Source organism: Sus scrofa, chromosome 15 (genome assembly GCF_054392235.1).
Source record: "Sus scrofa isolate SSC_HxYL_T2T_F1_AM1 chromosome 15, Sscrofa_HxYL_maternal_Yorkshire_Landrace_v2.0, whole genome shotgun sequence".
NCBI classification, from domain to species: domain Eukaryota; kingdom Metazoa; phylum Chordata; class Mammalia; order Artiodactyla; family Suidae; genus Sus; species Sus scrofa.
The window spans coordinates 152,178,740-152,317,645 of NC_139397.1; the positions used below are offsets into that span (position 1 = coordinate 152,178,740).

The following is a 138,906-nucleotide window of genomic DNA, read 5'->3' on the forward strand; positions in this document are numbered from 1 at the left end:
TCCCCCAAATAAACCCAATCTGTTTTGCAGATCCGCAAATAATCTAAATCACCATAGGTTTGTCTCTAGGCGGTACAACGCTGCATACAGACTTGCTTCCCTCATCATTCTGTCTTAAAAAATACAATGAGCACAAAAACTAGTGCCTTTTTTACGTGCTCCTTCTCCATTGCTATAGGAATCCAGGGATCAAATGTGTACCCAACTCGATTCTCTTACCGTCGGTTTTGCAGTTAAAAGGCACGGTTTTAACGGGAGCCAAAAAACTGTTTGCTATCGTGTCATTTGAGAAAGGACTAAAACTTCAAACTTCCTGGTCACAAGGCCACTAAACGATACCCCAGAGCCTTGGGTGAGGAGAGCTGTGCACTTAGCGAGGTGAGGGCAGCGGCGGTGGGCAGGGGAGGTCGCTCGGGACTTGGAGGGCTGAGCTAAGGGTCAGGTTTTCTGGTCTGTGGAGGCTTGAGCGCCCTTGCCAGAGTTTCTGGGCCGTTACTACCCTGTGCTTTTTTGGAAAGGCCCAAAGAAAGACAGCTTGCCAACAAGGCTCCCCATGTCTGAGGTGACCCCATGTCCAAGCTGCCTCTTTCTTCAGAGGGGAAAAGTCTGGCACTGGTTGGCCATCCAGCTGGTCTTCGGGGCCATGGACCTGGAAGGCAGGCAGGCCCCTGCAGCAGCTTCTTGCCCTGTCACCCTCCACCTGGGGTGTGTCCCCAGGCTGTCATCTAAGCGTGGTTCTGCCAGCATGGCTGGGGGGGTGCTGGGGGTGGCCCAGCTGGTGCCCCCCCAAACGTGGATGTCCTGGGGCAGCGTCCAGCCCTGGGCCCCTGCGTGCTTTGACCCTCCCTGTCAGGGTCTGCGATCCTTCAGGAGGCTGAGGTGGGCTCCACATTCTCAGACTGGCCTGGACCTCAGGGTGCCCTCAGCCCGTGGACGAGCCAGGAATGAGCACTGCTGGCCGCGTGGGGGGATCGGGCTAAGCACGCTACCGACTTTTTCTTATTTCTTTTTCTTTTTCTTTCCTTTTTTTTTTGTCTTTTTAGGGCCACATCCACGGCTTATGGAGGTTCGCAGGCTAGGGGGCAAATCGGAGCTGTAGCCTCTGGCCTACACCACAGCCACAGCAACACAGGATCCGAGCTGCGTCTGCGATCTACACCACAGCTCATGGCAACGCTGGATCCTTAACCCACGGAGTGAGGCCAGGGATCGAACCCGCAACCTCATCGTTCCTAGTAGGATTCGTTTCCACTGTGCCACGACAGGAACTCCATACGTTCTCTTATTTTATCCACAAAAGCCCATGGGGCGTGTGTCCAGACCCCCTTTGCAAAAGTCGCCCTAGATGTGGGGACGCACGAAGGCTGCGTCTTAGGTCCTCCAGGACAGACAGCCTGGTCTGCAGAATGATCCCGCAGCCGGGCTCTCAGCCCCGCCCCTGCGGAGCCTGGGAACCGGGCCACTGGAGTCCAAACTCCGATGTCCCTGTCATCTCCAGAGCACTGTCCCCACCGCAAATCTGCACCGGTGCTGAGGCTGGCCAGGTGCTCGTGCACCCTCCTCAGCCCCTTAAATTCATAGAGGCTCACGGTGCCCACAGGGCTGGGGTGGGGTCTGGCTGGAGGGATCCCCACCCACCACTGGCCCATGTGGCCATGCCGCCCGCAGGGCCTCTTCTGGACGGCAGGGCTCTGCGTCCTGCCTGAGCCTCTCCCTCTAAGCTTTCCCTCCAGTAACGCGGCCTTACCGCTTAGGGTGTTACCTGCCATACTGGTTCTGGCTCCTGCTTGTCCTTGGTGCCGAGCGTGGAAAAAACGCCACTTGTGCCCAGACCAAACCTTTTTGGAAGCAACAAGGGGGTTTGACTAGTTCCCTCAGAGTGCACAGAGCCCCCTCTGGGGGTGGCAACAGGTCATCTGGCTGAGTCACCAAGGCAGGAGGCCAGACGACTTAGCTGTGACAGCAGCAGCCTTGGGGCACACGGTGGTCCCTTGGGGAAGGTGCCATGTGCCCATCCCCGACTCCTCCGCAGATCACAGCCTTCGAGGGGGGAGGAAGGGAAACTAGAAGACCCCACCCCATGGCCCTGCCGGAGCTTCTGGGGCCCACGCTGCAAAAAGACCCTGCGTTGGTGGGCATACAGGGCTGGGTTCCCTCTGGCACTGCTGCCACCAGCACCCTGGCCCTGGAAAGCCTGGAGGGTTTGTCTGCACGATGAGAATCAGCAGTGGTGCTGGGGGTGAGGCAGGAGGAACCGTGGCACCAAGTCAGTGGTCCAGGCAGCCCCACTTGTGTCTTGGAGCTGGTGCTCTAGGGAAGCGGGAGAACCTCCCCCCTGCCACCGCCCCCCTCCCCCAGGGAGCCCCTTGGGGCCTTGAGATGAACTAGGACACCCCACTGAGGCCATGGCATCCCTGAGGGAACTTTGTGGAACAGAGAGGAGCCCTGACCACACGCTGGGAGTCAGGAAATGCCAAGTGATTTAACCTGGTGGCGCCCCCAAGCCGCGTGTCCTTGGCTTTGCTCCTCCAGGCCGGAGGCACTGCCTGGGAGGGAACAGCCCCCAAGATCTCTGCCTGAGTAGGAAGGCGGAGCCAAGAGAGGGGACCTGCCCCTCCCAGGCCGGGTGGCCGATCCCTGTGGGGGTTGAGGGGGAGGCCGCCAGACCAAGAAGAATGACTCGGGGCGCAGCAGCAGGTGCAGGACCGCTGGAAGGACGTGGGTGGGGGCGGGGTGGAGGATGGCGAAGGAAGATTCATGTGAGCACTAGGAGGAGCAGCAAGTGCCAGGCTGGGGCCAAGGCGTCCCCAGGGCAGAGCCTGTCACCCTCACCTCCGTGCCCCCTACCCCCCTGCAAAGCTTCTTGCCCCTCTGATGGATTGGGCACTGAAGCTGGGGAGCTGGCATACCACCTGCGGACAATGCCGAAGGGTGTCAGCGGGGATGTCCTGGAGGGGATGCTTGTGGCCATAGGGTCCCCTCTGCCTGGCTAGTCCTGGTGCTGCCTCCCCACACCCTGTCTGCGTCCTTCGAACTGAAAGATGAAGAATGCGGCCCTGGTCCTCTGCTCCCTTGGGTGGGGAGGGGGATGGCAGCCTAATCATCGTGAACACTGGAAAGGGGAGGGATCCAAGGCCCTGGGGGCCCAGGGGGCGCCCCGCAAAGGTCACGCGTTGACAGCTGTGAGCAGGTTCTCCTGCGCCCCTGGGTGGAGCCGTGGGAGGCAGGAGCGGGAGAGAGCGGCTCAGCCACCCTCAGCCACCCATGCCCTTTGCCCTTGGGTGAGCAAAACTCTTAGGCTGGGTTCTCCCTCAGGGGTCCAGAGACGCCCCGGGCTGAGCACGTGAGCCTCCCGCTGCATCAGGAGGCAGAGGCCGTGGAAAGGCCTTACTCTGCGATTCCGTTCCTGTTCCTTTGCTCTCGCTGCCCCGGGATTGTGCCTCCGGATGAAGTGTTGGTTCTTTGCCTTTCTGCAGGCTCTGTTTTCTAGAGAACCTAAACTAACAGCCTGGAGAATGGAAATCGGTCCTGAGAGGAGACCCTCAGGCTTTCGTTCTGGAATTGAACTGCCCACCTGTCTCAGAGCCCCCCCACCCCAGGGGTGAGTGGGCTTGTAACAACCAATGTCCAGCCACCTCCTTGAGCCAAGAATGGTTTCTCTATTAATTTTTAATTTTTTGGCTGCAGCTGCGGCATGTGGAAATTCCCGGGCCAGGGATCAAACCTGTCCCGCAGTTGCGGCAGCACCAGATCCTAAACCCACTGCACCACTCAGGAACTTCTGGTTGTTATATTTTTTGAAAGGAAAAAGGAGAGGCAAAAGCCAAAGAAAGTGTTGCAGGAGTTCTCTGGCGGCGCAGGGGGTTAAGGATCCGGTGTTGACACCACAGAGGCTCGGGTTGCTTTGGTGCAGGTTCGGCCCCTGGCCAGGTAACTTCCACATGCCATGGGTATGGCCAAAAAACAAAAACCAAAGAGAGAGAGAGAATATGCTACAGAGATGGCAGAGGGTCCGCAGAGCCTGGGTTATTTACTACCTGGCCACTTACTGACCCCGGGTAATAATCTACCATGTGGTGGCAGGTACAATCGCTCAGGTTTCTGCCTGTGGTCCTTTTGGACGGGGGGCAGGTGGAGAGCCAGGCTCTGGGAGATGGAGCAGGTGTGATGCTTCATCGATGTGGACAAGGGTAATGACACTGATTACAGAGAAGGGTGACGCCTTAGGCTGGTGCTGGAGACCTTGGAAAAAGGACACGGGAGGCCTGGGGCGGGTCCCTGCCGGCCTGAGACACACTCTGTGAGCCTGAGGGCCTCTTTGCAGCCCAGCGGGTCACATCTCACAGCCCCTGGGTAGACCAGGGGAAATCAGGCCTAGATTCTGCTGATGAGGTTCCCAAGCTACAAAGGAGACCAAAGCCACAGGCTTGACAGGTCGGTAAGGTCAAGGTCAGGAGTCAGGTAGGGAATGATCCGGGGTCATGGATGGGGCACTGGGTAGAGGAACCCAGAGTTTCCAAGCCCCAGGTTCCCAGGAGCCTCCTGGCTGGCAGACGCAATCACCTCCTCCTCCCAGAGAACAGTCTGGATGCCTCACCTGGAGCAGGTGCTCTGCAGAATGATGCCTGTTTCTTCTCGGGACCGACGCTGGCGCGCGTCGTTGGTTCCAGGCCTACGCGGAGGATCGGGGATGAGCGCGGCTGCGGCGGGGCCCACAAGCCCTGTCAGGACCAGGCCCAGGCTCCGGGGCTCGCAGGCCTGGCTGACCTGTGCCTGCGGGACCTGCCGGGTCGTGTGTGGTGGGGGTCTTCAGAGTCTGTGGGGGGGCGGGGGGGCGGGCGGAGGCCTGCGAGGCTGGTCTGGCGACCAGAGGAGACCCCTGCGGCAAGAATACCATGAGCTGGTTCTGACCATTTCTCAGGATGACGCCCCTGTGGTCTGGTAAGAGTTTAACAACCAAACTTTTGGCAAACGAGTTTGTCATGGTGTAAGTATCCCCACCACAGCCAGTTTCAAGCTCCTACGTGACTCTCCTATGAAAGTGACAATGCTACCGAGGCCACATCTGGAAAGGCCTCCACCCCCCCCCCACCCCCGCTCCGCCGACCAGATGCAGCCCGTATGGCCAATGTACCCATTTTTTTAGAAAATAGGGTGACTTTGGAGTTCCCGTCGTGGCTCAGCAGTTAAGGAACCCCATTAGTGTCCATAAGGACCCAGATTTGATCCCTGGCCTCGCTCAGTGGGTTAAGGATCCAGCGTTGCCATGAGCTGTGGTGTAGGTCGCAGATGCAGCGCAGATCTGGCGTGGCTGTGGCTGTGGTGCAGGCCAGTGGCTGCAGCTTTGATTCGCCCCCTAGCCTCGGACCCTCCACATGCTGAAGGTGCAGCCTTAAAAAGCAAAAAGAAAGAAAGAAAGAGAGAGGGATGGAGGGAGGGAGGGAGGGAGGAAAGAAGGAAGGGAGAAAATAGGGTGCCTGTGCTCAGTGACGAGGAGGAAGAGGCTGCCAGGGCTCTTCTCCAGAGCTCTTTCTCTAGAAGGTTTAAAAAGAGGCCATTGCTGCCGAGTAGCCTCAGTAACGTGTTCATTGTACACACATTGCTTGGGGTTTTGAGGCCTCCGGCTTCTTGTGCCAGGAGGCTGCTGTCAGCCTGGCTTGGGTTCTTGAGACGTTGTTGGTGGCAGGGACAGGCCCGTCCTCAGTCAGGGCACCCCGCTCCCCGTGGCCACACCATCTATTGTCGGCATGAGGACACCGCTCAGGTGTCCAGCCCCTGGGTGGGGGCGCACGCGTTGGCGCCGTCAGGGTCCCAGTGAAAATAGGGTGCCTGTGCTCAGTGACGAGGAGGAAGAGGCTGCCAGGGCTCTTCTCCAGACACCCCTGTTTTGTCGCCAGGGAGTGACCCTTGCCCTCTGGGAGGTGTCCTCCTGCCCCTGCCTCTCCCATCTGAGCCCAGAGCCAGAGTCTGGGCTGACCTTGGCGTTCAAGCCCCAAATAGATTCCAGCCCTCAGGGTCCGAGGCCAGGAGGAGGTCCCTGAGAGGTCCCAGGGTCCCTAACAGCTTGTTCCTCCGTGGTAGGGGTAAGATTGGCCAGCAGGGGACGAGCTGTGCCCAAGCACCCTGGCCTTGGGCACAAACAGTGGCCTGGGAGGTTGAGCCTGGCAGTGTATTGAAAGAATAGGGACTCACCTTACAGCTGAGGCGCACAATTAACAGCCTGTGTTTCTACCGGAGTGTGTTTGTGTGAGTGTATCCTGGGAGAAAACCAGAAAGGCACAGCCGGACTTTTATACTGAGAGTTCCCAGTGTGGCTCACGGGGTTCGATCCCTGGCCTTGCTCAGTGGGTTAAGGATCTGGTGTTGCCGTGAGCTGTGGTGTAGGTCACAGATGTGGCTCGGATCTGGCGTTGTCATAGGCTGGCCGCTACACTTCTCATTCGACCTCAACCCAAGAACATCCATATGCTGCCGGTGCAGCCTTGAAAAGAAAAAGCAAAAACATAAACAAACTTTTACAGTAAGAAGGAGAGAAAAAAGCTTTTACATGGATTTCTCTCTGGGTTGTGGAATATGGGAGACATTCATTTTCTTCTTTCGATTTTTCAGGGTCCTTCATATATCCTATAAGTATTCACTACGTGATATATATATATAAATTATAAATTCTAGATAATCTACACTTATAATAATAATTTTATAATTATAAAAATATGCTTTGAGTGTTATAAACTACTAAATGTAAATAAAAATTCATTTTGAGTTTTTGTCACAAACGGATGTTGAATTTTATTGAATGCTTTTTCTTGCATGTACTGAGATGATTGCGTGGCTTTTGTCCTTTCTTTTGTTGATTAGAGGATCACTTTGATTGATTTGCACATGTTGAACTAAAAAATTAATTTTGAATAGCATCATTCTAAAATGGCTTTCTTGGAGTTCCCTCTGTGTCACAGGGGGTTAAGATTCCGACTGCAGTGGCTCAGGTCTCTGTGGAGGTATGGGTTCAATCCCTGGCTCAGCACAGTTAGTCAAAGGATCTGGCGTTGCCACAGCTGCAGCTCAAGTTCAGTCCCTGGTCTCGGAACTTCCATACGCCATGTGGGCATGTCCATTAAAAAAACAATAAGAAAATAAAGCACGATAGCTTTGCTTTGTAAGCCCAGCAGAGATGGAGAGTTGGGGCAAGAGCAGGATAAGACAAAGACACTGCATCTTCATATTGTGACGGTACTATTTTTATTTGACTCCTATTCATTTCCTAGTATTCATCTTCAATAATTACATAAAGATGCGTTTCATGCTATTTTGAACAACCACTTCTGGAGCTTTAGCAAGCTTAGATTTATTGTCCAAACCGTCGCAGAAATGACAAATGAAATAGGCAACCAATCAAAAGTCAGATGGGGAAACAGTAAACGATCCACAGAAAACATCTGACAGACAAATGACAGGGACAGCCATGGGGCAGCAAACCATGGCAGTGAGAGCAGGGGCAGCCACGGGGCAGCAAACCATGGCAGTGAGAGCAGGGGCAGCCACGGGGCAGCAAACCATGGCAGTGAGAGCAGGGGCAGCAAACCATGGCAGTGAGAGCAGGGGCAGCCACGGGGCAGCAAACCATGGCAGTGAGAGCAGGGGCAGCAAACCATGGCAGTGAGAGCAGGGGCAGCCACGGGGCAGCAAACCATGGCAGTGAGAGCAGGGGCAGCAAACCATGGCAGTGAGAGCAGGGGCAGCCACGGGGCAGCAAACCATGGCAGTGAGAGCAGGGGCAGCAAACCATGGCAGTGAGAGCAGGGGCAGCCACGGGGCAGCAAACCATGGCAGTGAGAGCCGTGGCTGCCAGTGGGATGGAACACACCAGACGCTGGGGGTTTAAGAGCCAGGCCAGGACACACCCGCTACAGAAGGCAAAAAAAAAAAAAAAAAAAAAAAAAAAGATGAGCGGTTACATTGATGAAACCAACAAAAGATGTGGTGATAATGTGCAAAGAAAGCAGAATTTGTGCTTTGGGGGCTGTGTATCTTTTTTTTTTTTTTTTTACGGCCGCACCTGCGGCATGTGGAGGTTCCCAGGCCGGGGGTCGAATCAGAGCTGCAGCCACTGGCCAACACCACAGCCACTGCCCAGCCAGATCCAAACCCCATCTGCGACCTACACCACAGCTCACGGCAACACTGGACCCTTAACCCACTGAGCCAGGCCAGGGATCGAACCTCGTGGATCCTAGTCAGATTCGTTTCCACTGCGCCAGGACAGGAAGTCCGGGGCGTGTACCTTACACGCACAACCATGTGAAACACATGCTGCAGGGAGAGCGTGGGGAGGGGGGTGCCGGGGACCTATTTCTGTCAGGTGGGTGCTGTGAAAAGCTTCCTCGCGTGTTCTCCAAGCTCTCTTTCGCTTGTACACACAGGGGCGATAATTCCTGGGCGATCTTTCTCACCTCCCTCCCTCTCACTATTTGGGTCCCCAAGGTTTCAGGCCACATCTGTGTAACTCCAGAGATGGGCCCTCCTCGAAGCCACCCTTTGCTGGTGAGCGCCCTGCGGGCTGGGGCGTGGAGCTTCTGTCACTGGGAATTGTCCCTCCCGGTCTTTGGAGGGTGCTGAGGTCAAGGCCGCGGGACACGTGAAAGAGCCGTGTCTGTCCCTGGTGGCTTTGGGCCTCCGGCTGCATGGCCCAGAGACACACGTGTGTGTGTGTGTGTGTGTGTGTGTGTGTGTGTGTGTGCGCGCGCACGCGCATGCGCCTGTCGTAAGGGACCAGTCTTTCACTGACACATCAAAAACTGACCCATTTTCAGCAACCACCTTTGTTCGCTTTGTCTAGAAGCCCCGAAAGGCCTCTCCAGTTGGGCCAGATTGTTTTTCAGAGAAATGATGGGGGCTTAGCGGGTGGGAAGGGAGCTCGGCTGCGGCTCTCCCCTGAAATCTCACCTCCTTTCTTTCTGGAAAATTTACAAGATTTTGTCTCGGTCATAATTTAAACCTGTTTTGAGACATAAAGTCAACAGGGGACAATGGAAATGCCCTGAAAGCCCAGCCCCCTGCTGGTAACTGGGACTCAAGGTGTGCGAAGGCCGGGTTCCTGGGGGTGGCGGTGCCATGCGGGCGCCAGGCTGCGCTCTCGCACACGGCCGGGTCCCACCTTTCAGAGAGGTTCAAGGAAGGCCGAGCTGAGTGCACGCGGCCTCTGCCAAGATCCTCCTGAGTCCCAGCAAGTGCAACGGGCTTTGACTGGTTGTAAAATGTCATTGCATTTCAATAAAACCACTTGCTGAGCTCCCGCTGTGGCTCAGTGGGTTAAAAGCCCAACATAGTCTCCGCGAGGATGCGAGTTCCACCCCTGCCTCGCTCAGTGGATTAAGGATCCAGCATGGCCACAAGCTGCAGCATAGGTCACAGATGCGGCTTGGATCTGGTGTTGCTGTGGCTGTGGTGTAGGCCGGCAGTTGCAGCTCCGATTTGATCCCTGGCCTGGGAACTTCCATATGCCACAGGTGCAGCTCCAAAAAAATAAAATAAAATAAGATAAAATAAAGATCATTACTTTAACTCAAAATATTGCGTGCTTCTGCCAGGGGTGGGCCTGGTCTCCCTTAGCGGCTGTTGCCTGACACGGCCCTGCTTTCTTCTAGATGCTGGCATTGTGCCCAGCGCCATCTGTCCTAACTTCATCGTAATTGCTGGACACATGCGAAATGTGTCTCTGGGGACTGAACCAAGTGTGTGGACAAGACTGACACCTAAGCTGTTAGCCAAAGAGTGCCCTGCCAAGGAAGCGCACCGTGCCTGGACCTCTGCCTCGGCTTTTGTTTGCCTTGCGATGAAGACATGTTATTTTCCTGTTTCTCTGACTTGTGCCATTTGTGTGTTGACACTGTTGGTTTGATTTGACAGCGAGTGCATCAGAGGGAAGACACCAAGTCTTGTTCAGAAGGTGGTAAACAGGCTTGTTTGGGGACCAGAGACCAACAGGAGGGACAAAGCAGGGAATCGGAGTGGGATTGGGGGAGGGGCCGGCGCAGGTCAGGGGTGCGGCCGTGTGGGAGGAGGCGGGGGAAGGTCAAAGGCACGTCTGGGGTCTGACCCTCAAAATGATCCCCAGGGGGTGGCCTGAGAAAGGGACTGGGTGGAGGGGCTAAGGGACCAGCTGAGAGGGCATGAAAGGTCTCTCAGGGGATGCGACCCTGGGCCTTCCTGCTTTTATCTTTTATCTCCTCCCCCCAAAGTATGTGGTGTGCACTGTGCACAATAGTGGCTTGGGTTTCATAATCCATGCAGCTGAACTTACAGCTTATTGAAAGGTGATTTTAAAAACACAATCCCAATTCCTAAAGTTTCCATTTGTCTCTGCTTGGGGAGGCCAGATGTTACCCTGGGACCCCAGCTTCTGGGGGTGACTTCTCTTTTGGCCTGCTGTCTCCGGGCACAAAGAAGCCAGAGTGACTGGGGACCGCCAGCATGCCGTGGGGTGGCACTGGTGCTGTGTGCGGTGGTGGAAGCGGTTTCCTTCCGGAGGAGAAGCGCACATTCTCCCAGTGAGGCCGGAAGTGAAGGAAGGACACTGCCTCTACGCCTTGGTCCCCAGACCCGTGCATTTTATCAGCTGGAGACAGTGCGTTTCTGCTTTTGGCCATACCTAAGGCATGCAGAAGTTCCCGGGCTAGGGATGGAACCTGCGCTGCAGCAGTAGCCAGAGCCACAGCCCTGACGATGCTGGATCCTTCAACCACTGAGCCAACAGGGAACTCCAAGACAGCAGGTTATGCTGCTCACTGCTTTAGGGTATATTCCGTGTCCTAAAGGATGCGGTCCTTACAGGGTATTTTCTCCCACCTGAGACCTCAGGTTGGCCTTGAAGAGGTCCGCTCCATCACTCCCCTGGACGGGCAGCTTCTGGGTGGAGTGGGAAACAGACTCCAAGACTCCCAGGCTGACGAGCCCCAGCTCACACCTCCTTTGCTGTCAGGTAGATCCTTTGGTCTGGAGCAATAGGGCGTGGGCTTCCAGATCTGACGTGGAACATTCTCGTAACCCTCAGAGAGGGAGCAGCAGGGCAGGAGAAGAAATCCACGCTTGGAAAAGGCGCCGATTCAGTCAGGAGGAAGCACGGCTCCCCTTTGGGCCAACTTTCCACCGAGGGCTGCGGGATTCCTCCAGGGAAGGTGCTAGAATGAGGCTAACTCTGCTTTCGGGTGCTGCTGGGTGGAACTTCAGCTGCTGCTGTAACCGGTCGGCCTTTTGGGGTAGGCATCATGCCTCTGGGCCCCGTGTGGTCCTGTGACCCGGCCACCACGGTGCTCACTGCACGGCCCACAGGAAAGGCGTGCTGATTCCAACCCACAGCCAAGCCTGCTGCCGTCTGCTGTCGCCTGCTGCCGCCAGCTGTCACCTGTTGTTGCCTGTTGTCGCCTGCTGTCGCTGTCCAGGGGTGTGAATACGCTCAGGTCACTTCTCTTTCTACACAAAATGCACAGCCCAGTGGGCTGCTCCAGGGTGGCGGGCAGAATGATGGCCCCCAAAGGTGTTCACGTCCTAATCCCCCAAACCTACGAAGATGTTAGGGTACGTGGGCCGGAGGGGCTTTGCGGATGTCATTACACACTGTGGTCTGGGCAGTGTTTCCAAGAACGGCGCGTGCTGCCTCCAGCATCTGAGGAAGCCACCAGGCCTGCAGGGCCTTCTTCGTGGAGGGGCGTGCAAAATGCAGGGTCTGTCTTTTCTTTGGAGGAGGTGAGTGTTGGGCTCCGAACCGCTGGACTCCTACACACGGACGCAGCGGGCCCCCGGCCCTTCGTAGGCTCTCTCCCGCCCTCTGCAGCACGTGTCTCACCAGAGCCCCTGGTGCATTGTCCTCTGGCTCATCCAGTTTAATTAGTATGAAATCCGCAAGGTGTTGGAGCAACAGGGAATCACGCAGAACGCCCAGGGAGTCCAGACTCTGTCAGGACAGAGAGACGAGGGTTAACACGACCCTGGGGCGAGATGGATGGCAATTCGTCCCCTTGTCTCCGCTACACGAATGTAAACTGCCGCTGGTCCTCCTTTTTCGTAAGGATGGAAAAGAATGTATTGGCTGTGGACCATGGACTTGAGAATGTGTTTCCTGCTCCAGCAAAGACACCACAGCTGGGGCTACTACCTGCTTGGGTTTTGCAGGATTCATCTGATTTCACAGGCATTAGACTCCTATGATTAATTAAATGGCTATATGATGGTGAAACGATCCATTTTAGGAATGGGGTATATCCCATTCTTTTTCATTCTTTACTTTTTCTTAAAATATAGTTTACAGTGTTGTGTTTGTTTCAGGTATACAGCCACGCGATTCAGCTCTCTCTCTGTATATATATATATATATATGTATACATTTAAAGATTCTTCTTCATTGTAGGTTATTATAAGGAGCTGAGTCTAGTTCCCCGTGCTATGCAGTAGGTCCTTGTTGGTTATATCTCTGTTATATATAAAATATATGCAGATATGCAGATAGTGCAGATCTGTCAATCCCAAACCCCTAATTTATCCTTCCCTCCCTTTCCCTTTTGGTAACCATAAGTTTGCTTTCTATAAGTCTATGTTTTGTAAATAAATGTCTTTGTATCCTTTTTTTCAGATTCCACATACAAGTGATATCATATGGCATTTGTCTTTGCCTGGCTTACATCACTTTGTGTGATAATCTCTAGGTCCATCTGCGTTGCTGCCAAAGGCATGAGTTCGTTCTTTTTTACGGCTGAGTAATATTCCACTGTGTATGTTCCCCATCTTCTCTACCTCATTCTTAAAACCACTGGCATTCTCAGCAGTGTACAGTGCTGTTTTCAGTTGACCATCTTGGCCAGGGTTGGGGCGGGGCAGCGTTGGGGGCTTCCCTACTCTATAGCTCTTATTCCACAGGCCCAGAACGTGCCCCACGCAGAGGTTATTCCACCTGCCACACATACCCAAGGGCTTGGGAAACAACCACCAGGTGGGTCCGTGGACTCAGTGCACCTAACAAAGTCTAAACAAACCTAGACCTAACCTAAACAAACCTTGGCCAGGACTCTATTCACCACCCAACCCTGAGCACCCTCACTCTAATAAGGGCCCTGATGGTACCTCAGGTCCCCAGGACCCTGTGCCCCGTGCTCCTGGAAGTGGTTGTGTATGTCCTCCCCCAGCGGAGGGTGACCTGGATGAGGGACCTTAGGTCCCTTTGGAGAAGGACTGGGAGGGATTATGGCCACACACAATGGCACTGATGTGGGGAATCTGGGCTTTCCTTCAGCCACTGGGGTCCGGGGTCAGAAAAGCTGGCAAGGGATGCTGGCCTTTTACCGGGACAGGTGCTCTCACCCTCCAGAACATCTGTGAGATCTTTGGTTGCACACACCTTGTTGGCGCAGCCCGTCCATCCGGCCTCGAGGACCCCGTGTTCTAGGGACCATGTTCACAGCTGTCCACACGTCAGGTCCTCCTGGCTAACACCCCGGCCTGGCCACGCGTCACGGTAAGTGTATCTACCTTGCTTCTGAGCAGGAAGCACCTCGACGTGGCCTCTGTTATCCTGAGACCCTGTCACCCTCGCTGTTACCAGGGAGCCCAGACTTACGGCAGCATCTCCTCCCACGAGCCCTGGCCGGCAGAGGACACAGATGTACTGCAGCTACTATATACACCATATGTACAGTACACGTATCCCATGTATACTATATCGTCCTATATCTGCCCCGCAGGCCTGCTTCCCTGAGCCCTTACTCTTCTCCCCGCATCTCCCGCGCAGGGATGCTGGTCTTCCCTCACCTCGTGAAGGCCACAGCTTTGTGCAGGCTTCCAGCTACCGACAGTGGACATTCCCAGGCCTGTCTTCCTGGGTCCTTGCCAGGGTCATGAAACCTGTGTTGCAAAAATCCTCCCAATTGACCAGCTCTTCCCCATTCAACTTTCTGTTCCAGCAGGACGGGAGGGACGCCCACACGCGGGCCTCAGGCTCTGCTGCGCCCTGCGGCTCCCGTGAGGTCTAGTTCCTTCCTTGCTCCCTTAGTGGCCCCGAAGGCCCAGCCAGGTTGTGTTGTGACCGGACCCTAGCGACTGGTCCAGGGGCAGGAGGGGGCTACTGGGGAGGAGCCTGAGAAAGATGTGTGTTGTCTTACCCCGCAGTGGCCTCCATCCTGTCTTCGAGAAAAGGGGGAGGGCTCGCCTTTTCCAGGGAGGAGTGGACTGCTTCTGCAAGCCCAGAAGACTCAGGGGACTCTGGGGATTCCAGATATTGGAGCACATCAATCTGGATGTCCTTTTGTCTATCTATTTATTTATTGTCTTTTTAGGGCCGCACGCTTGGCATGTGGAGGTTCCCTCCCGGGCTAGGGGTCGAATCGGAGCTGTAGCCGCCGGCCTACACCACAGCCACAGCAATGCAGGATCCGAGCCACGTCTGTGACCCACACCACAGCTCACGGCAACACCGGATCCTTAACCCACTGCGTGAGGCCAGATTGAAACTGCGTCCTCATGGATGCTAGTCGGATGCATTTCCGCTGCGCCACGATGGGAACGTCTAGATGTGCTTTTATGATCTTACAGTCCTGCTCAGCCGGGCGTCTGATCTGGGCACAGTAGCCTTCCTGGAGCTGAGAATTAAACCTTCTCTGGAGCCCCGCTGCCCTTAGAAATAACTTCAGGCCTGTCCTCAGCTCTTTCCCATCTTTGGCTGCAAGAGACAAGGGTTTGCTTATGATCTTCCAAGGAGGTCCTCTGACGTCCACCCTTGGCCTTTGTTGTGTTTATCTGCTGGCCTGGCCACCCCACAACCGCCCACTGATCCCAGTCCTTTCAAATGCTAGAGAGAGTGCCCCCTGCTGGACTCCCAGGCCTCCACAGCGCTGGGGGGATGCTCCCTTACCTCTGCAGGCTCTCTTCCCATCATGGGGGTTCAATGCACCTGGCTAGTGGGTGGTTCAACGTGGAAACCTCAGGTTAGGGGCTGCTTCCTCAGACCACTCCCAGGAGCAGCCCGAGTGGGTGGAGGTTCCTGGGAAGTGGGTTGGTATCAGTCCTCGGAGGCGGACTCTCCTGGGGAGGAGGGCTGAGGTAAGGCCCTTGATTTCCTCTCCCCGGAGAGGAAATGACCCCGGAGCCGGCAAGGACCAGTGCTGCTCGTGGAGCCGGCTTCAGGCCGAGAAGCATCTGGGTGGCCGCCTACAGGGTCCACTAGGGTGGCTTCAGCCAAGGCGCGTGGTGTGCCCTGAGGAGACAGGGGGACAGGCTCCTGCCTTCCTGGAGCCTGCGTTCTGGCGGGGAGGCGACCGCAAGTCCCTCTTCCCATTTCAGGGCAGCCCGAAGGAGGATGACAGCAGCCACGGGGCTGCCGAGGGACCGCGAGGGGCGGGACGGGGAGGAGGGGAGACCCCGGGGCTGCCGGGTGGTGGGCTGGCCCGGCGCGGGGGCCGGACTCAGGTCCTCAGACACCCCTCAAACCGAAGCTGTGCTCTCAGACGCCTCGGGCTGTGCGGCTCTAGCTGGCAGAGCGCCCGGAGGTGGAGCGGGCCCCTCGGGCAGAGCCGGGCCTTCTGGGGACTTGGCGCCGCCCCCCGCCCTCGCGCGGACACCTGCTCCGGAAAGATCCAAGTCCATGGGGGCGGGGCTTGTCCTGGCTTGCTCTCAGGCAAACAGTGACTGACCTTGGACACTGGTTAACCAGACTCCTCTGGAAAGCGCTTGCTGGGGCTCCAATGCCGATGATTTGAGAACCAGCCCCCCTTTCAAATAAGATGAGAGCCGTGGACCCCCAACTCCAGGAAAGTGCCCTTAGATAATTCTTCCGTATGTGTTGTCATGGATTTAAGGGCGCCCCATCAGACCCCCAGGTCCCAGGAGACCCTGGATTAGGGGAACCGGGTGCAGGCGGGCTCTGCCCTGATCCTTCCACCGGGAGCTTCTCCAAGGGCTTTTCATTAACCCATGCATGGCCACTAGATGGTCACTGGAAGAGGTGTGTGAGCTCATTCGGTTCAAACCCCTCGCTTCTGGGTGAAATGCATGAGGACTAAAAGGGCCAGAACTGACCACAGGCACACAGCTAGTTACAGGGAAAGGCTGCACTGGCCATCAGCTACCTTCGCCGCGAATTCGGGAAGTGCCTTGCGGGGCAGACCATCTTCAGTCCCCTAAAGGGTCCCGTTAGAGGCGGCGATGCAGGACTGGGGTATCAGTGGGCACTGGGACGTTTACCAACAAGGTAGCAACACAGCGGTTTTCCCTTCGTGGGAAAGTGACCCCTTTCAACTTTTGCTTTTCATTGAGAAGTTATTATTTATGGAGAGATAAATCTAAATCACAATGAGGTATAAAGAAGCAGAAGAAATGTCTCATCCCAACTCCGAGGTCATTTCTGAAACCTAGAAACTGCTGGACTCTCACACAAACACACACCCTGAACGTCGCTGAGGTCGCACTGAGTACATAGCACTATGCTTTGACTTTTTTTCATTCAAAATTGTGGTGAAGGAGTTCCCGTTGTGGCTCAGTGGTTTCAGAACCCGACTCGTATCCATGAGGATGCAGGTTTGATCCCCGGCCTCACTTAGTGGGGTAAGGATCCAGTATGGCTGCAGCTGCAGTGTAGGTCACAGCTGTGTCTCAAATCCCACGTTGCTGTGGCTGTGGTGTAGGCTGGCGACTGCAGCTCTGATTTGACCCCTAACCTGGGAATGTCCATGTGCTGCAGAAAAAAAAAAAAAGAAATAAAAAGGAAATTGTGGTAGAAGCAAATCATATTATTAAGAGCCCTTAGTCAAGAGCAGTTTTCATAAGATCACAGTCCCTTCAGCATCTGACAAATGGGCATTGGGAGTCGAACGTGTCTGACCAAACTGAAGGTATCGGGGATTCGGGAGGGAGCAAACCTACCGGTGCCCATAGAACTCGCTTTCTGGGGGTGATTGGGGTGGGAGAGGTGACAGAAAACAAAAAATGGGAATTCTAAAAATCGCTTCCAGAAAGAGTGATAAGTACTTCAAAGAAAATAAAGATTAACAGGCTGGAGGGCTCAGATGTGGTTTACTTTTCACATCTTTGAGGAAGTCCCACGTGAACTGAGATCCAAATAACAGCGAAGATGCAGCCGTATGAAGCGTGGGGGGACCAGGGCTACGCCTACTGAGCTGAAGGGAGCAGCACGTGCGAAGGTCCTGGGGCAGAGATGATCTCAGCATATTTAAGAGCAGAGCAGCGGCTTTGCCTTCTTCTCTAGGCTCCCCTGGAGTAGGGAGCACAGGGCCTTCTAGACAGGCCCTTCGGCTTTCACAGAACCACATCAGTCGCCTTAGATGGCAGAGTGGACAGCAAGGCGCTTCACTGATACTGGCCCCTCTGAGCCTGCTGGGGACCCAGGGCTGGGGAGGCCAGGGCTCTGGCCACTTCTCCTTCTGCTGGGGACAGCCTCCCACCCTTCCCTCTGGCTGACCTACATCCTGGGCTCTTCGCAGGTAGAGAGCTCAGGGTTGGCCCTCCGCAGCCTCCGTGGGCCTTTGTCTCCAGGAATGTCTGCCTCTCAGGCAGGGGCAGGAGGGCCTGGAAGACACCCTGCTTTGTGACATTCTTTCCCGGGGTGAGTCACGGCCACGGCCACGGTTGGGCATCGCAGTCATTCATTCAGAAACTGCTGATTTCAAAAACATCTCCTGCCAGGCTTTTATGTTGCTAACACTTTCTCTGCTGTGGTTTTCTCTAGTTATTTAATCAGCTATCTTTTTTTATGAATGACTTTTTTTAAATGTTCTCTGGCTTTTTCTCTAATCTTTTCATGACTCTGAGGCGCTCAGGGGAATTCAGGCTCCAGACTCCCCCACCCCCTGCAGCCAGCCCGCAGGACTGGAGGCTCCGGGCTGGCCTCCCACCCCTGCTCCTGAGGCCTGGGTTCCAGATCTCTTTCTTGGAGTCAGGGATCCTTGGCTGCGTCCACGGACTCTGCTTTCCTGGGGCCCTGAATGCCTGCCCACCTGCCTTCTGTGCTAGGGTGTGTGTGTGTGTGTGTGGACTGGCCTAGGGGCAGTTAAGGATGTGACCTGCACGGATTCACATCCACACGACAGCCACCTGCCCCCAGACAGGCCCTCAGCGGGGTGTGGTGACTCTGCCCCCTTCCTGGGTCTTCCCAGCCCTCAAACCCCTCTCGTGACCCTGCTGTCCCACGGAGAGCAGCACAGCTCATGCCCTCAGGCCTCCCCAGGGCCTCCCCAGCCTGAAACACTCTGCTCTGGAATCAGGCGTCCCCTCGTGCGGCACTGCGGGGTCCTGGGGGAAACCTCACGAGCCAAGGTCCCTGTGCAGTCAGCCTCCTGCCCCACCGCACACAGACAGCTGTCGTGGCTTCTCCGGGCCCCGAGGAGGATCCAGCCTGGTGTGAACTTTCTGGACAGGAGGCTGGGAGGGTCTGTTGAGAAGGCAGGATACCTGGGGTCAGAGGCCAGGGTCAGCGACCCCCGCCAAGCTCCCCTCTACCCCCACTCCGGGCAGCCCCGGCCAGCGTCCAAAGCTCAGAGGTGAAGGCTCCTGGCTGGAGCCTGTGGGCTCCCAGTGTGGCCGTGGGGAGCACGTGGGGGAAGAGGCGTGGGTGAGACACTGGCTCACAGACGCCACAGCACCCTCGGCACCCGATGCAGCCCCTGGGGGGCTCTCTCTGCCCCCACCCCCACCCCCGGTGCCAGGGGCGTCCCCTTCCCTCTCCCGCTAACGCCTAGGGGCAGGAAGCGGGGGCAGCCTGTCTAAGGGCCTAATCGCCTCAGAGCATTGGGCCCGCCTTCAGGCCCAGCCTTCAGAGTTCCTGTCATGGTGCAATGGGATCGCGGCCTTGCTGTGGCACTGGGACGCAGGTTCAATCCCCAGCCCAGCACAGTGGGTTAAGGATCCGGTGTTGCCACAACTGTGGCATAGGTTACAACTGGGGCTCTGATCTGATCCCTGGCCTGGGAATTCCATATGCCATGGGGCAGTCAAAAAAAGAAAAAAGAAAAAAGAAAGTACATACTCTTACTATGGCCCGCTATTTATTTATTTATTTATTTAGTCTTTTTAGGGCTGCACCTGCGGCATATGGAGGCTCCCAGGCTGGGGGTCCAATCGGAGCTGCAGCCGCTGGTCTACACCACAGCCACAGCCACATCAGATCCAACCAACGTCTGCGACCTACACCACAGCTCATGGCAACACTGGATCCTTAATCCACTGAGCGAGGCCAAGGATCGAACCTGCATCCTCACAGATTCTAGTCAAGTTCTTAAACCACTGAGCCACGATAGGAACTCCTTTTTTTCTTTTCTTTTTTTGTGTGTGTGCACCCCCCCTCCTTTTCAAGACTTTCAGGGCCTCAGGTGGGGTCAGGGGGTGGGTAGGGAAGGAAGAGCATGAATGTCACTCTCCACTGTGAGGTGCAGGTGGGTTTCAGGGAGGGTCAGGGGGCTCAGAAGTGATGAGGCCCCTGAGAAGCAACTTTATTCTTTTTTACGGGGTTTGACAAATTGCTTCAGAATGCATGTCCTTGGGAAGCAGGCCATGTGCGTGATAAAGATACGTGCGTGGACAGTCGGAGAGTAACAGGAAACCAGGAGCCCTGGAAGGAGCCTGGTTCATGGTGGCTACCACTGGCCTGGATGCCTCCAAGGGACCGAATGCCACAGGGGACAGTCCTGCCCAGGCCTCACGCTGTGGGTCTGGACTGCAGACCCCAGACTCTGCCAGATGCACAGCTGAAAGGGGATGGATGGGAAGACAGAAGCTCCCACGGCCAGCGTGGTTTCCAGAAAGTCAGGAAGGTTTGATAAGGCGTCAGAGGTCGGAAGTGCTCTGGCCAAGGGTTGGACGGGGAAGGTTGGACGTGGGGCCACCAGGAGAGCATCTCTCCGAGGGTGCGATTCTCGGGGGCTTTCCTCCCCATGGACGGAGGAATTGTGCCCCGGTGTGTCGTCAAATTCCTTCCCTCGTGGGTTCTCAACTCTCAGGCTTCTCCCAACCCCTCAGTAAAGTCTCTGACAGCCACCCACCTGCAGAGAGAGGTGTGGAAAGAAGTGAGGTCAACAGGGCTGGAAGGAGATGAACCCTGGCTGTTCACCTGGCCTCTGGCGACATAACCAGTGCTCACAGGGCCCCAGGTGCCATTGGCAGCAGAGAGAGTGAAGGAAGGTCCCAGGAGCAGAACTGCGTTGGATGCTGTGGAAGTTGCTTACTAGAAGGTACGTGGTCCTGCACGAATTCCCCAGCACCTAGAGAGGACTCGGCCCAGAGCAGTGAGTCCATAAACGCCCGAATGATACTTCATGGGCCATCCTCACCGAATGTCCAGTCAGTACATTAGAGGTGCTCCAGATTAATAATCACCAGAGAAATGCAAATTAAAACCATAGCAAGATACGATTATACTGACCAGCATGACTAGAACTAAAAAGACTGACATTGGCTGGAATAGGGAGCAGCCAGAAATCCCATATGTTGCTGGGAGGGATGAAAAATGGTGCCACCATTTGAAAACAGTATAGGGGTATGTTGTAAAGTTAACCATATTTTTGCCATATCATCCCGCAATCCTATTCCTAGGTATTTACATGAGAGAAATGGGAAACTTATGTTTATGTAAAGACTTGTATGTGAATGGTGTTAATAATGTTATATAATAATAATAGTAATTAAAAAACCCCGATGGGGAGTTCCCTGGTGGCCTAGTGGTTAGGATTTGGTGCTCTCGCTGCTTCGGCCCAGGTGCAATCCCTGGTCTGGGAACAGAGATCCCACCTCAAGCCACTTGATGTTGCAGCCAAAAAACAAACAAATAAAACCTAAAAGCAACTCAAATGTCCAGCCATTGGTGAACAGATAAGGTGTACTACTGAATACTACTCTGCTGCGAAAGGGAATGACAGATGAATGAATCTTAGAACATTGTAAGAGAAGTTCCCCTGTGGCACAGCAGGTGAAGCATCCAGTGTTGTCACTGCAGCAACTTGGGTTGGGACTTTCAGGGGCCATGGATGTCGCCCAAAAAATCGAAAAACCAACAAAAAAATGTTGTAAGAGAAAGAGTTAACACAAAAGACTGATTCATTGTATCTGAAACTCTAGAAGAGGTATGGTTATAATGACAGAAACCAGATCAGTGGTTCCCTGCGGCTGGGGTGGAGAAGGAGAAAATGTTTTAGGATGCAGGAACTGTTCTATATCTGACTGTAGGGATGGCAGCATAATTGCACATAATTCTCAAAAATGTGTCAGGCTGTACCTTTAAAATGGGTGAATTTTATTGACTGTCAATAATAATCAAGTAGAGGAGTTCCCATCGTGGCGCAGTGGTTAACGAATCAGACTAGGAACCATGAGGTTGCCGGTTCGATCCCTGGCCTTGCTCAGTGGGTTAAGGATCTGGCGTTGCCGTGGGCTGTGGAATAGGTCACAGATGTGGCTCAGATCCCGAGTGGCTGTGGCTGTGGTGTGGGCTGGCAGCTATAGCTCCGGTTAGACCCCTAGCCTGGGAATCTCCATATGCCACAGGAGTGGCCCTAGAAATGGCAAAAAGACCAAAACAAACAAACAAACAAACAAACAAAAAAACCCAAAAAAATCACGTAGACATTTTAAGTAAAAAAAAAAAAAAAAAAAAAAAACCCTCCACATCCAGACAGATCACGCACGAAGAGCACATAAAAAATGAAGAACACTGAAAATGGTAAAAATGAATGTAAATAAGTTATAAAGATAGGAGTTCTCGTCCTGGTGCAGCAGAAACAAATCTGACTAGGAACCATGAGGTTGCGGGTTCCATCCCTGGCCTTGCTGGGTTAAAGATGCCGCGTTGCGGTGAGCTGTGGCTTGGCTTGGATCTGGCGTGGCTGTGGCCGGCAGCTGCAGCTCTGCTTAGACCCCCAGCCTGGGAACCTCCATATGCCGCGGGTGCGGCCCTAAAAAAAAAAAAAGACAGGAAAAAAAAAAAGTTATAAAGGTATCCATCAGAAGAACTAAAACCAGACCACGATGCTTTCTAGAAGCTAGAAATTGCTGGGAGACTCTGCAGTAAGCCTGTGCCCAACAGATGGATGACAGGTGAGACAGAACCACAGACACCTGGTAGAACCACAGGGCGCGGCTTCGTCCTGCTTACAAAGCCCTAGAGCATCTCTTGGTCCTCCCCTCCCTGGGAATTTTAGGGAGGCTGGCACATATCCCCGTGTAGAGGAACAGAAACAGAGTCTCTGAGAAAAGGAGTTGCTCGCCCAAGAAGCCATATTAAGTAACACACAGGGTAGGGTATTTCCTTTCCCTGTCTTTTGGGAAAACTCGTTCCAGTCCCCCTGAAATCTGCGGAACAGTCGGCACGAATCTCGGAAGCCGTGTTGCTGCTACCCGGTGCTCAGGCGGGTTCCTCTAACGCGGAGCCAGCATCTTCGCCTCGAGGCTGCCGAGGGCAGCGGGCTTGGGCGCTGGGGGTCCGCGGGGAGGCCGAGGCGGCCCCGCCCCAGACGCCGCTCGCTGCGCGCGCAGCCGGGCAGGGGGCGGGCGCCGCGGCGCGTCCGTTGCTAAGGCCGCGCCGCCCTAGCGACCGAGGGCCGCGGCTCCGCGCACGCGCCTTGGCGGACTCCGGTGCACTGTGGGATGGAAACCCTGGCGGCGCGTCGCGGCCGGAGCGGGCGGCGGCGGCGGGGCCGGCGGCGGCCGGGGAGCGGGGCTTAGACTCGGCGGCCGGCGGGGCGCGGACGGCGCCGCCATGAACGCGGCGGTGGTGAAGCGGACGCAGGAGGCTCTGGGGAAGGTGATTCGAAGGCCGCCGCTGACGGAGAAGCTGCTGAACAAGCCCCCGTTCCGCTACCTGCACGACATCATCACAGAGGTGGGCGCCGGGCCCGGCCGGGGGCGGGGGCGGGGTCGCGGCCGGGCGCGGAGTGGGCCGGGGTGTGGGCCAGTGTCGGGGTGCGCGGTCCGGGGGCGGGCTGAGCCGCGGGCTGGGCGTGACGGCCCACGCGGGGGTCGGGGTGCGGGCCGGGGGCCGGGATGCGGGTCGGGGGTCAGTGGCGGGGTGGGAGTGGGGTCGGGATCAGGGCTGGCCCCGGGGTCGGACCTCGCGTCGCTGAGCGCGGCCCCTGCCGGATAACCCCGGCCTTGGCGGACGGAGGACTCCTGGGCCCGATGCCGCGGTGCCTCTGCTCTCACCCTTGCGTTTCCTTCCTCACCATGCCCAAGAGCCGCCTCGTCTAAGAAGGCTCCAGGCCCCTTAGGGAATATTCTCATTTCTTTCCATCCTACCCAGTACATCTTAGAACTCATCTTCCACTCAGCCTGGCAGAGCTGTTTCTGCCATTCCGTCCCCCCACCCACCGTGTCTAGCAGGTGGAGGGTGCACAAAAACCCCGGGAGAATGGGATTATCCTTTTTTATAAACCTCCTCCTCCCCCAGTTTCCTTCCACCTGCTCTGCACAGTGGTCACCACAGATTGGATGCTTAATTAATACCTGTGGGTGAATTATTGAAGGTGGTTGTAGGGGACCTGAAAAGAAAAAGCTGAAAGAGCAGGTGAGTGTATGTTGATCAGTGGTAGAGCCTGTGTCCAGGGGCCGTTGTCTAGCTTTCCCCCACTGGATGGTGAAGTCCTGAGTGTGGGAGATAGTGACTGGTTTGTTGGCATATCCTGGGCATGGTACCCAGAAGGTTCACAACAAACATTGTTGAGTGGAGTCTGTCAAGGCTCCTGTAACCCCGGGGTGGCAGCACCCATTCTCAGGGTACACCTGAGAGCGGTGTTGACCTGGGGAACTTGGATGTGGTTTTTGGGCATTAGGAATCAGGTTGACCTTGCAGGTGTCGGGGTTCGGTGGGGTGCGGGCAGTGGGGGCTATTGCTCTCCCCCCCATGTTAGTCCTTAAACTTCACTCCTCACTCTTTCCAAGAGGTTGGACGTCTTGCTTGTCCACAAAATTTGCTTTACTCATTTTTGCGATCTTAGCTTCTATTGTCTGCCTCTCTGCGTGAAAAACCCTAACCGTACTCCTGACTCTCGAATCCCACCCACATTCCAGGGACGTCTCGACTGGCCTCCCCCTCCTCTTAAGCTAGGGCAGCACTCACACCTGCCCTGGACCGTGTCGGGGGAGGGGGTGGCTGCGTGGAGAGCCTGGTGGGAGCCAGGCCTTGAGCTGTGTCACCTCTGCCCTGTGGAGGAGGCAGGTGGGTCCTCTTCCCCAGGAGGATCAAGTCACTTAGCCCCGGGGGGTGAGTGGACGACTCTGGCCTGACACTGTCGTTTTCTGTGTTAGTCCTGTCTCCTCACTGAAACAGAGGTCCCGGAAGAAGGCTGGGGGCATGCCTCGTCCTCTGGGTCTGGGTGTGGCCCTGGCTCGTGGTGGCTGCTGTCCCCACCTCCTGGAAGGCCAGGTGGGACTTGACTTGGTTGGCCAGGTAGCCAGGCTATGAGGCAGGCATCCCACCTTCCCAATCAGGATCCACTGGTCTGCTTTTCTGCCACAGGTTTTTTCTAATCCAGGGTCACAATGAATTTCTCTACCTGTGTAGAGATGAGTGTGTTGATGTCACCTACTTGACCAAAATGTCAGGACAGGAGTTCCCGTCGTGGCGCAGTGGTTAACGAATCCGACTAGGAACCATGAGGTTGAGGGTTCGGTCCCTGCCCTTGCTCAGTGGGTTAAGGATCTGGCGTTGCCATGAGCTGTGGTGTAGGTTGCAGACAAGGCTCGGATCCCGCGTTGCTGTGGCTCTGGTGTAGGCCGGAGGCTACAGCTCCGATTTGACCCTTAGCCTGGGAACCTCCATATGCTGCGGGAGCGGCCCTAGAAATGGCAAAAAGACAAAAAAAAAAAAAAAAAAAAAAAAAAGATGTCAGGACAATTGACACATTGGAGAGCACTTGCAGACAGTATGTGAAGCTCGTCTTAATGGGAATTCTCTGCTGCCCCTGAGTATTGTATTCCAATGGCCATGTTAGTATTTTAGTTACTGCTAAACTAACCCTGCCTCTTATACATTGAAGCCTTGATCCTGTGAAATTAAGGTCTCTTTGTTGCTTAAATTATTGCTCACAAGTTTAACTGTCAACACACTGGAAAAACTTCAAAGGAAGCAAAATCAAAAAGTTCCGGGAATACTAAATGCAAGATGCTCTTAATATTCCACCTGTCTTCTTAGGAAAAATAATGGCACAGCTCTTACAGCCCTTGAGTAGTTTGCTGAGGACTGAAAGAGCTTAATTAGTAGCTAGTTGTAGTTTGGTCTCAGAGAAGGAGCCCGATGTTAGTGTAGGACTGTCTTTGACAATTTTTTTAAACACTTCTTATGGTAAAATTGCTTTTTATATCTGACCCAGGACTCACATGTACAGGCGTAGTCATCCTTGCCCGATGCTTTCTTTTCTGTTTGTTAACTTTTCTCGTATTGCTGCTCATTACATTGACCTTGTAGTGACCTGCCGCATTCTGGAAACCTCTGGTCTGAGAGAGCCCAGGGCCCTGCCTGGGTCTGGGGGTGGGAGGAGCCGAGAACATCGCCCCCCGAAAAGCTGGACTCAGGGGTCCCTGGGAGGTCCAGGTTGACTGAGGAGAGGAGGGGTTGCAGGAGAACAAAAGCGATGCGGCACAGAGCACCCCCGTCCCTGGAAGGGAGTGACGGTGATGAGGAGAAACCCCCCCCTGGGAGTTCTTCTTTCCAAACTTCATCCTCCTTCCTGTCCTGAGGGACCCTCATAAGAGGCTGTTCCTGCTGTGGGACCTCTCAGGGCTGCCTGGTGGTCCTTAGGCTAAGGCCGTGCTCCTGAATGGCTTTGCAGGCCAGCCCCTGCCGACTCCCTGGCCTCAGGCTCCTCCTGTCCGCACAGTTCTGGTCCTTTGAGCAGGACCCTCTTGGCCCTGGACCTTGTGGGCCTGTTTCTTTTGTCTGGCACGTGCTTCCTTGTACCTCTCCCCCGGTTCCCTGTAAGCTTCTGGGCTCAGTTTCGATGTGAGTGGCTGGGAAAGTGTGTCCTGACACCACGGGGCCCTCCTGCTCGTGGATCGGGGGTGAGCCTGTGCTCCCTGGGGGTCCCTAGCCAGGCTGAGCTCTGGGAGGACCGGGTGGGCTTCTGCCTGCGGTGTGGCCTCGCCGTGGCAGACACGCAGGTGTCTGTCGAGGAAGTGTGTCAACAACCTCCTGCGCGTGGATGGGTTCTGGCAGCCCTTTGCTCAGGGCAGTGGGGGAGGCTGATGGTTGGGCTGTCCCGCGGGTGCTGACCAAGGCCTCACCTTCTCTCTGAAGGTGATTCGGATGACCGGTTTCATGAAGGGCCTCTACACGGATGCGGAGATGAAGTCCGACAACGTTAAGGTAGGTCCGAGGGGCTCTCCTGGCCCCGCCTGCGTGAACGCGGCTCTTGTGAGCCGGGCGCTGCGCCAGCTCTCGCTTCCGTGCTGACCTGTGGCTGGACCGCCAGGCTGGTCCCTCCCGGGGTCGCCCTTGCTCTTCCTCGTTTCGTGGTCTCCCTGGCAGCGAATTTTATCCTCGAGAGATGGCATTAGTCTTCTAAAGGTTCATGCCAGCCCATCAACCCAAACGCAGAGCTTTCTTGGACTTCGGTTCCTGGTTGTTGTTGTTGTAGAGAGTCAGTATCTCTAAACTGGACGTACATCTGAAAATCGCTTTTTATCTAAACCGGAACCGTGTCTGTTGAATGTACTGAAGGTAGCGTACCCTCCTCTTCAGGTGTTGTAATATTTGCCTTTTATATGGAAATCTTGCAGGATAAAGATGCAAAAATTAGCTTCCTCCAGAAGGCCATAGACGTGGTGGTGCTGGTCTCCGGAGAGCCGCTGTCGGCGAAACCGGCCCGGATCGTGGCCGGGCACGAGCCTGAGAAAACCAACGAGCTTCTCCAGAGACTCGGAAAGTGCTGTCTCAGCAAGGTGCCCCCTGCCCGCCCCCTCGGAGTGGGAACCCACCGGCGGGAGGAGGGCAGACCCCAGACGGGAGGGCAGACCGCACGGTGGGAGGTGTTCCGGGGGAGGAGCTCCAGGCCGGCTCGGAACCTGACCCTGCCCGGAGTCACAGAAGTAGTTTAAAACCGCAGGGTGTTCCTGTGAGCTCTGTGGCCGGGAGTGTAAGGCAGGGACTTGGGCGCTTTGGGCGGGGCACACGTGGCTGGAGGCCCTGGGTGCCTCCTCCTTTGGGGCCTCCTTTCAGGGCAGGTGACTGTTTCCAGCCAGGACCCGGGTGGCCGAGGAGCTGCTTTTCTTTGCCTTGGGGCCTTGTGGAAGGTCCCTGTTCCCTGCCTCCTCTGGGGTCTGCCTCCCTCGGCCCCGCCCTCTCCTCCAGGGCGTTTGCAGAGCTGTGCCGCCTCTCTAGAACCTCTCTCACTTGTGCAGGGGCTGGATTGGTTACTCCTGAGATTTTCTCCATGGGCTAGAGTCTTGGCTTCTCTGGCCTCATGGTACCCCAGCACCCCTGGAGCAGGTCATCCCCAAGGCCTGCCTTCTTTGGGGGAGCTGAGGAGCCCCCGGGGAGCGGCCATGGCCCTTTCTCGCGGAGCTGATGGGCTGCAGGGGGGGCTGACCTTCGATGTCCCCAGGGTGGGGAAGGCGGCTCTCGGCTCACACAGCAGCGTGGGAGTGGGAGGGGGCTCAGGCTGGGTCCCAGGCCTGGGGACGCAGAAGCTGATTTTGCCCATTTGCTGGCCCCATCCTGGCCCCCATCCCAGGCCCTGTGCGTTGCCCGTCTCTGAAAGCACACCTGACTGGTGCTCCTCCCGCGTCCCCGCCCAGCTCCGTGGCCCCAGCTCCGTGGCCCAGCTCACGGAGCCCTTGAGACCTGCTGCTGCTTCCTCCCCGGTCCTTTGCTGTCACCCCTGTCCCGCCCAGCCGCGCTCCCACCACGCTGCTGAGCTCTCGGCTGGCGCTGCTGCAGCGGGCAGTGGGCAGCCGCGCGGGATTGGCCTGTCCACCCTCCCCCAGGCTGACTTGGCATCCTTGTCACAGTGCACTAACTTTTGACGGCTGTATTGGGCCCCTTGCCCATATGCCGTGTGTCCCCTGCCTGTGGTCGAGTCGCTCACGTGTGCGTGTGGAACCCGTGAGTGTGTGGGCGACGGGGTTCCCGGCCGCACAGGGTCAGGGACCAGGTGGCGGTCGAGCGTGGTTGTGCCCTGGCTGGGGCTCGGGTTAGAGGGCTCCGTAGGGGCCTTTCAGGGCCGGGCCTCTGTGACCCGAGCCAGGGGGAAGGCGCTGCTGGGCCGCGTGGACCGGCGTCCGTGCCCTTGAGCAGCACGTGTCCGCTCTTGGCCGCTCGGGTGGAACGGAGCCGGCCTCGCGGAGCGCGGTGGCCTCTGCGGTGAGCGGGCAGAGCGCCCGAGGGCACGGCTGGGGCCGAGGCAGCACGTTGTCGGCAGAACCTCTCCTTTTAACGTCCGTCCCTGGCGGGCTGCTCTGCACGTCGACATTGGGGTGTGTTCCGCTCACGGATGTCGTTGTCACCTTGCGTCTTGTTCCTCCCGCGGGGTAAGCTCTCCAGTGAGGACGCCGTGAAGAGAGTGTTGGCCGGAGAGAAGGGGGACGTGAAAGGAAGGCCCTCGCTGGCGGCGAACCCTCGAGGAACGGATCATAAGAGCATGAGGGACGGAGAGTCCGGGGTCCCCAGAGGTAAAGAGGTGAGTGCAGGTGGTACGTCTGGACCTGAGCCCGTGGGGCCTTTTGTGGTCCAGGTAAATACAGCAGCGGCAGCGCTACTTGGCCTTTCTTTTCAGGAGAGGAGAAGAAACTCGGAAGTCACCGCGGGAAGTACAAGCCGAGAGAGGAACCAGAAAGAAGAGCTGAGAGAAGAGAGCCCGCCGCGGGACAAGGAGCGGGACAAGGAGAAGGCCAAGGAGCGGGAGCGGGACAGACGTAAAGAGCCCGCGAGAGACACGGCCGGCGGAGGGGAGCGCGAGCGGGCCAAGAATAGGCCCAGGCCCGGCCGGGACCGGGACGCGGAGCGGGAGCGGGAGCGGAAGGTCGAGGCGGGCAAGGAGAAGGAGCGGGGGAAAGGCCGCGAGCGGGAGCGGCGGAGGGCGAGAGACGGGGAGCACGCCCGGGACCCCGACAGGGAGAAGAGCCGCGAGCACGACAGGCCGGAGAAGGTAGGTCCTGCGTGGGAGCCGCCGCCCTTCGCCCCTTTGTGTTGTCCTCCCAAGGGGCCTTGGTCCTCATGTGTGACTAGGGAAGTGGCTTTCTCTGTCCCCGATTCAAAACCGTGACCAGCTTGGACCCCTGGCAGAAACCTGCAGAGATGCCAGTGTTTGCCAGGCATTGGCAGAGTCCCTGCTTTTCCTGTCTGTGCTGGCGTGTGTGTTTGGGATGTTTTTCTGGCGACCGGGGTGCAGCCTTGGTGGTGAGCGGTGTTTCCCAGCGGCCTCGGGGCACGCGGGCCCCAGGGCCGCGGGCGCAGCTGCATTTACGAAGGATTAGAACTGCTTTCCAGGCTTCCGAAGCCTGAGCACAGATGTGCAGTGAGACCTCGGGTTGCCGAGTTCTTGTTTAATTAAATTTTCAGGTAAATTTAGGATTTTTCCAGGAACTTCTTTAGGTTTCAGAGTGTTTTCTAGACGTGCAGGCTACTTAGGCCTCACTGCCCGAGGGTGAAGTCTCTATCGGGGCTGGCCCTGCAGACACCTGTTCTCCTGGGCCCGTCGGACAGGGCAGAGGGTTGGGAAGGTTGTGGAGATCTGGTCTCCAGCTGCTAGAACCGAGGGAGCTGAGGTCCGCAGAAGTTCACGGTCTGTCCGAGCCGGGCTGCGAAGGGCCAGGCCTGAGCCTTTCTCCTTCCTGTCGAGACAGCCACCTGGTTTTGTGGCCTCGTGTCCCCTGGGACGGACCCCAGGCCAGGCCTGGAAACCAGTCTTTTGGGTGGTCTTGTGAGTAATTGTGGGTGTTCTGCCCTGAACCCTGGGTCCCCAGCGCCATCCCGGGGGTACTGCCACTCACAGTGCTGAACGTGCCTCAGAAACCTGGGTTCCCAGGGAGCTTTAGACAGAACCGAGACATTCCCCGTCTTTTGCCTCTTTCCAGAGCTCTGAGAAAGGTCTTCGCCACCGACCTGGCTTTTCCACGGCTCTCGCGTATCCTCCTTGCTCAGGTGCGCGAGGCAGCCCAGCCTGTGTACTTCTCAGCCGTCCGGGCCTCGGGCCCAGCGGCCCAGCCGATGTTCGCTGAGGTTGCTGGTGGCGTGACTGGTCTTTTAAAAGAGACCCTTCCAGAGGGTATTTTTAGGGGTGGGTGAACGGAACGTATTGCAGCTGTGAGTGGGCGATGGTTTTATTTAAAAGCTGGTCCTGTGGCCCAGGGCGGATTCGTGTACACCGGTCGTGGGGATTTTACTGGACCAGCCCTTCTGTGTCCATCTGGGGCTCCTTCGTGGGCCGGGGGTCTGGGAGGCAGGCTGCTCTCTCCCCTGGGAGCCGTGCCTCCCCCCTGCCCCCATGTAGCTGAGCCCTGGGGTTCCTGTGCAGGCAGCTCTAGCCCGGGCCCCGCTGGGCCATCTGTACCCTCCAGTCGGATTCCTTGATGTAGGGAGGTGATGGCGAGACATTCTCAGTCTGTGAAGCTGCAGGTGTGAAGGTGCTCGGAAGTGACAGGTGTGTCCTGAGTGGCGGGGAAGACGAGTCTGGGGTCACAGTGGCCGTGCGTGGGTGTGGCCCGCCCTCCTCCCCAGTCTGCGGGGAGCTGAGCGCCGCGGGGTCAGGTGATTACCGCGGGCGCAGACTGCTGGCTTCATAATGACGTTGTGAGGACATTTAGTCGTTGAAATAGTGAACAAGCATCCTCTGCTTTCCGGTCGTCAGGGGGACAGCCTCCGTGATTGTGTCTCTTCTGCTCCTCGTGTCCAGACGGGTCTTTCTGAGAGTTGATTTCAGCGGGAGACTTTGTTTTGTTTTGTTTTGTATTTTCTAGGGCTGCTCCCGCGGCACATGGAGGTTCCCCGGCCAGGGGTCGAATTGGAGCCGCAGCCTCCAGCCTACGCCAGAGCCACACAACGCGGGATCTGAGCCCCATCCGTGACTTACAGCACAGCCCATGGCAATGCCAGATCCCCAACCCACCGAGCGAGGCCAGGGATCGAACCCGCAACCTCGTGGTTCCTAGTCAGATCCGCTAACCACTGGGCCATGATGGGAACTCTGAGATTTTTTTTTTAAGGTGTCGATTTATCAGTTGTCAGTTTTCACGTCATTTGTTTTGAGAGTGTTTTCTTGGTGGGGCGTCTGGAGCCTCTGCTGAGCAAGAGCCCCTGGGAGGTAGGGGTGGCCCCTCGGGCGGCAGGAGCAGGGGCGCCTTTCCTGGGGGTCGGAGCTTCCCTTCACTGCTTCCCTCGCCTCCGGAGTCTCTCTTTCCCAGGAGTTTGGCCGTAGGGACCCCTGCGCCCGGAGGCCCTTGGCCTCGGCCAGCCCTCCGGGATCCAGGCTGCGCAGCAGCCACCGGGGCCCCGGCTGGCGTGTGCCGCCGCCCCTGCGGGGAGGGCCGGCTTGCTGTGGGTCGGCGTTGGGGAAAACGTCCTGCTGTGTTTTTAGATGTTACAGATTTGAATTATTCTCGAGTTTGGAGAACATTCTTTTTTCTTTTCATAGTCCTCAAGCACAGGAGAGGCGTCTAAAAAGTTGTCAGATGGATCTTTTAAAGACTCCAAAGCCGAAACAGAGGTAAACTTTTAAAAATAACATTCAGAGACGTAAAGCCACAGCGGTGTTGAACTATGACTGCTGTGCCTTGGTCCCCGCCTGGTCCGCGGGGCACGGCGAGGCCCCCACAGCAGGTCCACCTTTACGTTGTGGTAAAACCAACGATGAAGGCCGGCGGCCCGTGAAATGGATGGGAGTGTGTCTCCTCCGGTTTCCTCGATGGACTCCGGGTCTCCTTCCGCCTTTGGCAAGGATGACGCGGTGTCCGGTGGGACAGGGTGGCCATTTGGGCGAGGGCGGAGGGGGCACCTGGATGGGGCGGGAGAGGATTATGTCATCAGGCGGGGGGCGCGGGGGAGGGAGGGCCCCGGAGGCCCCGCTGTGTGTTTCCCGTTACGGGGGAGCAGCCCGGGCCCCGGCGGCCTGGGGGCTCAGACTCACCCGGGCTGCTTCCAGGTCGCATTTCAGAGCAGAGCGTGTCCAGGCGGCCGTAGGGGAGAGGGTCGGGCGTGGAGTGGAGGCTGGGGGCCCGTTAGGAGGCCGCGTGGCCGGTGGAGAGACACGGAGAGACGTGTCGGGCCCGGGAAGCAGCGGTGGGAGGGCTGCTGACTCATGCCCTGGGCAAACACATGGTGCCCGTTTTTACTCTCAGGGTCTTAGGCGCGTTGAGGTAGTTGCACCTGGTGACAGCAGTTGGGTGTCCACAAACACCTCTGATGAGACGGTGGTTCTCAAGGTACAGTCCGTGGGTGGCTGACCTTCGGGCTGTACAAAAGAGTGGATTCTGCGTCTGGAGTGGCGGCGGTTGCAGCCCCGGGTCCGGTCTCGAGTGCTGGTGGCTCCGAGCTGGAGTCAGTCCCTCTCTGAAGCGCGTGCTCGTGGTTGAGCAGAGCTCGACGAGCGCGGCTGCTCCCCGTGCTGCTGGGTGGCGCCTCAGCTGATGGCCTCTCCTTCTCTTTTCTTTAAGACTGAGACTTCCGCGCGAGCGTCTGGCTCAGTGACAGCAAAGACGTCGAAACGGCGATCCAGAAATTCGGTGGAAGGTACTGCACAGTGTATCAGAAACGGAGCTGGAACGGTAGATGCTTGATTCTTTGCCTGAATCACAGTGTCTCGTAGGAAAAAGTATCCGCGGCTGGAAAGCCCATCTGCCCCTGGGAGGGAGGAACACAGACCATGTGAGAATGTGAAGGGGAAGATGCGGGGCTCTGACACGCGCACACACATGTACACGCACACGCATGCACACACACATGTGTGAGATCCCCTGACACCTGGGGCAGAGCAGCACCTCTTTGCTGGAGGTCTGCGTTATGATCTAAAAGCGGTGATGGAATTTTAATTTTCCAGAAATATTCATCAATTATCCGTTTTTCCTTGGCTTTCTCTCTCTCTTCTCTTTTTTTTTGTCCTTTAGAGCCCCGTCTGTGGCGTATGGAGGTTCCCAGGCTAGGGGTCCAAACAGAGCTGCAGCTGCTGGCCTCCACCACAGCTGCAGCAAGGCGGGATCCGAGCCGTATCTTCCACCTATACCACAGCTCAGGGCAACGCCGGATCCCTGACCCACTGAGCGAGGCCAGGGATGGAACCTGCATCCTCATGAATGTGAGTCGGGTTCGTTTCCGCTGAGCCACGACGGGAGCTCCCCGACTCTTTCTCTTGAGTGGGTAGGTCAACTCGGTCCTGACGCAGGGTGGACAGCAGGAGCGTCCTGCCCTGAGACAGGGACGGCCTCGCACTTAAACCGAGTGGAGCTCATCAGGGACGGTACGAAAAGTGGAAGCTGCAGCCGAAGCCCGCGGACCTGGCCTGGTTTGTCCAGGGACAGTGCCCGCTTCTGACAGACCCGTGTGCGGGCGGGAGGGCCGGTCTGCAGGGAAGTACTGCCGGAGGCCAGCTGTGGGTTTTAGTGGCAACTCGAAGTTGCTTTGAGCAGCAGTGTTTCTGAGAAACCACCCTTTTCCTAAATGGGAAACGTTAGAGACGCGAGGCAGGCATGCAGCAGTGGGAATTTTTCATTTTAAAATTAAACTTAGATGGTAAGTTCCATTCTTTGACATGGACAGACGCCTTAAAGGACATTTTTTGTGCCAGAAACTTTCTCTCTCTTTGGGGGATCTCCGTGGGATGGGTCTCCAGGGTGTGATTCCTGGCACAGAAGGCCTGGCCATCGTAGGGTCGTAGCTGCGGGGGTCGGAGCTGAGCCCCCCGCCCCGCCCTCTGCAGGGATGGAGCATGCTCTTAATTTGCACGGGCGTCCTGTGCGCTAAAGATGTTTGCCGGTTTTTAAATAAGCCCTTTTCAGTTTTTTCTTCGCATTACGCTTGGGTCTGACCTGTCTAGGTGTTTACTTTGTGGGCACTGGAAGCCGCCAGCCTTTTTCTGTAGTTGGTTTCGGAGAGGTGAGAGGTGGAGGTTTGTGTTTCATTTTCTGTTTGTCGCGTCGTTGTGGTTATCGCCTGTTCTAACTCCCGGGGAAATGGGGCTCTGAATGTATTTATTTTTTATAATCCACCGGGCGCTCCAGGGTCACTCACTAACTCGCCCTGCCTTTCCCTCTGCGACCCCTCCCCATGCCTCTTGCAGTCCGAGTCTGGTGTCTCCGTTTTTCTTCTTACTCCGTTGTTTCTTTTTTCACGACTAGTTCGTCTTTTGAAAACAGTTTTAAGCCGTCGCATGTGCTCGTTCTTGCAGGTGCATTTTACCGTCGCTTTACGCGTCGGAGCCCCAGCTCTCAGACCGCCCGGGCCTCTCAGGATGTCACTGCCCTTGATTAAACTTAGGGTTTCGTTATTCGGGAGGAGGGGGCGCCTCTGCTGTAGGTTAGGGCTCCCCCCTCTCGTGAGAAGACGTGTGCGCCAGCGCTTTTGTGTCTGTCAGTCTGGATTGGTCCATTGCTTGGCTTTTAGGTTTTTTTTGGAAATGGTATCATTCTTTGCCTCACTAATTTTTAGTCATTCTTGTTGCAGTTTAGACACTTTCCTGATTTTCGTAGCTGTATCCATGAGGATGCAGGTTCGATCCCTGGCCTTACTCAGTGGGTTAAGGATCCGGCATTGCCCCATGAACTGGGGTATCTTAAATCTAGCCACAGACGTGGCTTGGACCTGGTGTTGCTATGGTGTAGGCCAGCAGCTATAGCTCCGATTGGACGCCTAGCCTGGGAACCTCCATATGCCACAGGTGCAGCCCTAAAAAGACAAAAAAAAGAATCTTAAAACCATTCTAGAACCCCATAGGATCCAAAAACCATTCTGCACAAGCACATGATAATTTTGCTTATTCTCAACTAGTGTGTTGTAGCAGAACGAATCACTTTGAGCTAGTGCATTTGAATTTCATTTGTTGGGTGCTGTGCAGTGTTGCACATTGCGTTTACCGTGCATTTTCATTGTGCAATTTCACGTCAGGAAGAAGGGACTCTAGAACCAGTGGCAATAGTCTCCTCACCGAGAAAGAACGTAACTCTTGCTACAGCAAAGCTAAGAAGGAACATACGGTGAAACAGCTTGGTAAGCCGGCGCCCCGGTGGAGCCCGTGAGTGCGTGTTTGAGCGTTGAAACCCGCAGCTGCCGGGCCCTTTGCCTCTATTTGGTCACAGAGCAGGTGGAGCTCGGGGGTGGTGCAGCAGCGATGTGGTCCTGCTGAACGTGGGGCCTGGCCCGGGGTGGAGCAGGGCAGAAGGGCAGGTGGGCCCCATGGCAGAGCTGCCGGCGCCCCTGCCCCCAGCCACGCACAGACTGCCTTTCTGTCCGTCTGTCACTAGCCGAGCCGTCCATTTGAGCCTTCTTGTATTTTTTCTGCCGATTGGGTGCCGTCCCTGCCTTCCCGGAGAGCGTGGTCCAGAGGCAGCAGCAGATGATGAGAAGCACGCAGGGCGGACACGCTCACGATCCCGGCCATGAGTCCCTTGAAGGAAAACGAGGGCACGCGGCGTGGAGGCGGCGGTGGCAGGGGCCCCTCGGGGGGCTGTCTGGACAGAGCGCTGACCAGGGTCAAGGAGCACGTGACCGGCAGGTGTCCAGGGATAGCCAGAGGCCCTGAGCTGGGGACAGGCTTGCCTTTTGAGGGGCAGGCAGCCTGGTTTGTCTGGGGCAGAGAGGGGGAAAGAGATGGGAGCAGGCAGGCTGGGGCCGGGCCGTGTCCGCCAGGTGTTTACGGTGACTGAGCGCAAGTCTCCGGAGGAGGTCCAGCGGGACAGGGACAGGCTCTGACTCAGGGCTTGACATGAGTTAAACGTGCAGCGGGGCTGGGCCGGAGGCCACAGGGCAGTCAGGTGGCTGCTGAGATAGGTGGGTGAGTGGCTGTGGCCGCCGGGACCCGAGTGTCACAGGCGGGGAGTCTGGGGTGGGCCGTTACGGAAGGGAGGACGCGGATGGCACCTGCTGGAGACGAGTAGAAGGAAGGCTGGATCTGGGGGGGCCGGCACCCCCCACCGTGGTGCTGATGGCCGTGGAGAAGGATCTGGGGGGGACTGGCTAGTGGGCCGGGGGGGCAGTGCCTCACGTTCCAGATGCCTGTGAAACAGGTGGAGGTGTTGGGGCGGCGGGCGGATGTGTGGGCCTGGACCTTCCTGCAGTAATTAAGCTGGGGGAGCGTGGAGCCAGGGATTCAGGGTCGGAGAAGCGGGGCGGTTGTGGCAGAGGGGAGAGAGGCCGGCAAGTTGGAGGGGTTTGGAGAGCCGGCGGGCGTCCTGCAAGCCCAGGGAAGGACCTTCCGAAAGAGGGAGCTTCCGAGGGGCCCCCGGAGGCTGGGAGCCGGCCGTTGAGTGGACGGGGCGGTTAGTTGGTAACCTTGGCATAATTCCCAACCAGGTCAACCAAACGCAAAAACGTGTGCAATGTTCTAACCTGTCGTTAACTATTTTACATCAGGAAGAGAGGAGGGTCATGTTTCAGCTAAAAGTTTAAGCCCCGTAGCGTCTGGATTAATTAATGAACCAGAGCAGGAAACTACAACTTCAGAAATAGGCAAGAAAAATGCATTCGTTAGTTAAAATTCCTCCCCACTTTGGTATGAAGTATGCATGTCTCAGTGTGGTTGCCGTTATTTTCTATTATCACGACCACTTAACGTTCACCAGAGGCTTTTGTTCCCTGAAAAAAATGCACAGAAGAGCGGAACCGACCTGATAGTCTGCCCTGATGTGCGAGGTTTTACGGTGAGGAAGGTGGACGCCGCTGGAATGAACCTCACCTTGCCTTTGTGTGGCTCGTGTTGCTGCTTCCACGGCGGGAGGCTCGCGCGGTCTCTGCTGGGAGTTTGTGAAGAAGTGGATGGTCAGAGTGCCTTTGAGTTCTCTAGCCCCTCTGCTGGGTTCTCTTCAGAAAACAAAGAACCAAAGTGCCTGCCCCTGGCCCCTGGGGAAGGTGTTCCCCAGGCACACCCTTTTACTCGCGAGGCCTGCCGCGTGCCGAGCCCCGGGCTCGCCCCGCTGATGCGGTCAGATGTGCGGATCTGGAATTTCAGTGGCACAGTCCGGGTGATAGCTGCATGTAGTCTTCTGTGATGCTTGAACTCTTCAGAAACGTTGCAATTCTTGAGTAGCGTTAAGGGTGAAAAAGAGTGTAAAGCTTAACTGTGTATGGAACTGTAAAGATTTTTCTAGGCTGAACTTGCCTCAGACTTACCTTTTTTTTTTTTAAGGCCATGCCCACGGCACATGGAAGTTCCCGGGCCTAGGATTGAACCCCAGCCACAGCAGTGACAATGCTGGATATCTGGGTTTTAGAAATCCTGTAGCTGGACGGAGTTCCCGTCGTGGCGCAGTGGTTAACGAATCCGACTAGGAAACATGAGGTTGCGGGTTCGATCCCTGCCCTCACTCAGTGGGTTAAGGATCCGGCGCTGCCATGAGCTGTGGTGTAGGTTGCAGACGTGGCTCGGCTCCTGCGTTGCTGTGGCTGTGGTGCAGGCCGGTGGCTACAGCTCTGATTCGACCCCTAGCCTGGGAACCTCCATGTGCCGTTGGAGCGGCCCAAGAAAGGGCAAAAAGACAAAAATAAAAAATAAAAATTCTGTAGCTAGAATAACACGAAACCCGTCTTTCTTGGGTGTTTCCCTCGTGAGGCTTTGCTGAGAGCAGGCGTGTTTGGTAGTGCCTTCTCCTCCAGCCCTGGTCCAGCAGCGGTCATCTGCCGTTGCTCTGTTCCCAGGAGGTCGCTGGCCTGCGTGGGGTTTAGCGAGGGCTTCGGCCGAGTGCGAAGGCTGAACACAGGGTTACGAGGCTGGAGCAGGCTGACGACTTACGGGTGAACGTCTTTTCTCAGGGGCCACGCGTGTTGCAGTGCAGCCACATCTGACGTCGTGTATTTCGTTTCCGTGGGGGCTCCGCCGAGCCGCAGGCCGGGTCCTGTAGGAGGGAGGGCGCCATCCGAGTTCCGCAGGGGAGGGAGCGGGCGGCGCAGCTTGGGCGAGGGCATCCCGTGCGGGGAGGCCTGTGTCCCAGAGCCACACCTGCTTGCCTGCGGCCGGAGCGAGCCACCCGGGTGTCCTCGGAGCCGTGTCTCGTCTTTGGCCCGTGGGCGTGAGAACGGGCGCCTTGAGGGTTGAGGAGAAGGTGTTCCTGGAATGACCGGCCCGTCCCGGCGCCGCCTCAGCTCCCATCCCCCTACCGTGTGTGCAGAGCCCCGGTCAGGGTCAGTCAGCGCGTCGTGGGTTCGAAACCAGTTGAGGTCGTTCTTTAGACACACGTGAGCATTTTGTAGGTCTTTAGAGATCTTGTTTTTTTTTTTGGTCTTTTTGCCATTTCTTGGGCCACTCCTGCAACATATGGAGGTTCCCAGGCTCGGGGTCGAATCGGATCTGTAGCCGCTGGTCTACGCCAGAGCCACAGCAACGTGGGATCTGAGCGGCGTCTGCAACCTACACCACAGCTCATGGCAACGCTGGATCGTTAACCCACTGAGCAAGGGCAGGGACCGAACCCGCAACCTCATGGTTCCTAGTCTGATTCGTTAACCACTGCGCCATGACGGGAATTCCGGTCTTTAGAGAGCTTAATCTGCAAGCATGAAAATTAAAAGCTCAGTGTTTTATTATAATAAACACAAAACTCTGCACCGGGCAGTTAGTTCTCAGTCGAGTGCGTTGCAGAGATGACAAGGAAGCCTGGTGCCACCTGGTGGCTGCCAGCAGGTCCTGGGCGCTCTCAGCCCCTGGGTGGTGCTGTGACGCCTCCCCCTTCTTCCCTGAGTCCTGTCACAGCACACTCGCAGTCACGCAGCCCCAGATGTCCTGTGCTGGCGGTCATTGCACATAGAGTGAAACGGGTCAGCCACTGGTAGGATTCCTTCACTTCTCTGGTTGATGACAGTTTCTGGATCCCGTGGCCCTGGGTCTGGCTGATGGCCTTTCGCTCTGGCTCGTGCTTCAAACCGAAGCCGAGCCCCGTCATATAGCTGCTCGTGGCCTGCGTCCTCAGGGAGGGCTCGCAGGATTCCTGGGCCCCGTGGCTCTCGTTTGCCTTTTCAGGTGGATGAAAGAATTCAGCAAGAGCTCACCCTTTGCTGTTTCCACACGCGCCCTCTCGCCCTCCGCATCTCTCACGCAGGCTCACTGATGTCTCGTCCCCCCGCCCACGGCTCTGCAGTCCGAGGTTTCCTGGCACGTTACACCAGCGTGGGTTCCTTCAATTCATCTTGTTTTATTGTTCAGGCTTTTTCACTATGAAAAGGAGAGAAAAGCAGAAAGCCGGGCGTGAACCACACCCATGTACCTCAAACTTAGATTCAGCCCTACTCCCGAGCGGGCTTCTTTGCTCCACCCTTCGTGATGTATCTTTATGAACTGTTTCAAAGTATTTAAAAAACTCTTAGAGTTCCCATTGTGGATGAGCAGGTTAAGAGTCCAGCTAGCGCCCATGAGGATGTGGGTTCAATCCCTGGCCTCGCTCCGTGGGTTAGGGATCTCGTATTGCTGCAAGATGCAGTGAGGGTCACAGATGCGGCTTGGATCCTGCGTTGCTGTGGCTGTGGCGCAGGCCGGCAGCTGCAGCTCTGATTTGACCCCTAGCCTGGAGAAACTTCCTTATGCCACAGGTTCGGCCCTAAAAAGAAAACAAAAATAAAGCCAAAAAAACCCAACCACCTTAACACTCTACCTCTAAATTCCATCTAAATTCTTCAGCATGAAGCTCATAAAACCAAAAAAGACATGTTCCTGCACGACCACAAAATCAGAGTTTCACCGAAGAGATTTCTCGTTGCCAGAGGGCATCTAAGACCCAGGCTGTGTTCTGGTTGTCTCAGCAGTTTTATTTGCTTAAACACCAGGTCCTGTTAGGGTGAGCACCCTGCACGCTTTTCTTGTTCTTTTTGTCTCTTGTGTCTTTGAATCCGGAGCGGCTCCTCCCTGCCTTCTGCTCCAGAACGGTACTTTCTGCAGGCTCGCCTGTCTCCACAGTGTCTCTCCTCCCCAGCTGTCCGATTGCTTCCTTGGGGTGTCGTTTTACTTATGTAGCACCCCCCCGCCCCGCCCCCGCCGTATTCTTGATCAGCTTTGAGGTGAAGACGTCGCTTCGCCCTCGCCCCTGCCCATGTGACGCTGGGCCCTTTATCTCGTGTCCTTAGGATGCACTTAAAGCCTCTGCATCTGACCATGTGATGCCGAGACTGATCCCTGGGGCCCCTCATTTCAAACCCTGGTTGTGTGCGTTTCCACCAAGATGTGGTCAGCGACCCTGTGCCACTCAGCTCTGCAGAGAGCCAGGCAGAATGGCAGGCCGCCTGTGCCATGCTGGGGGCCATGGGGCTGGCCGGCAAGTTTTGAGAGAGGCGCTGGTGTGGACACTGGGCTCTGCCCACTGCCCCTGCTTTTTCCGTGTGGCCGCACTCGGGCCACAGCCCACTCAGGGCACGACGCTCGGTGACACGAGAGCCTCCAGGTCTGACACCAAGGCCACGTTCTTACCTACGAGGTTCCGTGATTGCCAGTGATTCAGATAAGAGACTTGTGCTGACTTGGGGGCCAGTTCGCAGTGGTCTTTACTCCTTCTGGGCGTGTTGTCTTTTTGGAGCTGTTGTTTGTCAAGCTGGTTAAACTGCCTTCTGTGATTAAGAATGGGTTGTAGGGAGTTCCTGTTGAGGCGCAGTGGAAGTGAATCCGCCAGGAACCATGAGGATGCAGGTTGGATCCCTGCCCTTGCTCAGTGGGTTAAGCATCCGGCACTGCTGTGAGCTGTGGTGTAGGTCACAGACACGGCCCAGGTCCCGCGTTGCTGTGGCTGTGGTGGAGGCCCGTGGCCATAGCTCTGATTCGACCCCTAGCCTGGGAACCTCCACGTGCCGCGGGTGCAGCCCTAAAAAGACAAAAGACAAAGAAAGAAGAGTGGGTTGTAGTATTATTAGTGAATGTGTGGTCTGCTTTATATACTCTTTCTATCCGCGTGATCTTGGGGTTTAGCAGAAGCTTACTTGAGACTACAACTAGCAATGTTAAAACAACCGCCATAGGCCTCTCATAAAAGAAAGAACTTTGAGAAGATAAAATTGTGCAGGGCAGCCTTCTTCTTAAGCTACAGACGGAAATAATGCCTTTGTAATTTACTGACTATGCTGGTGAGTTTTGCACAGTATAGAAAATATTTGACACTTTCAAATAATATACAACACCTAAAAGTTATTGGGATGTTTTCTTTTAAAATTGATAATCTATAGCTGCCAAACTTACATTTAGATTTGCTTTATTTTATTTTGCTTTTTAGGGCCACACCCATGGCATATGGAGGTTCCCAGGCTAGGGGTCTAATCGGAGCTCTAGCCGCCGGCCTACACCACAGCCATAGCCACTCAGGATCCTGGCCGTGCCTGCGACCTACCACAGCTCCCAGCAACACCAACCAGATCCTTAACCCACTGAATGAGGCCAGGGATCGAACCCACAACCTCATGGCTCCTCGTCTGATTCGTTTCCCCTGCACCACGACGGGAACGCCAAGATTTGTTTGTTTCAGAACTGAACGGTGTTTCCTGTTGGTTTTTTGGCTGCGTTCTATGGGATATCATAAATAATTAATTCCTTGAAACAGACTATTTAAGTCAGCATTTTAATAGATCGAAAAAAATTTTTTTAGAAAATTATGTTGTCCATTTTATGTAGTTCCATTACAGAAAGTAAAGCAGTTCTTTGATCATTAATGGCAGTTTAATTCTAACACAAGCCATTTCTTTGAGTGCTTTTAAGAAATTATAAGATAGGGTTTCAGGAAAGGAAACTTTCTCCCAGTTTTATTTTTGTCTCCTGATGGAGATTTTAAGGGAGTTGGGGGATGGGGGGGGCTTTAGTGACAAGTCAGGTTTCTACCCTGGGTGCTGCCACGATTCAAAATCTGTTCTTCCAGCATCCACTCCTTTTGTTTTTAATAGAAAAATATTTTATTACTTAGGCATTTGATATATTCTGTTTTTATAAATATTTGCACGTCACTCAGTAATCAGGAGGCGGGTATTTGGGAGTTCTCCGCATGGCTGAGGCTGAGCACCAGGCTGGGCATCGTTTTCCTGTTCGTCCTGCTTTCCGGAAGTTGCAGCCTCTTTGCAGCTTATGACTCCCAGGCCTGGCCGATAGTCGTGCTGGGTGGTTCTGGACGTAGCGGGGTTCTGGCTGTGGGGCCACAGGCCTCCGCCTGGCCGGGCTGATGGGCTCGGGGTCTGTGCCCCGGCCATGCCTGGGAGGGACCCCCTGCCTTCTTTGCAGTGCCGCCCGGGGTCCTCGTTGGTACACTTGGGGCCGGGAGTGGAGCTCGGTGAGGTTAACGGAGCCCGCTGGCCAGCCTGCCGTGCCCCCTCTTGAGGCTCCATTTTAACTGTCTTACGTCAGGAACAGAAGAAGCCAAAACTAACTCAGCTCGTGTTTCAGATGCTGATTCAGCTGGTCTGTGGCGAGACAGCGCTGAGCCCGAGCCCGCAGTGAAGCAGAAAGGTAAGAAGGAGGCCCTTCCCGCCTGGGCAACACGCTGGCTCTGTGGGCGCCTCTCTTCCCAGAGGCCGCGGCCGCAGCCCCCCGGCCCTCCGACCCACACGGGGCCGCACCCTCGTTCTCGGCGCCGTCGGGACCGAAGGTGCCCTTCTACGTAGAGAGGGTGGAACGTTCTGGTCATCGCCTGATGGCAGCACACCTCCCGCGTCCCCACTGTTCCTTCTGAGACTCAGTGCAGAGCCAGGGGGCCCCTGCTGGGTCCCGGAGGCCGCGCTGGCAGCCCCAGGCCTCGTGTCCGGAGAGGCCGTTCGCGCAGCTCAGAGCACCGTCGGGACCCTGGCTTTTCCGTGACCTGTGTGCTTGGAGAGTCTGAAGTCGAACCTCAGGGAGAGTCTGCTTTCGGCATAGTTTTCCTCAGCGTTCAAAAAAGGAGTCCTGCTCAAATACTTGCTCAGCATTTGTTCTTTAAGGCCCTGGAGCTCCTACCAGGCTTTTTTTTAAAAAAGTTATTTAGAAACAGTTTTTACGTCTGTGAAGTTTTCATATTAAAGCGCAGTTGATTTGCAGTGCCGTGCCACTTCTACCAGGCTTTTTAAGGCCCAGCCGCACCCCAGCACCAGCATCCCAGCACCAGGCCTCGTGGTGCCGGGGCAGCACGGGGCAGGGCCAGGGGCGCCTGGTGGTGGTCGGCTTGTTCCAACCAAATATGTCTGTTGAAGGCGTACTGTGTGGTGGGCGCTGAGGCTCCGGGCAGGGAGGGTGTTTGTGGGCAGAGGCCAGGCTGGAGCAGGGCTGTGGGAGCCTGTGCCCTGGGGACCGGGGGAGCCTTGGGGGCGGTGGTGAGAGTTGGGGCCGGTGACCATGTTGGGGACAGTAGCAGCAGGAAGCTCATGACACTTGTAGGGCGAGTGGCTTAATTGCGGTCGGGTGAGTTCGTCTGGGAGGCTGGGCGGTGCTCCAGGGAGAGGAGGGCCTAGGCTGTGGTCCGGGAGCAGCAGCAGATTTCAGAAGCTCAGGGACAGCCGAGGCCGAGCTCAGAGGATGGCTTGTTGCCGTTTGCTGGTGGTGGGAGCTGGGCTGTGGGTGCCCTCGCCTGGGGTGGGGCGCGGTGGGGGGAGGCTGCCATGTCGGGGCCTCAGCCCTGGCTTTTGGGGATGCGGCTGAGCTGGTGGGGGTGCTGAGGGGGAGCCAGAGGGCCTGAGCATCCACACTGGGGGGCGCTGCGGGGTCGGGCCCCCTTGGCGCAGGATGGAGGCTGCTGTGCGCCTTCCCTCTGGACATCAGCTCGTAACTCAGCTGCCCCCGGCCACCCAGGAACCTTTCCGGGCTCCATGTGAACCTACAGTCTGTCCCCAGGGCTGAGGGCATGGGCTTTGCAGGAAGTCCGAGGCCCAAGTCGCACAGCGGCTGTCGCACAGGTCCCTTCCCGGCTCCTTTGCAAGCAGCCCATGGCCCGTCTTCCAGGCCTGTCCTCTGCGGTGTCCCTCTGTGGGCGGGGCCTCTGGGAGGCGCTGTGCTCCCGCAGGTGGGTCCTGTTGCCCTGAGCAGGGCTCCTCACCTCAAGAGCCCCTCTTTGGGGCAGTGCTTCTGTGGCTCTGACTGTGGTGTCCACAGGCCACAGAGAGCTCTCCAGGGCCTCCTGCCAACACACAGCTCCAGCCTCTGTGCCTGTGTGCTCCAAGGCCCATCCCTGGGGACCTGTGGGGTGTCCCTGCCTGCAGGTGGCCGTGGGGGATGGGCACCCCCGAGTGTCCTTGGCCTCACCTGCATCCGTGGCGGTTTGGCTCTCCTGCAAACTCATTCGTGCGCTTTGAGAGTGACACAGCGACAGTTCTGGTCCGCCCCACCCCGCAGCGCTTCCGCTCACTAACTGTGGGCGCAGGGGTCCTGTCTGTCCCCACCACGCAGCACTTGAAGGGCAAGGGCCCTGGTGAAGAGGCCAAGGCCCGCCCGCCCGCCTCAGGCTTGGGAGACGTTCTTGTTGTTGGAGCCCAGGGAGAAGCACCTGCTGCCGAGCAAGGAGGGCGGCTGCTGGGCTGGTCCCACCGAACGTGACCGCGGCCCAGGCCGGCCCCGCATGCCGGCCCCGTCCCGGCCTCCCCGTGGCTTCCAGGCTCTGCCACCTGCCCCCTCCTCTGTTGTGTTTCTCACCTCTGAGGTTCACCTTCTCCGCATCTCTGCTCTTCTCATGTAATAACACGTTGGAGTCATGGTTCTGTTTGGTCTTTGTCCTTCTCTCGTTGAAAGTAAAGCTGAGGCAGGAAACTGGCAAAGACAGTGAGGAAATGACCTTCCCTGATAGGCGTCCAGAGTGGTCCGTCCCCTGTTCTTCTCGGACCCCGTCGGGCTCGTTTAGTTCACGGAGGTTCTAACACAGAAGGTGCTTTTCTGATGTGCCTTTTTTTTTTTTTTTTTTTCCCAGGTGACTCCCCTAGCGATGCAGGTAAGGAATGGCCGGCCTTAGATAAATGTGTTTGATGTAAGCGGAATCCACGCGTGTAGCTTTCCAAGGTGCCCTCAGATGTGTGGTGCCTAAATTGTATTGGTGAAAGTAACATAGGGAAACATAACTATACCAGTTTAAGATTTAATTTTCTTATTTTATGTTTTGAAAGAATGCATTTCAAGATTTTTTCCAGGGTTTTCCAATAATCAGATTCTGTTTTATTTTCACTACTTTCTAAGGTAAAAGCCCTTTTACTTTAAACAGTAGAGTGAGTGTAATAGTTTGGGCTTATTGTTTACTGATTAAATTTTTTATCAAAATGAAGGCAACTTTATTCAGATTATAAAAATAGTATGGTACATGGAGTTCTTACTGTGGTGCAGCGGGATCAGCAGCATCTTAGGAGCGCTGGGACCCAGGCTTGATCCCCGGCCCGGCTCCCTGGGCTAAGGAATGTCGCTGCAGCTGCAGCTTCAGTCGCAGCGGGGGCTCAGATCTGATCCCTGGCCCGGGAACCCCGCATGCTGTGGGGGGCCAACAATAAAATAAAATAAAATAGAAATGGCACAGAGCCAAAGTAAAAAACTTTAGGACGGCCGTAAAATGTGAAGAAGAGAACGGAAAGCGCTGGGACTCCCGCCACGCGTCGCTTGAACGAAGGTCCTTCCAGAGCCCCGCCTGGGGTGTGTCCCTCTTGGACACGTTGCTCTGCCGACGGCGACGTTAAAGTGGTGACCTTGTTTCCCCCGAGGCTGCCATCCTCAGCTGTCCCGTGGCCTGTCACTCTTGAGAATGATGACAGGTGGGCGTCTGGACACATGGGTTTACACGCGCCCGTTTCTGTCCTCGGGCTGTGTTTGCTTTAAGGTAAATTGCCCACTTCCTCACCTGTCTTTTGGTTCTGTTTCCTGAGAAGTGGAACCAGTTTGTATCTCCGAGGTTTGAGCGGTCCCCTGTGCCCAGATCTCGCCTCAGGTTAGATGGCAAGTGTTTGTTTTATCTTCATCAGCATGATAGCTGGAAAGCCCATTTATGTGGGCAGTTGCCGGATTGCTGGCTTTTCCCACATTTACTGGCTCTTTGTGTCTTTGCTTGCACGTTGCCGGTTGCCTCGTCGTCCTTCAGAAGGAGAGGTCGGACCCTCTGGCCAGGACAAGTGCGAGGCGTTGGAGGACTCCCAGCCACCCAGCGAGCTCCCAGCCGCCGTCAGGTCTGTGTGCGCTGGTCCCACCCGGGCCGCTGCCCGCTTCCCTCTGCCCACCCGCAGCGCCTCCCGGGCTTGAGCCCAGGTGTGAGGAAATGCTTGGGCAGAGAAGGCCGAAGGTGTCCGTTTAACCGTAGCCAAGGCACGCGGACGGAGTTAGAGATTTAGGGGAATTCATAGTTTGGCTAAATCACATCATGGTCTGACTCCTGGTCGTTGTGTGATTCCTTTTTGTGCCTTAAAATTCATGAGCATAGGAGTTCCCGTCATGGCGCAGTGGTTAACGAATCCGACTAGGAACCATGAGGTTGTGGGTTCGGTCCCTGCCCTTGCTCAGTGGGTTAACAATCCGGCGCTGCCGTGAGCTGTGGTGTAGGTTGCAGACGCGGCTCGGATCCCGCGTTGCTGTGGCTCTGGTGTAGGCCAGTGGCTACAGCTCCGATTCGAGCCCTAGCCTGGGAACCTCCATATGCCGCGGGAGCGGCACAAAGAAATAGCAAAAAGGCAAAAAAAAAAAAAAAAAAAATTCATGAGCATATGAGACCACGAGATGGACGCCTTCAGGTCGGTCGTGTCGGTGGCCATGCTGCCGGGGCCCTGCCGACCGTGTCCTCACTGGCAGGTTGATGGTGGCCTGGGAATCGGTGTTCATGTCGCTTCCTCTGTCCCCTGCGAGGAGCGGCTGTTCACTCCTCCTCTGGTTTTCCGCTATTGGGTTTAGGAGGACACCCCGGCCTGGGAGCGCGAGGCCAGCGCCGCCCCGGGTGAGACGGCAGGAGAGCACCGAGGCGCTCCTGACGGACAGGTGAGCCCTGCCTTCCGCACCTACACCTGCACCTGCACCGAGGGGCGGGGCTTCCCGGCGGGTGGGGCGGGCACAGGGCGAGGGGGCGAGAGCAGCAGAGGGTGCTGGGGAGGCCTGGCACCGAGGGAAAGAGACGCCGGCTTAGGCCCTGCCTCAGCCCGCAGCAGCCACCTGCTTCAGGGGGACGTGAGGGAAGACACAGGTGACCGTTCCCGCGGTCGTGCCCTTGCGGTCACGGGACGGTGCATCTCTCTGATCTCTAGCTAGAGGGTTTTCTCAGCATCCAAATAATTAGGGGGAAACACAGGATCAAAAGATGAAAGGCTCAATCGCACAAAGATTAGAAAGAAACAGAAGGTGGTCGGAAAGTCATGAGCAGCGTAAAGACAAGCCACAGGCGGGCTTTATACATGTGACAGACCTACCGTGGGTACAGTGTGGTCTTTAAAGTACAAAAAAGCAGAACAAGAAATGGAAACGTGAAAGCCGGCCGTAGGTCGGGTGGGCTCCAGATAGAGAGCGGGCTTGGAGGCCGCGTGGACGTGCTTTTTGAGTTTTGCTGCAAAGGGAAGCAAAGGGATGGGGCAGGAGCGGGGGGCAGCATCAGGGGACATTAGAGTCTCTGTGTTTGAGAGGAGGCAGCCTGGGGGTGGGGCGATCCCCGGGAGGGGGGCACAGGAGATGCTGGGGCGGGGAGGGGACAGAGCCCGGGGGGGTGAGGGCGCCATGCGATCCTGGGAGTGACTTCTGTCTGGCTCTTTCCCCTGAGCCCCGAGCAGGAGGAGAGAGGAGGCGGTGGCAGGAGGCATCCTCCTGGAGGGTGGCAGTGGCCCGGCAGAGGCCCTCACCTCGGGGCCAGCCCCCTGCCTTGGCTCCTCCCCCTGGGGAGGCGGGGCCCCTCCACGTGGCCAGCCGTCAGCTCGCCCCGGGCCGGCCCGCGGTGCGGTGGTTCTGGGGGTGGTTCTGGGCGGAGCCCCTCTCCCGGGAGCGCCTGGGTTGCGGGGCCGAGCAAGCTGGGGAAAGCTCGCCTCTCCCTGGGTGTCGTGTTCTTCCACTCAGGACGGGGAGCGGGAAGGCCGTCGCACACGTGATTGTAGATTCGCAGAATTCTGACACCGAGGGCGACGACGAGTTTGTGGTGGAGGCAGCACCCCAGCTCCCGGAGACGGCCGAGCTCGAGCTGGTGAGTTAACCGGAGCGGCGCGGACACGCAGGCCTTCAGACGTAGGGCGACAGAAGGTTCCTCTTTTCAGCTGGGTCGCTACCCTCTCTAAGTTCGTCATTCCTCTGATGAGAGCCACGAAATCCTGATTCTGAGAATTCGACAAACCGGAATCTCCTTTTCTCCTTCCTTCCTTGTTCAGGTTCAAGCAGTGGAGATAGAAGGAGACGAGAAGCACGGTGAGTGGGGCGCGCCGGGCGTCCGCTTCGTGGGTCTTACAGGGATCTGGTGGGAGTTCCCGTCGTAGCTCAGTGGCTAACGAGCCCAACTTTCATCCACGAGGCCCTCGGCCTCGCTCAGTGGGTTGAGGATCCGGCGTTGCCCTGAGCTGTGGTGTAGGTCGCAGACGCGGCTCAGGTCCCGCGTGGCTGTGGCCGTGGTGCAGGCCGGCAGGTACAGCTCTGATTGGCCCCCTCGCCTGGGATCCTCCGTATGCCGTGGATGCAGCTCTAAAAAGACAAAAAAAAATTTTTTTTTTTTTTAAATAAAAGGATCTGGTGAAGTGAGCCTTGTACGCTGGGTCTGGTCAGGGTCTGGGCAGCAGGAAGAGACTTTCTCCCAGGGCTGTGGTCTTACTCGCGGGTTCGGGGTGGGTCTGCGGTCGGGGAGTGGGGTGGGGGGACAGGTGGGGGACGTCACCTCTCCTCTGCACGTGGGGCGGGGACTGGATGACTTCCGAGGTCCTTCCCAAACGGGCGGTTCTGAAGTGTGGTTTCTCCCCAAGCGCCACGGCGGTGTCTTGTGCTTCCGACACTCGCAGGCAGAGACCGGTCCTCTGAACCCGGCGTGTGCTGCGGCTTTTGCAGCGAGCGAGCGGTCCTCTCGTTTTATCGGAGTCCCCCGCCCGCTGGAACCCCGCTCCCCCGCCTGCCCTCGAGTCCTGGAGAGCATCCGTGCCTCTGTGGACGTGTTCGCTTTGGAAAAACGTCGTCACAGTCCCGTTACCGCCTGTTAAAAAAGCAGTCGTTCCTTCATATCAGGTGCTGCTTTGTTTCTGGTGGTTTTCATGTGGTTTTTCCTAGTTTGCGGGTTTGAGTCAGAAGCCAGATGCGGTCCCTGGGTGCGCAGGTGACTGGTCCAGCGCCCACGTCCCTGCTAACCCGTCGCCTGCCCTGCCCTGCCATGTCGTTTGTTTGTGGAAGAGGCTGGTCGGTTGTCCTTCAGTCACGCACGGTTGCTCAGTAGCCCCGGTGTTGTGGGTTTTTTACGTGTTCGTCTGCTCCTGAAAAGTGGTTCTCGAGACTTGGTCAGATTCAGGTGTTTGGGGCAAGACCCTCTGACGGGTGGTGTTGGTTCTTCATCACGCCTGCTTGTCTCTCCGCTTGGTCGTCAGCCTCGTGGGATGGTGACAGTCTCGTCCCCCCGCAGGGCTCGGGCCGTGAGGCTTTCCTTCCCCAGGCCTTTGCCGCCTGGATCCAAGGCCCAGCTCATGCTCCCCATTGTTGCTCATGTTCATAGTGGTGCCTTGGTTTCCTGGCATCCTCAGGGGTCACTGCCGATGCCGTGGTGGTGATGGTTTGCTTTCTCTCTTGGCCGTACCTGCAGCTCCTGGAAGTTCCTGGGCCAGGAATCGAATCTCGGCTGCAGCTGCGGTGTAGACTGCCAGATCCTTAACCTACCGCACCTGCTCGGAATTGAATCCGTGCCTCCGCAGAGACAGCCCTGGGTCCTTAACCCACTGCAGCATAGCAGGAGCTCCTGGTGGTGGTTGCTCTGATGTCGATATGAATTCACGGTTTTTCCCACACTTGATGTGTTTCATTTCAGTCCATCTCGCTTAATGCTCGGTGGCCCGGTGTTTGGTCGGGAGCCTGGCTCACGTTACCTTCTGGGGGCCTTTGGACATGTCCCAGTAGACTTTGTAGCTTCCTTGTTTCCGGTGTGACAGTTTTCGGCTCGTTTTGTGTATTTTCCTGCCCCATGTCTCCAAGGAGCCAGGCCGCGCATGGCTTCTGGGTTGGTCATTGTTTGTAGGAGTTTTTTTTTTTTTTTTTTTTTTTTTTTGTCTTTTTGTCTTTTGTTGTTGTTGTTGTTGCTATTTCTTGGGCCGCTCCCGCGGCATATGGAGGTTCCCAGGCTAGGGGTTGAATCGGAGCTGTAGCCACCGGCCTACGCCAGAGGCACAGCAACACGGGATCCGAGCCGCGTCTGCAACCTACACCACAGCTCACGGTAACGCCGGATCGTTAACCCACTGAGCAAGGGCAGGGACCGAACCCGCAATCTCATGGTTCCTAGTCGGATTCGTTAACCACTGCGCCACGACGGGAACTCCTGTAGGAGTTTTCTAATCTGTTCGTGAGGAAGTAACATCCTGACTTTCTACTGGTGTTTCCAAGTCAGATGTATGGCTGCACACTTTTTCTCCTAAGTTCTCTCATTTGTGTACGTACATCTCTCTCTCGGGCCCAGAATCCTGGCCCCCAACACCGTCAGCTGTCTGCTGCCGTGATGCACACACAGCAGTTGAGAGCAGCCGCCTGGTGATTCACCACCACGGTGCCTGAAGACACCTGAGGGTTGTTTTTGGTGGGTCTGCTTGCCTTTGGCTCTCGGTGTGCAGGGCCTGTCAGGGGTGCAGGCCGGTGTCACTGTTTTCAGGTTAGGAAATAATTCTTCTCCGTTAGGTTATGCTTGCCAGTGTGACATTGCTGCAGTTACAGTTTCATTCTGCTTTCAGGTTTCAGGCTTTGAAATTTTTGATTTAATTTCGTTTTATTTATGTAAAATAGTCACATGATTCCAAGGTCAAATGTAGCAAACAAGGTTCTCTTCAAATGGCTTTTCTTATGTTTACCCCACAAGTAACCCTTCTTTAAAAAAGCAGACGCTGATGCCTCTCGCCGCGTGTGAAGGACGCCTTGCCTACCGTAGGCGGAATGGGTGGCTCTGCTCTTGTATCGCGTAAAGGTTGCTCGAAGTCAGGGTGGAAAGAGGAAGGATCAGAACCTAGTATATCCCCCCTGTTTGGACTAGGACAGCTTCTTAAGGCAGAGAATCGCTTTAACCTAAAACCACTGATTTTCCACAGGAGGACTTGTCAAAAAAATTTTGGAGACTAAGAAGGATTATGAGAAGTCGCAGCTGTCACCCAAACCCGGAGAAAAGGTAACAGAACGCAGTCGGTAAACTCTGGCATCGTGGTAGTCTGTTTCACACGTTTACTTTAAAACATCTTTCAAGTGTGTGGTCATCAGTGACGCCCATTTACATATTCGCAAGCCTCCCCCACCCCCACCCCACCCCAGGCGGGGGGATGGAAGGTTCAGGGCTTTTCTCTGTGTTCTTGCCTCCCTGGACCCACGTCCAGTCCTGTCCTGCGGGGGGCCTTGGCCTCCTTCCTGCCTCGTCTGTCCCTTCTGCTTGCAGGGTGGGCAGCTGTGCGCGTGGCCCTGGCTGATTATGAAATGACAGCCTGGGAAGTTTTCAAGCCTGGCTTTTCTGTTTTATTTTCTATTTTTTTGTCTTTTTAGGGCCACACCCGTGGCATATGGAGGTCCCCAGGCTAGGGGTCAAATCGGAGCTGTAGCCACCGGCCTGCACCATAGCTCGTGGCAATGCCGGATCCTTAACCCACGGAGCGAGGCCAGGGATCGAACCCGCAACCTCGTGGTTCCTAGTCGGATTTGTTTTCACTGCGCCATGGCAGGAACTCCCAAGCCTGGCTTTTAAATACATGTGCTATTTGTTCCTGGTCTCTGAGCCAACTTCCTTTCAGGTGTATCATGTGACTTTGTTGCGACCCACAGCCTCCCATCAGCCACTGCTTGGGGTGACCTGGAGGGAACACCTGCAGGCCTGGATGTGTGCCTGCAGTGCCACAGCTGTGTCTCTGGTACGGTGCCTGGAAAAAAAGTCTTCTTTTTTTTTTGCTATTTCTTGGGCCGCTCCCGCGGCGTATGGAGGTTCCCAGGCTAGGGGTCCAATCGGAGCTGTAGCCACCGGCCTACGCCAGAGCCACAGCAACGCGGGATCCGAGCCGCGTCTGCAACCTACACCACAGCTCACGGCAACGCCGGATCGTTAACCCACTGAGCAAGGGCAGGGACCGAACCCGCAACCTCATGGTTCCCAGTCGGACTCGTTAACCACTGCGCCACGACGGGAACTCCTCTTCATTTTTTTTAACAGAAGTTTCTTGATTAGTTAGCTTTAGCAGCAGCAAACAGTTGCCATAAGTTTTATACACACACTCACACAGACACCTTGTTTTCCCTCCGGTTGAAAGAATGGGTATTGGTTTTTGATAATTTTGTTTAAAGTGTCCTGGTTTGGCTTCAAGATGTGGCCGGCAGTGGCCGCTGGGCAGAAACTGCCACTAGGGGGCGCCCTTGAACAGCAGCCCTGGGCGTTCACAGCTGCCCCAGGCTCTTCGGAAAGGACGGGATGCCTTTCGTGTTGCTGTGGGATTTTATTGCATCATTGTTCTTTTCATGGGCCTGAGCCGTGGTCCCGTGTCCATCCGGGCACTGTTTCTGCAGTACTGTCGGAAACCTCGGGCGTGTGCCCCAGGCTGTTGCTGTAGGTAGCCTTTGAAGCTTCAGTTGGTTTAAATTTTATAGCTCTGTTGTTTATGCAGAGCTCACTAGGCCTGCGTTTCAATTTCCTGTGAGGAGTAAATTTCAGATGAGGCGATCTTTTGACTTTAGGAGATAAAAGGGAAAAAAAATGGTCTTGTTTGGTGAACATTTGCTGCTTTAAAAAAGTACAGTTGGGGCGATGTGAATTACAGTTGGGCGGGAAGAAGCAGGTGTCTCGGCTTCTTTGGTATATGTTAAACATCAGATTTAAATTTAACTTCTAAAAACATTATAATTAGGTTTTTTTAAAAAAAAAAATAAATGGAGGTGTCGAAGTCCTTCCTGCCCCTGCTCCAGGCTGTCCTCATGGGGCAACCACAGGCGAACTGGGTGTGACCCTCGCACTCTTACCGTGCTAGGTCGTGCGGGGCGCTTTCTTCAGGCAGCACGGGGCCCTCAGAGCCTGCCTGCTTTGCTTCCTGTCGATCTGGTCTCTTCACTGTGACGACGAACGATAGTCCAGAATGTTACTGATTAGACCCTTCTCGGGATGTTTTGGATGCTGCAGCCTCTCGCGGTTGTGAGCCGCGCCCCTGCGGGCCCCTGGACGTGTGTCCTGGCACAAGAGCGCGGTCGCTCCCAAGCAGCAGTCAGCGGCGTCTTCTCTGAGAGTCGGATAGGAAATAGATCAGGTTCAGCACTGCCGATGGAGCCTGCAAGCAGCCAGAGCCCGGACGCCAGTGTGGCTGCATTCACAGCAGCAGGACCCCGCCTGGGCCGGTAGTCTGTGCCCCCCCTGCTTCAGAGGCAGCGCCAGGCCTGGAACGGCTCTGCAGGCAGGACTTCAGTGTCCCCAGGTGCCACCAAGTTACTCCTCCTGGCGGCTCTGCTGATGTGTTCTCCCAGTGGGATGAGAGTCTTTTCCGCACCCCTGTGCAGCCACCTCCGGGACAGTGAACCTGCGCCCGGCCCTCCGGAGTGGCCCCTGTCCTTCCTTCAGCCCCCCACCTCCCTCCGTGCTCCCCCCGCCCCTCACCTGCCTCCGTGCTCTCCTGCCCCCCACTTCCCACTGTGCTCCCCCAAGCTCCCACTGTGCTCCCCCTGCCCCCCACATCCCACTGTGCTCCCCTGCCCCCTACCTCCCTCTGTGCTCCCCGCCCCCCACCTCTGTCTGTGCTCTCCTGCCCCCCACTTCCCACCGTGCTCCCTACCTCCCACTGTGCTCCCCGTGCCCCTCACCTCCCTTGGTGCTCCCCGCCCCCCACCTCCCTCTATGCTCCCCTGCCCCCCAAGGCCCAGCAGTGCTAGTCTGCCTTTTGTCACCCTGTGTAAGTGTGCATTTCCTGGAATTGTGCATGCGGGAATCCCCTGGTATATACGTCTCGTTGGGCCTGGCGCCCCTTATCCATCAGTCACCAGTTTGCGCGACAGCCCCGCCGCTGTGCCTACCAGCAGTCGGCTTTCCCGACCTCTAGGAGTAAGCCGGCCGCTGTCCCGAGCTTCCCCCGGGTGTTCACCTGTTTCTCAGCTGGTGAACATGTGGGCTGTTTCGAGGTGGGGGCTCTTCCAAGTGACGCTGCTGTGAACAAGTCTGCGTGTGGACAGATGCTTCCGCACTTTGCTCAGGTGTCCAAGCTCTTTGACTCGGGCTGGTTGGTTTCTTGCTGCTGCGCGCTGAGTGCGCTCAGGCTGTTCTGGGGACCTCCGTCCCGTACGCCCTGCTCGCACCTGCTTCCAGCCTGTGGCTTGTCTCTCCCTTTTCTTAACAGTGTCTTTCGAAGAGCAGAAGTTTAAAATTTGAAAGCCATCAGTTTGTTCTGTTCGTGGCTTGTGCCTTTGGTGTTGGGACTGAGCAGTCTTTGCCTGACCCTCAGTCTCAGAGGTTTTGTCACGTTTTCTAGAGATGTCACAGCTTTAGGTTTCACACGTCGAGTTCATTTTTGTAGAGTGTGAGCTGTGGGTTGAAGTGCATTGATATATGTTTGCATATGGCATCCAGATGTTCCAGCGTCGCTTGTGGCGTCGTCGTACTGGACAAAGATGTGGCCGTCCGGGGCTCTGTGGCTGTGCTCTGTGGTCTCCGTTTCTTTAGTGCTCATGGCAGCTCTGATTTGTCGCCGTTCCCTCTGCTGGGGCTGTGCGTGGACGGCTTGGTGCAGTCGCTGCTGGTGGCAGAACTCCTGATTCCAGAACCGTGACCTCCTGCACCTCACGAGGTCAGAGGTTATCAGACGCACGAAGAGCTCCGCAACAACCCGGATTGGGGCCCCCTACGTGGGGGCAGAATGCTCCGTGTAACCCCTCTCTTCCCAACCTGTGACTCGCTTAACTTGACGGCTTTTTGTAACAAAACCTTTCTATTTTGATATACAGCTGAGTCAGCCTTTTTCTTGATAAGCTGTTTTGCTCTCGTCTAAACCAGTCGGTCCGGTCCTGGTACCTCAGGCGGTCTGAGTAGTTCTCCTCTGGTAAGTCTCAGGCTTCCTTTTCCGCTGTGATCTCGTCTGGAGTTGGCTTCGTGTTGGGGGCAGGCGTCTATGTTTTCTCCCTGTCGTGGTGCTGCCCCTCATGGGCGTTTCTGGGTTCTGCTGTGTGGTCCGGCTTTGTGTCCTTTGTTTTGTGCCTGGGAAAGATGCTCTAATTGTCCCCTCACGCCTCCCCACTCCCCGGTTGTCCTGGCTCTTACTCGCAGATCTCTCTGGCTTCGCATGAATTTTAGAATCGCTGTGTGTGGCTCCCCTGGAAATCCAGTTGTGATTGTGATTGGACTTCTGTTCATCGTCCTTTTCCTTTTTCTTTTTTTGCTTTTCAGGGCCGCACCCTCGGCATATGGGGGTTCCCAGGCTAGGGGTCAAATCGGAGCTGCAGCTGCCAGCCTACACCACAGCCACAGCCACGCAGGATCCGAGCCGCATCTGCGACCTACACCACAGCTCATGGCAACACCGGGTCTGCGACCCACTCAGCAAGGCCAGGGATCGAACCTATGTCCTCATGGATACGAGTCAGGTTCTTTTCTGCTGAGCCACAACAGGAACTCCTCATCCTTCTTGACTTGACGCGCTCCCTCTTGGCCATTGTCTGCCCTCCTTTTGTAGCAAAGCTTCTCAGAGGAGGCATCTCCGTTTGGCTCCCAGGACAGTGTCGCCTCTGGTCCCCCTCCTCCCCTGCGCCGTTTCCCTCTCCCCCCGTGCGGTCACCCCCCCTCGGTTCTCTGACCCTGGCAGGTGCATGTAGCGCAGGCAGCACTGTAGCCCCTCCCCCCCCAGCGTTGCTGCAAGAAGGGAGGGCCGATGCAGGGGCGACCAGCAGTCCCTTCCTGGTGCTTCTCCAGGGAACTGCCTTTTCACCCACGTTTTACCAAGTCATGGCGAAAGAATGTTTCAAGACACTTTTATGATTTAAGAAATACATCTGTAGGTGTCGTTTCTGTCCGCAACTTTTGTGTCTTTTTTCCTTCGCAAGACTTGGGGAAACCGTGGAAGTAGCTGGACGTCCTCCAGCAAAGGTCAGCCTCGGGTCTGAGCTCCGCGCCCTGGATTCCCGCTCCTCACTCTGGCTCTTGATGGCTGTGGGGTTCACTCTTTCTTGCCTCCTGAGTCACAAACACAGCTCATTTATTGTAGTTTTATGATTTTAAACAATATACTTAAGACCATATTTCCCTTTAATTATGCTTTATCCTTAAATTTCGAATATTTTGAATATTAAAAATTCCTCGGTTATTAGTTCTTCTGTAACACGCGGCCTATTTAGGAGTGTGGCTTTTAGTTTTCAAACATGAGGGTTTTTAAAGTTTGGGGGGACGCGAATGTAACTGCACATGGTCTGTGTGATGGTGCCTGTGCTCTGGGATTGACACTTTATAGTCCGTTCCTAGAGACGCTGGGCGCCTGCACGCCCTGTCCACTCTCCACATTTGGGGTCCAGACCTCAGTGCACCCTGATTTCACAGAGGCGATGGGAAGTCTCGGCCGTACCCGTCTCTGGTTGTTGCCGATTGATGCGTGTTCGTCTCACCCTGCGTGCGTGTCTTCTCTGTCTCATTCCGAACTTCCCGTGGAAGGAGTTCGCTCTGCTTGCACCTAAGTTGTGTGTGCCTTTCATTTGGGCGCTTTTTAGTTTTTGGAGGGAGTGCGTTTTGCATGGCTGAGGAAAGACGTGCTTGTCGCCTGGGCGTCTCTGCAGCCGGTCTTTGAAGCTGCGTCGGAAGAAAAGCCAATTCCCGCTGCGCGGATGGACGGGAGGCAGCGCGAGGGACTGGCTGCGCGGGTCGGGCGCGCCGAGGCTTCTCTTTCCCCGACTGCCCCTCGCTCTTTCCAAGAGCGGATGCCAACTTGCTGCAATCGCCGAGCATTTTCTTCCTGCAGACTCATGACGTTTTTGAGGAACAGCCCGAGAGCAGCTTTATGGCGGAGTTTCTCATGCTTCGACGGCGCTTGCTCCTCAGTCTTTGTAAACGCCGGTGCTTTGGAGGACGGGCCGGCGGCGTCAGAGGTTCCCTCGCTTGAAAGGACTCTTGAAAGGCTTCTCTCTCCTGATCTTTCACTGTCCTTGTACACAGTCTTCTCCTGGCTGTTTTTTCATTTGCTCTGTTCTGTGAAGGTAACATTCAGGTGCTTTTTCTTTTCCTTGAAATGCTTTGTTTTGAACTAGACTCAGAGCGATTTCTCTTCCTGGGTTTTTTCCTCTTTGTTTGAAGTTCTTGTGTGTTGACTCTTCATCTTCCCGGTCACGTAGGCTGCGTTTTTCTGGGTCTGCTGGGGGTCGTACGTGTCTTCACATGAGACCCTGGGTGTGTGTTTCTCTGTCCTGAAGGAAAGTGGCACAAGGGCCTCGGGGGCGCCCACCCATCGGGAGCGAGGAGGGTGACTCTTTAAGAAGCACTTACTGGGGCAGATGAGAGCCTGTTGTATCTTGAAATGGCTCTTGATGGATAAAGCGACCTTATAAACATAGTATATTTTCATTATGGTAAACAGAGGGTAGCTAAATTCTTGCATGAGGGTCGAGAATTTCAGTCCTACTCTCTTTTACTTGTGATCCGAATAAGCCTTCAAGTTATTTCTTATTTTGCTCACTAGATGGTGCACTTTCGTCACAAATTCCTTAACCCTGTTGGGAAAATGCCCTTCCAAATCCCCGCCTTACTGAAACTCTGCTCGGGATCCCTGTATGTTTCGCTTGGAAGTTCGTGGTCCAGGTGTCATTGGATGGTCTCTTGCTGGGAATATCGCTCCTGTTTACCTTGTTATGAAGGAAGTTAAGAAGGACATACGCTATGATATTTCTTCATCGGTGAGACCTCTGTAGCTAAATGGGGGGCCCCTGGGGTTGATTTTAACCGTGAAGAGTTACAGGGTTTTGTTTGTTCTTATTTTTTATTTTTTAGGAAATAAGGTGACAGTTTTATGTCCCCTAATAGCACAGTGTTTTCCCATATGTAGGCTCTGTGTTTTAGATTTTGGATATAAAATGTAATTATCGCCCCCAAATTATCAACAACGTCACTTAAACATAGGTACAGATGGGCACCATAAATATGTTATAGGCCATGGAAATGCTCAAAATGTCAACGTAAAGTTTCCATCATATGTTTGGAAACAAAGCATGATGCGTCTGAGCTCTGGGAAGATGGCTGAGAGGACGCAGGCCTTCTCCGCTCAGCCTGCGATGTGGTCCATGATGTGGATCGGGGAGCTTCTCCTGGAAATGTTTGTATGTGACTTAAGAATTTGGAGTATGAGAATCTGATTAGCTGTGGTCTTTTTCCATTTTTTTTTTTTCTCTGCACCTGCAGCTTGCAGAAGTTCCTGGGCCAGGGATTGAACCTGTGCCGTAGTGGTGACCACGCCGGATACTTAATTTGGTGATTAGCTATAGCCATGCAGACATTTCCAGATTGAGTGGGCATCATCTTCTCTTGAATATGTTTCTTCAGTGAACGATAATGTGACAAATATTTTACTTTTGCTCAAAATGTCAGCTTAAGGTTTATATCATATCATGTCCATCACTTTCCTAGATCTTAGCCAGTTTTGGCCCGAGAAGTAATTTCGGCCTTAATTCTATCCATACCCTGTTCTGTGCTTTGCATTAAAAGATGTCTTTAGTTTGACGGATTGACAGCCTAGGTCTGTAGATGTCAATTCGGTTACAGGTCGCGTGGGCCCCGCTGTTGAGGGATATTCACTGGGACCCATTCCCGGATGTGGGAGGGGCCGTGCTCTAGAAGCCTCAGGGCAAACATCAGGTGCTCAGGACGAGCATTCAGACTGGATTTAGTCATACTGGCTGAAAAATGAGTGCAGGCAGTAGACTGGGGCGCAGAAGGTAGACGAGTAGGAGGTTTCGTCACCAGTCCCAGAAGCTCCGGCTGCCAGTCTGCAGCTCCATTGCCAGAAGGGGTCGGCTGACGCTCGGCCCGATTGAAGAGTAATTCTGTCTCGTTTGAGGAGGTGTGAAGGCTAGAAGTATCCATGTGACATCACGAGATTGCTTTTTAAGGACAAAAGAACCTTAGAAAGCAGGGCTCACCGGGAGTGGCCTCAACATCTGGCTGAGCCCCCAGCTGCCCCACAGCACAGCCCCCGGCAGCCTCGTGGGCAGGTGCTCAGGTCGCCAGGGTGGATGGCGGTTCTGCAGGCCGAGGGCCGGGAGACCCCGTTCCCCACGCACTGTCTCCTGTCGTCTCCCTTCTCCGGGGCCCCGTCTGTTACCACCAGCAGTGGTAACCACCACCAGCTCTACCCCTGGGTTCTAGATCCACGGGTCCAGCTAACCTCAGACAGAAGGTATTTGGAGAAAAAAATTCCAAAAAGCAAAACTTGCATTTGCCGTATGTGGGACTCTTTACATGGCACTAATTACACAGCATCTGCACTGTGATGGGTGTTCTAAGTAATCCAGAGGTGATTTCAAGGAAGCAGGTGGTTTTACATGAGGGACCCAAGCATCTGCAGATTTTGGCATCCGTGGGGGTCCCAGTCCCTGGATACCGCAGGACGACTGCCTGTTGAGGATGCTGAGGTCTGGGCGTCTGAGGGCTTTGCGAGGTCTCAGGCCCCAGGCTTGGGCCCCAGCTCTTATTTGGCTCCAGGCCGGAGGGTCTTCGTGCAACAGGGCAAATTGCCTAGTAACTGCCTTTGGGGATTAATGGTTAATTGGGGTGTGATCATTTTATCTGGTATTTTTAGATAAAACTTTAGAAGGCTAAATATGTAAAAATAAAACTGGAACCAGAATTACAAGATTGAAGCAATAGGCTCCATAGAACATGATAAATATTTTAGCAAGGCATTTAGAAGAGCAAATTCAAGTAGTTAATGGAACGGAAAGGAAAGCAAAATAATCTAATAATCTTAATGGTCCTTTCCAGAGCTGAGAGTGGAAAGGCACTCGGATTCATTTGCTGCTACTGCCTATAACATGGGAGGCGATTACAAAATGGAAAGCAAGTGAATGGAGAGCCTTGTGGCCTTTGAAACCTTCAGGTGTATCTGCTCAGAGCAGTCTGTACGTTAGAGCTGTCCAGAGGTTGGGTTTTTTTTTTGTTGTTTTTTGGGTTTTTTTGTTTTGTTTTGTTTTGTTTTGTTTTTTGTCTTTTTCCCATTTCTTGGGCCACTCCCGTGGCGTATGGAAGTTCCCAGGCTAGGGGCCAAATCAGAGCTACAGCTGCCGGCCTACACCAGAGCCACAGCAATGTGGGATCCTTAACCCACTGAGCAAGGCCAGGGATCGAACCCGCAACCTCATGGTTCCTAGTCGGATTCGTTAACCTCTGCGCCATGACGGGAACTGCCAGAGAGCTTTTGTTAAATGTTGGGTCCTGGGCCTGCCACTGACCCACGGCCCCCTTTGGGCAGGATCCCCACACGAGTGTGTTTATAAAATTCCCCAGTGATTCGCATGTGCCGCCAGGCATGAGCGGTGCCTTTGCGCTTCTGCCGCAGGTGGTCCCTGATCCCTGGAGGAAGGAGGCGGAAGCCGCTTAGCGTGCAGTTCTGGTTCCTGCCCACAGGGCTGCGCGCACACACACGAAACCCTCAGAAGACCTGGGGTCCTAATGCTCGGGGAGGAGGGAGCCTGTCTGCTCCCTGGGCCCCCGGGGTGGTGGCAGTGTCCCCTGGGGCCCGGCTCAAGTGGGTGGGGAGCTGTGGGGTTGAGGCAGATCTCAAGGCATCATCCTGACCCGTGGCAAACACCCGCTGTCGCCTGCTCGCGGCCCGTGTGCGCCGAGCACGGCTGCTGCTGCGTCTTGCTGACGCGAGGGGGCGGGGCCTGTTGCCGGCAGGTGCCCTTCTTTTTCCATCCGTCCCCTTGCAGCCAGGTTTCTGGGTCAGAAGCAGGGCTGGTTCTTGTCGGCCCCGACTTTGCTGAGCCCAGCCGCTCCGAGCTCCGTCCCTCACCGCAAGGCCAGATCATCCTAGCAGCCGTCGGTAAGCTGTGTCTGCACACACCTTCTAATCTCTGAGCTCCTGAAAGATGTGAATAACACATACAAAATTGTAGAGAGATTAGAGGGATGTCGGTGTAATGAAAACGATGAAAGGGTGTTGATAGCTTTGCTGTCCATGAAGGTCTGTTTATTTATTTGGGCTTTTTATGGCTGCGCACACAGCATACGGAAGTTCCCACGGCTGCAGCCACCGGCCTCCACCACAGCCACAGCAACGCCAGATCTGGCCACGTCTGCAACCTACACCACAGCTCACGGCAACGCCGGATCCTTAACCCACTGAGCGAGGCCAGGGATAGAACCCGCAACCTCCTGGTCCCTAGTCAGATTCATTTCCACTGCGCCACAACGGGAACTCTGTCTGTTTTCTTTAATAGTCAGTATTTCTTCTTCACGTGTGCTGCCATGTCCAGGAAAGATTCAGTCGTTTCATTACGTCACAGGAATTGAGACGCCAGGTGTCGTCCCGTCTCTTAGGTTAGGAAGCTGAGGTGCAAGAGCATTTGTCCAAGGCTATGCAGCGAGTAAGTCGCAGAGGTGGGGGTGCTCGGCCCCCACCCAGGCAGTTACCCTCACACTGTTTAACTTCTCAAAGGTATCTTCCGAAGCTTCCTGTTGCTGCAGTGAGCAGGTTTTACCATCGGAAGGGTTTCCGCAGCGCATCCCTGACTGGGAGCAGCGGTTTCTTGCCGCTGCCGGGGTTCGGGGTCATGACTGCAGCCGTCGGGTTGCGGAAGTGCCGTGGGAGTCTGTGTTCCTGTTCGTGCGCAGAAATCAAGTGCTGGCGTGTGAAAGAGCGTTGGTGTCAGCCAGCGTGACCACTTTAGAAAACCGCCATGTCACGTCACCCCGTTGAAGACACGTGTGCCCATTGACCCAGCAGCGGCACTTCCGTGGCAGCCCCTGGAGGGTCCTGTGCCCGTGTGTCCGGGGACAGAGATAGAAGATGGAATTATTCAGGGTCGCGTGGTTCGCAGTGACCCCCTGCCAGGAATAGCCCGTTTCCATCGCTGGAGAGCGAGGGTAACTCGTGGGACGTTCGTGTAAGGAAGCAACCACCGCGGTGCAAAGAGCAGGACGCTGGTTACCCCCGGCCTCACTCCGCGACTGGCTCTTAAACCCGGCAGAGGAGGCCGACCCACGCGGGTGTGCACAACAGGCGCACGGGTCGGCGCGCAGCAGAGCGGGTCCCACACGCCCAGACGCCGTCTCCACGACGGTGGCCTGACGGGCCCGGGCTTCGGGGACCCTGGCGGGGTTGGCGGTCCGGACCCAGGCGAGGACTGCAGGCGTCGCTTTGTCATGTGGCGAAGCTGGACGCCCACGTCTCCGGTGCTTTTCCGGGGGTGTGAACGGCTGCAGTGTTTGGCCACAGGCTGTTGTTCCCTGTGCGCTCGGGACACGCAGTCTGAGCCGCAGGGGAGGCCAGAGTGTGGTTTCCAGAGACGCTTGATGACGGGGTTTTTCTGGATGAGCAGGACCCTCGGAGGGTCTGGCCGAGCAGCTGCCCCGCTAGCCTCAGCTCTGCTCGGTCGCCCGCGGGTAGGCGTCGTCCTCGGCTTCTGAGGAACGCGCGCTTTGACAGGCCGTCTATAGGTGACTTCCCGAGGTCACGGGAGAGTGTGTTGCTTCAGGCAGCTACATGCGTGGATTTATGAGCCTCCCCCGCCATCAGTCTTCTTTTACTGGGTTTGCTTACTGCAGGGGAGAGGCCTGCGCAGGGGTGTCTGTGACCTTCAGCCCAGCGTGGGGGGGCCAGGGTCAGACCCCGACTCCTGCTTCTGAGAGACCTCTGCAGTAGCTGGGGTCAGGCTTTTCAGCCTCATTTGAACCCTAGTACTTTATTCTGAAGCATTGCATCGCAATGTAATGAAACACAGCTCTCTGGTCAGTGGTTCTTAGGTGTGTGGCTTACAATAAATACTTGTGAATTTAAGAATCACTATGAACAATAAATACTTGTGAATTTAAGAATCACTGTAAACGTTTCTGGGAACAAGTGTGTGTGTGGTGAATGCAAATAATAGTAGGTCCCCAAAGTAAGGAACTGTTCAGCTGGAAGATCGAAGTGCATGTGTGAAGGGGCCAAGTGCCAAAGCCCGCTGCGGGGAGGGGGCGGGGGGCACAGGAGGGCACCTGTGTGTCCCCACGACGCAGACGGCCGCCACGCTCTGTGTCACCTGTGGAACCCGATCCCGGGGCTGGGGTGCCACACAGGAGCAGTGGGCCGCCCAGCGGGGCTCCGAGCAGATCTCGGGGCTCGGAGTCAGCCTTTGGGTGCTGAGTCGTAAGGTCAGATGTCACGCTTGGGGTTATTTATGTGAAGCAGGTGGAGACGGGGAAGGGGCCGTGTCAGGGAGGAGGCGAGTGAGTTTTGGGGAGAGCTCGTCTGCCGGAGGCTGGACCTACAGCCTGGTCGTCGGTGCCAACCACACAGCAGCGTGTCTTCCAGCCTGACTGGGAGTCCTTGTCACCCGGGAGCTGACGCGGGGGCCTGCGCCCTGGGCCCTGTGCGGGATGAATGTGCGGTCACGGTCACTGCCGAGGGGGGCTTTGCTCGGTGTGGGGCACCCAGCTGCCTCTTCTACATTGTCCCGTGTCATCTGACCTGCAGGGGCGATGGGACTATTTCCGTTTGACCAGGAGGAAAGCGAGGTTCCGCGAGGTCGGGCCTCGTCCCGGGCCGGCGGGGTAGGAGGTGGCGGGGCCGGCCTGCAGGGCGCGTGTCCTGACCACGCGCCACTTTGCCACGCGTTCCCCCCCCCCGCCCTGTGTCCTGGGTCGTTGTGGGTCCTGTTTTGTGTAATGATACAGTTGCGTTATTTTCCCTGCGTGGTGGGTGTGGTGGCGGATTCTCAGGCTTTACCGTGCGTGTTTAAAGTCTATAGAGCAAGGGTGTGTATTGGCTGCATTTTCCGGGAAAGTTGCTGGTGCAGCAGCACGGGCTCCATGTAAATCAGAGGCTGTCCTGGGTGGGGTGTGCTTTTGCAGGCGCCGTCAGCGCTGGGCTTGCCCAGCCCACCGCCACTTGCAGTGCCCGGTTGAAAAATGCCAGACTGCTGGTGTCTTGCAGCAGCGTGTTTGCAGCAACAGTGAAAGCCTCCCCCGCGATGGTCACCCCAGCCCAGGGACACTTGTTTTAAATTCTTAGTCTCTGAAAAGTAAAATTAGAAACTTTAAGATGAGTGGTCCAGGTTCTGCTTGGTGCTGTGACACCGAAAGCCGGACCGTGACAGGTAACCTTCCAGTGTCTTCACGCCGTAACACGCCTGTCTTAGAAGACGTGTATACCTGTAGGTCTCCGTCCTGAGCTCCGTGCCCTGAACACGTTCGTGTTAGAGTCAACGCAGTGCCAGACGCATGAGAATGACTTAATCATCGTTGCACATGGGTTTAAGTAGAATTTAAAATTTCTCCGCTGAGTCGGTAGTCAGTTTTAAAGACAATACATTTCCCCCCGGGAAAGCAGTTTATCGTCGTGTGGATTCATCCTAGTCATTTAGCATTTTAATTTAAGGGCATTTTTTTATGGCCACTCCCTCTTCCTCAATTAACTTATTTGGAGATAACTGTAGATTCACGTGCAGTTATAAGAAGCAGTAGATCCTAGAGACCCCGACTCAGTTCTCTCCCCGATGGCATCTGGCATCTTGCTGGGTGCAGGATTGCAGCTGGATGCTGGCCTGATAGAGCGAGACAGGGAACCCCTCCGTCATCACAGCGTCACAACCCTGTTGCCTTCTTATGGGCACCGCACCCCCACCCGCCGCCCCAACCCGTCCCGAACCCCGGGCAACCACTGGCCTGTTCTCCGCCTTCTGTCTGTGTCACTTGAAGAGTGTTAGGTCAGTGGAGTCTGGCAGCGGGTACGTGTTGAGACTGGCTTCTTTCACTCACCATCCCTCCCCGGGGGTCCACCCAGGCGGTGTGAGAATCGGGGGGTCCTTCCTGTTCACTGCCGAGTGGCGCCCCGATCCAGATCCAGCGTTGTCACTGCCGTGTCAGGGGTTCCGTCCCTGGCCCAGGAACTTCTGCGTGCCGTGCGGCCGTGGGCACTGCCAAAAAAAAAGGGGGGGGGGATTGCAGTCAGGCCTGCGTGGAAGAATCTCCTGACCCTTTTAGGGATGAAACGTTGGTCCACAGAGGCAGGGAACCTGTTGACCAGAGGCGGTCTGTCTTTCCAGTACCAGACCAAACAGTCGGTTGGGCGCACTCGTGAGGCTCTGTCTCTGGGTCCTCTGTTCGGAGCCGTTGACCTGGATGGCCACGCTGCTGCTCGCTGTGGCCACGTCGCAAGTCCTGAAATTGGGCAGCCCGGGTCCACCCTCTTGTTTCTTCTCTTTCAGGATGTCTGAGCTGCGCCAGTTCCTCGGTTTCTGTGTAAATTTTAGGAAAACCTTGTCCGTGTCTGCACACAGTTTGGGCTTTTGTTAGGACTTGTGTGGGTCAATTTGGGGAGAATGGACGTCTTTGCTGCTTTGACTCTTACGAGGCAGGAGGGCCGCGTGGCTCTCTCTCTTCGCTCTCCTTTGATTTATCGCATCTGTATCATGCAGTTTTCAGTGTATGCAGATTCTATACATTTTTGGTTAGTTTCCACCTGTTCCTCTTTTTTCAAGCAATTACGAGTGGCACTGTATTTTTAATTTGGGGAACCCGTGTGTTCATTGCCAGTGAATGGAAACACAATTGGTTTTTGTGTGTTTTTCTTGTGTCCCGCAACCTTGCAGGACTCGCTCATTCTGTGAGTTTTGTCTTTTACTTCTAGTCCCGTTCACTTAACACTCTCTGCGTGCCAGGCGTTGTGTTAAGGGTGTGTTTTCCGAAGCCCAGGAGTTGCTGGAGCTCGGATCTTCACCTGTAAATTACATATTCTCTCCATCTCTTCGGTGGGCAGATATAAGGAGGCCCTATACGGACCAGATGCAGGGTTCCTGCCCTCCTGGGGCCTATGGTCTGAGACCAGAGCTAGAAATGACGTGAGTGGTCATGTAACTTAGTAAAACAAGTCTAAAAATACAGCAAGAAGTTGATTCGTTGTAACTTAGGGCCTCTGCCTCACACCATAGTGGGCAGGACGGGGCCATCTCGTCCGCCTGTGTGGAGTGGGAGCCCCGGCAGGGCCTGAGCCGTGTGCGTTTTCCCAGGAAAGGTTTCCCAGGCCGGACTGCTTGCGGAGTCTTACATCAGTTTTTGAAATTCAGAGACGTGGCCCGAGGTAAAAACTCTCATGCAGAGAATTCTAAATATTCCTTGAGGAGGAGTCCAGGACTCTTGGCCAAACCGAATGAAGTCCCCCAGCCACCACCAACCTCACCTCTGTCACCTGCTGCTGTACGAGGCCTCCCCCGCCCTCCCCAGCCCTGAACCAGCGCTGCCCACAGGGCCCAGGCCCCACGGCCTCTGCACCTGCCAGCCCTGCCCGCCCCACCAGCCCCCGCGGTGCTGCTGGCCGCTCTGCACGCGCGCTGCCCTGGCCAGCCCCCCTGTCCTTTGGCCTGCTCTCCCGCTTCAGCCTGGCCAGCTGGGTTTCAGAGGCGCCGAGGAGGTGTGGTCAAGGAGGGGAGGCAGGGCCAGTTCCCCTGTCCAGACTCTTTGGGGTCCTGAGCTTTTGTAGCAGTGACCGCAGTCAGTTTCTGGTCAGTTGGGAACCAAAACTCTTACTGGGCAGAAAGGTGCCCCTTGGAACCGGCCCTCACCGGACGCTGCCGAGGGGCGCGTGCAGGGCTTGGCACCCCAGACATGCTGCTGGCCGACCTCACGGTCCCGCAGCCCGGGGTCTGAGCCAGCACTGTCCCCACGCGGGCCTGTTGGCCCTCGGCGAGCCCCGGGCTGCCCAAGCTGAGTTTCTCTTGCTTCCCCTCCCGCCGCTGTAGGAAAGGGTGCTCGTCTTTGAGTCGGCCTGGAAGAAGGAGAAGGACCTCGCGTCCAAGGAGATAGAGAAGCTGCGCGTGTCCATCCAGACCCTGTGCCGCAGTGCGCTGCCCCTGGGCAACATCATGGACTACATCCAGGAGGACGTGGATGCCATGCAGAGCGAGCTGCAGCTGTGGCACAGCGAGAACCGGCAGCACGCCGAGGCCCTGCACAAGGAGCAGAGGTGCGGGGGGCGGGCGGGGAGGGCGACCCCCCCGGAGACCACCGCCTCGCCCTCGCCCCCTCTCGTTGGTCTCAGAGCCCGCCTTTCTGTGCAGCAGTCAGGAAGGACCTGCCGCCTTGGCTCACCGGCAGGATGCGTTCAGACGTTAAAGACAGGAGGCTTTGCAGTTTGGATGCCGTATTTTTTCATGTGTCTCATCGAAATGCCCCGTTTTGTGGCTGTTTGTGATTTGAATGTGTTTTCCTCCGAAAGAAACGCCCGTGAGCCCATGTGGAAGTTGCTCCTGCAAGAGAAGTGGACTAGCCACCGGAAGAGGTGGAGCTTAGGGAGCGTCTGGCACTCTGTGTGCGTGATCAGTGGACCTGGCCGCAGGCAGCTCTGTCAACTGCTAACTCTCTTTTTGAGAAAACGCTTGAATTGGCTCGGGGATCTGTCTGTAAGCCCGTGTAACTAAAAGTTCAATTATAGTGAAGCTCTGCTATCTGTTACTAGTCTGCTTATTCTTAAAAGTCCCTTAAATTTAGCGGCATGACAGAAGTAGGCGGTCCCTGAGAACTTTTTGGTGCCTGTTCTGACGAGATAACGCGTCAGCCCTTGGCGCAGGTGGGGGGGCCTTTTTTTTTAGGGCCACACCCACAGCGTATGGAAGTTCCCAGGCTAGGGGTCGAATCGGAGCTGAAGCTGCCAGCCAACGCCACAGCACGGCAGCACGGAATTCAAGCTGTGCCTGCGACCTACATGACAGCTTGCAGCCACTCTGGATCCTTCACCCACCGAGCAAGGCCGGCGATCAAACTTGAATCCTCATGGATACTAGTTGGGTTCATTACCGCTGAGCCCCAGTGGGAACTCCTGTTGGCACTTCTTACATTTTGATTTAAGGTATTAGAAAGTATCTCCCCAGACATTTGCTTCCTTACAGAACCTGATTTTGCTTTATGTAGGATGGTTGAAAACTGTCACTGTTTTTGGTTATATTTTATTTTGTATTTATGTGCTTTAAAAACCTCAGGTGGGTTTTCCCGCTGTGGCCCAGCGGGTTAAGAACTCAGCTGTAGCAGCTGGAGGCTCAGGTTGCTGCGAGGTGGGGGTTTGATCCATGGCCTGGCGAAGTGGGTTAAAGGATCTGGTATTGCCACACGTGTGGCTCAGATTCATTCCCCAGCTCGGGAATTTCCATAGGCCATTGGGTGTGACCATAAAAAAAAATTTTTTTTTAATGGAAATAGGAGTTCCCATTGTGGCTGAGTGGGATAAGAACCTGACACAGCCTCCGTGAGGATGTGGGTTAGAGCCTGGCCTCGTTCATTGGGTTAGGGATCCAGTGTTACCGTGAGCTGTGGTCTAGGTCACGAATGCGGCTGTGGTGCCGGCCAGCAGCTGCAGCTCCGATTTGACTCCTGGCCCAGGAACCTCCATATGCTGCAGGTGCGGCTGTAAAAAGAAAAAGAAGAATACATATGAAAACCTAACGGGAGAGGTTATTTTTGACTTCAGCTTTCTCGGGTACATTCTAGACGTTTCCTAGCATTTAATCCAGGAACTCAAAGGCCTCCTGACTTGTCTTGAACAAGCGAGGCAGAGGGGCCGCCGCAGGAAGCCCTTGAAGCTGGAGCGCCTCTCCGGGAGGTGAGGGCCCGTGGGCTGTCGGCTCGGGGTGTTGCGGGCCCCGGGCTCAGCTCCCTGCCGTCCTCAGGCCTCTGCAGCATATGCGCCTTCAGGAATTCGAGCCCATTCCTTTAAGAAACATAAGCCTCCTTTGTGTAAAGTCCATGTTCGACTTTGCTTTTGGTTGTGGTGTGTGCATGCACGTAAGAAAAAGATTCCTCCCAGGCGTGCAGTTCTCCTCCCTTTATGTCGTTCTCCAAGAAGGGTTTGGTTTTTACCCTTTTTCTTGGGGTGCCGTGTTGTCGCTGTCTTTCACTGTTTTGGTCAGGGAGCAAAAACCCAAAGCGAGCAAGACGCTCACGAGCCCCTGGCTTTGTCTTCCCCAGCATCACGGACTGCGCCGTGGAGCCCTTGAAGGCGGAGCTGGCCGAGCTGGAGCAGCTGGTCAGAGACCAGCAGGACAAGATCCGCGCCGTGAAGGCCAGCATCCTGAGGAACGAAGAGAAAATCCGGAAAATGGTGCACAGCATCAACTTGAGTTCCCGACGGTGAAGGCACACGACGCCGAGGACTGAACGTCGCTGTCCTCGGTGTGCGAGTAAAGCGGAGAAGATAGGACGGCGTTTCCCCTGAGGTTTCGGGTTGGAGGCAGGGAGCGGGGTTCGCTGTTAGCCCGCTGACTTTCCGCGCCTGCAGCCCAGCTTATTCCGTGTCTGAGAAGACCGTGCCTGCCCACCTTCCTCTGGCTAGCGTGCTTGCCAGTTATAAAGAGCTCTGCAAAGCGCCCGTGCGAGAAGTGTCTTTACGGGCCTGTCCTGGTATTTCTGCGGCAGGCTGCTCTGTTCGGTTCTGTGCCGGGTCCTCTGGCGGGAAGCCCAGGGCGTAGGAGACCTTGACCTTGGACTCAGCCCAGGGAGGGCTCCTCTGCTGAGCGAAGGAGGCTGCACCTCCTGACGAGCACTTGCCAGGGAGGCCCGAAGAGGAACCCGTTGCATTTTCAGCTCATTTCCACTTGGAAAGGCTTCGGTTCCGCTCACGTCCTTAGAAGGTGCCTGTGGCCTTCTGTTTTCAGCCTCTTGGGAGCTGCATGCGCTGCTTCGTGTAATTTTCCTCTGGGTCTCTGCTCGCTCTGGCTTGTATTTCCAGCCCTGGCAGTTCACACACTTGGCAGGGAGCCCTCGGAGTGGCTTTCACGGCTGTCGTCTGCACGGGAGCTCGTCACAGGCCGTAGCCTCACTCTCCCCAGCATTTACCCTGGCCTCCCCCACGCACCTCCCAGCATAGCTGGAGGGAGTCCTCGGCCCTGCAGATGGGGGGCTGCTCGCCACCTGTTCCTTCCCACAGGCGCACACCTGTGCCCCGAGAGGCCGGGAGCTTGGGGGAAACTGCAAAAGGAAGATTGTAGCGGGGGCGGGTTTACTGAAGGTGTTGATGTTACCATTTTTTAAATTGTTTTTAAAAGCAGAAGGTTTTTTTTTAAAGCATCGTTTACGTGTAGTTTTCACCACATGTGCTGTTGTAAATGCTAAGGCCTGAGGTTTGCGGGTGAAGACTCCCCTGCCTGGAGACAGGGGTCCTCAGGTCTGGGACCTGACCCTTTGCCTCTAGATACCGCGTGTACCGCGCAAGCCAAGGAATTGCCTGAGGAAGCTTTGTTTCTTTAAAAGGTCAGCACAAAGGGCACAGGTAAGGTTTTCTTAGGGTAATTTCCAAGCTGGACCTGTTACAGGGAGGTCGTGTGATTTTCTGAGCTGAGTTCAAGATCAGCTTATTAAGATCTGGCATCTTGAAACACCGGTCCTTTCCCCGCTCTGCACGGCGCCTGGGATTCTGTTGGATCAGATGGCCCGACACCTGTCGTTGGGGGAGGGGAGGCGCGTCCGCTCCCGGCCTTCCCTCGCGTGTCCGTCCTCGGTCCCTGCGACGCGGCCGCAACCCCACGTGGGCCCTGTCTTGCCCCAGGTGAAGCTGTCTGCCTTTTCTCAGTCTGTACAGAAGAGTAGAGTTTTTGTGGCAAAAGAGTGCAGACCTTGTATGCGAGTAAAATTTTGTATGAAGTAGTTGATCAAATTGTATCATAAAATTTATTTTTCTTTTATACATAAATCATTACAAATAATCACCTATTTTTCTATAAGTGCATGGGTTGCAAGTTCGGTTCACACCTGGAAAAAGCATTTATAAGCGTTTGGATTGTTTAAATGTTAAAGTGTGTGCGGTTTGTTTTTCACTGAAGCAAGTTCAGGGAACTGTATCTTTTCATTCATATTGTGACAGCACTTTTCTGTATAAATGGAAGTTCCTTAGGGCAGATAAGCATTTATCAGAAACTTTAAGATCGCTCATGAAGTTTTAGAAAGATTCTGCATGAAGGTATTACTGTATCTTTTCAAAAATGAATTAAATTCCGATGTTATTTATTGTTTTGATAAAATACACCAATGGGATTATCACATGTTTTCCTCTGGTCTGTAAGTTTTCAGAAAGTACTGGATTCATACATCAGAAATTTTGACTTAAAGGGTGAGCTGATACTAATTTATATTTAAAGGAAATGTGTCAACTTTTGAAAAAAGTAGTTTAAAACTAAAATTCAAGCTTTCTGCTTTAGTATTCGTACAGACTTTTCTTTCCAGTAAGCAACTTAAAAAGAGGAGTGGCTGGAACCTACAAGGCGGGACGCTGTTCTTTCGTGACGCTAAGTGCAGGGTGGCGGGGGGTTGTCGGGAATCTGTCGAGTGACAAGCGCCCCGAAGGGTTCCCGGGCCTCTCTCCCTGCTGACGACGTGTACCTTCTGTTGACCCGCTCAGCGTCATGGCTCAGGGGCGAGAGGAGTGGGCAGCTTGTGTCACGGTCGCAGGCTCAGGACGACCGGTTTGCTGGAGCTCCCACAGGCGTCGGGTTCAGGACGAGGGCGCACAGAGCGCAGCGTGGAGGAGGGGTTTCTGCACAGACCGGGCCTCCCCCACCCCAGCACTGGGGTCTCCCACCCACCCCAAGGAGGCGGAGGCGGAGCCAGGTCCCCCCCACCCCCATTCCTCCTGCCTCTCGGGAGCCCCCCTCCCCCACCCCGACTCTGAGCGGCCAGGTGGATCTGATGCAGAGGAGCAGGCGTGCGCCTGGACGCGCTCTGCCACGGTGGGGCCTGTGATGCATTTGCTCATAAAAGGGCTTTGTGCTTTTCTAAAAAGTGTTTTAGTCAGTACAGTTTAAACAGGGGGGCAGAAGGAGGCCCCCAGAAGAATCTTCTGCTGCTGGTTATCTGATTTCATCAAGGGAGGTTAGAAGGACTTTTAAATTTTTTATTATTTATATGTCTTTTTAGGGCCGCACCTGTGGCACATGGAGGTTCCCCAGGCTAGGGGTCAAATTGGAGCTACAGCTGCGGGCCTACACCACAGCCACAGCAACATAGGATTCAAGCCACATCTGTGACCCTCACCACAGCTCACAGCGGCACCAGATCCTTAACCCACTGAGTGAGGCCAAGGGTGGCACCTGTGTCCTCCCGGATGCTCGTCAGATTCGTTTCTGCGGAGCCATGGCAGGAGCTCCGGGAAGGACTTTTTTAAATTCTGTGAGAGAAAAGACATTTAATGGCTTTTAAAGCTGTGCAGCTAGGGTTTATATCCATATTTAGTGCTGACTTTCAGATTGATTATCAGCTTCTTAAATCAAGCAAATTGGTCTTTCTGGTAGAAAATGTGGTTCAGGGGAGTTCCCTGGTGGCCTAGCAGTTAAGGATCCGATGTGGTCACTGCTGTGGTGCAGGTTGGATCCCTGGCCTGGGAACTTCATGTGCTGTGGGTACAGCCAAAAAAAAAGAAAGAAGGAAAATGGGGTTTGGAAGAAAGTTAAGTCCATGAGTCACGGGAGGCCGAGCTGCCGCGCGGAGGAAGGAACAAGGCTTTGGGGACGAGTGCTGTCCAGGTCCCAGATCCTGCAGGTTCCCAGCAGCCTGGCGCCTGCTCGCAGAGCGGCCAGCACAGCACGCCTGGGGTTACAAGGTCCCGCTCGTCGCTGCTGGCGAGTCCGGCCCGCTCGCAGAACGTGCAGCCTGCGCCAGGTTCCAGCCCTGGGTTTTCAGTTCAATCCCCGCTGCAGTCCTGTTCCCGGTTGCAGCCTCAGACTCCCCGTTCTGTCCCTGGGAAAGGCCTTAGCATCGCTGTCACCAGGAGGGACAAACAGAAGAACCCTCAGCCCTGCCATTCAGAACCTTCATCCAAGCCAGTACTTTGCTGGCTGGTGACAGCCAGCGTGTGTGGGGACTCTTGTGCTAGACACGGGAGAACATGGTGCTGCCCGGCCCTTCCTGCCCCTGGGGGTGCGGCCCCCTCGGGAGGGGAGCTGTGGTCCCATCTGCTCAGGGCAGTGGCAGCCGAGCCTCTTCTCAGAGCGTGGTTATTTATTAACCCATCCCCCCACCCCCACCTGCAGCAGGGTCCCCTTGTGGATGACAGACAACCCGCCCCCTCCCCATCTGAAACCTACGCGTGGTGGCGGGTGGCTGTGGAGGGCGAGTGGGGCCCTCGGGGCCACAGCCCTGCCGCGACGGTGAGGTCGGAGGGCCAGGTCAGGGCGCGTGCGGTGGAGCCACAGCTCAGCCACGTGGCAGGGTTTCTGCGTCCCCGGGTCGGGATGCCCACGTGTGTCTGGGATCCGTGACCGGGAGGACCTCCCCCAGAGGCTCCTGTCTGGACCGGCGTCGTCCCGAGGGACCCAGGGCCTGCTGGACCCCTGCCTGGTCGGGGTGAAGCTGCGGGAAGTGGGTCTGTGTAGCGTGTGGCCGGCGTGGCAGACCAGGAAGGACAGAGGCACCGAAGAGTTTTCCCAGGACGTGGGGAGAGGGAACCGGGCTGGCCCTGACTTGAGAAGAGCAGCGGGGGGACCGCGGGGCCCCACGGGTGGACTCGGAAACCTGGGCACAGCTTGATCTCAGGAGTGCCCCTGGAGAGGAGGCCCGGCTGGTCTGAGAGCACGGGCCAGAGTCCTGTGTCCCCTGGAGCCCAGCGTGCCCCCAAGGCCGGCAATACTGTAAATGTCTCTTTAAGGACGAGCTCTCCTGTGGCTCAGCGGGTTAAGGGTCTGGCCTTGTCACTGCAGCGGCTCAGGTCACTACTGCAGTGTGGATTCGATCCCTGGCCCAGGAACTTCCGCATGCCCCTGGCACGCCCGCCCCACCCCCCAAAAAAAAGGGAAAAGTATTTTGACTGGTAATTACGTGTCAGTATCCTTAATCATTCTAAATTTTCGGATGTGGCATAACTGTAGTTTCTAAAATCGGGCTTCTGTTCTGTTCCAGTGGGGAGTAGGTAATATTAACATGGATTAATAATGCAAGTGACGCAAAAGGTCCACACTGAGCCGTCTCCCCCTCCTGCCCACCCTCCCTGCCCCTGCAGGCGGCCGCTTTTGTGGCCTTTTCCTCTATGTTTCTTTAGTGAAATGCAAGCAGACAGGAATACCTATCTCTATGCCCCCCATCACACAGCGTCGCAGAAGGTAGATGCTGTAGTACGCTCTTCTGCACCTTTTAAAAATGGACTCTATCAGAGTTCCCGTTGTGGCTCAGGGGGTTAAGGACCCAGTGTTGTCTCTGTGAGGATGCACGTTCAATCCATGGCCTCGCTCAGCAGGTAAAGGATCTGGCATTGCCACAAGCTGCGGTGTTGGTCACAGATGTGACTCAGATCGGTGTAGACTCTGGCTGTGGTGTAGGCCGGCAGCTGCAGCTCTGATTCAACCACTAGGCTAGGAACATCCATGTGCCATAGGTGCAGCCATAAAAATAAATACCTAAAATAAAAATTTACCCCGTCTGGTGGAGCCCACAGCCTGACCGTCCCCAGAGGCCTTGCAAACCTTGCGGCTTGACCCCATGTCCCCTGAACCTGGCACCTGAGACCCAGCTCCCTGTCGCTGGCCTTGGGTGGCCCCCAGTCTCGTGCAGGGACTGGCCTTGTTCCTTACGTGTGCAGATGTGTCTGTGGGCAGAGACCAGAAGTGAGGTTGCAGGCCGCTGAGTAAACACACGGTCGTGTCAGCACCTTGGCCGCGAGGTGCTGGTTGCGGGCTGTGCTGTGCGGTCTCTGGCCAGCACATGTGTGGCTGTGTCTGTTTCCCCACAGCCTTTCCAGCATCGTTTACCCACACATTGGGGGTTTCGCCACTTTGAGGGGAGAGAGAGGATCTCAGTGACCGCTAATTTGCGCTTATTTTGAGGGGGTTTGAGCATCTCGTGGTGCGTTGAAGGGCCCTTTGCTTTCTGTGAACTGACTCTTCTGATCATTTGCCCTTCATTCTGCTCGTGGATCTATTTCTAGAAGCCCTTTGTGTCTTTGAGGTGTAGGTATTATTTTCCAGTCGGCCTTTCACCCAGAGTGCTGCTGAACAGGTGGCACTTACTGCTGATGGTCCTCATTTTACAGCTGACGTGCTGGCTGGTCCCTCGGGTGCTGTTGCCAAGAGCAGTGTTGACCCCTGCTTTGTGGTACTTTTAGCACATTGCAAACGCCTTCTCACGCCGGCTCACAGAGAGCCTCCACCAGGAAGCCTTTCTGGCGATTGTCCTTCTCTGTGAGGGAGAGAGACTCTTTTTCTCCTTTGGCCTGGCGGCGCGGTATTCCAGACCACCTAACATCGCAATTCCCACTGTGGCACGACGGGATCAGCGGCGCCTCTGTAGCGCCTGGACGCGGGGGACCTGGCACCATGGATTAAGCATCCCTGTTGCCACAGTTGTGGCATAGGTTGCAGTGGCGGCTCGGAGCTGATTCCTGGCTCCGCAACTCCGTGTGCCGCAGGGTGGCCAAAAACGAAAAAAATCCTTCCATTCATAGATGAACCCCCGCCTAATCAGGATGAATTATTCTTTTGGCATACGGATTGGCTCTGTTACAAACACGTTATTCCAGGGTTTCTTGTTGCCAAATGCTTGTGGCCTGGCTTTGGGGGCTGGGGGCACCCCCTGTTCTTTGGTTGACCCCAGTCTTCTGTGGGTTCTCTGTCCCTGGAATGTGGCCTCTCTGTGCTCCTGCCCCCTGGGCTGCAGCCCTGGACCCGGGGCACCTCCCCGCCCCCACAGGGGAGGTAGGCGAGAAGGTTGGGGGGGTTGCCCCTCTTGCCCCCAGCCCGAGCCGGCAGGGTGAGGGCGCTCTAACCAACAGTGGTGGCTGTGGGTCACCCCCGCCTCAAATCATACACCTGAGCCAGGACCCTCTTCCTGCCCGGGGGCCACAGCTGCTCATCGGGGCGCCTCTGCAGGACCAGCCAACCCACCAGGCACAGCAGGTGCAGTGCCAGGTCCCACAGCACTTTTGGGGGGCCCACAAAAGTGTTTTAATGTATTTTATAATCAAAAGAAAATAATTCTTAGGTCAGAGTAAATGTTTAAATACATAATATGAATGTATCTGCCTCTATTGCAATGTGGTTGTAAAATACATTTTTTGATGTTTTTTGTGAAGAAAGGGCCCACAAAGGCAGGGGTACCGCAGGCCACGGTGCAGCCTGAGTGCCCCTGGCCACTGGGACTCACACACCGTCCCCCAGGTGGCTGGACCCACCTCGAAGGTGACCTCATCCGCCCTCCCAGGGAGCAGAGCAGAGCCCGCTTTCTTCCGGTGGGTTTCCCGTTTCCAGGGGTTATGGCTCTGAAGGGAAGCATCTTTGGGGCCGTTTCAATCCACACACTGGGAAGCATTTAAGAACAGAATTTGCAAACAGAAACTCTTAAACCCTGGCTTTTAGGCAGGCGTTAAGCTCATTCATAGAGTTGCAAAATCAAAACCTCTCGGAGTTCCCGTCATGGCTCGGTGGAAGTGAATCTGAGTGGCATCCATGAGGACGCAGGTTTGATACCTGACCCCACTCAGTGGGTTAAGGATCCGGCGTTGCTGTGAGCTGGGGTGTGGGTTGAAGCTGTCACGCCATAGAGCTGGCATTGCTGTGGCTGTGCCATAGGCCGGCTCCAACTTGACCCCTAACCTGAGAACCGCCATATGCCGCGGGTGCAGCCCTAAAAAGACAAAAAAAATCAAAACCTCGCATCAGCACGTGGACGGGCTCCTGCAGCCCTTGGTCCCCTTAGTGGTGGCCTCTGTGCCCCGCTGCCAGCTCAGCTCCCCTGTCTGGGGCCTACGGACTGGCCTCCATCCGTCCACGAGGCCCCTCCTGCCGCCTATAAAACGCACATGCAGCGCAGTATTCCCCTGTTTTCACACCTGCCAAAACAACCATTTGTGGTTTTAAAATAAAATTCTTAGACTTCTTAGCAACGGAATGAAAAGGTCACAGTTTGTAAGAGGCAAAGTGGTCTTGGGGGGTGAGCTGGACTGGGGTCCCCCAGGAGGAGCCTGGCGGGGCCCTGCCTGTGGGGCACCTCCTGGCCTCTAAAGCCCCCGGTCACAGACGCTGTCGCCCGGGGCCTGCGCGCAGAATGAGAGGCTCGGGGTGGGCTGGGGCCGCTCGGACCTACAGTTGTTAAACTTTCTCGGACACTGAACCGATCTTTGAAAAACAGCAGCAGAGACGAAAGCTCCTCAGTGCTTCTCTGACGACTCTGCGCCCGTCTGCGCCTCTGAGCGCGTCTGTGTGGTGGAGATGCGAGCGTGTGCTCACCCCTTCCTGCCTCCACATTCACTTAAGGCTGGAGTGTCTACGCCGCGGAAATCGGCAGACTTGATAGAGCGAAAGTGCTGATAAAGTACATTGGAAATGGCCAAACAATGGAGGCCCTTCGGCGCTCCCTTCGCGGCTCAGTGGTGAACAGACAGACCCGATGAGTGTCCGTGAGGATGCGGGTCCGACCCCTGACTCCACTCAGTGGGTTAAGGATCCGGCGTGGCTGTGGCTGTGGTGGAGGCCCGCAGCTGCAGCTCCAATTCGACCCCTAGCCTGGGAACCTCCACGTGCTGCAGGTGCGGCCTTAAAAAAAAAAAAGAAAAGAAAAGAAAAGAAATTAACCGACATTCAGGTCAGAACTATGCTTGTTTGTCAGTTGCAACCAGAGGCTGGCTACGAGTACAAGCGTTCAGCAAAAATCTACAAAAGCGTCCTCTGGGAACTGATTATTCACTGATGGGGAATTTGTAATAACGAGTATCGCCTATTTTATTTCTTGTACATTGTGTGCTACACACCGATGAGTAATACGTCGAGCGTCTCTTCTTAGGCACCATCCCCTTGTTGATTTTTGTGGCTCCTCTCCCTCAGGTTGGGGGAGGAGCCGTCTTACGAGAGGCGTCTGGGTCTGACTTAGGGCCAGAGCTGGGGGGCCCTCCTGGAAGCTCTGGGCCTCTGCGCTGCGGGAGGCAGAGGGCCTCGGGCCCCTGGGAAAGGGACAGGCTTCCTCCGCAGGCAGGTCTGGAAATCCCTCTGTACTGGTAACGGGCTGGCGGGGGCCCCGCCGTCCACAGCAGGGTCTTCAGGCTGCGCTGCTGCCAGGTCCCCAGGCCCCTGTAAAGGGCAGCGGCGGAGCCAGGGAAGGTGTGCAGAGCGCTTTCTAAATGGTTACACCTGCCCCGCTTCCCAGCAAAGCAGCCCCTGGCGGTCACGGCGACCTCAGGCTCTGTTTTCTCAAACAGACACACGCAGGGGTTTGGGATGTGGCCTCCTTCCCCCCGACTGAGCGGGCTCTGGGGTACCGAGGTGCTCCCGGGTCTGGCCTGGGCTCCAGGATCAGAGAAGAGCCGCAAGACGTTGCCGATGGAGCTGAACCCACCTCATCGCCTCCGGGATGGATCCAGGCTGCCCCCACCCGGGGTCCTGCTGGTGGCAGCCCTCACCCGGGAGGGGGGGGGGAGTGGCTTGTCCTTCCCTGGCCACCCAGTGCCCTTCCGGTGACCCTGCAGCAGCACGGATTGGACCAAAAAGGGGGTGCTGGGTGGGGTCCCTGCGCTCCACCCACACAGCTGCTGCTGCTTTCGTCTCAATGACCTTCGTTGTTTTCACTTTCTGCCACTTAATCTTTGTTCCGTTAGAAAGCAGCTAATTTTCTAAGAAGATAAGCATAACTCATAATCCCACCTTCCAGAGTTAACCGTGATGTATTTGCTGATATGCATCTGTTTTCCCATCTTTAAACATTTTTTTTTACAATTCTGTCCGTTCTTATTCATATGCAGCAGGGGCACGGCAGCGCGCCATGTGTGCCCTGTTGGGACTGGCTTGTGCTGTCATGAATCTGGACTTCTTCTTGTCAGTAAACAATTTACTCTATTTCCCTCTGCCATTGTTTCTCTTAACCGTAATTTTAATAGTGGAGTGCTCTTTCATTGAGTGGATAGCTTATTTTGGTTCTGTTGCCAACATTTCCTCATTCCATAATAATTTCTTTTTTGAACTGTCGCCAAATACATGCTCCCGCCCTTATCATTTGTTCTTGATTTCTGCTTGATTGCATCACGTGAAAGAATGGGACCTGCCGAATCTCAGCCTTTGAGCTGTGTGGAGGCTGCCTATGGCCTAGCACGTAATTTCGTAAAATGCGTTATAACTTTTTTTTTCAAAATGTATCTCATTTTGGGGCCTAACAAACACTATTTGACGTCTTTATCTCCCCCACCCATTCTTACTGTGGTAAAATACACATAAAACCGACCATTTTCAGCCTTTTTAAGTACATTTCTGTGTCACGTTGTTGTGCACCTGTTGCCACCCTCCATTGCCACCATCCATTGCCGGAGTTTTTTCAACTTTCCAAACGGAAACTGTCCCCATTAAACACTAACCCTCCAGGCACACCCCCCCACCCCCCGGGGGCTGGGGAGATACAGACGTGCCTTCTACTTTCCGTGTGGGTGGAGTCACACAGTCCTGGGCTATTGTGACGGGCGTAGTTCTCTTAGCATAACGTCTTCAGGCTTCATCCGTGTTGTAGCCTGGGTCCGAAGTTCCTTTCTTCCCTCGGCCGGGTAATCTTCCAGCTGCGGATGGACCACATCCTGGTCATCCACTCATCTCGTCCTTGGATACGGATGTTTGGCTCTTGTGTCTAGTGCTGCTGTCAGTGTGGGCGTGCAGGCACCTGTTTGCACATTGCTTTCCATTCTCTTGGCTGCATACCCAGAATGGGAGTTGCTGGCTCCTGTGGTAGTTCTCTGTTCAATTTTTTTTGTCTTTTTAGGGCTGCACCTGCGGCATACAGAGGTTCCCAGACCAGGGGTTGCATCAGAGTTGCAGCTGCCAGGCTACACCACAGCCACAGCAACACGGGATCCGAGCCGCATCTGAGACCCACACCACAGCTCGCATCAATGCCCAGGATCCTGACCCACTGAGCCAGGCCAGGGATCGAACCCGAGTCCTCACGGATACTAGTTGGGTTTGTTACCACTGAGCCACGATGGGAACTGCCTCTGTTCAATTATTTGAGGAGGCGCCATGCTGGTTCCCCCAGCAGCTGTGCCCTCTCCATCCCCACAGGCAGTTCACAGCGCCCCCACATCCTTGCCTACACCTGTTCTTCTCGTGTTATTTTGAAAAGAATCTGTGCGTTCGAATTGTTGGATACCACGTTGCAGCTCATCGGTGGTCTTCTCCAAATCCATATCCTTATAGGTGTTTTTTTTCTTCTTGACTCATCACTTAATGAGAGAGCTGTTTGAAAGTCTTCCAGTCATTTTGAGGATGAACTGATTCCTCCTTGATCTATTTCGTTCATCCTTTGCTTTCAAATCTGATTTTTTTTTTTTTTTTGGCTTTTTAGGGCCTCACCCATGGCATTTGGAGGGTCCCAGGCTAGGGGTCTAATCTGAGCTACAGCTGCCGGCCTACCCCGCAGTCACAGCCACGCCAGATCCGAGCTGCATCTGCGACCTACACCACAGCTCATAGCAACGCCTGATCCTTAATCCACTGAGCGAGGCCAGGGATCGAACCTGCAACCTCATGGTTCCTAGTCGGATTCGTTTCTGCTGTGCCACCACGGGAACTCCTTAAATCTGATTTCTTATACTCTGTGTCTCTTACGAACCTCTAGGTGGGTAGCCTTTGCTTTAACCTGGGGGATTTATCCCATTTGGATTATTATTCTATCTTAATGAGTTGTTTCTACTTTCCCCACTTTCTTTGGTTTTGGTTTTGGTGTTCTGGCTTGGTTTTAGAAAAAAAGGAAAGTTGTTTTTTTTAGCTTCCTTTACGTAGTCAGTTTTCCTAGAGCTCTCAGCTTGGAAGCTGTGCATTATATGGTTGTCATTAGTTTACTGTCTTAACTATTTTAACATTGGTTATTCACAAGGGCAGTATCTTGACTTTCTTCCACCAGTACAAGGACAACCCCAATTTAAAATCTATAGCATTTAGTATTTTAGTTTTATTCTGGTTTTTTAGCTCACGAATTAAGTATTTTATTGTTGTTTAGGCAGCCAAGATTTGTCAAAACTTATTCACATAGAGGCCGACATCTGCTTATCATTCCTCTGGCATCTCAGATCTTCACCTGGGAGCGTCTCTTTCTTCCTAAAATCGGTCCTTTATCATTTCAAGGAGCCCACGACGCGGATGCGGCGGGCAGGATTGTGTGTGGAAACCCTGCAGACTCACCGAGGAGAGTGAGTCGGTGGGAGCTGCCCCACCCCCCCCACCCCACCTTCCTTTCCTGGGGGCGGGCCGCGCACCCAGCACAGCCCTTGTCCCAGGCCGCGACATCGCCGCCATCTCCAGGGCGGTTGGCAGCCTTCTCGGGACCCCTGTCTTTGTAAAAACTTGTGCTCAAAGTGGGACTTAAACTAAACAGACTTCCTCTAGGAAACACACACAATCGCCCTGCTGCAAAGGTTGCTTTTATGGACATTTCCCTGAGAAATATTTCTCTCTGGAAAAATAAATTCACAGGATGCAATTAAAACCATTATATGTGTATGTTGGCCTGGGTGCTTCTTAAGTGCTTCACCAAATGGGCCACCAAATGAAATGAAGGCCGCCTTTGTTCACGCCGAGTAACAATGACCTTTGTTAATTGCAACCCAGAGCGAGCGTTCTCCTGTTACTTTATGGATCAGAAGTAGCCTGTCACCAGCCCTTGGGCAGGGCACTCGCCCCTGGTCCTGACCCGGTGGGACCGACTGCTGGGGGGAAAGCAGAGAGGGTGGCACTGTGTCACCTGGGCGAAGGTGACATCTCCCTGTCTACCGACCGTTGACTGGCATGTGTTTTCTGCTTTTCCAGCTTTTTATTTGAGAAAATAAAATAAACTCATCTTGTCTTCAAACATCAGAAAAGTTAATTTCTGAGAGTGACCAAAGCAATGTGCTTTGGGCAACACGGCTCAAACGAGGCGCTACGTGCTGTCTCCTCTGGCCATCTTCTTGCTGTCCCTTTTCCAGTTTTCTGGGGAACTCCTCCTGCACCCCAGGGCCCTGGTGGAGGACCCAGTCATAAGCTTGCAACGGTCCTTGTGGCGGGCACAGGGCCCAGCAGGACAATCAGTATTCTCAGGGATTGATATCTGATGTGGGCTGAAGTTTCTCCTGCAGTTACTGAGCTAGGAGCCTTCAGAAGAAACTGAAGTGGAGGCTGTCATGCCTGGAGGAAAGCAAGTCTGGAGATAGGTGAAACCTAGGGCCAGGCTTTAAACTCCTGGATCCAGCTATGCCTGAAGACCATCCCATCCTGTTCCATAGACATCTTCGTGCATGTGGTGGTTCAGTTGTATCTGTCATCTTGCCTAGATCATGGTGCTGGTTATTTGATCCAACACTCTTCTGAGTGGTTCTGTGAAGGTATTTTATAAATGGCGTTAGTATCTACAATCGTTTGACTCTTTTTTTTTCCCAGGGCTGTACCCATAGCATATGAAAATTCCCAGGCTAGGGGTCGAATTGGAGCTGCAGCTGCCAGCCTACACCACAGCCACAGCAATGCCAGGTCCAAGGTGTATCTGACCTGCACCACAGCTCGTGACAACACCAGATCTTTAACCCACTGAGTAGGGCCAGGGGTTAAACCCAAATCCTCACGGATACTAGTTGGGTTAGTTACCACTGAGCCACAATGGGAACTCCCAGTTGACTTTTTTCTTAATTAAAACACTTTTAACACTTTTTGGCCACGCCCACAGCATGCAGGAGTTCTGGGGTAGGAATTGAATCTGCACCACAGCAGCAACCTGACCCAAGACACGGCAGTGACAACGCTGGATCCTTAACCTGCTGTGCCGCAAGAAAATTCCAGGAAAAAACTTTTCTTTTTTTCCTTTTCTTCCTTTTCATCCTTTCTTTCTCTTTCTTTCTTTCTTTCTTTCTTTCTTTCTTTCTTTCCTTCCATCCTCCCTTCCTGCCTGCCTGCCTGCCTGCCTGCCTTCTTTTTTTCTTTTTTGGCAGCACCTGAAGCATGATGTGGAATTTCCCAGGCCAGGGATCGAACGCATGCTGCAGTTGCAACCTGTGCCACAGTTGCAGCAACACCAGATCCTTAACCCAGTGCACCACATCGGAACTTGTACAGTCCGTTGACTTTAAGGGGACAACCGTGGACAATCTGGGTGAACCTCAGCCAGGCAGTCAAAGGCCTTAAGGACAAAAACGGGCTTCCCTGAGAAAAAGAAATTCTGCCTCTGGACTGCAGCATGGAAACCCTGTCTGATTTTCCAGCCTGCTAGCCTGCCTCCAAATTTTGGACTCAAGACGGAGTCGGGGGTGTGGAAGGAAGGAAAAAGGTGGAGTCTGATTTCGGGCATTGGCCCAGTTGGGGGGGTGGGCTCTGAAGTATGAATTACAGTCCGGCTTTGTCCTGTCTCACCGAGGACAAAACCCAGGTGCTTCTCTCAGCCCCTCGCTGTGGTTGCAGCGGCCCCAGGCGTCAGTGGGCTGAGAAGGTCTTTTTCTTTACTGGTTTGAGTAGAGCTTCTCCTGACAAATCATTCACTCCTGGTGTGGATGAGAGAAACCTTATCTACAGACCATGGCAAAGGCTTTTTCTTTCTTGGCCGTGGCGTGCAGCGGCCTGATGTGGGAACTCAGTTCCCAGAGCAGGGACTGAACCCAGGCTGCAGTGGTGAAAGCACCAAATCCTAACCATTAGCCCACTAGGGAACTCCCTGGCAAAGGCTTCTAATTATCCAGGTGGCCGGACTCTGCTGCTCAACACAGGCTTTGGGGTCCGGGCTCGGAGCAAGGGCTCCTGGGCTGGAGGGATCTGACCATGGCCGACTGGCTGGCCGGGGACCTGTCCCAGACGTGAATAGAGAGACCCATGGGGGAGTGGACACCCGAACTGAGGGCCAGATAGCATCGGGCTCTAGCTTCTGACTCAGTGACCCTGACGGCCGGGGGCGGAAGCTGAGAGAGGACGGGGCCAAGGAAGTCCGTGAGCAGAGAGAGGATGGGCCCACGTACAGGGACGGGCGGGGCAGAGGGACAGAGGGAGAGAGACGGGGCGGGGGCCACCAGGGTCCAGGGAAACAGAGAGAGTGACAGAGGCGGGGAGCGAGGGAGAGGGGTCGTATCACCCAAAATAGCTGCGGCTGAATACCTCCCACCTCCCCATTTCACATCGTTTCTTTGGATGTGACCCTGACATTCCTCCGCAGAGAGATGGGTGGGGTCCGTGCTGGCCCCTTGAACAGCAGGCTTCTGTAACTTCTTGGCCCCGTAGGATGCTGTGGGAATGATGCTCACCGCGTCCCAGGTGTCCTAAGACAGGCACCCCCTCCCTCTCCGCCCCCCACTCCTCCTTCTCCCCACCCCCCCGACGCTCCCACTGAAGCCAGCCACCATGCGGAGAGGAGCCCTGCGTGTGGGGAGGCCGCATGTGGGTGTCCCTGCAGCAGCGCCAGCTAAGCCCCCGGCCAACCGCCAGCATCAGCCCATGAGCCGGTGTGCGTCCTTCAGACAACCCTGTCCTAGCCTGGGGGTCTCCTGGCTGAGGCCTCGGTCACTGTGAAGCTGCAACAAGCCCTTCCTGCTGTGCCCTGTCCCTGCGACCCATGATAGGCCATGACCTCATGACTGTTGTTCAAAGCCCCTGTTTTGTCACCTGGTAATAGGAGATGGGTTGGTGGTGGGACACAAAGAGGAAGACAGACTCACAGACCCCGCAGGTCAAGGAGAGACGGGTCAGAGGGGCTTCCCGGTCCAGAGCAACCAGCCTTCCTAGGAGGGCTGGGCCTGCCACCCTGGTCACCCGTGTCCCCAGACCCAACCAAAGGCTCCTTGGACTTGAACCAGCTTCGGGGGTCTCTGGTCTATGTTTGTTCTGCCACCTGACTGTCTCTTGAAGGACAAGCTCTTACCTCACAGGGCTGCACACACGCGTCCAGCGCTGGACACGGGGCAGCGGCCCCACGAAGGCCGGCGTCTCCTGTCCTCTCAGCTGGTGTGGTGGCTGAGGTCACCCGGGACCCCTCGGAGCCCCACACCCTTTTCCTCTTCGAGGTCCTGCACAGGAGCCCCTGTGGCCCGGTCCAGACCTGGGTCTGATCACTGCAGACTTCCCTGTAACCCTGGGCCGGATCCGGCATCACTGGGCCCACAGGCCCCCCATCCCGGGCCCAGGAAGGGCCTTTGCCCGACTCTCCGCCGCCTCCCTGCTCTGAGTGGCCACCCCCTGGCCCTCGCTGCTGCCTTCAGAAGCCTCTCGCTGCCAGCTCGACTCTTCTCCACGGCCCTAGCTCTGCGGGGCCCTAGTGACTCTGTCTGTGGCTGGGCGTGAGCTCCCTGCGGCTCCCCTGACAATTTACTCCACACTGGGTGGCTGAAAACGAGGAAACGTATTCTTGCTCCGTTTGGAGGCCAGAAGCCAGAAATCAAGGTGAGGGCAGGACCCTTCCCGTCTCCCGCAGCCTCTGGTGGCCCCGGCTTCCTTCACCTCTGCAACCCACCCCCCCACCAGCCTCCGTCTGCTCCCGTGGCCTCTCCCTGAGTGTCTGGGTCTCAAATCCCTCTTCCTTTCAAACCCAAAGGCCCGTCATTGGACTTGGGGCCCCTAAATCCAGGATGGCTGAGGTCATTAATTACAAAGTAAGGTCCCATTCGCAGGTTCTGGGGCTCAGGAGGTGGGTTTGTCTTTGCGGGAACAACTATTCACCCCACTCTCTGGACCACGGGCTCCCTGGGCTGTGTCCCCTTTGCCTTGCTCTGCGCCAGGCTTGGTGCCCCGCCCGGGTGGCTGTCACTTGTGGCCCGTGAATGACTCAAGCTGGTTGGTCAATATCAGGTCCTGGACGAGCGCCCGTGAGGGAATCAGAAGATCGGTCTGAGCAGAGGCAGCTTTCGAGGAAGCGCGTGTCTGCCAGGAGAGAGATAACGGCCCCTCCCGTGGCCACGAGCGAGGGCGAGAAGAGATTGGGGCCCGGGATGCGCGGGTGGAGGCGGGGAGCCCAGGTGCCCAGCAGGTTGGGTGGGGGCTGGGGGAGCTGGGGGGCAGCCCCCTGGCCGAGCCTATGGACGGGGCACCCGTGTGTGCAGACACCGGATTCTAGGAGGGGCCCTGGGGGCTGCAGGAGGAAGGAGGTTGGAGTCTGTGTGTCAAGGGCCAGATGCCCAGCGAAGCAGCCTTAGTAGTTCTGGGGGTGTGAGCAGCTTGTCAGACCCAGTGACAGAGCCCGACTTGCAGGGCAGAAAATGAACCTGCTGGGCCGAAGGGAGGGCGGGAGGTTGAGTCAGGGCGGCGGGAGCAACCCTGAGGGCTGGGGAGGGTCCCAGTTTGCTCTGGTTTTAAAACTGGGGTCCTGTGTGCTGGAACCCCCAGAGCCTGGGGTGACCTGGGATGGCCGGCTGGGGTGGGAAAGTCATTCTCCAAGAAGCTGCCACTTCTGCATGAGCCACTGCTCCTTGGGGACACGGGTTCAGGCTTCTCCCACCTTGGAAGCCTGGGGTAGAGAGGTCCCCGTCTCTGAGTCCTCGTGCCCCACCCGCAGGGACCAGGAGGAGGTGCAATGGGCAGGTGTCAGGGAACAGAGCGGGCTCTGGTCTCCTCGGGGCCATGGCTTCTCAGCACCCACAGAGGGGACAGAGAAGTGGGGACCACACTTAGGGCGCCCTGCTGAGGCCACACCACCCGCCCACCACCCTTCCCACCTGCCTTTTGGCGCCAAACCCAGGTGGAGGAGGAAGGCGACAGGGTTCAGGCACAGGCCTGGCCCCCGTCCAGCTTGTGGGCACGCCCTCAGCAACGCCGTGCTGTCCTGGGCATTGGCAACTGTGTGCTGATGCCCGTTATTGTTTTAAAAATGGGACTACGGCTGATTTAGAATGTTTCAGGTGTACAGCACAGTGATTCAATTACACACACACACACACACACACACACACACACACACACATCCTTTCTCAGATTCTTCTCCGTAACAGCTTATCACAGGCATTGACTATAGTTCCCTGTGCTGTAAGCGGGTCCTCCTGTTTGTCCTGATGCCCATTTCGCCCTGGGGCTCTCCTGGGAATTCTGTAGCTTTGCAATAACCAGTGTCATCAGCACCATGTTACAGGAGACAGAGGCCTGGAGGCGCTGCCCCCTGAGCTGGGCCCTGGGCTGGAAGGACACGGCTCCCAGGCTGCTGATGCCAGACCCCGCTCCCTGTCGGAGGACAGACACCTCCTCGCTGATGCCAGCTCCCCGATGGGGGCTGGAGAGGCCAGAAGCAGGATCTGGAGAGCAGGGCTGGGCAAGTGTTTCCAGGGCAGAGCCGAGAGTGAGGAGTGCCCTGGGTCATGGCTTTGCTTGGGTTAAACAAGAAGACTGCCTCGCTCCGTCCTTGAAGGCCAAGGGCAGGGAGATGGGGTGCTGGGGGGCAGAAGAGGGGCAGAGGAGATCTCCGCCAGGGGAGGGAGGACTTCAGCCCTGGAAGGAGGTGCCCCAAAAACGGTCCTAGAGGGTCTAGGACCAGAGCCCCGCAGGGTGGCCACCTGCTGCCCTGTCCCGGAGCTATGGGGGTTGAGCTGCCAGTGGTGCCCGCACCCCAGGGCTGGGGCAGGAGCTCTCACCACGTGCAGCTGTGGGGCTCAGGGTTCCAGCTGCTCCAACAGCTGCAGTTTCCAGAGGAGACCTGGGTTTCGTGCAGTGGGGCTGGTTAAGAGGAGGAGTCCTGGAGTTCCCTGGTGACCTAGTGGTTAAGGATCCAGCGTTGTCACTGCTATGGCTCGGGTTTGATCCCTGGCAGGGGAACTTCCTCTTGCCCTGGGTGTGGCTGAAAACGAAGCAAAACAAACCAAGGAGTCCTGGCCCCTTCCCCAACCTCCTCACCCAGAAAACTACTTTTAGGTGTTTTTTTGCTATAAAAATTAAGCTTAATGCATTCCGCTGCCTTTAGTCTGTCAGACATCTGATTATTTCCCTAGAATAAATGCTTAGAAGAAGACTTTCCAGTCAAGAATCAGGAACATTTTATGCCAAGCTCTCCCCCAAAAAGATGGGGCTAGACGCCAAATACGGATCTTTTGGGGATGCTGGCTGTCTTATTTTGGGAACACAGATGAGTAGCTGCTGTGAGGGCTGAGCTGTCAGATGGCATCTGGAGGTGAAGGGGGATTTGGAGTGGCAGGGAGGGATGGGGTGGGGAAAACCAGGGTGCTCCTAGGACGGGGATGGGGGCAAAGACAGCTCCCTACTCTGCCTGGGGTGGCACCGGCCCTTTGTCCATCCAAGTCCTGTGTGCCCAGAGCTGTGATGGCCTCGGCAAATTCCTTTCGGGAGTGGGTTATGGGATCTGAATGAATTCTGTCTGTTCTGTTCACGTGCATCCCTCTGTTGGTGGGTCTTTGGAGCTTAAAGGACCCTGGAAGGAAGGCGAGGCCTGAGGAGAGCAGCTGCAGGGCTGGACAGTCCTGAGTTTGAGTCCTGGCTGGGCCACTATGTGTCGTGGGCAGGGCACCAAGCCTCCCTGACCTCAGGGTCCTGGAAAGCAGGCTGAGGGTCAGTGCCACTTCTAGCAGCTGCGGGTGTTGGCGGGGGTGGGGGCCTCAGGATCCCCAGACAACATCAGAGCCAGGTGCAGGCAGGGGTGACACTCTGCCAAGGCCACCTGACCCCTTGACACAAATGCACGGAGGGGACGGGGGTGGTGCAGCTGACACTGGTGGGGATACAGGCTGTCAACCTGGCTTCATGAGAGTCACCTGGGAGCCGCAAAGATCCCGATGCCCAGGCCACACCCCACACTACTCTGGGATCTCTGGCGGGGTGGGCCCAGGCCTACTTACTTTATTTGATTTTTTATTTTATAATTGTGGTAAGACAATCAGCTTCACTATTTTAACCTTCAGTGTACAGTTCTGTACTAAATTCACTCCCACTGTTGTGCAACCAACCTGGAATTTTATCATCTTCCCAAACCGAAACTCTGGGCCCATTAAACCACCTCCCCCAACACCCCACCCCCAGCCCCTGGCACCACCATCCTACATTCCGTCTCTATGAATCTGATACTCTAGGAACCTCAGGTGCAGAATCAAAGAGTATTAGTCTTTTGGTGACTGGCTGCTTTCTCTTAGCATCCTGTCCTCAAGGTCGATGCATGTTGTACCCGGTGCCAGAATTTCCTTCCCTTTTAAGGCTGAGTAATATCCCACTGGGGGGATAGATCACGCGGTTACCCACCCATCGCTGATGGACACTTGGGTTGTTTCCAAGCTTCCAGGCAGGTGTTCTGCTGGAGGGCCAGAGGGCGGGGCGTGACCCAGGCTCCCAGGAGAGCAGCCCCTCCAGAATCTATCCTGGCCTTCCTGCCGGTGGTGCTCTCTGCTGTTATCAAGTCCAAACAGAGCTGCAGGAAGCTCCCTCCCACCAGCAAATGCCCCACAGGCCGGCAGCCCCTGTGGTGCCACCAGTGCATTTGAGCATTTCTGCTGTGGATGCCGGTCCTGTCTGTGGCTCCCCTCATTCCAGTCCCGGCCCGTTCTTACGACAAAGACAGGCCACCAGAGGGGCACTCTGACCTCACACTCAGCGGTCCGGGCTGGAGCTCCTGCTTGCCCATCTCTAAAACTTGGGGCCACCACTTTGCCTGCCCTGGCGCCCCCTCCCTGGAGCCCTCCTCCTTCTCCTGCAGAGGCCTTCTCTGTGCCTGGTGGGGAGCCTGGAAGCAGCCCAAGGAATCCCTGTTTACCATCCAAAACTTAACACACATTGTTCGACAATATTTTAATCATGGAACATGCAAGAAGTTATTCCTTTGATCACTAATTGATTTAACACTTTTGTGTCAGGCACTGGGCTATAATTTGTTAGACATGATTCCTGATTTCATGGAAGGAATTTTGGGGGAGAATTCGAACAATCCCACAGTAATACATGCCCAGCCGTGCGGGGCCTCTTCAACAGAGCCTGTTACAAGGAACAGAGCTGGCAGTCCCCGTGCCTTTGCGTCCACGCTCTTCCGGGGCTGCTCTTAGCCCACGTCTGGGCGCGCGGGGACACTCTCAAGCTGACCCATTGCTGTCTCGTGCAGGCCTCCTCTAGCCGGTACTCCCAGGGGACACCCCATCCGCCTGGCTCTGGTGGGATTCGAACCCAAGTCAAAGTCTCCCGCGGCCCCACCCGCAGCGCGCCTCCCGGCAGAAGACCACGCCTTTTTCGTGGGGGCGGGGACGGGTCCTACCAACCAGAGCTCTCAGGGGATGGCATGCAAATTAGGCTCCGCCCCCCACCGGGGACCTGTTTTCCCAGACTCCTTTACTGCTTCAGTGGAGAAACGCGGCCGTTGGGGAGTCCGACGGCGCGCGCCCCCGACAGCCCGCGCCCCCGAGCGCGCGCCCCGGCGCCGGCGCTCGTTCGTCCCGACGTGGGGAGGCGAGGCGGCAAGCGGAGGCCCCGGGGCCCGGCAAGAAGCTGCAGAAGCCCCTGAAGGAGGCGCGCGCCCGCCCGCCGGAAGCCGTGCCCCCGACGCGGCCCACCTGCCGCGGCCGCCGGAAGTGGTCGCGGCCGCGCTGCTTCCGGTCGCGGGGCGCCCTCGGGCCGGTCAGGGGGAGAGGCGGGCCGCGGACGGGCCGAAGGCCGGAGCCCATGGCGGAGGGCGGCGGGCGGGCCGGGCCGGGGCCCGCAGGTAACGTGCGCGCGGCCGTCGGGCCGTGGGGCGGCGGGGGTGCTGGGGCCGGGGAGCTGCGCCCGGGCTGGGCCCACGGAGCCGCGGTCGCCGCCGGAGCCCCGCTCCGCGGCTTCGCGAGAAGCGCCCGCGCGCCGGCTTCCTCTCCTGTGGAGCTTGCATGGTAACCGCCAGCCCGCTAGCCTCTAGGGTGTGATGGGACCCCGACTGTAAAGACAGGACGGGGGTCATCTTCCAGCGTGGAGCGCCCCGGGCAGGAAAGCCCCCGTCGGCCCCTCGGAGGGCGGTGCTTTTTCTCGGTGCTGTCGGCACCCCCGCCCCCCGCACGCATAGGCGAGGGACACAGCGATAATGCCACCCCCGGCGAGCTGTCAGTGACACAGCACGTCCGGGGCCTTTGCCCCCCCCCCCCCACGGCAGAGGAGGCAGCCCCGACACAGTTCGGTTTGGAGGCTAGAAAAGCTCACGCCCGTTACCCAAAATGGCCATCAGACCGAGGGGCTCCAGCTTGAAACAGTCCTACTGCGCAAAAGTGCATTTGCAGAGTAAGTGCGTTTGCCCGCGTGCAGGAGAGGCGCCCTCTTAACCTGCGGAGGGATCCTTCCTTTCCTGTTGGCCGAATTTGCCGCGTGCACCACATGCTCATGTGTGCTCTGCGCTTTACACGTACGTCTCTGTCTTTGGAGAGACACCCCTTCTAAGAGTTTATTGGCAGTACGCTAAGATGTTTATTCTTCTTAAATGCGCCGTAATTTAAGATACGGTGTTGGTTTGGAGAACGTTGGAGGCAGTGCTTTTCTACCCTACCTCCATCCTTTCATCCGTGCTATTGGCTGGACCCGGCTGGGGCTGGGGGTCCCCCAGTGAACAAAACTAAGCCAGATAAAGCCCCTTCCATCCTGGGCTTTGGCTGGTGTTGACTCTGACCCCAGGGACTGCCAGGACCGCAGGCTCTGGGACCTCATTTCCTGTGAGAGTGACGGGTGGTCTAGGAGGTGTTTGGTTGGAGGAGGAGGCCTGGCAGCTGTTTCCCAGTGTGGCAAAGAGCCTTGTGGAAGGGAGACTGGCTCTGTCCTTAACATCCGGGTGGTCCTGTTTTATTACTCAGTGTGTTGCAGGCCTGGAAGAAGAGGGGCCCCAGTGAAAGCCGAAGTGCTCTGTGGGGTATCTGTGTTGTCCTTAGAGGTCTGATCAGAAAAATGCAAACTTGAAGTTACTCTGGAGCTGGAGCTGGAGCTGGAGCTGGGGCGGAGGAGGCTGCATGGAGCCGGGCAGCGCGTGTCGAAAAGAGGCCAGCAAACGGAGGCCTAGAGGAGGGTTTAGCTCGAGCTTGTGGCTTCCGCTTACCTGCCAGGCTCCGTCTTAAACCTCTGAATCTTACTCCTCCTTTGCACTTGTTCGCTCTGCGGAGTGAAACTGGGGGGCTGCAGTGGAGGATGACCGTGGAAGGAGGGGTGCACGGTGGCCCGAGGGTCCTTGATGCCTGCCTGCAGGTCTGCTGCAGGGACCAGCTTGAGTGCCCCTTGCACCTTTGCCCACCTGCCTGTGGCCTTTGTGTCTGATGTCTGCCAACGAGCCATCAAACCCTGGAGTGTCAGGAAACTTACCCTTGTACACGGCAGGTACTCCAAAGAGATTCGATTTGAATATAAAAAGCAGCTGCTGCCTTGGAAGGAGGCCACCCGTGGAAGGACGTACTTCATTTCTTAAATTTTTTGTCTTTTTAGGGTCTCACCCTCGGTATATGGAGGTTCCCAGGCTAGGGGTCGAATTGGAGATACAGCTGCCGGCCTACACCACAGCCACGGCCACACGGGATCCTTAAGGCACTGAGCAAGGCCTGGGATCGAACCTGCATCCTCATGGATGCTAGTCAGATTCGTTTCCGCTGCGCCACAAAGGGAGCTCCAGGAAGGGGATACTTTAAACTGTGCCTGGCCACATGCCAGGACAGTGTGGCGTGGTGGGGACTTGAAGGCAGTCTGAGTTTGTGCTCTTAGCTCATGCCCCTGTCTGTGTTGTTAGGTTTACAAACTTAGTATCTGGAGGTCTTTTGGGCTCTAGTGTGAGGTGAAGAACTCAATTACAGTTGCCCTTGAGCTGTGCAGGGGGTAGGGCGCTGACCCTTGGCACAGGTGCAAGTCCCCGTGTAACTTTACAGTTGCCCTCCTTGGGTGTGGTTCTGCATCCAGGGATCCGACCAACTGTGGATTGCGTAGGACTGTGGTGTATATTTGGTGAAAAAAAAGTCCATGTGTAAGTGGACCCTGTAGTTCAGACCGTGTAATTCAAGAGCCAGCTGTTGGTATCTTATTGCACAGATGGGTTGACTACGGTCGATCCAGATATAACTTAGAGTCGGCTGGCCGTAGCTGGGGTTCCTGGGCATCTGCAGATTCAACCACCCACAGTGTTGGCGTATTTCCTGTTGAAATATCTGCGTGGACCTGCACTCACCCTCATGACCTCGTCACCTCCCGAAGGCCTGCCTCCCAAGGCCGTCACCCTGGGCTTAGGCCTCCAGCGTGTCGTTTGGCAGCCTGTTTGGGGGACACAGACATTCACTTTGCAGCAGCCGCTCGTTCCGTTCCTCACTGATTGGGATGCTCCTTTCTGACAGACGACAGTATTTATACCAGACGCTCTTCTAGGCCCTTGATGGTTTCATTGATTTTTTGGCCACCCCCTCCAGGCAGGCGGAAGTTCCCAGGCCTGGGATGGGGCCTGCGTCCGAGCTGCAACCAGAGCCACAGCATGACAAGGTGGGATCCTTAACCTGCCGAGCTACAGGGAACTCCAGGAATGCAGAGACCCCAGGTGTGGTGGGGGCGGGGGTAGGCTCGCGGCGGTGGCGGCCGTGTCCCTGAGCTGACAGGTGCCCTCTCTCCAGTGCAGGTCCTAATCTGAAGGAGTGGCTGAGGGAGCAGTTCTGTGACCACCCGCTGGAGCACTGCGAGGACACGCGGCTCCATGACGCGGCCTACGTGGGGGACCTCCAGACCCTCCGGACCCTGTTGCAGGAGGAGAGCTACCTGAGGTGAGCACGGTGGCCCTTGGGGCCGCCCGGGGCTGGGCCCTGGGGTCTGCAGGAAGCGACGGCCCGCTGTGAGGGCACGGCCGTCTCTGGTGTGCAGGGAGAGCCTGGTGCTTCCCTCTGTCAGAGGCCGGTGGACAGGAGGCCAGGAAAGCCGGTCAGACACATGGGTGATGGCCCGGCAGCAAGTGCGCCGAGACCCGGGTTCAAGTCCAGTTCTGTCATTGGCCCTTCTATCTTCCAGCCACTTCTGGTGGTCTCGGGGCATCAGCTTCCCAGATGTTATTACCCCCGATGGCAGCATCTTACCTCCTCAGCAGCGGCCCTGCTGCCGCGTGAGCCCCCTCTGGCTCTCGATCCTAAGCCGTGTGTTCTCCTGAATCGTTTCATTGGCACCTCCCCGGGGGCCCAGGCGCCTGACATCCCAAACCTGTCTGTCCTTCCTGATGGCTGCTTTGGCGGCTTCTCAGCCTGAGTCCGGAGCCTCTGGGGCCAGTGGCCTCATCGCCCAGGGCACACTGGGTGCCCCGTCTTGTTCCCGGGCCCGTGTGGAGAGCGCCCCGCCGATTGCCATCCTGCCACTTCCTCCAGACCCGCTCCAGCCCTTCGTGGCCTTGGTCTCGCTCTTACTTCTCTGCACGCGAGACCCCGGGCAGCACCGCGTCTTGCTGCGCTTGGTGGTGTCCTCTGATGCTCCGTGGGTCTAAGATGCGAGCACCAAGGAGACGTGAAACTCCCCGCAACCAGAAACTCCTTCAGGCGGTTCTGTGTTTCCCCTTCACAGCCAGGTGGCCGCCAGTTGAGAGGGTTTCGAGATGCCTGTGTGTTTATACTGAAACCTGTACCGCTTTTTGTGGGTGGTTCCCAAGAGAAGGATTTCTAGCAGTACAGGAACAGGTGTCTCTCTTCCTTCCCTTCTGAGTCCTAGCAGTATTTTTTATCCGAGCACATAATTTGTGTTACTAAAAAAAAAGTTCGGGAGTTCCCATTGTGGCTCAGTGATAAAGAGCCCAACTGGTATCCGTAAGGATGCGCGTTTGATCCCTGCCTCGCTCAGTAGGTTCAGGATCCGAGTTGCTGCGGCTGTGGTGTAGGTCGGCAGCTCCGATTCTACCCCTCGCCTGGGAACTTCCCTATGCCTCTGGTGTGGCCCTAAAAAAAGACCAAAAAAAAAAAAAAAAGTTCTAAACATCCTGAAAGGATGTTTTTCTGTTGCTGTGTGTTCCTTTGGCGATGCGTCCTTGGTGTGCTCCTCGGCCTCTGTGGCCAGTGGATGCTCGTTCGTGGCTGAAGGAGGAACCCTGGCGCCTGTGTGTTTCTGGACTCCTCACCTTTGTTCAGAGCTGCACCGGGAGTTTGAGGTGAAGCCCCCGAGCTGATTAGGTGGGCCCATGTGCTGCATGCCCATGACCTTCCTTGCCGGGGAGCCGAGCTCTGATTGTCACTTTCGGTGAGGGCTGAGTAAGGACAGCTTCCTTCTGTAGCTGTTGGCCAGGAGCGTAGCCCTGCAGACTGTCGTTGGTGCTGGGTCAGAGCTAGAGCGACTGCAGTGGTCCCCGGCCCAGCGGGGATGCCGAGGCCCAGAGAGTGGGCCCGGGCTCAGGCCTTCCCAGCGGGCAGCCGGGACCCAGGTGTCCCCAGGGGGCGCGCCGCCCTCCATCCCGCGCCGCCTCCCGAGGCAGAGCCTCTCCCCGGAGCAGAGGGCCTGGGGCTGCGGGGCTTGGCCTCAGGGCTCGCCAGCCTGCCTGTGCCTCGGCCCCCACCCGAGAGCCGGGCTCTTCCCCTGCGGCCTGTGTCTCCTGCAGGCCTGGACCGGCAGGCTGGGTGTCCCGAAGCATTTCCTGGAGCAGTGCACGCGCGCGCGGAAGTTTCAGGCAGGCAAAGGCCGTGGTGCTGCTCTCTCCTCGGGTCCCCGGTCCCCTGGGAGGAGGCAGGCAGCCCGCCCTCACCGCGGGGCCCCCTGTGCTCTCCCGTAGCCGCATCAATGAGAAGTCGGTCTGGTGCTGCGGCTGGCTGCCCTGCACGCCGCTGCGCATCGCCGCCACCGCGGGCCACGGCAACTGCGTGGACTTCCTCATCCGGAAGGGGGCCGAGGTGGACCTGGTGGACGTGAAGGGCCAGACCGCCCTGTACGTGGCCGTGGTGAACGGGCACCTGGAGAGCGCCCAGATCCTGCTGGAAGCCGGCGCCGACCCCAACGGGAGCCGGCACCACCGCAGCACCCCGGTCTACCACGCGTCTCGAGTGGGCAGGGCGGACATCCTGAAGGCCCTCATCAGGTCAGTAGCGCCTGGCGCCCAGGTCCCTGCGCCGCCCGCGGGGACGCGGCCGTGTGTGCGGGCTCCTGCGCCACGTCCTCCGCCCGTCTCCAGTTGCTCCTCGTCCCTCTCCCCCACGCCAGACGCCTTAGAGGATTTGACTGCTTGTTAGTCTTTGTAAAGAGCTGCTTCATCAGTCCTTGGTTTTCCGCTTCGTGATTAATTTCTGTGCTTATCTTTATTTTTCCCCATTTCCTTTATTTTATTATTTCCTTAACTGTTTGACTTGAGTCTTGCTCGTTTTTATCGTAATTAATAATGGCAACTTGCGAGGCTGCTGATTCACCTTAGCCCATAGCTTTCGCCATGTCTGCTAAGCTTTTCCCTCATTTTTCAAATAGGGGTAATTGATGTTGACTTCCTCTTTGTCCTCGTAGTCACGGAGAAAAAAGTTCTACTACAAACCTTTGTGAGCTTCTAATTTTATTGTGCGGGAAAGTATGGACCATGTCATTTCCATTTTGACTTTTTAAAAAAATCAAACTGCATTGTGGCAGATGCTTGTGGCAGAGTGCATGACCACAGGTCTTTCATTTGCATAGTCGGAGGTGGCAGCCTCAGTTATGTCATTTAGGGTCTCTCTCTCTCTCTCTCTGTCTTTTTTACATTTTTAACCTTTGGGTCTGTTCAGAATTCATAGAAGTCTGCTAGTCTCTAATCACTGTTGTGTGATGTATCAGTTTCTCCTGTGTTTCTAATGCTTTTGCTTATTATGCTAATTTGGCTCATAAAAGTTCTTGCCCTTTATCAAAACAAAAGGAAACCATTGAGGGCTCATTTATGTAGCATTCTGTTACTTTTAGTTTTAATCTTAGTGGGTTTAAGTAATTCTTTGTGTGCTCACTTTTACTACTTGATTGTCTGGGATTCTTTGTTTTTGAAACAATGAACGTTATCACCGGCGTCCCTGTCATGGCCCAGGGGTAAGGAACCCAACCAGTATCCCTGAGGATGCTGGTTCGATCCCTGGCCTCACTCAGTGGGTTAAGGATCTGGCGTTGCTGTGGCTGTGCTGTAGGCCAGCAGGTGCAGCCCTGATTCTGCCCCTACCCTGGAAACCTCCATGTGCCACAGGAGTGGCCCTGAAAAAAAAAAAAAAAAAAAAAGCAAAACCCTCCAAAGGACCCACATTATTGCCAGAGCTGATGTTAGGTCTGTTTCTATTATCTTTCAGTTTCTTTTTTTTCTTTTTTCTTCTTTTTTTTTTTTTTGCTATTTCTTGGGCCGCTCCCGCGGCATATGGAGGTTCCCAGGCTAGGGCTCGAATCGGAGCTGTAGTCTCCAGCCTACGCCAGAGCCACAGCAACGCAGGATCCGAGCCGTGTCTGCAACCTACACCACAGCTCACGGCAACGCCGGATCCTTAACCCACTGAGCAAGGGCAGGGACCGAACCCGCAACCTCATGGTTCCTAGTCGGATTCGTTAACCACTGCGCCACGACGGGAACTCCTATCTTTCTATTTCTTAACTACACCTTTATTTTATGTCTCTGTTCCATGTCTGTGTTTTCTTTGCTTTCCCATTCTGTTGCTTTAGATGGTTTATGGATATATTTTAATTGTACTAATGGTTACTTTTAAATATTTTGAAGCAGATTGCGTTGTCAGCCCTTTGTCTCCCGTGACGTGTTTCTACAAAGATGCCTTTCCCTTCCTTACTCTGGAGGCAGTTCCTTCAGTGGCTGAACTGAGTACCGTTTAGGTAGCTGGTTGTCAGAGTTGGAAGGATTCCGACCCTTGGTCCAGGCGGGTGCAGGGGATGTTCTCCAGTGCAGGGGCCCGGCATCCCCTTGCCTGGCGCAGAGCATGGTTTGTAAGTTAGGTACTGAGAATGCAATGTATTTATTGTATCAAAAGGTTTTATGTGTTACGTGTATAGAATTGGCTTTTGGAAAGACACATGAGGGTGATACGGTTGTTATATTAGAGGGTGATAAAAATTGGATGCTTTTTTTTTTCTCATTTTTAAGGATTTCTAGCCCAGTAATCCAAACCTTCTGAGTCCCATATCTTTGCATCTTGGAGAATGTCAGTCATTAATTTGGAAATGTTTTTCAGTAGGATCAGTCCATAAAATGTCATCTTAGTCCCAGAAATCCCACTGGGCATTTCAGTCAATTCAGATGCACAACTGCTCTGAATTAACTGCAGGCCTGACTTTCAGAAGTACGTATACAGACGCCCTTCTGGAGAAATTGTTATTAAGACATCTTGTTACCGCGCTGGAGCACGGGACATTATTTTTACAGTGAGGTGCCAAGAGCATATATTATTCTGTTCAAAAATTTTTCTGTATTCTAAATTACCAGGTGATTGGCTTTTGGAAAATGGGGTTAAGTCACTGAACGGATGATACAATCCAAATATAATTTAAACTCAACTCCTGCCTTTCCTTTGTCACTGTCCCTTGTAGGCAGGGCTGTCTTCTGTCACTGCTGTGGTTTGGTGTCCTTCTACAAGTAACCTCCAGTTCATTATTCTGACTTCCCTTGGTGTGTGTTGCTGGTTTTTCTTAAAAGGTAAGGGGTGGTATTTCTGTGTGCTCAGAGCTATATTGATTTGTGGAGTCGTCCTAGTGGTTCCTTGCCAGTGATATTAAAAGCACTGGGGGTATTTTGGAAGCAGTTCAGGATTAAAATGAACTGGATCCCATCCAGTGTATTTTTATGAGTGGAAGGGCTGTCTCTCCCGCTGCTCAGCTAATACCAGATGGTTGTATTATCCCAAATTACGAACGTTCGGGAAGACATGCACTAAGAATAAGGAAGGAAAAAACCCACCACGTGAAGTCCAGTTCTCTCAGTTGGTTGCTTGTGGGAAATGAAGGCATGTTTCTGCTTTGGTTCGCTGTGCACTTTGGAGCGTTTCTCTTGTTCCTAGAGCATCTTGGAGAACAGGTGACACTTGCCTTTGTAGTGTCTCATGATGCTGCCTGGCGCCCGCAGGGAAGCTGATTATCCTGTGAGCTCGTTGGTCTGTGTGCCCGTCCCTCCGCGGCTCTGAGCTGCTGACCGGCAGCGCTGTCAGTTCTAGGCGGCAGCTCCTTTGGATGCCTGGAACCGGGCTGAAGAGACAGATGCTAAGACGTGATCGCTGCCCTGAGCGTTTGGCCAGCTGTTTTTAGAAAGTGTGGGAAACGGTGCTTCGCGCTGCCCGGGGCCCTGCGTGTCAGGCCCCATGATTGCTTCCTGTGTCCTGCCACTTCCTCCCTGAGATGAAAGACGGGGCGACAGCGGTTGTGAGGCATCGCAGGACCGTCTAGGACAGTGGGCGCTCAAGCCAGCGGGCGCTGGGTGTCTGATGTAGCCTCTGATGGGAGCCAGGTAACAGGCCCTGGGCCCCCGTCCTGCAGAGGCGGGGCCGTGCTCTTCTCTCTCCATCCTGTCAGGGGGCACGTGGTTTCAGGGGGTCCCAGGACAGCTCATGTTCTCCTGACCTTTTGATTGAGGTGGTGTCCGCCACGTTTCCCCGAAAGCTCCTCTGTCTCCCTCTGTAGTTAACAAGTATTTTGTGGGTAGGGGCTTCGCAACCACGTACATATCCTATTCCTCATCCGATTTCTAATTTATGCACTTATTTATGTTAGGCTCATGGTTTCCTAGGCTCGTGGTTCTGGGCTTATATGTACTTGGCCTGATTCAGACCCAGAATTAGTTATTACTCCAAAGAGTCTTTTTTGGGGGGGTGTAGAATGGTGTTCAAAAACCAAGGTCTGGTAGTAAACCAACTATGAAGGAAAAAATAATCATTTTTAAAAAAACATAAAGAAACCCCTCAAGGTCTGGACCTTGGGAGTGTTTATTGCTCATGGGGTGTGGCTGTTTTCAGACCCCCTGCTGGACGAAGCTGGGGTCGCATGTACCCTTTTCTGTCTTCGTTTCTCCATCTCTTGTACATTGACCGTTGGAGACTTCGCCCTGATGCCTCTAACCCAGTCCAGCATCACAGGGGTCCTCCTGCGCTTCTCCCTTTTCCAGCATCGAGAGACCTGGTTCCCCTTGCCGTTAACGTGTTGACGTGTTTGCCAGTCCCCCTATGTGACCAGGCTCTATGCTGCTGCCCCTCACGCCCTGTGGGCTCTGATGCCCACACCAGGCAGCATCCTTGGCAGGCACCCTCTTTATACGGCCGGGACTCTGACACCCGGAGCCAGGCCCCTCTCCCTGCCCTGGTCAGCAGGCCCTGGTTGGAGAGAAATGACCCAGTGGGTAGCCTGCGCTTGGCTTGGGAGAACTCTAAATCCTGAGTGAAAGCCGTGTATTTGGGTGTCCCTGAGTACGGCGACAGGGGCAGCTCTTTTGAGGATTTGCCGAAGGCTCTGCTTGTAGAGAGGTTTGGAGGTTGGCTCTTGGTGGAAGACGAGGCTCCTGGGTCAGGTGGCTCCTGCACCCGCCGTGTGAGATTCATCCTGATGTCTGGTTGCTCCGAGTCGGAGGAGACCCCCTGGACAGCCGCAGAGATGCGCTCAGGGCCATGTGAGAGTCCCCACCTCTGGGGGCTGCATGAAGCTGGCCTGCTGTGCATCCTGTCCTGGCTCCTTCCAGGCGCATCTGAGGCTGGAAGGGTCTGGGTGTCCAGGGTTCCTGAAAAGGAGAGCCACCCTGGCGGGCTGGACGTGATGGCACCACCTGTTTCTTTTTGCTTTGACTTTGGGGGCATTGCTGTTTGTTTACAGCGTATATTTACATGGCTCCAAAGTTAAATCTATAAACCAGGGTGTATTAAAAGGAGTCTAGTGTCTCTCTGCTTCATCCCTGCCCTGTGGACGCCCATTTAAAAAGTGTCGTGTCCGTCTCCCACGGTTCAGATGTCAACAGAAGGTGGCTGTGCCCAGGTGTGTCGCGTGCACGTGGTACTGCCGCCTCCGCCCCTGGAGAAGCAGCGGCGTTCTTGGCGGTCTCCCTCCTGCCTTCCTCTCCCTCCTGCGTGGCCTGGGGCTGGTCCCCGAGCAGTCCTGGCCTGTCGGTCCAGTGCTCCTTTGCACGGATGGGCCTTGGTTCGTTCAGCCAGGCCACACGTGAGGAGCCTGTGACTTGTTTCCGGCCTTCAGCTCTTACTGATGATGTTTTAATGAATGGTCTTGTAAATACACCTTTCCAGAGTTTTGCAAATGCACCTTGAGAGCGGGTTCCAAGAAGTGTGTTTGATGAATGAGAAGGTAAATGCATTTATAATTCTGCCAGCTATTACCAGATTTTCCTCTGCAGGATTGCTCCATTTTGCATAGACTTCCTTTTTCTTTAAAGCCTGGTCAGTAAGCTTTTGGATTTTCCCCAAACTGATGTGTGTGGAGTGGTCTCTGCGTAGTTTTAATTTGCACTGCTGTTGTGAGTGAGGCTGGGCGGCTTTTCATTGGTTAAGAGCACGTGTCTGTATCCATCTCCAACTCACCTGTCTGTGGGGCTCTTGATCCTTGCCTGTTAGAAGGTCTTTAAAATTGGATTAAGGATTGGAACCCATTGTAACATTTCCCCCAATTTTTCACTCACTGTTTTACTTACGCTGCTTTTTTGCCGTGCGGAAGTTTCCCTTTAGCTGTCACGCTAAAGCTTTTGCATCTTCCGTTTGATTTTCCACATGAACTTTATAGTCAACTTGTGTCGCTCCAGGAATGTTGTATTTATGTATTGATATTTATAGTCAACTTATTTAGTTCTAGGAAGGATATTTTCATTTAAGTAATAAGCTTAGGGAAACCCGACACCTCAGTGATGTTGAATCTTCTTTTTCTGTTTCCGTAGGTCTTATTTTGTGACTTTTAGTCATAGTTTATAATTTTCCTCATGCAAATTTGGGACATTTACTGTTAAGTTTATGCTTATATATCTCACTTTAAAATGTATTTTGGAGTTCCCGTTGCGGTGCAGTGGAAACAAGTCCGACTAGGTTCCATCCCTGGCCTCGCTCAGTGGGTTAAGGATCTGGCGTTGCTGTGACTGTGGTGTAGGCTGGCAGCTGTAGCTCTGATTAGACCCCTAGTCTGGGAACCTCCGTATGCCGCAGGTGCAGCCCTAAAAAAAAAAAAAAAAAAAAAAATTCTGCTGTCAAAAATGGGGTCTTTTTCATTGTATCTTTGAACTCGTTTTTCTTTGTATGTATGAAGACAGTTACAGGTGTTACAGCTTGCTGCTTTAATAAAGTCTCTCCATGCTTGTTAACTGTATTTTCATTAATTAGTTAGGGCTTTCCAGACATAGTCATATGCCCTGTAAATGGGAAAAGTTTTACCTCTCCCTTTCCAATCTTAATCAGCTAATTGCTTTCTCTTGTTTAATTGCACTCATACTGTAAAATAAAATGCCTTTAAAAATAGTGGGCCGGTTCTCTTGTGATGCAGTGGTTAAGGATCTGGTGTTGTCTCTGCAGTGGCTCAGACCATTACCATGGTGCAAGTTCAATCCCTGGCCTGGGAACGTCCATGTGCCACAATCTTGACACCCTCCCCCCCCACAAAAAAAAAAAAAAAAAAATATATATATATATATATATATATATACTGGGCCAGAAAGTGGGCGTGTGTGCCTTCCTCCGGGCAGAGCTGCTAGTGTTCCCCTGTTAGGTAAGATGCTGACTTCTGGGTTGAAGAAGGAGTTGTTATCATGTTAAGGCACTACCATCACTTTCTGTTTCATTACGTTTTTGTTTTGTTTTGTTTTTGTTTTTTCGTCTTTTTATGGCTGTGCTTGCGGCATATGGAAGTTCCTGGCCTGGGGTTGACTCGGAACTGGAGCTGCCAGCCTACGCCACAGCCACAGCAATGGGAGATCTGAGCCACACCTGCAGTCTGTGCCGCATCCTACAGCAACTCTGGATCCTTAACCCAGGGAGCGAGGCCGGGGAGCGACACCGTGTTGGATTCTTAACCTGCTGAGCCTCAGCAGGAACGCCCCTAGGTCTTCTCAGTAGGGGTTCTGTCCTCTCCCTTTGTTTGTGTCTGTGCAGAGTCATCCGTGCTCGTGCTTGGCGGCTCAGGGTGGGTGATGTTAATAGAGTTTCTGATTTTGGAACGACCTTTGCAGCCTCAGGAGAACCGCATGAGGCCATCGTATGTTGCTTTCTTAATGTTTTTTAGACTCTCTTTGCCAATACTTTACGGAACTGATATAGTTCGTTAGTAGTTTTTCTTTGCCTGTGGCCTTTGTCGGGTTTGGGGATTGTTGTCTTGTTAATTTCATGAGATGACCTTGGAAGTTTTCCTTCTCTTTCTTTGCTTTGAAATAGTTTAAATATATGCGGGATCGTTAGATCTCAAAGGTTTGAAATGGTTTCTGTGTGTGAGTGGGTCCCGGTTCTTCGCTGCCGTCGAGCTGGCTGGAGGTCTGAGCCCCCTGTGGCTGGTGTGCCCCCCAAGTGCTCTTGGAGGTCAGGCCCGTCCCCTCAGGGTGCCTTCGGACTTGCTGGCTGCCCTTGGCCTACGCAGGGTCTGATGGTCCCGTGTCTCCCCGCAGGTACGGGGCCGACGTGGACGTCAACCACCACCTGACTCCTGACCTGCAGCCCCCTTTCTCCCGGCGGCTCACGTCCCTGGTGGTCTGCCCCCTGTACATCAGCGCAGCCTACCACAACCTCCAGTGCTTCAAGCTGCTGCTCCAGGCCGGCGCAAACCCCGACTTCAACTGCAACGGCCCCGTCAACACGCAGGGCTTCTACCGGGGCTCCCCCGGCTGCGTCATGGATGCGGTCCTGCGGCACGGCTGCGAGGCGGCCTTCGTTAGCCTGCTCGTAGAGTTCGGAGCCAACCTGAACCTGGTGAAGTGGGAGTCCCTGGGCCCAGAGGCGAGAGGCAGAAGGAAGGTGGACCCCGAGGCACTGCAGGTCTTTAAAGAGGCCAGAAGTAAGTGGCCCTGGTTCCGTTCTGACCGGCAGTCTCTCTCGGTCGACTGCATCAACCAGATTGTAGTAATTAAAAAAAACAAGACAAAACAGGAGTTCCCGCCATGGCACAGTGAAAACGAATCCGACTAGGAACCATGAGATTGTGGGTTCCATCCCTGGCCTCACTCAGTGGGTGAAGGATCCAACGTTGCTGTGAGCTGTGGTGTAGGTCAAAGATGTGGCTCGGATCGGGTGTGGCTGTGGCTGTGGTGTAGGCATGCAGCTGGAGTTCCGATTCGACCCCTAGCCTGGGAACCTCCACAAACTGTGGGTGCGGCCCTAAAAAAACAGATGAAAGACAAAAAATAAAAATTAATAAAACAAAACAAACCTCCGGCTAAGCACTTGGTCGAAGCCTTCATTGAGGACTAGGAGTTTTCTAGAATAGTCCTTGAGATTGGTCTTCTCTTTTTAAATTCCTAAACATCAAGGGTTACTACTGAGAAATCTCTAAAAGTATAGGTTCTCACCAAGTGCCTAGAATTCCACTGCTTCACCCTCTGCTTTGGGCCCCGGATGCTCTTGGTGGTCCGTCTGCGGCCTTTCCCGAGTTCCTGAGCGCACACGCACCGCGAGCCCGGCCTCCCTCCTGTTCCTCACTTGCCTCGGTTCCACTCGGATGCCGTCCTTCGGGATAGTGTGCTGAGCCTGATTCCTGTTGGGGCATAAAGTCTACAGCTTGCTTATTTATGAAGAAGGACTTTCCTGATGAACTAAGTTGCTGGCCAGGGAGTTCGCCGTTGATCTGTGTCTTGGCCTTGCTGTCCTTCTCTCTGGGGCTCAGCAGTTGACCCTGTGCGCCCTCGGGGACCTGCCCAACCCCCAGGCCTATTCCTGCCTCGGCCGGAGGGTGACAGCGTTTCCCCCAGTCCCTTACCTCTCGCAGAATGGTGTTTGTTGTGTTCTTCTTATCGGCTTTCCTACAACTATTGCTAAACCTGGTTCTGGGAAACAGCTGCAGGGGTTCACCATAACAAACATAATAAGGAAAAACCACGCTTCTCTTGAGTCTCCCCCAGAGAGCAGGCTAATAATGGTTGGTGGGAGCCCCAGGGATGGAGTTCGGCTGCCCGTGTTGGTGTCTGTTTCAGAGCAAGATGCCTGCCTGCCTGCCTTCCTCGTGAATTGCCGGCCGTCTCCCTCAGACCCCAGGAGCTCCTGGGTGGACTGAGAGCAGAGGCTGGCAGAGGGCAGGCGCCCTTGTTTCTCTGTCTGGTCGAGGAGGGGCTCTCCCAGCGAGCGGATGGCCCAGGTCGGGAAGACTCGCTCCTTCCCCAGACCGAGGAGCAGGTGCCAGGACCTCGCCCAGCGAGCCTGCTCCCCTCCGAAGCGGGCAGCGGGCCACCAAGTGGGTGCGGCCCTGCCCGCCCCCACAGCCAGCCTGTGGGTGGAGAGTGAGGCGAGGAGGTCAGCTGACCCCTTCCTCTGTCTCTGCCTCCCTCCCTCCCTCGCCTCCAGGTGTCCCCAGGGCCTTGCTGAACCTGTGCCGTGTGGCCGTGAGGAGAGCGCTCGGCAAATACCGACTCCACCTGATTCCCTCGCTGCCTCTGCCAGACCCCGTGAAAAAGTTTCTCCTTTACGAGTAGGATTCAAGAGCCGGAGCGCTTGCGGTGAGGAAGAGGCGACGGGCGGCGGGATCGACCCCGGGTCTGCCCTGGGACCACGGCCTGTGCTGCTGACGAAAGCCCGTCCTCGGGGACTGTAATTCCATCTCAGGTGCTTGGGGCACGGACAGTCCTTGGGTCCGTAGAGCCGAGAGGCTCACGCAAAACCTCATTTTCCTCTTCCTCGGCACCTCTGTTGCGGGTTTTCCCGGTCGCGTGTCACTGAGCTGGGCCTCGAGGTGGGAGCGTGTAGGGCTGAGCTGGGCAGCCTGCAGTGACCCCAGCCCGGAAAACCATCACTTCCCAGCACTGGGCTCTGTGTTCCCTCTCACCTGAACAGGTGAGTGCAGCCTTGTCACAGCTCAATGAAAACGGAGTTCAGGGGAGTCCGGAGGTGCAGTTGGTGGACGTGCTGGTTTTCCTCGCCCCTTCCGCGTCCCGTCAGTGTCCTCCCTGGTGGTGGGAGCCGCCTCGTCCCTGTCTTCCTTCAAGGGTGGGGTCCCGGCCGTGCGGACTGGCTTTACAGCCTCAAAGTCAATACCTGCACCTGTTCACTGTCTCTTTAGGCGACGCTCGGAATTCTGCAGCGCCACACCTGTTCTGAGTCCTGACTGCCTGGCATCGTGCCATCAGGTCTTGTGAGTTCTCTGCCACTTCACGTGGGGGAGCTTCCAGACGGCGGGTTGGTTTCGGGAGGCCCGTGCTGCACTAGCCAGTAGCTGACTGCTACATTCAGACCAAGGACCGTCCCCCAGCTCTCACTGCCAGCTCTAACGGGAGAAAACGCCTGCGCGCGGTCCCTGCGCGTCCAGAGAGCGGGGCCTGCACCCTCTCCTGGGTGGCTCTCAGCTTGCAGTTGCTCGGCGTCCGGTGGACGGAGCGTCTGCTGTTCGGTTGACTCTGCTCTTGCTGGTTTTGACCTAGTGTCTTGGTAGCTGCTCCTAGACCCGAGGACAGGGGGGAGCGGTGAGGGCAGCAGTCCCCACCGCGGCCTGCGGGCTGGGGGTGGGCCTGTCACTCCCAGGCTGCACAGCCGGGTGTGTGGCAGTGGCTGCCTTTTTAGCGCTCCGGGTGCTGCCGATTGCGGGGCTGTCACATCTGGTAATTTGGCGCCTCGGGACCGCTTTGTGCACCCACCCCGGTGAGTCTCTCCTGGAGAAGCCTTCAGCAGCAGGCAGATGACAAATCTGTTTCGATTTTCTGCAGTAAGAGAACACTAATTGGTAACATTTGAACTAACGATAGGGGTTTATTTAACTGTTGCCATGGTTCCGTGTCTCTGCGGACCAGATGGGGTCTGTGCCGGTTGCCTCCCGGGGCCTGAGGATGGAGTTCGAAAGCCACCTCTTGTGTCATGGGTAGACTTGTGCCAGAGTGCCTTCCTGGCCTGCGCGCGTGTGTGTGTGTGTGCGTGCGTGTGCGTGTGCAAGGGCTGAGGGAGAAAAGGCACCCGAGATTCAGAGAGGAAGACGCAGCCACTGGAGCTCTGGCCTCACACTGTCACGAGCTATTGCCGTGCGTCAGGGTGGGGTGGCTCCTGAGGCCCAGACAGGGCTGCGCGCTGCTCGTGCGCACGGGGGCCTGGCAGCTCGTGTGCTCAGAGCTCCGAGGCCGGTCGTGCTGCAGCCGGGAGGGATTCCTGACGGAGGAGGGGAGCTGGGGCCCATGCAGGCCACTGCGGCCTGAGCCGCGTGCTGCAGGGGCTCCAGCCCACCATGGGGTTAGGTGTATCCCTGTGGCCTCAAGGTGAGACAGGCAGGAATCGGGCTGTGGCCGGGCCCTCCCTGGATGGCGGGGAGGGTCGTGTGAAAGCGGGAGCCGCCCCCCCCCCCACCCCCGCTGGGGGACGGCCCCACGGGCTTCTGCACGGGAGCGTATGCAGCGGCATGCGGCCTTCCTGGTCGGGCTGAGAGCGGGTTCGGGGGAGTGGCTGGTCACTGTATCAGCTCTTTTTGCTGCTGCCTGTGGCTTGGGTCCCTGGGTGAGCCAGCCGCAGACGTGTGGATGCTGGGTGTTTTCCGCAGGGTCCGTTAGGGGCAGCCCAGGGGAGGAGGGTGGCTCTGCCCTCAGACCTCCTAGAGAGCAGCCTCTGGGAGCGCTGCCAGCGTAGGAGCCCAGCCAGTGGTGCGGCCTTCGGGCTGCAGAGAGCGAGGGCCCAGGGCGGCCCCGCAGGGTGGACATTGGGCTCCTTTGCGGTGAGGCTGGTGCAGGGCTTGTTTCTGGGGAAGCGAACTATTTTTCTGGGGTCTCAGAAGGAATGGGCCACGTTGGCCCTCACTGTTGGGCCTTGCTCGGACCTGGCCAGGGAGGTAGTGGGGTGGAGAGAGGCTGAGCGGGGAGCGCAGCGTGCTCGGGGCCAGTCAGCGGGCCCCAGGCCTCGGCTCTCCCTCTGCAGAGACAGGGTGGCTTTCTCTTTGTCCAGCCAGGGTTTAGAGACTTTGCCAGAATCCCAGCAACTTTGAGGTTCAGCCTCCAGTGTGAAATTTCATAGCTGCCAAGCGTGAATCCGAAAATAGCGCAGGTGGCTGCTTGAGGACATTCCTTCGTGTTTTGAGTGACGCTTGGCAGAAGCTTCCTTTTTCTTTCGTTGGCAGGGGTGGGATACAGAATAGCAAAGAGTAAAGCGCTCAGAGCGCTTCGTGAAGTCGTGTTTCTAAGCCCTGGGGCCCCCAAGCCCCGCGGAGCGAGGAGACATGGAGGCACCAGAGGAGGCCGCAGCCTGAGCTCTGCCCAGGGAGGGCCGTGATGGACCAGTGCAGGGAGCCTGGGTGTCCCGCAGCCTGGGCCCAGGACCGTCCCGCCTCTTGCCACTGCTGGGGTGCCTGCTGGCCATGGAACAGGGTCCTGCAGTCCGGGCCTGGGCTGTTGTGGACAGACAGGCAGGGGTAAGGGGTGGCCCTGATGCCTTGATACGGCCTTGGTAGCTCTGGGAATAACCTTTGGCGTCCTGGGTGGGGGTTTTGAGTATATTTCCCAAACCCATCAAGGTCATACGTGTCTGTGCCTTTTCATATTACGTATGTTATTTATTTACTCGTTTATGTATTAGTGTCCTACCCTGTTCCAGAAAGGGTTTAAAGGCAGCAGTGCTTCGGTTTTGATATTCTCATTGGACATTTGATGTTTTAGTCAACATGCTCTCGTTAAACAGGTAATTTTAAAAAGAGGGCAGTTAGCAGCCTCCTAACGTTGACTGTGTCAGACCTAATTGCCATTCAGTTTGAACCCTTTCTTCCACGAATCGACTCTCCAAATAATAGTTGGCGCCGAAGTAGAAAGGGAGGAGGGTGCAGCGGCGGCTGGACTGAGCAGAGGAGGCTCTGCCGCGGTCGGAGAGCCGCGCCCCCGTGCCTGCTGCTGGGCCTTGAGCAGGACCCCTTCCCAGGGGAGGCTCCTCTCAGACGGGCGGGGCCGGCCGTGCCTCTCCCCTGGGGCTTGGTGAGGACACCGGAGAGAATGTCTGCGAAAGCCCTTTGCGCTTAGCACCCCTGCGCCCTGGACACTGCGGTCCTTGTGAGTGGTGTCCCTCCTGGGCTCTGCCTTCTGGGCGGTGCTGGTGCTGGAACAGCCTGGGACCTTGGGGGTCAGCTCAGCCTTGTGTCCATGGGGGCTCACAGCACAGGCCTCTGGGCAGGGCAGAGTATGCAGACATGTGTTGCATAATAGAGGAAGGCAAGTTTATTCAGCTTAAAGAGTTGTCTTGTATTCTGAGAATATATGCTTCCTTATTTGGGTGATAAAATATCCTTTTATTATAATGAAGGTGATGACAGAGGGCAATATTTGTATTTTTAAAAATGCTCTTGGTTGCAGAATAAAATGCCTTTGCTGCCCCTCGTCAAACCCCAGAATTTCCTTTTGAGTTTGCCTGTCTCTGAAAGCCAGTGTTGGGCCCCACAGTCCAGCTCCAGTGGGTGTCGGGTGCTGAGAAGCACCTCTTGGTGTCCTAGAATGGCCTGTACATTCCCGAAGGCTCTCCCAGTGCGTCCTCTGCCTGGGGGAGGGTTAGGAAATGTGCGCTCGCATCGTGCCGGTGACAAAGCAGTGTCCCTGCGGATCCCGAGAGATGCCCCTTGTCAGTGGATCTGCCCCTTATTCAGGCCCGGGCACAGGAGGGTGTTGCAGCAGTGCTAGTGCCAGGCCTTCAGTGACCAGTGCTGAGTGGCCTGGCTCCATCAGTCGGATCTCCCTCTGGAGGTGCCGCGCTGGGCCACATGTCCCTCCGGTCTCACCTCCCTCCACCAACCTGGCCCCCTTGATAATGCAACAGGAGAACCGATCGCAGACCGAAGGGGTGAGTGGGACGGTGTCCCAGGAGGACCCCGTCCCAGGAGGACCCCGTGGGCGGGGCCTGTGGGTCCTGAAGTGCGGGGCTGTGCAGAGTACTTACTGTAAGTTCCAGAAGACCATTGAGTGGAGGAGGCGGCGGGGGAAGCCGGGCTTCTGCAGCCCTAACTTGCAATTGCTCAGGTCCGGGCTGCCTGGGGACCCTTCTCTTTGGAAGTTGCCTGGGTTTCCGATCTGCAGCAGGTGGGGGATGTCCAGTCTTGTGTGGTTCTTGTGAGGACAGCCCTCCTGTGTGAAATTGTTTGCTGCTGTCACTTAGCCAGCAGTGCCCCTGCCCTGCTTTGTGGTGTCTGCTCAGCTCCCCCTGCTTCTTTGGTGTTGGGCACGTGCGGTGCCTCACCCGTGCTGAAGGGAGCGCTGACCGTCGGCCCGAGTCTCGGCCCTCCTGCGGCAGTGCCCATGTGCTTGCCTGCAGCAGCTGGGCCCGTGCCTGTTCTTGCACTTGTGCCTGGTTAAAAGCTTTCAGAAATATGATGGACATCTTTGATATGTGATTGTAACTTTAATAAATGCTTTATTCCCTTAAACCCCCCCCGCCCCAGATGCCTTAATTTTGTGGACTGTTTATCTTTGTGGATAGAATTGGTCATGTGAAATCTTGGTGTATGGATTTCAGGTGGAAGCAACTGGATCTCTGGAAAGTGTCTAATGATTTGGAGAAAGGAGTGTCTAAAACAGGAGTTTTATTGAGCAGCTCTGGGGACCCTCGTGCTCCAGGGAGGCCCCCCAGATGTTGCACACGTATCAGCGGATGGGTGAGCCTGTTTGGCTTGATGGAGTTCCTAGTTGGACGAGCGTGTGCCCCCAAAGGGTCTGAAACACATGGCCCCCCTTCACGGCGATGCTGTCTCTGCAGTGCTCTGTCGGGTGGGGGGCAGTGGGGACTGTGGGCCCCTGGTTATATGTGACTTGTTTTTACGGAGGGAGGATGCGGTGTGAAGCTCTGGGCTGGACCTCGGAATGAATGAGCTAAATAAAGACACGTGTTCATCTCCCGGTGACTCCCTGTGTGTCTCTGTGTTTTGCCGTCTCGGATGGTGTCTTCGTTCCTCACACCGTCCCCCCATCCGGAGAAATGGCCCCACTTTCTCTGTCCCCCACACCCAGCTGCACGTGTGTGCCGGTTTCCTGCACTCTCTGTGGTCTCTGCTTATGACCGTGGCACCCGCTGGAGTCTGAGATGGAGGCGTGAACTCTCTGAGCAAAGGTCTTCGTTTTCCAGACTCTTAAAACTGAACGCGGTCGCTTTCCACAGCGCCTTCCTGAGATCTGTCGAAATTACAGGCAATTTTAATTCTTTAAAAAAGCATTATCCCACTAGGATGACTATAAACAGCAACATTTTGGAAGCTCTCAAGAAAACAGATGAACAGTAACTGACTTAGAAATACCCGCGAAAACGGCCCTGTGAGAAAGAACTGAGAACATGTGCAAATCTGGTTTTATTGCAGAGCTGCCAGAGGCTCTGGGATTGGCAGGTCCAGGTACCTCTAGCAGTGTGTGTGGAAGAGTGAAAGCAGGAGGACTGGCTGGCAGCCAGCTTCAGAAGCAGTTGCAGCTCTCCACCGCACACAGTCGGGCAGTTGTCCCAGCCCCAGCCCAGCCCAGCCCAGGCGGAGGCGAAGGGAGTTGTGGCATCAGCCCTCCCCACGTAAAACCGTTGGCTCCCTTGGCTCTGGAAACAGGCTCTACCCTCCAGGCAGGAAATAAAGGAGAAAAGGCGTCTTGAGGAGTCTCACCAGCCTAAAAGGAAATAGCTTGAGATACGAACCGACACTGAATATGGCCAGTCCCCCCCAGCTAGTAGTGGATTCCAATACATAATTCAAGAGAATTCTGAGTGAAGGCTGGGTTTCCAAATTGTAAGGACCAGCCTCGTACTAACACAGTGGAAGGAGAAATAGCTTTGCCTTGGCACATCACCATGGAATTTCAGAACACTGGGGAGAAAGAGGACTCTGTAACTTCCTGAGAGTATGAACAAGACACCATACAAAGGATCAGGCTTCAGAACAGCTTTGAGGATCAGGAATCCTCAAATGCCACACTGGGCAATAGAGGGATTCGACCCTCTCAGAATTCTGAGGGAAATACATACAAAAGTCAAGCTGAAGACTTGCAGTTTCTTTAAAAACTTACACTCCACACATCCTTTCTTAGAAAACTATTAGAGGATGTATTATTCCAGAATGAGGGAGTAAACCAAGAAAGGAGAAAGCCTGGTATTCAGGAAATGTGGGTCCAACAAGAGAGGCAAGGTGACTCCGCAGCAGCGTGGTGAAAACTCTCAGGATGGCAGCCGAGCCTCAGGCACAGTAGATGCCCAGTCGGGATCAGATGTGCGGAGGCTGAGGCTCCGGAGGAGAAGGTGTCTCAGTTACAGAACACCTGTGGTCTCTGCATATGTGGATAGGAGTTGGGCTTGACTTACTGACGAGTACCTAGGAAAGCAGGGGACAGAACTCCAAGGAACACGAGAGGCTGGGCGAGGCAGGAAGACGTTATCCCAGTAACACTGGAGGCCTCAGTCCTAATAACAGCAACCTACTACCTACCGCGCTGTTACGGGGGCATGGAAGGTGGAGTGTGTGGGGTAAAAGCTAGATACTACAGAGCAGAATTCATTACAACCAACGGAGGCAGCAACAAAGACAAAATGTGCGTCTTTCCAAAGAACTGAAACGATACACCTCCAGAGAGGTGTCAGGACAAAAAGCGTACAAATCCAGTATTTAAAAGGGAAATTTTACCGACCATGTAAAAAGATGAGAGGACATATTATAACAACTTTTTGATAGTAATGTGAGAATTCAGAAGAAACGGTCACCTTCCTAGAAAAACAACACCCAATTTAAGAAGGTGCTCTCACAGCCACCAGGGCAGCCACTGCCCTTCAGCAAGTGGCATTTAGTACTTGTCCCGGAAATCTTGGCGCGTCTCCTTTAAGAGGCAGTGAAGCCCCGCCCCGCGTGGGAACGCCATCTCTTAGCGCCCATTCTGACCTACGTCACACCCGTGTCGGGCCAATCCAGGAGGGGGTGTTCCTGTGCGTCCGGCGGCGTGGGGCGGGACTTCCGGAGCCGTCCTCCCGGGGTCGCTTCCGCCCTGGGGTCTGTGCAGCTCGGATCCAGCAGGGAGGTGCGTGGGGGCCGTGCCGGGGGATTCCCGGCTGGCGCCCCTCCTCTGGCAGGGCCGGGTGGTCTCAGGATGTGGCCCGGGAGGCCGAGCGGCGCCTTGATTGGGTTCGGGGCCTGCTGGTGGCGATCCGACGCGGGGAACGTTTCACTTGTGGCCCCGGGTGGTTGGTGTGAAGCAGAGGGGGCACCTTCTGAGCGCTGTGTTTTTGTAAGAGGGTGTCGGGTCGGGGCTCCCCACGCACGTCTGTCCACTCAGACCCGTACCGTGCGGCGTGTGGCCCAGGCTGAGGACCGGGGCGCCGCAGCCGGCAGAAGCTGCCGTCAGGAGGAAGCTTCCGTTTTCCCGGCGCCAAAGCAGCACCGCGGAGAAACCCTGCAAAAGCGGGCAGGGTAGGGCCTCGTGGAGCGCTGTGGAGCCACGTGTCAGAGAACGCCCTAGTGTGCGGGGGGGACAGGTTCCCCGGCGCTGGAAGACGGCGCCAGGCCAACCACAGGAGGGGGCGGCCAGGTAGGGGCGCGGGGGCGGGGAGCCCTTAGACCCTGGGCAGTGCATCCAGTGTGAGGGAGCCCAGGCAGCCCCAGCCGGGGGGGGGGGTCTGAGTGCACTTAACCCCCCCTCAGAATCCACACTGGCGAAGGGCCTTTTGAGTGCAGCCGCTGGGGGAAGGATGCATTCAGCGAAGAAAACACACTTGTTTGGTGCAGGACAGAAAGGCCCAGTTAGTGCAGTAAGTGTCAGAGAGCCGGTAGCCACACTGCTCGGCTCCCTCAGCCTCAGAAAGTTTATACTAGAGAAAGTCCCTTTGAATCCATGGAATGAGAGCCCTTTGCCAAAGGTCTGATTTAGCTCTGGGAAGTTCACAGCCTACAAAGGTGTTCAGAGTGCAGCAAACGTGGGAAGACCTCCTGCCAAAACTTCAAACTTGGGTTGCCTCAAAGTCTGTTAAGTCCGACCAGGGTGAGAAGGCATTAAGCTGCAGGTCCAGCCTCATTCACCCCTGACAGATTCACACACAGGAAGACCTCATGAATGCAGAGAAGGGGAAAAGCCTCTCCCCAAAGAGCTTCGTTCAGCCCTGGGATGTTCACCCCAGGGAAAGGCCTCTGAGAGCAGCTGTCGCGAGAAAACCTTCAGTCAAGAGCCTCACCTCGTAAAGCCTCGGGAGGTTCACCCCGGAGAGAGGACTTAAGTGTGCAGGAAATGTGCTCGCTCCTTGTTTGGTGTAACAGGACGCGTGCCTGAGACCGGCTGGCAGTATCCTCCGTGAGGATGCCGTGAGAAGAGAGGTTGAACTTCATGTGGTCAGATGCCCACAGGGGCCATTCCTAATGAGCTCTGGGTGTCGGGGGCGCCTTGAGGAGTTAGGTTGCACTTTCTCAGCTGCCCAGGACTCTTGCCATAGTTATCTCACTGTCAGTGCCTCTGCAGAAGCCATCTCACCATTGCCAGCTGGGAGGGACTTGAAACTGCTTGTTCCAGTCCCTGGAGGGGCCCTGTGAGCAGCCCCTTGTGAACAGAATTGGAGTCTGCCCGCATTGAGGGCCAAAGGAATTGACAGGGAAGAATACTGGACTTTCGGCCTATTTTATTGCTGCCCAGGACCTCCTGGGAGTGACTGAAGTGTCAGAGGCTTAATCCTGTGGCCTGGAAATCAGGATTGTTTGGGGTGTGGAGGTCACCCTGGGGGGGGGGGCGAGAGCCCCCAATGCATCTCAGAACCCTGTCCCTTGTTCCCTGGCCCTGCTAAAGGGAGCTTTTCCTTAGCATCAGCCTAGGATCCTTGTCCCCTGAAGTTCAGAACCCGCTAGGCAGGTGTCATTGACCGTAACATCTACAGGGGCCATGTAGGAGCCATAATTAGTGCAGAAAGACCAGGTGTCATAGTTGGGAGTGGAGAAGACTGCGGCACAGTTAAGAGGGTGTTTGTGACCCTTTTACGTGGACGCTCAGAATTGTTCTAGTAACTCTGTCTCTGAGAGTGTGCAGAAATTCTCAGGATCTCCAAACGCATGTCTCTCCTACAGCCAAGTTCACTATCAGCAAATGATCTAATTTCTGCAGTAGTTGAGGCCACTCTAGGGCAGGGAAGGTCACTAGGTTGCCCTGGGCTTCTGGGCCAAGGCTGGCAGGCAGGAAGCCACCTGTTGGTATGCCAAGAAATTCGCTGGGAAGCTGCTTGCAGAGTTTGTTGAACTTGGTGGAAGCTGGCTGGAGGGGGCTGGACTCCCCGGGAGTGCTGGGAAGCTGCCTGTGGGGAAGATGAACTTTCTGGGAAGCCAGTTAGGATTCCTGAAGAGCTCAACCAGGAAGCCGCCTGCAGGGTGCGGCTGAAACTTGCTGGGAGGTGAGCTCCACTGTGCCTCCACTGTGCCAGCCAGGTGCCACTGGCGTAAGAGGGAAGGAAAGCACCAGGGACCTGGGAGGGAGACACTGTCCCCTTCCCAGCGTTCCTTCAGCGCCCCCTACTGGCAGGCCTAACAGCATTCCTGCTGGTGAGGAAGCCTTGTCCCAGCATCACAGCCGAGCCCTGGGGAAGGGATTTGGGAAGGAGGAGTCACGTGATTGCTTGAAGCAACTTTGCCGAGTTCTCCCTCCAGTCAAGGGGTCTAGCCTGTGAACTGAGTTAGGTCTGAGCATTGGGTGAGAGGCAGTCACTGTCCACAGTTGTGATTCAGGTCAGGTTTTTGGCTCTTAGGCCTAAAGGTTTCTCCCCCGTGTTACAGCTCAGTCAGCTATAACTTACATTCTTAGGGCCACCATGTTTGGGTAACCACTGTCAAAAGATCCCTGGGGACCAAGGCGTTGTGCGTACGTATCTGCTGTCTCCCCCAACCCCCTTTTTGGCTGCACCTGTGGCATGTGGACGTTCCCAGGCCAGGAACCAAACCCATGCCCCAGCAGTGACCTGAGCCACTGCAGTGACAACGCCAGGTCCTTTACCCACCGAGCCAGAAGGGGTCTCCAGTATCTGCCACGCTCCATGGCTGCTGCACCCCGCCCGGCGCCTTACTGGTTGGTGCCTGTCGTTTGGCCTCCCCTGCTCTGGGACCCCACCATCTCCACTGAGGGCGGAGGGCTGGCTCCTCAGCGGCACATCCCCACGGCTGTTCACAGACCTGCCCTCTCACCATGTAGCCTCAGTGCCTGAATCAAACACCTGTCTTCCAGGACTTCGCAGAAGGCGAAGGTGGTGTGACGGTCACACAGGATGCGGCCGGCCCAACCCTCCCGTCTCCCTGCGTCTCTGGCCTCTCCCCTTCATGCGGGGGAAGTTGTGCATCGCAGCAGCCTTGTTATGCGTGGGCCGTTTCCTGAGCGTAAGTTTCAGTCGCTCAGACACCTGTAGAAACAGGTCCAGCTGCTCAAGAGAGTAAAGACATGAATGCCGGGCTCGGCAACCGCCCGTCAGCAGTGCATGTGAGCCCATCTCGTGTGAGGCTCCACCCTCCCTGGTCTATCAGCCTTGGAAGCCACATTTTTGCGTACATCCAGTACATAGCTATTCCTGCTCCGTGTTGGAAAAGCTTACACTTTGTAGGTGTGTAAGCTATTCTTCCTGAGGCGGGGTGTGGTCTCGTTCCCCTGGAACACGCTGTGATTTGACCTTCGTCACATGGCTGGTGGCGGTAGAGGGCTATGGGGGGACTGGAGAATGGGTGCCCTGCCCCCACTACCTTCAAGCCGTCTACCCTTGGCAAGGTTGTCCCTGGATCTTCAAGCAAAGGAAGACTGCTCTTCTAGATGCCACAAACGAGTAGTGAGAGAGGCTGAGAATGACCGGGGCTTGAGGATGGTCAGCTCCCCTGCCTCTAACCAGATGGCCCCGCCTCACACCACCCCCCAGCCAGGGCCTCACTTCCCCTTGAGATGCCGAGGAGGCCGAATTCGACTGTTGTTCACAAGCAGCCCAGTGAGACTGTCTGGGCTTTGGAGGTGTCAGCCCTGTGACTGCAGGAAAAAGAGCTTCAGTTAGGGCCTCCACTGAAGCATTCTGGTTCTCGCTGTCGCTTGTCCTGAGAGTTGTCACCATGACTGGTCATCTTCTCTCTGTATGCAGGCTAGTGCCCTGGGGACCACCCCACACGGCATCCCTGTTGTCATGGTTACCAGCCGTCTAAAAAGCTCAGGGCTGCAGGGACTCCAAGGTGCCTGGTCAGTCAGCTCTTCATCACAAGCAACCAGAAGCCGTGGCTTGGTTAATTTAGCTCTGATGCTGGTGCGTGCAGCGTGCCACGGATGACCAGCGTCTCATTTCCCACTGCCGGGAGCTCAGCCCTGTGTACACTTGATGTCACAACAGGTCAATCCCTACATCCCACCTTTGCAAGGCTGTCTCTTGTGATCACTCCTGGTGCCAGTTCTGTATCAGTCAGGGTCCAGTCCAGCAGGCGGTAACCTTGAGCAAGGAGCCTTTGACATAAGGAATTATTAACTATTTCCAGGGAGGAAAAGAGAGGCTTCTAAGGATACCCCAAAGGAGTGTCCCCAAGGAAGGAATAAACGCAGAAGGGAGGGAGCCCTCCCGAAGGCTGGAGTGAGACCTGGTTGGAAGTGGTGTTGTTTCAGCTCCACAGACGACAGAGAAGTTTGCTGGATTGATCTTGTTCCTGGACCAGAGATGGTCCATGTTTTTTGGTCCAAGACTGATGGACAAGAACCTGGAGCAAGCAGAAGGCAGGACCCCTGCCCCCCCCCCCCGCACTGGGATGCCCATGTAATTGGCCTGGAAGCTGCCCCTGGGGAAGGGAGGTGCAGACAGCTTTGCTCAGAAGCTGGGACGTGGCTGGGCTGGCTGGTGAGCTGCTGAGAAGCCCTCTGGGGGAGCCACCGAACTCTGCACCAGGAAGCTGTCCCAGGTGCCCTGAAGCTCACTGGGAGGCGAGCTCCCCTGGGTGCACCGCGCTGCAGTCCAGCAGCATGGGAACAAGGAGGGAGGAGGATGCGGCTAACGGGGAAGAAACTTCCTCCCCCACTGTCCCTCCAGCTCCCTCTACCGACTGAGCCTAAAATTGCGTCTGCTGGCAAGCGCTGGTCTGGCATCAGAAGCAAATGGTCTATTGAAGAGTAGTGTTGGGACAGTGGGTCCATATTCACACAGCATACACACATGCACACGTGTGGGTGCAAGCAGACAGATCTCCACATTTCACCGTGTGGATGCATTGCAATCTGACAGACTGGAGAAAGGCAAAAAAAAAAAAAATTGCAGATAAAATAGGGAAGTCCTCATGACTTCAGAGTCTTCGGAAAGACACAGAATTTACAAGCCACAAAGCAAAAGATAGATAAGTTAATCTACATTAAAGTCAATAGCTTCTTTTCATCAAAAGACACTAAAATGAATGAAAGACAAATCACTCAGTGGGAGAAGCTATTTGGGATGAGAAAGGTTTTACATCTAAGTAATTTCTACAAATCAGAAAAAAAGCTGATGACCTGATAGAAAAGACTGGAACGGGAATTTCATGAAGAAGAAATCCAAGCAGCTCATCGACGCAGGAAAGGTGTTCCACCAAAGGCGTAATCAGGGAAATGCAAGTGAAAACCACCTCGAGAACCCAGCCCACACTTAGGTGGTCGGCAGAAGGTCTGGGGTCATCACTGTCAGGGGAGCCTGAAGTGGCACCAGCACTTTGGAAAACTGCACAGTTTCCTGCCTACCCCAGGGCCCAGCTGTTCTCCCGGGAATGTACCCCCAAAAGGGGAAGCATTTGTCCGTACAAAGAGTTGAATCCAAATATACAGAGCAATTTGCAATAGCCCCAAACTGGAGCCATCCCAGTGTCTATCCAGCAGCGAGTGGCGATACACCAGGCGGCGGACAGCTAGCCAGCCTTAAAAAATCCGGGATGGCCCAGTGGTACTGCAACAACGCGCAGGAACCCAAACCTGTGCGGTGACGGAGGCCCCGACTTAGGAGGCCACTGGTCGGATGATTCCGTTCACATGAAACTTTAGAAAAGGCAAACTGTGGTGACGGAAGCTGACCCTTGCTGCCTGGCGTGGGGCAGTGGGGAGGAGCAGGAACGAGGATTGCAAGGGGTGTGAGGTCCTCCCTGGGCGTATGGATGTGATCCAGTGGGCGGTGGTGACGTTGCGGGTGTAGACGTGGCAGTGAGCCATCCATCTGCTGCATCTCTCTCTCTGCTGCTTCCCAGCGTCCGGAGGCTGGTCCGTGGGGTGGAGACCGACTGAGCACCCCCCACAGGCCGAGCCCAGAGGTTCTGCATCGCGTGGGATCCGAGAATTCAGAACTGACTCACAAACGGCTGTCGCTTCTGGAAGCTGTTATCGTAAGCTGACATTTTCCCGATTTAGATAGAAAAATAAAAAAGCGTTAAGTGGAAGCACTGCCTGGAAGTGGAACCTGCCCTCTGGCTGGGCTCGGTCACCCCTGAGCCAGAAACAGATGCTTCTGTGAAGGTGCAAAATGATGGCTCCTCCCTGAGGAAGGGGCGGTCGTATAGGAGTTTAAAGGGCTGAGTTTTCATTATTTATAAAAGCAGATTATTAAAATATTTGAAAGAAAGCTAGAGGCCCCCATTTGTAGGTGCTGGAAGTTGAGAGATTTCCCCTCAGCAGCAGTTCTGTTCCGGCCACATGCTGGAACCGCCTGAGGCGTGTTCGCTGCTGCCGCCGGGCCCGTCCTGGCCCAGCGGGGTCAGCTCCCTTTCGCCGCTGCAACCGGCGCCGCAGCCTCGGTGGCTCACAGCCTTCGTTACCTCGCCGCTCTGAAGGTTAGGCGCTCAGCGTGGTCTTGCTGGGCCACATCACGGTGTCAGCAGGGCTGAGTTCCTTTCTGGAAACTCCAGGGGAGACTTCGGTGCGTTTTTTAATTTTTTTATTTTTAACTTTCCCACCTTCTAGAGACACCCGCGTTCCTTGGCCCTTCTTGACCGACCCTAGTCCTGGCCTTGACCTCTGAGGTCTGGTTTGCTCTGGAGCAGGACTGCCTGGCTGGTGTTCTGGCTTGGTCCTCACCAGCTGACTTGTGAGGCCCTAACCGCTCCGTGCCGTCGCTTTCCGATCAGCGGCGCCAGACGGGGTGTTCAGACACTGGACCAGCGGGCTCGGGTCAGGAGCTTCGAGGACGCCTGTCATGTGGGTGGTGAACGTGAGTTCCAGCCACGTGGCTGCCCTTCTCCTCCCTTGCCACTCCCTCGTCCCTAAACGGGGCGGGGTGGGGGGGGGTGGCGTCCTTGAGGCTTTGCAGCCCGTGGCTCTGAGACCGTGTCTCTAACACCCCCGCTGTGGGGCCTCAGAGCGCGAGCAGGGTGGCTTTCTGGGCTTCCTCAGACAAGGTGCGGGCGTGGTGTCCCTCTCGGGTGTGGCAAGACCAGCGGCCCCGCACAGGCCCGACGTGTCGCACAATGTGTGGCCACGGTTCCCGGCTGGTCAGGAAGGTGTGTTCCCAAACGTGCCAGTTACTGTCGTTCGTGCCACGGGTGGCCCTATGCTCCCTGGCATTGGGGCAGGCAAACGTGAAGGCCTGTGCCTCTGGGAGCGGAGGAAATTCTGTGTTTTTGTGCCTCTGCTGCCTTTTCCCTGTAGCACAGCGCTGGACGGCCCCAGCGGCTCTTCCCATGCGTCTCACATTCTTGTAGCTTTTATTAATTAATGAATTAATTTTTGGTCTTTTTGTCTTTTAGGGCCGCATCCACGTCATATGGAGGTTCCCAGGCTAGGGGTCGAATTGGAGCCGTAGCCGCCGGCCTATACCACAGCCACAGCAGCACAGGATCCGAGCCGCATCTGTGACCTACGCTGCAGCTCATGGCAACGCTGGATTCTTAAGCTACTGACTGAGGCCAGGGATTGAACCCGCATTCCCATGGATGCGAGTCAGGTTTGTTAACTGTTGATCCACGACAGGAACTCCTGTTCCTGTAGCTTTTTAAAAATCAGGAGAGAAGTGTCCTGAGGTCTCCAGTTCTGCTGGTGGGGCCCGGCAGTGACGGCCTCAAAGCCTCTTGCATTTCAGCTGCTCTTTGAAGCTGTCCCACGGAAAGCTACCTGTGCACAAGGAGTGTCCCCTGAAGGTTAGGTCAGAAGACACGAACCTTGAATTCCACTGCGTTCCCTTCCTGGTGTTTTGAGTTCTAAGGATTCTGTGCTTTTGACAGGGCTCCCAGTCCGCATGTCCCTCTTTTCGCCTCCCTGTTTCTGGGGGAGGGGAGGGGACAGTCCCCCTGCCCCGTGTTTTCGGTCTCTGCTCTCCAGGGACGGGATTCCGTGTGTTGAGTCCCCCGTGCCGTCCCCCCTGGGTGACAGCATGGCCCCTGCAGAGAGGGACAGAGGGCGAGTCAACTTTCCAAAGGCACCAGGGAAGCGCCTTCACCACGGGGGTCAGGGAACGGCAACACTGGGGGTGAGGGCACTGGCTTGGATCCCCCTGGTCCGAGAGGGCCCTTGGCAGACACCACACGTGCTGTGGGCACTGCGCCCGGGGCCTCCGGGTTGCGCTCCTTGTTTGCGCCTGGACGTTGCAGTGCCTTTTGGGCCAGAGAGGAGGCCGTTCTTTGGGGAATCAGGTTGGTTTAGTGCCTGGTGTTTCCCTGAATCCAGGCCGTGTGTTCGGAAGGGGCAGCCCGCGCATCTGCTGCGTGTCCTTGGCGCCTCGCACAGGGCCCGGTGCTGCTGCGTCAGTGCCGGCAAATGATGTGTTTCAGCGGAAGGGAGTTCACTCTGTGGATTCGAAGAGCTGCCGGAGCCCCATGCTGAGACCCAGGTGTGCGGGCCACGGTGCACCCGAGGTGACCCCTGAGGCCCTCCCCCCCCCCCGCCCCCGGTCTCTGATCTGGGGCACCTGGCGTCCCGTCCAGCAGCCCTCGCAGAGGGCTGGAAAACATGCTTCTGTGGCTTTGAAATCCCGATGCCACATCCATGCCGTTTCAGCAGTCGAGGAGGCAGGCTGTGGCGAGCTGCGGGTTCGAGGGCGGCTCTCAAGCCCCGAGGGACCTGGGAGAGCTGGGGTTTCCCGGCTCGTAAAACCCAAACGGGGTTCCAGGGGTGCGAGAGAAAGCCGTGCTCCATGGGCCAGGAGCGCCAGCGTAGGCAGCTTGCGGGCAGAGGCGAGAGCCTGGCCAGCTTCCCCCTGACTCCCCCGACGGCCCCCGAGGAAGCGTGGGGAAGCCCCTCCGGTGCCTGGTGCACAGGGGCCCCGTGGAAGGAAAGGACCTGCTGAGAGGGACTTGGGTGGTGGCAGCTCCCTGCAGCCCCCTCGCCCCTTTCTTGCCTCTGTCCTCCCGTGTCCGCCTCCAGGCCCGGCCAGGACAGCCTGCCCGTCCTTCCTCCCGCCTGCTCGGCAAGGAGCTTTCCCGAATGCGGTTCCCTCCATCCGCTGGCTGCTCCACTCCCACCCCGACCCCCACCCCGCTCCTTCCCCAGGCTGTGCTGGGGACCCTCTCCGGCTGCCCCCACCCCTTCAGACGCCACTTCCCTCCCAGCTAACTGGCGCCCCACTGTGCACCCCAAGACCTGTGATGCCACCGCACACATTTGTAGGGGGAGCACCGCTTTGTGGTCTCCTGCCTCAAGGAGTTGGAATCCGGGTGGATCAGGGCTGGTGGGGATGTGCTCAGGGCCCCTCCTTGGTCAGCCCCCTGGCTGGTTTCTACTTGGCAGGGGGTCCCTAGGAGCAGAGGATTTTTACCCGAGCTCCCTACTCTGGAAACTGGACGTTTCTCCAAAGGACTGTTCATGGTTTGAGAGGTGAGGATAGGAGAGCGCGGGCCCGCGCCCCCCCGCCCACCCCCGGCAGGTGCTGCCCAGAGAGGGTGAGGTTCCGGGAGCTGTTCTCTGCTCAGGAGGAGCTCTGGTTCTAAGACCCTGATGACCCCAACCCTGTAGGCTTCCAGACACCCAGTCGCGTTTGAATGTCAGATAAACAACGAACCGTTTTTAGTGTAACTGTGTCTCGTGTACTATTTAAATTTACTGAACAGCCTGTATTTTTATTTATTTAAATCTGGCAGTTCTGTTTGGAATAAACTTGGGGATGAAATGAAAGTTTTTATGAATATATAATTCTGTCAGTGAGAAATCTGACCTAAAAATAGCGATGGTGAGTATTTTGAGATGCAAGCAAAGTAATCGGAGAGTCTCTGGTTTTAATGTATGAAGAACCGGAATGAAACTCTTTTAAATTATTACTATTGTTATTTTTTAAGTATCAGCTCCTTCCCACGTGCTCACTGTCCTTGCATTGATAATGGTAACTGTTGAAAAGGCCTGAAAAAACAGGAATGTTTAACAAAATATTTTCCTAAAGGCTGATGGGTTGTATTTATTTATATTTTTACTTTTTTATTGTTCAGTTTTCCTTCCTGATGTCCCAAGATTGTTCTTTTATCATTTCCTTTCCATTTCAAGAGCTTCCTTTACTCATTTTTTAGGACAGGCCTGCTGGTTACAAATTTCTCTTAGTTTTCCTTTATCTGAGTATGTCTTGGTTTCTCCTTCATTTCTGGGTGTTTTCACTGGCAGTTTTTTTTTTTTTTTTTAGGGCCATACCCGTGGCATGTGGAAGTTCCCAGGCTGAGGGTCGAATCAGAGCTGCAGCTGCTGGTCTACACCACAGCCACAGCAACGTGGGACCTGAGCCGAATTTGTGACCTACCCCCCAGCTCACGGCAACGCCAGATCCCTGACTCAGCGAGGCCAGGGATGGAGCCCACATCCTCATGGATGCTGGTTGGATTTGTTTCTGCTGTGCAGCAATGAATTTCGTTCAGCTCCTGAAGAATATTGTCCCATTCCCTTCCGGCCTCTATGTTTTCTGATGAGAAATCATGTCATTCAGGTGGTTTTCTCAGATGGGTGACGTGTTTCTCTCTTGCTGCCCTCAAGATTTTTCTTTGTCTTTAGTTTTTAGAAGTTTCATCGTGGTGTGTTTTGGTGCAGATTTCTTTGGGTTTATCCTTTTTGGTGCTTATTTAGCTTCTTGAATCTGTAGGTTTGTGGTTTTTTTGTTTGTTTGTTTTGTTTTGTTTTGTTTTTGCCACTCCACGACATATGGAGCTCCCGGGCCTGGGAGCAGATCTGAGCTGCAGTTGTGACTAAGCCGCAGTTGCAGCAACTCTGGATCCTTAACCCACGGTGCTGAGCCAGGGATCAAGCCTGGTTCCCAGTGCTCCCAAGATGCCGTCCATCCTGTTCCACCGCAGTTGAACTCCAGGTTGGTATCTTTTGGCCAACTTCGGGAAAACTTCAGCCATTATCTCTGAGGATTTACCAGTCCCTCCTCGTTCCAGGTCTCTGACGACGGGAATGTTGCATTTTTCATTATAGTCCCACAGGCCTCTGAGGCTCTGTCATTATCATTATTTTTTTCTCTTGTTCAGATTGGCGATTTCTACTGTCCTCTCTTCCAGTTCACCAGTTATTTCCTCTTCCTTCTCTGATCTGCTGTGGAGCCATCCAGTGACATAAACAAACAAACCAACCAAAAGAGTTTGGTTATTATATTATTCAGTTCTAAAATTTCCATTCTTTTCTTCTTCGTATCTTCTAGTTCGTGGCAGAGGCTTCTGTTTTTTTTCATTTATTTCAAATGTGTTTATAATTTTTTTTTTTTTTTTGGTCTTTTTGCCTTTTCTAGGGCCGCTCCTGCGGCATATGGAGGTTCCCCGGCTAGGGGTCAAATCGGAGCTGTAGCTGCTGGCCTATACCAGGGCCACAGCAATGCAGGATTTGAGCCGCATCTGTGACCTACACCACAGCTCATGGAAGTGCCAGATCCTTAACCCACTGAGCAAGGCCAGGGATTGAACCTGCAACCTCATGGTTCCTAGTCGGATTTGTTAACCACTGCGCCACGATGGGAACTCTGTGTTTATAATTTCTTGTTTAAACATTGTTATGATGGCTGCTCTAAATTCCTTGTCACATGGTTATAGCACGTGTGTCATCTCGGCCTCTGCCGACTGTCTTTTCTCACTCGAGCTGAGACGCGTTGAGTGTGGCGCTGTGCTCCTTGTCCCGTCTAGACAACCGGACTTCCTTCTTGTCAGTCACACAGTTCCAGAGTGTCCCTTGAGAGCCTCCTGTTTCTTTGTGTGACCAGTGACTTTCACTGTATCGCGGACATTTTAGGCACTCAGGCATTATTTAAATCTGTTTAGCCAGCAGTCTCTGATGCTGGGAGAAGGGAGTGTGACCTTGTCACTGCAGGTGGGGTGGAAGTCCAGGCTCCCCTCCTGGCCTCCTGTGGTCAGAAAACCTGCAGGGAGGGCCTCGGGGCTCGGGATCAGGGCCAGCTGGACTCGGGTCTGGGTGAGGCCGAGTGAGCTCTGGGCCCTGCCGTGTCCTCGTTGCAGATCAGGGGAGGGCCGTCTCTAGTGAGGACTCCCTGCCCCTCTGTCTGTGACGGCGAAAGTCTGACTTCGGAAAGGCTCCCGCAAGAGGGGGATTGAATTGGCTTGGGGATAGAGTCTGGGGATTTGAGCCTGGTTTTCTGGAGCAGTGGGACAGGATGAAATCTTGGGGACCAGCACCTCATGGACTCGCTCTGCACGTCTGGTTTGACTCTAGATTAGCCTTTCACCCCAAAGGCCCTTAAAATCTAAACTGACTCTTCCTGTCTTCCAGCTCTGACCCCGCCTGTCCTGGGGCATTTGGGGATGGGGGCCTTGGGGGGCCTTGCCCTCATCCTCTGGGCTGGGCCTGACTCTGTCCTGGCCGTCCAGAGAGGATGCAGCGTGCCCACGGGGTTTCACAGGCCCAGAGCCGGGCCGAGCCGCCAGGACCTCTTGGGGAGCTCTGCCCGCGTCCTGCTGGCCAGCGAAGGAAGACGTCAGTGCAGAGCGGGTGGAAGGAGGACCTTCGGGCGCTGTGGGGAGAGGAGCCTTTGAGGCCTCTCACCTAAGTAAGAAAGCTAAGAAATGAAGAGCCACGTTTGGGAAGCAGGAGTGCCGCCCTGGGGAACAGACACAGCAGAGAGGAAGGCCCGAGCGGGAGATGAGCAGGGACTGGCCTGGCGCCGCCTGGGTTCCCGGGCGCAGAGCTGCTCCGAGGGGTGTCTGTGGTCACAGTCTTCCACTCTGCTCAGTGCAGAGCTGAGAAAAGGACGGCTTCCAGAGCCTGGGGACCTGGCCCCCAGGGTGTCTGTCCTCTGGTGGAGGAGCCCCCAGCAGGCGCAACTGTCTTTGCCTTCCGGCAGCCAAGAGAGGTTCCTAGTACTCAAGCCCCTAGCCCACCCCAGCTCATCAGGGCCTCTGCAGGCTTGGAATTGGCTCTGAGCTGGGGTCGGGGAGCGGAGCGGGTGTGGGAAGGCCAGGGGGCGGGCGGCAAGGGGCCCAGCAGATTTGTGCCCCAGTCTGAAAAACCTTGAGGCACGACAGCCTTAGCTCCATCACCCACTCCGTTTAATCCAGACCTCAGCCAGGGTTCCAGCCCCTTAAAGGGGGGCTTTTATCCTGAGTTTTATTGTTCAGATGTTGGTCCTTTAATATGTAATTTGGCCTGATATAGGGCTGAGAAAATGCATCGTCTTATTTCACCCTTGACGTTTTTATGACAGGGAATTTTCAAATCTGTGGGAAGGACTGTTCAGGCTGCTTCCTTGGGAAGCTTTTAAAGGGAGACGGATCAGCTACTGAATGCAGGGAAGGGGGAAAACTGAGAGAGAAAAGAGAGAGAACGCGCCCCAGAGAGGAATTCGCCTGTGCAGCACGGGGAGCTCTATCCAAACGCTGTGCCCACCCGACCCGTGTGGGAAGAGAGTCTTAGAGGAGAGGCTGTGTGTGTGTGTGTGTGTGTGTGTGTGTGTGTGTGTGTGTGTGTAACGCTTTGCACATGAATCACTTTGCTGTACCCCTGAAACTAACACTGCACTGGAAATCGACTGTACTTCCAAAAATACTTGCTGGGATCTAGCTGACGACAACAACGACAAAAGAGGACGGAACCCCACCCCAGCGTTTGACGTCTCTGCCTGTTCTTAGGGTCATTGTCCGGGGAAGATGTACTTTCTCCGTTTATCAGATGCGCCTGAGCCTCCTGTTCCTTCGGTGACAGGGGCCTGCCCCAGCTGGGCCCTCGGCCACTTCCCTTCAGTCGTCTGGACCTCGGGCTCTTTGCAGGCTGGTGTGTGGCCCGCTGCATAGGTTTATTTCAAGGGTGTTTAACCCGAGCCGGGGTGCCGAAGAAAGAAGTGGGCCTTAGCGCTGGGGGTGAGAGGGCTGCCCCGGGAGTCGTGCTTCGCCGAAATCGGACGATCGGGAGGAGCTTCCAAGGGGAGGGCATCTCTGAGGGCGGACGCCCTGCTGGCCAGCCTCCTCTCGGCCCGCAAGCTGCAGGCGGAGGCCGAGGCGCCGCCGTTCGGCCGGGTTAGCCCGTCGATCCTCAGCCTGCGAGCCGAGCCAGGAGAAGCCGCTTCACGGCCTAAGCAGGGAAGCTCACCGGGGACTTGGTTTTTGCTTGGTTTTGTTTTTGTCTTTTTAGGGCTGCACCCGCGCACATGGAGGCTAGGGGTCTGATTGGAGCTACAGCTGCCGGCCTCCGCCACAGTCACAGCAAGGCGGGGTCCGAGCCGCGTCTGAGACCTACACCACAGCTCACGGCAACGCCCGATGCTTACCCCGCTACATGAGGGCAGGGATCGAACCTGCGTCCTCATGGATGCTGGTCGGGTTCGTTAACCACTGAGCCACAGCCGGCACTCTGGGACTTGTGTTGAAGAGAGCATACGGGCTGGGAGCCGGCCTCGATGTCCAGGGCAGGCCAAGGTTCCGTTCGGCACTTCCCCAGGCCAGCTTTGATCCTGGCGGCCTGGCCTGGGGTTGGCGGAGGATGGAGGGGGCGAGCTGGTCTTGGAATCGCTAAGGAGGTCGGATGTTCTGACCCTGGTCGCTGATGGGCGAGGAGAGGCGGGAAGAGGAGGATACCAAGCCCCACCCTCCATGTCCCCCGTGCAGCCCCACAGTCTCATTACTCACGCGGATGGAAGCTGCCGGACCCGGCTGGGTCTTGGACATGCTGAACTGAGGTGCCTTCGAGACTTGCCAGCGTCAAGGGTGGGCGAGGTTGCTTGGAAGCCCTGACCAGGTCAGAGCTGAGGGCCGGCCCTCTTTCCACCCCTTCTCGTACCCACACCCATTGCCGTGTGGCCTCCCAGCTCCTCCCCTGAGAGGCAGAATAGGCTTTCCCAGCCCTGATTGGAGGATCCGACTCTTTTTGATCAAACCCCCACCCCCCCCATCTCTCTCAACTTCTCATCCTCCTGCCTCCAGCTGTACCTACCTTATCCTTTCCTTCCCACGCCTGGTTCAGCTCCAAGTTTGCTGCCTTGTTCATGAGGCCCTTCAAGTACAGCTCCTCGGAGTTTTCTGGAGCTCCGTGGGTTAAGGATCTAATGCTGCCACTGCTATGCTGGGGTCACTGCTGTGGCAGGGGTTTGCTCCCTGGCTTGGGAACATCTGCATGTCTCTGTGAGGATGCGAGTTTGATCCCTGGCCTCGCTCAATGGGTTCAGGATCTGGCATTGCTGCCAACTGTGGTGTAGGTCACAGATGCAGCTCAGATCCGGTATTGCTGTGGCTGTGGTGTAGGCCAGCAGCTACTGCTCTGATTTGACCCCTAGCCTGGGAACTTCCATATGCCGTGGGTGTATGGGGGGTGGGGCGTGGGGGGGACCGGAGGCACAAAAGAGCCACTGGGCCACAGCAATTCTGCCATCGCCTGGGCTAATGCTGGGAGTTCCTCGATGAGGTTTCAAGGCCTGGACATGACCCTGGCGCGTGTTTGGCCCCACCCTCTGTCCTCTTGGTCCCACCCTCTGAGCCATCCTTCCTTTCCTGTGAAGGATAATGCAGTTTGCAGTAGCGTAGTTTCCACAGCTTTGTTCCTGCCAGTAGAACTTTGGAGGTCACACTGGCTCTAATTTAGGGCTACCTCTAGCCCTTTCAGTTTACACCGGCAGTGTTTTTGCTGATGTAATTCTCTCATGTGATTGTGCGTTAAACGTGAATCTCGTTGGGGTTGACCCCATTAGGCAGGAGATCCATTCACAGATCCCGTCTAGATAAGCCTTTAAGCTCCATTTCTTCCTTCTTTGGGTTTAGTTTGCTGTGCTTTTTAAATTAAGTGGAGACTTTGGTAATTGATTTTCAGCCTTTCTTTTTCCTTGTGAACATTTAAACTTACAAAATTTCCCTCTGAGCATGGCTTTAGCTCTGATGTCATAAATTTTGTTGTTATATTTTCATTTGCATTCATTTCAGACTATTTCTATTTTCCATTATTAATTCTCTCATAGGTTATTTATTTTTAATTTTATTTTTAAAGGTTTTTTTTTTTTGGTTTTTAGGGCCACACCCGTGGCAAATGGAGGTTCCCAGGCTACGGGTTGAATTGGAGCTGCAGCTGCTGGCCTACATCACAGCTACGGCAACATGGGATCCGAGCTGTGCCTGTGACCTATACTGCAGCTCACAGCAATGCCAGATCCTTTAACCCACTTAGCGAGGCCAGGGATTGAACCCGCATCCTTATGAATCCTAGTCGGGTTTGTTACCGCTGAGCCATGATGGGAACTCCCGTATAGGCTATTTAAGAGAGTATTTGGAATTTAAAAACTTCTCCTGGGAGTTCACCTATGACTCAGCAGTAACGAACCTGACTAGGAACCATGAGGTTTCGGGTTTGATTCCTGGCCTTGCTCAGTGGGTTAAGGATCTGGCGTTGCTGTGAGCTGTAGTGTGTGTTGCAGAAACAGCTTGGATCCTGCGTTGCTTTGGCTGTGGTCATGGCCAGCAGCTGTACCTCTAATTCCATCTCTAGCCTGGGAACTTGCACATGCCGTGGGTACAGCCCTAAAAAGGAAAAACAAAAAACCAAAAAAACCCCCCCCAAACAACTTCTCCCAATTGTAGCTTAATTCCAGTGTGGTCAGAAACTAGCAAATATAATCTGTATGTTTTAATTCTTTGAAATTGGTGGGATTTCAACAAGTTTCTCAAATCTGTATGTTTACCAATATTTTTGTCTTCTTAGTCTACCCATTCTATCCATAGAGATTTGTTAACATATGCATTTCAGTTGCAGATGCGTCTCTCTTTACTTTATTTGGGTAATTATTTGCTTTACGTATTTCAAGCCTATATTATTAGGTGCATGACAATTGGAATTTCATATCTTCTTGGCAGATTGATCCTTTTATTATCATGAAATATCTCTTTATTAATGCTTCTTGTTTTTGAATTTAATTTGATATTAGTATAACTTCACTGACTTTCCTTTGGTTAGTGTTTGCATGGTGTATCTTTTTAAAAAATGCATTTGCCTTTACCTTCTCTGAATCCTTCTATTTAAGTGTGTCTCTTACAAGTATCATAGAGTTGAACTTTGTATTTTTTACCTAATCTGATGATTTGTCTTTTATTATTATTATTTTTAATTGTTATTTCCCCGATACAATTTTTTTTCTACTGTACAGCATGGTGACCCAGTTACACATACATGTATACGTTCTTTTTTCTCCCATTATCATGCTCCTTCATAGGTGACGAGACGTAGTTCTCAGTGCTAGATAATTTATCTTTTAATCAGTACATTTAATAATTTTCCATTTTGGTTATTGATATATTTGGGCTTAAATCTACCTGCCACCTTTTTATTTTTCCTTTGTTCCTATCAAATATTCTTTGTTCCAAATTTCTCTTAAATGATTTTCTGTCTTTTTTATATTTTTCTTTCTGTTCTTAACTTTCTTTTGTCTTGTCTTTCGGTTCTCCTAATTCTCTCTTCAGCTGTGTCGGGTCTGCTTTTAGAGTCATATTCAGTTAACCTTTGAGGAACATGAGTTTGAAATGTACAGGTCCACTTACACATATTTTTTTTGCACTAAATATGTGTAACAGTAGCACATGATCTGTGGTCAGCTTAATCCATGGATGTGAAACCATAGATATGAAGGGCTGACTGTAAAGTTATTAAGTGTGTATTTAGCCTGATGAATTGTTACACACACACACACACACACACACACACACACCCAGTTTTTTGACATCTCTCACCTAAATAGCTTAGTTTATTTATGAATTTCCTGTAAATGGATCCCATAGTATGTACTCTGAATCTGATGTGTTTACTCAACATGATGTCTGAGAAACACTGGTGCTTTTTGGTGTGGGATAGTTTATTTTTTAATTGCCGTGCAGCGATCCATTACATGAACATACTGCATTTTATCTATTATTGAGAGACACGTGAATTTTCCCCCCAGTGTTATTGTCTATGACGTTTTTCTCTTGGTCCCATAGCCAGTGCGTCGGGTAGTTTTGGGGCTGCTGGGCGTTGTGGCCGCTCCCTGCGTGCCGTCAGCTCCCTCTCGAGGGGCCGACCCGGGCTTGTGACGGGAGGTGGATGGGCGCGGTCTGAGTAACACGCTCAGTAGCAGGCTGATTTGAGGCAGTTTTCGGTTTCTGTTGGGCTGGTATCACGCTTATTCACAGGTGGTGCCCCCTGGGCGCCCTTCCCGCACAGCCAGCGAGCGGGCCCGAGGCTCTGCCTGGCTCTTCCGACTCTTGGCTCCTGCTGGCTCCCGGCTCCGTCGGCCTCTGGGCCGCCGTGCGCAGCTCGGCGCTGGCTGTGAGCTGATCAGCGAGGCGGAGGGCGGCTCCGCTCGTGAGCCCTTCCCTCGTCTTGCGAGGTTCTCAGGGTTGGGGTGACTCGGTCGCTTTGAAGTCTGCCAGGTTTTTTTCCCCTTGTTCCTGTGCCGTTGCCGAAACCCTGCTCAGTTTCTCTCACTCACATCGCCTGCTTTCTGCTGGATTTTTAATCCTCTTAAATCCACGCTGCTGAGGAATTTTCAGATACCTGGAGGGCGGGAGCGGCTTTTAACCTCGGCCTTGTGTTTCTTGCTCAGTTCCTCGCTCCCTGGGATCTTTGCGTCTCATCCAGCTTTTCTTGTTATTTTTGGCAGGGAACCTGGTCTGATACAATGTATTCTGTCGCGCCAGAAGCAAATCGATGCCATAATTCCAGGCCACTCGTTTGAGCAGCAGCTTGCATTTTATAAGATGATTTGAAAATTAGATTTTCGTCGTTGTCCTGTGAGGTAGGTAGCAGAGTTACTGTCCCGACTCTGCAGGCGGTGGCCCTGAGGCTCAGGGGGTAAAGTGGTTGACAGACGTTCCATACTTAACGTGTGCTGAGCATCTTCTTCTTTTTTTTTTTTTTTCTTTTTCGTCTGTGCCCATGGCAGGCGGAAGTGCCCAGGGCAGGGACTGAACCTGCGCCACAGCAGTGACAGTGCCAAACCCTTAACTGCTAGGTCACCAGGGAGCACCTGGACCATCTTCTTTAACCTTCCCTAAGACTGCAGGCCCCTTGGGCTGTGACACCATCTAGTGGGACCCGAACCGTGCTCAGGGGACAGGAAACAGCAGTGGCTAAAGAAGGGGGCCCTGGGGGCAGGGGTTCAGTCGCGGAGTGAAGAGGAAGGCGCTCGGGAGTGAAACTCTCTTTAAGCAGGTGCCATGTGGGTGCAGTTACTTCACTCGACGTGGCTGGGAAGCCCCGGCAGCAGGCAGACCTGCTCACGAGCAGCGAACCCCTGCCCCCCCCCGCTGCCCTTGGGGTTGAAGTGCTGGGAAGCTGAGCCCCTGCTGCAGCCCACGGTGGGCAGAGGTGCAGAGCCCTTGGGCAGCTGGCCACCTTGGGAACACCCTTCAATGCAGGGGCCGCCTCATGGGGCCACTCAGGGGCTTTTCCTGGCTGGTCAGTAAACTGATTTCACAGGCTGAGTGCCATCCAGGGCCCCTTTCCTGAAAGAAGCGCCCACACCTCACTCGTGGTTTAAGACTTCAAAGGAAAGTTTTATTCCTTGGTTGGGAACAAAAAGGCATGGTTTATGGTTCAGGTATAACAACAGCAGGAGTTCCCGTTGTGGCCCAGTGAGTTAAGAACCAGACTAGTATCCATCTCTGGCCTGGCTCCATGGGTTAAGGATCTGGTGTTGCTACAAGCTGTGGTGTAGGTTGCAGATGCGACTCAGATCTGGCATTGCTATGGTTGTGGTGTAGGCCGGTGGCTGCAGCTCTGATTCGACCCCTCGCCTGGGAACCTCCATGCTGCGGGTGGGACTGTAAAAAGGAAAAATATTAGTAAGTTTAACAACAGCATCCTGGACATGGTCCGAATGAACCTCCAAAAGGCACAGGCACCCAGGCATCCCTGGAGGTTGGTTTGTGCTCACAGCCCCCACCCCGGCCTCCCCCAGCTGAGCCCTGCATTCTGCCTCAACCCAAGTCCGGCCACGTTCCAAAAGTTGCTTCTAGTCAGCCTCCCCTTTGGCCTCCATGGCCACAGGCCAGAGGTGGCAGCCGCGTTCCCGTAAAGTGTTTAGCGTGTCCCCAAAGCGGGAGGCTGCCCTCGCCCTTTGATCAGACTCTGAGCGCGACGGCCTTCGGGACGGCAGCTTGGCTGTCGCCTCCTCCCTCCATCAGCTGCTCTGGCCCCCAGGCCCGTGGTCCTGCCCTCACCACATCCTGGATGAGAGAGGCCGAGAGGTGGTTCCTGTGCCAGCTCTGGTGACCCGAGAGGTTCCTTGTCACCTTCAAGAGAATTTAATTTCTGCCGGCACTGACTCCCTGGGCAGGGGCCCCAGAGGGAACTTCTAGGGCTGTTGAGCTTCCCCTCAGGGGAGACGCACCAGCGCCAGCAGGACTGCATAGACCGGCTTTGGGACGAGGAATCCCTCTGCCCCTGGGGTGGCCGCCCACCTGCAGGCCCGACCCCTCCGGCCGCAGAGCTCAGGACGGCCGACTCCAGTGACAGGCCGCTGCCCGGAGCACTGTCCTCTGCGCATCCGGGCACGGACCGAGGAAGGAACGGAACTTCGTTTCGAGGCCTTGACCCTGGCCCTGGGGCCGTCTGGAAGCCCATCCCCTACCTTCTCGCCCTGATGCCTTGCTTGGAACGAAGTTCTCCAGCTGTGGCAAACCCCCTGGCTGCCCCTGGGGGTTTAAAACATGTGCTGTCCTGAGGGAGCACATCGCAAGTGCCATGTGGGCAGCGCTCGGGGCCGTGTTCCCTGGACAGCGGCGGGTGCCCACCCCACCCCAAACCCTCCAGAAAACAGGAAGGACTTGCGGGAGGGCACCATCCAACAAGTGGCCAGGAGGGGGAGGCCCCCTCTGTGTCCTTCTCATCCATGATGGCCTGTCCCCAGCCAGGCTCCCAGGCGGGCGTCTGCCCCCCGGCCTGTCTCACCTTCAGGGCACTTGAGCCCCTTCCGGGCGCAGGATTTCCCCCGAAGTTTCTGCCTCCTCCCACCTCCACGGTCACTGGCTCTGACCACTTGTGGTTGGACAGGCATCAGTGTGTGCCAGGCCCTGCTCTGGGCACCGGGCTGGTAGGGCCCTGAGCTGGAAAGCGGGCCCCGGGCCTGGTGTTCAGTGGTCCGTTCCCCACAGGGCTGGCGCTGGTGGACAAGAGCCCATCTGGCTGAGCCTGTCCCACGCTTACCCCTGGGCCTGGACGACTCCTGTCTGGCGTCTGTCGGGGAGAGGGGCAGCCCAGCCTCCCAGAGCCTCCATGGGGAGTCGGTGGGGTCAGGGCACAGCTCATGGCCGCTCTGGGCCACGAGCCATGAGCCCCTCTGAGCCTGCAGACCCCCCGGGCCCACCTTCTCACCCCCTTGCAGATGTGCCCGCTTGAGGATGCTTGACCCGTGCTGAGATCTGTACCCGTTTGTACCTCTTGGAAGCTGGCTTTCTGTCGGCGGGTGTGTGTCGCTCCATTCGATGAAACAAAAGTGGGTTCGAAAAGTGAAAGTAGCTGAAGATAAAAACAGAACGTAGCCTAAGGGCCCCTGGAGCTGTGCTTCTCATTGCCGGCGACCTCGCCCCCCGGGAACGATGGCCGTGGCTGGAGGCAGTTTGGGGAAGCACAGCTGGTGGGGGGGGGTTGCACTGGGGGGGGGGGCAGGGCCGCGACGCTGCTCAGCATCCATAGCGTACAGGACAGCCCCCATCCAGAAGGACGTGGCCCCAGACGTCTGTCCATAGTGTCGCCGTGGGCAGGCAGGGCGTTTTGGCTGTCGCCGAGGGGGTTTGCTTTTCTCAGTTTCTCTAATAGACGGGTGATACCGCCAGGGTCTTCTGGGTGGGGAGTGCGCCCTGGCTAGGAAGGGCCCCAGCCTCCCTACCCCCATGCCGAGCCCCCCAGAGCCCTCCTCCCGGGAGCAGCTTTTGCAGGTGCAGGGGTGCAGTCTTGGGGTCCCTCTTCTCTTTGGGTTGCTCCTCTCTCTGGAGAAGCCTCACTGCTGGGCCCGGCCCCAGCCTTCCTCTCCACGCCCCCGGCGGCAGGAAGGTCTGGGACGGACCACCTGGGGGACCTGCTGTGGGCTCGAGTGCTAGCCAGGTTTTCCAGTTGCTGGAGCCGATGTTTTGACACCTGGGGCCTGGCTGACTTGGAGGAGTTGGCTGTTCCCAGGTCACTGAGTCCTAGAGACGCCGACTGCCCGCGGTGAGCATGGCCGGGGAGCACTGCTCATCTGGGCTCCTGCACCGCCGCTGCGGAGACACGAACTCCGTCCCCTCTGCAGTCGGCAGGGCCAGGCCTCAGACTGCCAGGCACAGCCCCTCCAGAGCCCGTGCGGTGATCCAGGGGTCAGCCCCGTCCTGCCCGTTCCTTCCCTTGGAAACCCCAGGAAAGGCGCTCCCGCACTCCCCACACCCCTGCTCTCTGCCTGTGACCAGCCAGCCGACCGCGGTGTTTGCTTCGTGGCCCCACGTGGCGTGGCGCGCCCCCTCCCCTACACCCACCCTGTTCTCTTGGGAACTGTGAATAATAAACTGTCTTTTCTTTTTCTTTCCTTCTTTCTTTCTCTCTCTCCCTCCCTTCCTTCCTTCCTTTCTTTCTCTTCCCTTCCTTTCTTCTGCCTCCCCGAGGCATATGGAGTTCCTGGGCCTCGGGATCAGATCTGAGCCGCAGTTGTGACCTAAGCCACAGCAGTGGCAATGCTATATCCTTAACCCACTGTGCCAGGTTGGGGACCGAACCTGCAACCTAGTGCTCCTAAGACACTGCCAATCCCATTGTGCCACAGTGGGAACTCCTAAAACCATCATTTCAATGGCCATCATCCCCTGATCTGCTGGCCTCCCCTTCCTGAGCAAACCCCAAATCCTGGCACATGTTAGTGCAGTTCAGGGAGCAGTGTCCTCTTGTGCTCTTCTCCTGATGTACCTCTCCCTTCTCATCCCTCTTCGATGGCCATGGAACCCGAGCATCAGCAGCTTATACTGGCTACTGCTGGGCACTCTGCTAGGCCCTGGATGCACTGGAAAATGAGACAGGCCAGTCCTCCCCTCAAGGAGGTTTCACTCTAGGTCCCCTGGTACCTTGTGGACTCTGGCTGCCTCCCAGTGGACCTCAGAAGGCAAGTGGGCACTGCATGCCCATGAGACTGACCTCAGCTACTCAGCCTCCAGCCCCTAGAGTGAGCCTGGCATTCACTGGAGAAGACACTGCTGCGTAAACTCTCTGGTCACCTGGTACAAGCTCCCAGTCATTCTTCCCTGTCCTCACCTGCTGTTCATCTCTCTGCCTCTGAAACCTTGTCTTCAGTCCCATCATGCCTGCAGCCGGGGATGTTCCAGGCCTCCTCTCTCTGCTTGCTTCAGAAATCCAGACCCACTGTGTACCCGGGCCTATCCACTGTCTTAACTCTGGAGTCCTGGACACAGAACGCCTTTTGGATGGCAAGGCAGCCGTCTTGTTTCCTCTGAGACCCAGCAGGTGGTTGAGGGGGCGGGGACACAAACTGGGCTCCTCCAAGACCCTAGACCCTTTCTCTTCCCCACAGAAAAGACCTCACGCTCTTCTGTGTCAGGGCCCTCCCAGAACAAAGGGAAGGCAACCTGCACAATCAGCAGCCGTGGGCACATGCACAACTTTGTGGCAGTTATGACATAATCCGTATCCATGTGCAAGTTTGTAGCATAGACCATCCAACCAGAATTTACAAATGTGTGTTACCTTATAAGGGGGACAAAGGGACCAAAGTGTAAAAGAAAAAGTAATGGAGGGTGTATAAGACAGCACCCCGCTGCGTTCAGGGCTCAGCCATTGGATGTGAATCCGCTGAGCCAGTGCTGGCACGAATAAACACTGCTTCCTGGAAATAAGCCTTGGTGTCCCATCTCTCTGTACCTAAGTCCTGAAACACTCCAGCTACCCGTGTCCCAAGACCCTGCTCTTCTCATGGTTACACTTGAATTCATTTAGGACACCGGTGCCTCATGTGGACCCCTTCCTACTCTTGGTGACTGGGCACTGATCCTGGCCTAGTCTCCCATTCTTGTTCTTCCTTCGGACTATGATTCCACCTCCTGCCATGGCAGTACCTGCACAAGGAATACTCAGTCTGATCACACCCTAATCCTCTATCTTGGCCTCTCAACTGAGGGGATTCATGAACTTATGGTGTAAGATCAGCCCCAGCAAGGCCAGGGAGGAGCTGCTAGTGGTGGTTGGTTAACTCAAGGCTCAGGCAGGTACAGATGATATGGAGCCCAGAGTCTCCTTTGCATGGTTCTCTGGTGATTCCTCAGCCAGGCTTAGCATCTTAGAGCAAGAAGCAGTTTCAGATCACCCCAGTCTCAAGTTTCCTAGGTGACATTCAGCAAGAGCCATATGGTTTCCCATCTGGTTGTATGAGGTGGTGGAAAGGATAGCATCTGCCTGGAAAGGGGGGACCACCCAGCAATGTGGGCCCCTCCCCTGGTGGAAAGGGACTGGATGAGCTCCTACAGTGCATAGTTGACCCTTGTACAGTGACCAAACCCCTCCCTGCTAAACTGAATGATATTTTAGAAAATTCAAGAAGAGAAGGAAAGCCTGAGTCTTCATATCTTTTTCGTATATGTGTTTTTCTTCCTTTCTGACATTCTGGGTTTCCTTCTTTTACTCTTTCCTTTCTGTCTAGAGAATTTTCTTAGTCATTCTTTAGGGTAGGTCTACTGGTGACAAATTCTCCTAATTTTCATTCCTCTGAGACTGTCTTGATTTCTCTTTCATTTATGGAGGATATATACCTTGGATATAAAATTCTGCATAGGTTTTTGTTTGTTTGTTTGTTTTTTACTTGAAAAATATTGTGCTACTTTCCCCCCTTGGCTTCTTATGAGAAAGCTACTGTCATTCTAGTTGTTTTTTTCTCTAGAGAAAGATGTTTTTCTTTGGCTGCTTTTAAGATCTCTTCTTTATCTTGAGTTTTCAGACATTTAATCATGATGTTTCTTGGCACAGATTTCTCTGGGTTTATCCTGTTTGGTGTTTGCTCAGCTTCTTGGATCTAGAGGTTTATGTCATTTTCCAAATTGATGAAGTTTTCAACCATTATATATTTGAATTTTTTTCAGCCTCTTCCTCTTTCTCTTCTCCTGGGACTCTGATGATGTGAACATTTGCTCATCTTGTCGTATTCCCACAGGTTCCTGAGATTCTTTTTTTTTTTTTTTTTCAGAACATTTTCTCTCAGTATTCAGTTTGGATGATAGCTTCTGTTCTGTCTCCTGGTTCACCAAGTCTTTCCTCTGACTTCTCCATTCTGATGTTGAGCTTATCAACTAAACTTTATATTTCTGTTATTAAGCTATTTAGTTCTTGAATTTCCATTTAAAATATATTCTATTTCTTAGTTGAAACTATTTTTCTTTGCTGAAG

General features: G+C 55.4%; 2 protein-coding genes and 1 long non-coding RNA gene across 17 annotated transcripts in view; 2 read left to right on the forward strand and 1 right to left on the reverse strand.

Moving 5' to 3' along the window:
- Window positions 1–9,935: 9,935 nt before the first annotated feature.
- Window positions 9,936–15,526, reverse strand: LOC146396234 (uncharacterized). 2 transcript variants are annotated; one of them, XR_014829108.1, is made up of 3 exons: window positions 14,897–15,526; window positions 13,798–14,704; window positions 9,936–11,950 (listed from the first exon to the last, which is right to left on the reverse strand). It is a non-coding gene; the product is annotated as an uncharacterized LOC146396234 (long non-coding RNA). The 2 variants fall into 2 exon arrangements; XR_014829107.1 differs by having other exon boundaries at window positions 14,148–14,704; window positions 14,897–15,510.
- Window positions 15,527–22,632: 7,106 nt separating this feature from the next.
- TRAF3IP1 (TRAF3 interacting protein 1) lies at window positions 22,633–71,390 on the forward strand. The gene is made up of 16 exons (XM_021074958.2): window positions 22,633–22,864; window positions 26,273–26,341; window positions 26,755–26,916; window positions 28,509–28,652; window positions 28,749–29,120; window positions 31,605–31,676; window positions 32,623–32,698; window positions 42,513–42,575; window positions 44,995–45,015; window positions 46,144–46,228; window positions 46,944–47,027; window positions 48,087–48,210; window positions 48,392–48,428; window positions 51,281–51,357; window positions 67,104–67,327; window positions 69,322–71,390. The coding sequence occupies exons 1-16, from the start codon at window positions 22,742–22,744 to the stop codon at window positions 69,485–69,487; spliced, it is 1,899 nt and encodes a 632-aa protein (XP_020930617.1). The 5' UTR covers window positions 22,633–22,741; the 3' UTR covers window positions 69,488–71,390.
- A 19,417-nt stretch (window positions 71,391–90,807) lies between these two features.
- ASB1 (ankyrin repeat and SOCS box containing 1) overlaps window positions 90,808–138,906 on the forward strand; it is a 77,003-nt gene continuing 28,904 nt past the window's right edge. Inside the window, exons 1-7 of one of the 14 annotated variants that reach the window (XR_014829184.1) lie at window positions 90,808–90,915; window positions 93,811–93,952; window positions 95,926–96,228; window positions 103,717–104,102; window positions 105,602–105,859; window positions 106,314–106,385; window positions 110,711–111,088. Coding sequence is in view for 7 of the 14 variants with exons in the window: in XM_013984659.3 (XP_013840113.2) it covers window positions 90,876–90,915; window positions 93,811–93,952; window positions 95,926–96,228; window positions 103,717–104,233 (1,002 nt within the window). In the remaining 7 variants the exon portion in view is untranslated. Of the gene's footprint in view, window positions 90,916–93,810; window positions 93,953–95,925; window positions 96,229–98,681; window positions 98,788–103,716; window positions 104,485–105,601; window positions 111,089–132,154; window positions 137,367–138,906 lie in introns of those variants that run through there. The other 13 variants (XR_014829187.1, XR_014829186.1, XR_014829185.1 and 10 more) reach the window with 13 other exon arrangements.

Bases quoted from the DNA above. Each gene is read 5' to 3' on its own strand.
- TRAF3IP1 (XM_021074958.2), top strand. From the start codon at position 22,742: ATGAACGCGGCGGTGGTGAAGCGGACGCAGGAGGCTCTGGGGAAGGTG. The intron at 26,917-28,508 runs GTGCCCCCTGCC...CCGCGGGGTAAG, and splicing joins GAAAGTGCTGTCTCAGCAAG to CTCTCCAGTGAGGACGCCGT. The intron at 46,229-46,943 runs GTCTGTGTGCGC...TATTGGGTTTAG, and splicing joins GAGCTCCCAGCCGCCGTCAG to GAGGACACCCCGGCCTGGGA.